General features: G+C 39.9%; 2 protein-coding genes and 2 long non-coding RNA genes across 6 annotated transcripts; 1 reads left to right on the top strand and 3 right to left on the bottom strand.

Moving 5' to 3' along the window:
• Window positions 1-3,490: 3,490 nt before the first annotated feature.
• On the bottom strand, window positions 3,491-10,240 carry LOC119886302. Its single transcript, XR_005441466.1, has 2 exons — window positions 10,023-10,240; window positions 3,491-5,602 (listed from the first exon to the last, which is right to left on the bottom strand). It is a non-coding gene; the product is annotated as an uncharacterized LOC119886302 (long non-coding RNA).
• An 11,688-nt stretch (window positions 10,241-21,928) lies between these two features.
• si:ch211-286o17.1 (hematopoietic progenitor cell antigen CD34) lies at window positions 21,929-39,004 on the bottom strand. The gene is made up of 8 exons (XM_038696948.1): window positions 38,789-39,004; window positions 29,645-29,737; window positions 28,861-29,072; window positions 28,020-28,112; window positions 26,606-26,726; window positions 26,214-26,266; window positions 25,190-25,339; window positions 21,929-23,332 (listed from the first exon to the last, which is right to left on the bottom strand). The coding sequence occupies exons 1-8, from the start codon at window positions 38,871-38,873 to the stop codon at window positions 23,150-23,152; spliced, it is 990 nt and encodes a 329-aa protein (XP_038552876.1). The 5' UTR covers window positions 38,874-39,004; the 3' UTR covers window positions 21,929-23,149.
• Window positions 33,045-65,363, top strand: LOC119886301. Its single transcript, XR_005441465.1, has 6 exons — window positions 33,045-33,429; window positions 33,663-33,875; window positions 34,828-34,901; window positions 46,319-46,461; window positions 54,804-54,920; window positions 65,236-65,363. It is a non-coding gene; the product is annotated as an uncharacterized LOC119886301 (long non-coding RNA).
• LOC119886299 (plexin-A2-like) lies at window positions 48,593-128,435 on the bottom strand. Of its 3 annotated transcripts, XM_038696945.1 has the most exons (34): window positions 128,239-128,435; window positions 125,525-125,579; window positions 124,866-124,970; window positions 110,058-111,402; window positions 107,298-107,480; window positions 93,006-93,140; window positions 86,429-86,529; window positions 83,811-83,934; window positions 82,706-82,859; window positions 82,089-82,185; window positions 79,680-79,794; window positions 78,945-79,145; window positions 78,120-78,216; window positions 76,797-76,996; window positions 74,659-74,810; window positions 73,489-73,606; window positions 72,947-73,083; window positions 72,074-72,241; window positions 70,516-70,609; window positions 66,874-67,113; window positions 65,855-65,998; window positions 65,138-65,372; window positions 64,297-64,439; window positions 62,816-63,084; window positions 60,982-61,048; window positions 60,474-60,620; window positions 58,909-59,068; window positions 58,188-58,291; window positions 54,811-54,907; window positions 54,122-54,321; window positions 53,726-53,895; window positions 53,167-53,379; window positions 52,046-52,196; window positions 48,593-50,866 (listed from the first exon to the last, which is right to left on the bottom strand). In XM_038696945.1, the coding sequence occupies exons 4-34, from the start codon at window positions 111,279-111,281 to the stop codon at window positions 50,771-50,773; spliced, it is 5,736 nt and encodes a 1,911-aa protein (XP_038552873.1). In that variant the 5' UTR covers window positions 111,282-111,402; window positions 124,866-124,970; window positions 125,525-125,579; window positions 128,239-128,435; the 3' UTR covers window positions 48,593-50,770. The 3 variants fall into 3 exon arrangements, with proteins under 3 accessions (XP_038552873.1, XP_038552874.1, XP_038552875.1); XM_038696946.1 differs by lacking the exons at window positions 124,866-124,970; window positions 125,525-125,579; window positions 128,239-128,435 and adding exons at window positions 116,115-116,228; window positions 123,567-123,849; XM_038696947.1 differs by lacking the exons at window positions 124,866-124,970; window positions 125,525-125,579; window positions 128,239-128,435 and adding an exon at window positions 123,567-123,849.
• Window positions 128,436-130,325: the final 1,890 nt, after the last annotated feature.

The following is a 130,325-nucleotide window of genomic DNA, read 5'->3' as shown; positions in this document are numbered from 1 at the left end:
AAGTCATACACTGGGAGAACACTGACAAATTAGGTTTGCGCAACATCTTTAAAAAAATGTTGCAGAGATTTTATTTTTCCAAGCCTGCAATCTTCAAACTTTTTTTTGTAAGATTTTGAGTTTTCCAACACTTAGTTTCAACCTTTCAGAACTTTATTTTCAGTTTTGATACATGGCAGGATATTCGTTCCATAGAAATGCAGCACTCAGGTCTAACTAATCCTAAAAATGTAAGCCACAACAAAATAAAATCACGCAAACAAGTTTTAACCTTCGATTCGACAGTGAAGCATCATATTTAATGCTCGATGCTTCTTCTATTAGATATATCTATTAGATATATGACAGGGCGTTACACAATGAAGTCTGTACGCATATCACACTCCCAGTAAACTATGTCACTTAAATAGGATAAATCATCCTGCTATGTGCTTTGTATGTGTCAGAAAGCAATTCAGTAAAATTTCTAAATGTATTCATAAACAAACAGAAGACATACTTAAATGTGCATACTACATGTAAGTTTGTTTCAAAACATTTATTGACAGTATACATACATTTATAGATTCATGAAGTGTCACTTAGTTGGATAAATTTGAATCATTGCAATGTCAAAAATCAATCACTCTTGCTCAAATGAAATGCATTATAGCTGGACTTTTTGCTGATCAGTCTTCATGTTGTGTCAGGGTACAAAGAGCAGGAAATCCCCCCATCAGCCCTGCACGAGACCCTCTAGTTCATCCCATTCCACCCACGTGGTCAAGCATAGTTTAGGGGTGGTGGAGAATCACCACGGAATAAGTGATGCAATGAGGTTTAAAAAAAGTAATTGCACCACACACACACACACACACACACACACACACACTTACTAACTCATGTATCTGTGGAATTGCAGAGTAAACCTGGCAGCCAGACTGGAGCAAATACTGTGACATGTAGCTTTGTTTATGTGGCTTTACTTGCATGGTTACACATAATGTGGTAAGTCTGGTGAGTGTGTAGCAATATAATTGTATATAACATAACAATAACATAACAATAAAAAACTATAAAAAACATGTTGGTAAAAGATTCATTTTTCCCCCTCTTAAAAGTTGTTCTCTTGAGTAGGGCGGATAGAGATCTTTAAGCTTAAGACAAACAAGACATAAATGGTTCCCACTCAGGCCTCGACATTAGACCAGAAACAGATGTTAAGAGTGAATACCAAACCATCAGTTTGTGATCTCAGAGTAAATGTTTAGACCTACATGCTTTTAATAGAGCGGCTCTTACTTTAGCAGCCGATGAACACAAGCTGTAATATAACATTATGTGGGCCTTTATCTCACACAACCTATACTGACTGGCATATCGCTAACAATGACAGCATTAGCAAACTTTTAGTGTTGAACCGTGGTAGGCCTACTTTCAAGGACCAAACCGCAAGTGTCAATTTAAAGCTAGCCTATGTAACTTTGCTGAACAGTGGCCACTTAAAGCTAGAGTGCGGTACTTTTACATATAAATCTTTGGCCATTACATTCAAGCCCTTGCCAAACCAGTTCACAAAATGCTGATTAAGCCTATCACTGCCAGGTAAATCTCTCTGTATTATGCAGTGTACTGGAGTTGTGGTGTCTGTGGTGACATTCCCACGCTGGCATACCAGTAGTGATGCGTTTTACATCAACTAGCAATGATTGGTTTGCCAGAGCTGAAGGTGGTGGTAACTGTAGCGATTGTGTTGGCTGCAACAGCTAGGAGTATGGTGGAAAAACCTAAGAAGCACCTGAGAAAGGTTTCTGATGCTCCAGATTAAAAAAGGATATAGTTATTACATTTACTCTACCTAAAGTATAGATTATTGTCTTGGAGCTGAGGAAATGTCTCTGTATTTTCACATTCCTCACTCTGTCTGAAAGTGTTCATTGTTACGCCCATATCTATGATTATCTCTCATTTTTGCTTTCAAAAGTCTCATAGTATTGCTTTAAAGTAAAATACTACTTACTAAAAAATACTAAAATACCAAATAGTAAAAAATATTTTCCTATTAGTGTTTTCAACGCTTAATGTCATTTATGACCAATCTGTCATTTTAATTGCCAGCCCTTCTCCTACATCTGCTGAGGTGAAGGGAAAATTCTGGATGTAACTTTATGCAACCGAAGATATCAGTCACACTTACACATCACAGTGATGCAGACATGCAAGTCAGAGCAGGTCTGGCTGGACTGAAAATGTATGATGCTGGTGATGATGTCATCTTTAACTGAGACACTCCTTATGACTCACATTTGTTCAAAACTGAAAACATTGAATTGGTCGACAAACGGGTATGTTCTTGTTTTGCTGTGGCTATAGCAACACACTTTGCTATGAATATATCCTTACCCAATCGCTAGGATGGTTTCTTGCAGACACCAGAGATAAAAATAAGATCATACTGGGGGTGGAGCTTTCTACCCCTTTCAAGGCTAGCCATTCAGTATTTTAAGCCTATTCAATTTAGCTTTGACTTTGCCCCCCAACACTTATCATCCTGTTTCAGAAGGTCAGCAGGTAGTGGGGATTCATTAGAAAGCTGTGGTGGACGACACTGCTCGGCAGTAAACTGTTACTCTCTTGTAAGTGAAAATGTCAGTTCCTGGAAGGTTCAACAGTGTTAAAGATGCTAAAAGTGATCTGTAATTCATAGCTCAAACAGTAGAGCAGCAAACTGCTCAGAATAGCAACTGAAACTGGGCTTGGCTGGTACGGTTTACACATATGTCTATGTTTATCTTCAAATACATACTTTGTCACTCGGAGATGGTATTTCTGTTATTTAGACTACCCTAATTGATATAAATGGGTTGGACAAAAAAATGGGAACATGCAATGCAGCCTCAACAATCAGCATACAGTTGAATAAACACCTCTCTAAAACACTTTCACAAATACAGGAACATTATAGCCTTCATGAAGGTAGGATTTATTAGGCTGCATTACGTGTTAGGCTACAAACAAACTGGCAACTCAGTGTAGATTCATAATCACATTTTCTGTTAACCTTAACAGTGTGGGTTAATCATTCATGAATTTGAATTAAGAATGTCCACTCTTTTATTTAAAAAGACTGCATTGGAGGGTAACAGAGGTGACAGTTGACAATTCTCTAGTCTCCATGCAATGGAGACTAGAGAACTTCAGATGTGAATGTATTAAAAGATTTCATGCTATAATTAAATTAAACTTAAAGTGCAAAAATCATTGCCTGTGTGAGCTGGGTCAGAGAAGTTATAATTAGAAATGATTCAACACAATCTATGATAGTTGGCATCAATCTTCAGTATCTGTTCCTTAAATCCGAACAGAAGTGAGAATTAAAGAATGAAAAACATACTGAACTGTAACATTAATTATATTAACCACAAAAACTACTACAACTATTTGTTATGTTTCTACACAAATATAAAAATAACAGCATCAGGGCCAAGCCAAAAAAATGAGACTGTACAACTTTGAAGGAAAAACAGTTTTACTTTATTAATGGAAATACAGTACAGAGCTAAATGACAATTCTGCACTAGGCAGATACACAACCTCTTAACTAGGATCTCTTTCTTTATCATCTTTCCCTGGAAGAAAATCACAGGACAAAATTACTGTAGCTGGAACTTGCACACAGCACGGCTGCATGATGGAAAAATGGCTGAAGAAGAAACTGAATTCATAAAAGTTTTGTTGGTCTTGGTGGTCACCCAGTAAAACACTTACTGCTTCAATGATTCTAAAAAACTTGGTAGCCTTGGGCGGTAGCATGGATGGCAGCTCGATGCTGCCATCTTCTGGTACTTTAAGGAAATTCATCACACAACTGCTGAAGCCAAAGCTTTGTTGACAGTCTCTCCACATTGTAACCGATTTCAAATGGTGCTAGACATGATGGAAACTCTAAACACCAGAGGAAAACGGTCAGCCTTGGTGAGAGGGGGGTCAGTTTCACTGCACTTATCCAATGCCTCCTTTTCTTCTGATCACTGGAGTGTAAACTGATTTACTAAAGAGCAGATCCAGAGAACCAATGGACACATATTTGACAAGTGGATATTATGTTTTTAAATAATCCTAAACTGATCATTTAACTGAATGTATAACAAACATGGACTAGTTTGTAAAAACGTGAATGTAAAGAATACCATCAAACTGCAATCACAAACTCCCTAGCAACTTGGTGAATGAGGTTGTCACTGTTATCATTCCTGAAGTCTGTTCCCGCTCAAGAACACCGATTTCAAATGGTGCTAGACAGGATTTTATACTCTAAGACACCATCTGAAACCAGTTTCCTGGGGAGGATGCTTTGAAGAAAAAACACATTAGGAAGCCATGCCCCTTCTGCAATAAAAAAAAACAATTACTATCATCACTTTTTAACATTTTCTTTAATGATTGATTTGCATGATGTGGGTGAACCCGACATCTGACTCTCTTGCATGTATTTTACCAACTAAATTATTCTAAGGCTATCCATAAAATTGGCTCACTCTTTCAGTACATTGGATTTGTGTGAAGGAATACAATGAAATATTAGTTTTCCATTAGACAAAGTTTCTTGCCAGACAGCTTAACAGACTCATTGCTTTGCTTTTATATTATTATAGCACATATTTTAGTGGATACTGTCCTTACAGATCCATCATCTAGACAAAGCACATTTCAATGAATATAAAGAAACATGGACATGAGACAAGGTGTGGTATTAATATTACCCGGGAAGAATGGACAAAGACAGAAAACAATGCCACGCAGGCAGTTAGTTAAATACCCTATTTGCTTTTGTTTTAGCTGCGATTAAGAAGGAAAACAAATTCCTCTTTCAGTTACAGATCTGCCCTTCTCATGGCTATTTGATAGGGAGAACTACATTTCTGAGGCACACACTATAAACCTTTTCTTGCCTATGTAAACCTCTGCAGTTACAGTACTGTGTTGAAACACTACCAAGCTTAGGCGTGGTGTTCAATTTCCATAAAAGAATGTTTGATGAACATCATCTCAATTTTTGGTTATTTAATGGGAGACCGAATACCCAACTGTTTTATCACACACACTGAGAAGGGATTTATTTGCACAAACTACTACATTTTACTGACTACAAAAACTATTATGTGCTACAAACAGAGCATATTTTTAGTCTATAAATTGATACGTTTGAGATATTTCCAAAGGCCCATATTAGAGCTGATACTGTTATCCTTTAAAACAGAGAGACAGAAAACGAACCAGAAACTCGGGGAGATTCAGGAAGAGACCAATGAGAAGAACCACCGAGTCACGGTCAGCTCCCCTAAGAATGACACAGCAGGTCAATCTCTTGCATTAGAAGTGCATCAGATGACCAAGATCTCAGTGTAAGAACGGACACGTCAACAGACTGGCACTAGAAATGAACAACAACAAAAACTGTCTATGAATCATACTGGGGAAAAATAGATCTCCGGAGCTCCCTGTAGACTTCTTTGTAATGCACAATAGGATACTGTTTCCTCTCCTGGGTCTGCCTCAGGCATCCAGTCCTGCTCCTGGTCCAAGTGGGGTTTATAGTGGTGCAAGATGAAAAAGCCAGATCCTGAAAAAGGTAAGGATTCATTAGTATGAAGCCCTGTTGTCCATCCCTATGAGGCATGCAGTACAGTATAGAGAGCTCATTCGAGACGTTCTCTATTAGCATTCCTGTTTTCGTTTGAAATGATAGCAGATACCAAGACAATTAATGTGGAAAACTCACTGGATTGTATTTGTAGGTCTGGCATTAAAAGACTGGCATTATCTGCTTTGTCAGTGTCTCAGACGCTGTTGTCCTGTTGATGGGAAAAGGTGACGTAGCAACTAATCCAAAACCTTCATGTGTCTTTCGGGGACAATTTCCCTGTCTGTCACTCCTTAATCCTCTTCACTGCTAGTTTAGTGTCTTGGTTTCTAAAACAACAGCAGTTGAACAGATTGGTTATATTTCCACCACTAATAATCAAATTATGGCATATGTGATTGCCATCATTGTTTTACAGACATTTTTGACACTGAAAAAAGATTAATATATCATCAGTTTCGAAAAACACTCATAGTATTTACATGAACACCGTGTCAGCTTCGAGAATAACTCAGACTGTGAATGCTGCAACACTGCTTTCCTTCTATCCGTGTTTTTGCTATTCTGACTCCTCCCATGTAACACTGCTATTTGTGAACTCTGTATCTACCTCTCTCTTACTCACTTGTTCTTTTTACTACAAGCTCTGTTCGCTGACTATTGTGTGCACAGAGGCTGCTTTCTGCATCGAAGCATTTATTCTGCCAAGTCACCTGACCATCTACTGCCTGTTAAAGGCGCACCAGCCCATTTTAAAGTAAAAACAAAACTTAATCAAGCAACTGTTGGTTTAATTTAAAGCTACTATATCAAACTGTATGCACTGTCCATCTTTAGCAAAAAATTGCAGGAATATATAGTACAAAAAAGTTAAATAAAATTCTACAAAGTCGATAATGAATAATTCTTCAATCAGAAACAAATTGATCAAATGTATGTGATTTAGGAGAGTCATAAAATAACACATCAATCTGGTTTACAGGAATGAGATAAAAACATCCCTCTGTGCATCAGGCAGCACAGACTGTAAGAGACCAAACTGTGTCACAGGGGGAGCCACTGAGTTGGGTCATATTGAAGTAGGTGACATAAAATGCTTTTACGTGTGTGACAGTGTGTGTGCGTAACAGTGGAGGGTGGGGTTGTGTGCATGTGTGCACGTGGAAATAGGGTAGGTGGTTAATCCTCTTACAGATTAGAGGTCCTAATTTATCAGGAGTGAGAGGGGCAAACTCATTGAGGTGATGTGTTTTTAAACCTCCTCACATTGCACAATTAGGGAAAACTACCGAATGTCTTGGCTCAAAATTCTCATAATATTGTTAATATTGTTACTATATATATATATGAATAATTTGATGAGATATGTGTAAATGTGCGAGTTGTGATCATCTGGAAAACTCAAAATAACAGTTGAACTAATGTGTTTTTTAAGATGTTATTAATGTGTTATCATCAAACCAGTGGACTTATAAGGAAATCACATGATACTTTTCTGGGCCAATTAAAGCCAAAGGTGGCACAGACTTTCCTACTGATGTAGCCTGTAAGTCCATTGTGTTTACGTAGAATAATAGCTTAGATATCTCCTTCTACGTTGCATCATCTTCTCTTCAGAGCAACAAATTGTGAAATGTTTGGAGATGTGAGAGTCTTAACAGGTTCAGATGTGCCTGACACTTTGTTTGTTCTATCTGCTGCGGAAATAGAGAGGCCAGAGATGGAAGAGTTGATTTACACTTTGTCACCCTCTTCTGGCTGCCACTCTGCCTGTTGGGAAATATCAGAAGTCTTGCTGAAAACAGGAGTGGCTTTATGAGTTAAATAACCAGAGATAAAAGCTTACATAAACATTTAAAATGTGCCTGTAGGGTGTCTTTGTGAAGCAGATTAGATTTCCAAGAAGAGAGAGAAAACCTGGCTGGTGTTTCCCATTCATTAGAAGTCATTTTGGACAACTCATCTCACTATTTCGCCCTTCAGTGCACTGTATATCATAAAGAAATACGTTAATCCGTACCTGTCCACGAAAATCAAGGCCAGTGATGACGTCAGAAAGGAGAGGTACCTTCTGGTCTTTTTTTTGCCCCTTTTGCAACATGTTAGGTGTGTAGCTGCTAATGATACCTGCGAATGAATGCTGCCTCACACTTAAATCTATAAATACATCATCATCTAGCGAGGCCAGCAGTGCTCCGAGTTTAATTTTAGCACCGTCATCTCTTGGCTGTTTGCCACCTCATATTCTATAATCTGTGTGTAGGAGGGATCTGTTTTAAAAGGCAGTGGGTCGCTCACCATTTTCCCTGAAATGATCTGTGGGCTACAGGTGATGCTGGACCCCTGCTGTAAACACATCCATCACACTGCCTCTGCTCAGGAGTCTTTAAATGTTTGTTTGCTGCATCTAGTTTTGGCCCAACAGCATCTGCTGAATTGCATTTGCTCCATCTGAAAAAGCAGGGACTTTTTTTTTGGTACCATTATTGTGAGATTGCTAGTATTCTAGGTTGAACGCATCGCACTGCGCCCACTTGTACTGGGCTCTTCTGTTTATTTGACTTTAGAGGCAGTGCCCCTCCCTGTGAGGATAGCAAAATAACTATTGAGGTCACGTTTCCTTGTCTGTGAAAGTGGGTCACTTGTTCTACTGGTCAGCCTCAGAAGACATGGTAAACATTACAACTGCAGAGGATGATACCCACAGTTAGTAAAAAAGTTCTGATTAGTAGATTTGAGGTTTTCATATTTTCAGAATAATGCAAATAAGTACAAAGGATGTTGTGCTGTGAGGCAACCCCTGACACAGTAATCAGCTTGTACTTCCTCCCATGACCTTCACCTGTTTGTTTCAAAACTACTGTAGTGACATTCCCTCGGGAGTCAAGTTTCTATTCAGTACACATAATTAAAGTTCTAAAGCTCCCCTTCCCTCCCCTCGCCTTCTTTCTCTGTCTCTCTGTCTCTTTCTCTTTCCATTTTCTTGCCAGTGGTTTAGCAACTCATGAGGTCTACAGCTGATTCACCCACTGACCGAACAAATCCGCTTGACAGGAAGCCGTTTGCTCCCCCTGTGTGTCTCATTTCACTTCAGAAGCTCTGAGAGATGAGGAAGCGCTTTATCTCCCGTTCCTCTGGCAGGTAAGCAGCAGTACGCAACACACCCTTCTTCACTAGCGTAATTAGGAAGGTATGAGAGGCCAGCAACAGTGATGTCAACAGCAACAGTGTCATCACATCAGGCATTTCAGCGTCCTATTGTGCTCTGGCAGGTGTACATTACAAGTTCTAATAAAGGGAGACAAATCTTAAATGGCTCTCTCACAGCAATAACAGTTATAGGAAGCTCAAGGAATTCAAAATATTTGTCTATGTCATCTTTAAAAAATGGGGTAAAATAGACCTTAAAGTAAAAAAATAAAAGCAGTGAGTGTTTAGGGGTAAATGAGGAATACCTGTATGTCAACATCCCTTTACAGCAGATGATTCAGACCAAGAATTATGTTACTCAATAGCACCCCCTATGTTTGGAAAAAAAGAGCTTGTTTTCATCATATCAAGTGCGCACTAAAAAGCCAGATTACTATTAAGGACCTCCTAGGATGTATGTGACGCAGCAAATGTTGTTTGACACTTGAAAGACAAAACAAGCTGCGTCACGACTGTGTTGCTGACTTGAATCTAAAGTTTTTATTTGCTCTGAAATTACACAAACAATAGAACAACCCTCCATGCGTCATTTTATGACCATGTTTGGGAAGTATCTGAATCCTGCTTTACATAAAAAGTGTCGGTTATTTCTAATAACACTATGACAAAAGGCCATGAGGTGTTAAATGATCGTGCCAATATGAACTGCGTAATAACGTCCTCTCCAACAACAGGATTACGCACTATCCATCTCTTGCGCAGCATCCTATTCCGAGCTCTTCCCTCACACGCCATCTCCGCCGATTCCACGCTGTGTTTACATCTTCATTTAACATTAAATTCAGGCTCAACTTAAGTTTCAGACCGAGCACAACTACGCTGTCATGCCGTCGCTGCGTGTTCCACCATAGCTGCGGATATTTCGAATGGATTTCGTGTGGTTTCTCGGTCCTTCTCGCTGACGCAGTTTAATTTACCTGTTGTCATGCCGATGATGAAACACTCAGGATTATAAAAAGTGTTTAGAACCTCTTTCAGTAAGAAGCCCCCGCGCCCATTTTGCCTGCAAATACAGAACTTTTGTTTTCTTTCTTTAATTATTCTTTACACTTTTACAACAGTGCCTCTGGGCTTTCATTCTTACCTTTTCACCCAGCACTCGAGTGGTTATGAATTACATAGTGGTATTCACTACGCAACATACGCAGCATTATGTCGCTCTCGCCCTATAATAATATAAACAACTTACGTGTTTATCCCAAGCCTGTTTCTCTCCCGTGCCGAAGGAGCCTCATCCATTTCCCGGCCGGCGCCACTCACACCGGGTCCTCGGTTAATGGTCACTCCACCATGTTCCTGTTTCAGCCTTATTGTTGGTGTTATCAATCTGGGAGCGCACGTTTATCACAGTGTATCTCCCTAACGATTTTCCATAGCGCAACACGGGAACCCCGCCCCTGACACTCCCCCAGCTGCTGGTTGGTCGAGCGGCTGGAGAGTCTTTCCTCATCGCCAGAATCACATGTGGCTGACGCATGTTTACAAACATCGGTGAAATCACATGGTAATGAGCGCCGTTTTACCGTAAACTACCTCATTTTGACGCAGCTACCAGATGTCGTGCCAAGAGATTATTATTCTTTATTTTTAATGACAGTATGAAAAAATGAAATAAACATTTCTATTTACAAGCACACAGGCAGTGCATAAGCATATTGATAGCCATAACAGGTTGCAAACGTGTTATTAAATGGCACAGGGACATAGAATCAGAATCAGAATCAACTTTATTGTTAGGTATGTGAACACACAGGAGGAATTTACTCAGGGTTGTACATTACTCATGATGTGCTTAGTTATACAATAATATAATCAGACACAGGCTACAGTATACAGAACACACATATATGTAGGCTACACACTATAATCAAAAACAATATAGACAGATTGAGACAGTAATGGAGAGAATGAACTGCATGCTCACTTGTTCCTATAGGCCAGTGGGTCCCAACCTGGGGGATCAATAAGGATAATAAGTGGGACAAAATCTGATACAGAAAATGTAGGTAATTCATTTTGTTTACTTGTCTATAATGTTTTTTTTTTCTTGTGAAATAAGCCTGCTGGATACTTTCATCTACTGTCATTAATAAAGGTTTTTACTACATAGAAGTCTTCTTTAATCTCCTGCTATAGCCTGGTGTCATAATATCTACATCACATCCTAGGACAGGAACCATATGGCCCTGTGTATCTTCATTAAGTCTAAATCATTATTTTACTTTACACAAATGTGTTGTAATCCATAGATTCAACAGCAGCTGGGGAGGTGACAAGACAAAAAAATATCGCCTAAATTGCAATGCCGTTTATGTGCAAAAGATGGCAGTGTAACACTCAAAAATGGCAAGGCAGAGTAGCGTAGTAGCTTCATGTTTTGGCATCACATATGCCTTACTGAGTATAACGTGTCTGAATTGCAGACTGGAACAAAAGCCTATAGATTTTGTGTGGGCTATAACTTATAGACTAGTCTACTCAATGTTGAATGTACAGTGACTTGTATTTTTTCGTATGGCCTAGACCAAAACCAGCTGCTTTGAGGGGCACAGGAGGAGTAGAGTATAGACAAGCCATTCTGTTAACTAATTTTCTGACTCAAGAAACTACTCAAATATGCAATTTCTGAAAAGATATTTAGGCTACATCAAACAGAAGCAACACGGGAGGTATTGGGGCCAGCAGGTTACACTGTGCTATTTTTGTTTTCCTATTTCCTTTTGACTTCATATTCAATATGGCATCGGCAAGAAAAGCCATAGATTAAACTGAATAGCCCTATCTATACCAAAGTGCCTCACTGCTTTATTGTACGGTAACTGACGTGACTCACTACTCTAGTCTGCTGTCACTTACGGTAATTGGCACGTCACGTCACCTCATTCGCGAATTGGCGGGATATCACCTGGCCAGGCCCCGGAGTAATAGGTCTTCTAGGTCTTCTCACGAAACATAAACTCTGACAGTCTTTCAAGTAAGTCTTACACATATGTTTACATGGTCTGCCTCCTGATGTGTGGGCCTGATAAGCTTTAGGCTATAGCCTAACACAGCCCTGAAAGTAGCCTAGTTTTGTTTTGGTTGATAGAACCTGGTAAACTGGGACTTCTTTGTCGAAAACAACATCACATGAGTTCAATTTTAAGGTATTCACAATAGCCTCTCTGGGACCAGTGTTGGGCAGTAGTGTAAGGGATTATTTCCAAAACAGTAGCTAAGGTTACAGTTCAGGGTTTCTGCAGGGCCTTAAAAAGTCTTAAATTTCAAAATCAAAATTTAAGCCCTTAAAAAGTCTTAAATTCGCTGAAGGTTGTGTTCTAGGTCTGTGTTAATCAGGTCTCAATTTCCCAACATGCTACCTCTAATGCTCATTGAAATGATCCCACAGGCTTTAAAATGTTTTTTGGTGTTGTAGTTCTTTCTTTGTCTAGTCAAGTCTACAGAGACCAACATGCAGCTGTACTGTTATTCCAGTTGTGTCTCTTTCGGGTTGTACACAGTTATCAAACTAGTCGATAGCAATGTGTTTGAAGGCTTCTGTCGCTGCTTAATGAATACGTCGCTTATAAAATTTCACACGATAATTAATGATTTTCAGCACGGTAACACTGAAGGCCTCTCCTCATTCTTCAGAGGATGAGCGAATGTGTGTGTGAGAGAGAGAGCGGCAGAAAATGAAGGTGAAAGTTAGCGGAGGATAAGATTAGCATTAAATTGTCAGGTTACAGCTCTGTCCTGTTGGCCTGCTGTACATCTTCATAATTAAATTGCAATAAAAAGAAAGGACGGTGTTGACCAAGGAGGAGCTGAGGTTAATGTTAAAGGAAATTAGGGATGCAGACTAGTCCTTTATATCGCCTCATTATCTTAAATTTAAGCTAATGAGGAGATTATTCTTTTGGATTGTGTACAAATGAAAGGCTTGTAATTATACAGAAGGGAGGTGGTGATGTTGCCTTTTTTATGTTAATTTCTACAAATGTATAATGAAGTAAATTAAGACACAAAAGGCAAACATGAACAGTCCTATCTGTAATAATTCTGAGATCATATTAAGTGTTTTCCTGCCATTAGAAGGTGGTGGTAGGATGACCCCCTAACCCCCAACACAAAAATACCATCTTAATTATTTACATTATACCGCCCTGTGAAATAATAGTTTTTATCTCCATGGGCATTATTTTTATGAATTGTAAATGTACCTGCTTTGCACCTGCCTCAACTTCTCCCTGCACTCACTCACACACACACCTGTGTGAGAGTGGCGTTAAGCAAAATTTTGCATTTTGTAAAGGCACTGAATAGGGTTCTACCCTTATAAATGCATATGAAGAAAAACAGTAGTTCAAAAGTTGGGATTGGAGCAAGTTTGTCCGTTATTTTTTTATTTCAGGGTGGCGTCAAGAAACATTATGTGTTAGTTAAACATAGTTCTTGCTGCTGTTATGAATATGATATTAGTTAGAGACTGCTTTGTTTGGGGAATGGGGAGTGGCAGTGAAAGTAGTCTAATAAAGTAATGTAACAAGTAACAAAATACAAAAAACTAAATAGCTTACACTAGATACTTTTATCACCCAGTTATAAGTAATGTAATATTATTACTTTTTTAAGGAGTAATAACAGAGACGTTTTATAGAGACTTTGGTAATAAGTAACTAGTAACGTATTATCTGTCTGGGACTAATCAGGAAATGTTAGTTCATACAGCAACCTAATATCTGACATGACACAGGACACCCAGTAGATGGAGCTACTGTCTAACTATTACTTCAGAATCAGAATCAGCTTTATTGCCAGGTATGTGTATACATACGAGGAATTTGACTCTGGATAGTACAATGCTCACGATGTGCATACTTACATACAATAATATGATTACACAATAATACAGTAATAAAATCAAACACAGGCTACAGTATAGAGAACACATATACACACTAGAAACAAAACAAAATAGATTGAGACAAGTGCAATAGTGCAGAGTGCAAAGGATGCAGGAATAAATTATTATTACCATTATTATTATGTACATGTCAGAGGTGGATGTGATATACAGGTGCACATACACATACAAGCAAATATGTACACATGTACACAGTGTGATGGAGCACAGTGCAAAGGATGCTGGAATACATAAGTATTATGTGCAGGTGTTATGTACTTGAGGTAGGTGGATTTGGTATACAGTATATACAATTTACAATATGAACAGTTTGAGCAGTATGAAAAGCTCTGAAATAGAGAATGATGATAAGTGGTAGCCATTAAACAGGTGGCTGATTAGAGACAGAGTTACTGGGTTATTGCACAGGAATTGTTCCTGACACGGTGAGTCAGCTGTTCATGTGATGGCTTGTGGGAAGAAACTGTTCTTGAGTCTGTTGGTTTTGGCGTACAGTGCTCTGTAGTGCCCACCAGAGGGGAGAGGCTGGAACAGGTTGTGTCCGGGGTGAGATGGATCTGCAGTGATGTTTCCTGCCTGTTTCCTGACTCTGGAAATGTATAATACCTGAATGGAGGGAAGGTTGGCACCGATTTTTTTTTTTTTCTGCAGTCCTGACTGTCCGTTGTAGTCTGTCCTTTTTGCTGGCAGAACCAAACCAGACAGTGATGGAGGTGCAGAGAACAGACTGGATGATAGCTGTGTAAAAGTCGATCAGCAGGTCCTGAGGCAGGTTGAGCTTCCTGAGCTGGCACTGGAAGAACATCCTCTGCTGGGCCTTTTTGATGATGGTATCCCAGTTGGGCTCCCACTTTTGGTCCTGGGATTTAGTGGATCCTAGAAACCTGAAGGATTCCACAGCAGACACACAGCTGTTGAGTATGGTGATCGGGGGCAGAGTGGGGGGGGCTGCTCCTGAAGTCCACGATCAGCTCCACAGTTTTGAGCGTCTTAAACTCTAAGTTGTTCTGGCCGCAACAGAGAGCCAGCTGATCGACCTCCCATCTGTAGGCTGACTCGTCACCGTCCCAGATTAGGCCGATGACTGTTGTGTCGTCAGTGAACTTCAGGAGTTTGACAATGGGTCTCCTGAGGTGCAGTCATTGGTGTAGTTGTTCTGTAGCCCTTTGCTCTCCCCAAACCAGATTGTCAAACTGTTAGCGACTATTAATTTTCTCTCATCAGTGCACACGTGTGCAGTGGTGGGAAATAACATAAATCATTAAATGGAGACTAGAGATTCTTGTACTATTTGTGAATATATTTTTATACTACTTTAACATTTTGTACTCAGGAAATATTGAACAGCTATAGTTTACTGGTTTGCAGATTAAGGTTTTACATACAAAATATATGATCAGCTTAAATGCATGGGTTAATATAGATGAAACTATCCACTAGAATATAATGTGGTTAACTCCAGTCGGTGCTAAGGTGGTAATTGCCGCTTTTACTTACGTAAAAGATTCCACCAAGTAAGTTAATGCAAACTATGGATGAAACGATTACCGGTTTAACATAAACCATGGTAAAATTCCCGACGGTTATTATCCGTACACATTTTAATTACCATAATAACAGGGTACAGTTAACCGCGCTGTTATAATCTATAATCTATAATCTAGCCTCTCCCAGAAGCAGGCGCAGAATGCAACGTCAGTTTGTTTGGGTCAATGGCAACACGGCAGAAGACAACGCTGCAGAGATTTTTCAGTCACTCTGAAGTCCGGTCGTATTTTCGTTTTTATGAGAGTGCTGAGGGAAACTTGATTGAAGAAAATAACCTTATAGTGAACGCAGAGTGAGTTAACTTTTAGCTTTGGTTTGTCTCTCTGACTTGCTAACAGCGTGTAAACTGAAGCTCTCAGTGTTGCTGCTCTTGTAAAAATGCTACACGTTGTTCTGTTGCTGTGTGTGTCGTGTGTCGGCAGAGTCTATTCGTCCACTGCACATGATAACACGTTACGCTGTTTAGTCAACCAACCAGCATATCTAGAAACGCTACAGACTCCTCTATATTTATGTCAGTTTTTGGGCTCATTACAGTTACTATCACTGTCTTCTAAAGACTTATTTGTTTTCATGTAATTGTCCACGGGATCATTGTATTACCTATATAATATTAAATAATAAAGCATACTTAGCTGAATAGTCATGTTCTCTTTAAAATACAAAATGTTTTATTATTAATGCGCCTTTCAACATACGCAATTACATTGATTATATTGATTGATGCCTTTATAATGTTTGATGCTTATTTATGACTGCCTGATTGCTCCACTGTTTTATTGTTGCTTTTGTTATTATTATTATTATTATTATTATTGTTGTTGTTGTTTTGTTTTTGTTTTTTGTAAAGCACTTTGTGACTTGCTCTGTGAAAGGTGCTATATTAAATAAATTTTACTTACTTACTTACTTAGATGATTTTCATTTGTTTACAAAAGGTATTTGCTGTTATTTTATTTTTATGCAAACAAAATGGCAGTTGTATTTGTAGTTGTCAATATAAAACTTGTTGAAATGGTTTCAGTTGTGTATCAGTACATTTTAATGTTTTTTGGCACATTTTTACAATACTGTGATAATACTGATAACCGTGATCATTTTGGTCACTATAATTGTGTCATCCCTAGTCTTCCACCAGTGCTTATAGATTAGGCTGTTTGTCATATTTTTGAAATCTTGGGATTGTGTGAAAGATGCATATGATCGTTTCAATGTCTCGACAAGTTTGGGGTGGCAGCTCTGGTGGTAGTGTGGGTCATTAATTATAGGGTTGGTGGTATGATAATTTCCTCCTCGTGTCCACATGTTGAAGTTTCCTTAAACAAGCCACTAAACCCTAAATTGCTCCAAAAAGGTGTGTATGTGTGGGAAAATATGTAGGTTGAATGAATAGGGGGGAAAAAACACTGTGTAATCAGTAAAGTAAAATATGGAGCCCTGATTGTGTAGATTTGGTGTAAATTTGATATTGGTGTAAACACACATTGGGATATTTGTTGTTGTAAGCATAATCTTCAGCGATGGAGTGATACTGCCTTGTTCAGAGTGATTGCAGAGCTGCTATCAGCAAACACCACCTGACCTTTGCAACCACTCAACTTTACAGCAGCTGTACAAAGAGTGGTAGCCTCTACCCCACTGGGCTTAGTAAGTGAACTGTTACAGCAGGAATGTATAGGCTGTCAGAGTGGAACAACAAGGGCTGAAAAAGGTCACATCAGCTGCGGTTAATTTGCTCTGGCTACATCACCTGCACACACACAGAGGCAGGCTTTTCGCACACACATACTCCGTCTCCAGAGTACCCACACCCAAAATGACAGGTGACCATGTGACCATGTGTTGTTGACCAAATCTTTTTGACCATCAGGAGCCCATAGGTCATTGCCTTTTTGTCTCAAAACACTCGCTGGAATTAGCACTGGACCATCACTGACAATAGCAGCAGCAACAACTGTTGTTGGTGATGTCAACAATTTTATTTTAAGAGGATTTTAGAAGAAGATCCAAGTATTTTGTGAAAATGCTGGAAAAGATTGGAGGAAGTTTGTTCGTTTGGAATAGTATACCAGACCAAATAATTAGGTGTCATATCAGTCAATCAGTGAACCAGTCAGCAGATGTTTTGTATTTATAATCTTGCTTTTACTTACTTACATCCAATAAAACACAAGATGGCATTCATGAATATTTAACATTTATTTGGGTCAATAAACTGATGCATTTGAATATGTATTTGGAAAGATATGTACATAATAATAGTGATAAGCAGATAAGGACTCAGAATAAAGCTATTTAATTATTTTATTAAATAATTCCCTGTAAAATGCATAACAGGGTTACAGATTAATCAGAATCATATAACAATTTCAGCTCTTAATGTGTTTGTAAAGATGTGTGTGTGTGTGTGTGTGTGTATGTATGTATGTATGTATGTATGTATGTATGTATGTATATGTATATATATATACATACATACATATATCCATAACAAAATTATTAGTATTGTATCTTTTCCTCACATTGAACGTCTTAATTAAGCCCATCAAATCTGCGTTTCAGATGTTTTTTAAAGAGGTGGTATTATGCTCATTTTCAGGTTCAAAATCTTAATTAGAGGTTGTACCACCAGGTTTACATGGTTTAATTTTCAAAAAACACCATAATTTTCTCATACTGCACATTGCTGCAGCTCCTCTTTTCACCCTGTGTGTTGTACGCTCCGCTCTTGAGCTACAGAGTGATGCAACTTACTTGTACAAAATCTTTGTTGGGAGTTGCACATGCGCAGTTCCCAGGTAAGGACTACTAGCCAATCAGAAGCAGAGAAGGGCGGGTCGTAAGAAACAATGTAGTGTGATCCAAATCAAAGCCGCTTCAGACTGCGACCTTAACCTAGCAGATAGTATAAGTTACTCAAGTCCACTGTTGAACTGTTCTGACGATCTATGCTGCCATAGCGCAAATCGATAGCTGCTCCGTTTTCCATTGCAGGTAGTACCCAGAGATAGTACGTAGCTTGTCGTCATAGCGACGTCACACACAACTGTCGCGACGTAATGTTCAGCCACTTGCGGAGCTCCTCAACTCCGAAAATATTCAAGCACATTTTTGTTCCGCCATGACTTCTCGTAAAACTGTCAATATTCGAAATCTCACCTCAAAACTTCTCAGAAGTGGATTTAGAGATGAAATTACATACAAAAACTGTAAAATATACAACTTTCTGTTGCTGGCTAGCATAATTCCACCTCTTTAAGTATTTAAGTGAGATCATTTTTGTTCAAATTATAAAAAAATTATAAAAAGTAGGCAATTTCAGGATTTATAATTAAACAATAACTTTAATTGATTGACACATATTAATTTTAAACATTTAGGCCAGTAGTTTAGAAATGCTGTAAAAACACATTTTAAAAACATACAGTTCATTGTGAGGATACATTAGTCATGAAATGTTATGAAACACACTAGACATTGTACTGATGCAGCGTGTGGCACAAAAAAAAGCAGACTCATTTAACTCAACATCAACAAATCTGATTGGCTTATATTTAAAATGTCATGTATGTAAAAAGCAGCTTCACTGGAAGAAACATCACACAGCAAAAATTATGATAGTTTTATTCTTTACTTAGAAGTTGCAAGTGGGATGATATGGCACATGATAGGGGCATTTACCCTTCTACCTTCATTACTTTTCTAATCAAGTAACAAATTCTAGGATACCCTCACAGCACAAGTGCATTCTCTATTATGTTGGAAAAAAACATAAAGACTGTTTGATATATGCTACGTCATACACACAGACACGTAGCACGCCAGCCAAGACATACTCGAGTGTTTTAATAACAAACAAAGTTGAGTTTGTCTGCACAGTCCCAGCTGTCCCAGTGCTTTCCCTCCAATGAAAGGGCACCACAGTGGTGCCTCCAGGTGGGGCACTGTGGCGTCTCCCCTTTCCTCCAGGCCTGGTACTCCATGTTGTCCCCGTTCACCCACAGCCAGCTGTCAGCCATGTAGCGCAAGCCGAGCCACATGTGGTCTGTCTGGGCCTCCCTGCTAGTCTGCAGGGTTTGAACCATAGCAGATTCAGAGTGCAGGCTGACCAGGTCGGTGTGGTGGTAGCGACACAGCTCCATCGCCTCCTCCCAAGTCTTGTTTTCCTTCACCAAAACCAGATTGTTAAAACAGTAGAAGTGGAATTTCTGATCACAGTTCATTTTGTGCCATCCGTTTATATCTTGTGCCACACAGCTGTTTTCTTCACTTGTGTTATTCTGTTCTGCCCAATTGAAGTACGATGCATTTACCTCTCCTGACCACTTCCACATATTATTGTCTTCTTTGTAGAGGCCGATCCAGACACTGCTATCCTTCGGCTGTCTCCCAGTTAAGAGTTCGTCATCTTCCTCTTTGCTGTGATTGAAGAGAGATCAGTGTAATGTTTTATGCAGTAGTTTCTGGCCTCTGACCAATTCTTTTTTTCCTGAACATACACATTCGTCCCAAAGAGGGCACAGACCTCGAAGAGAACTGTGAGAAGGAGAAACCTGTGAACGTGTTTCTTCATATTGAGCTGATGTTTCCGTTCTGTGAATTATCTCATCCTGTCAAGGGTCTTAACTACACATGAAGGAGCAACAAGCAGCCAATCACAGTGCATTCTAGGCTGTTATGAAAATACACTGGAAGGCATACAGGTGTACTTACACAAATTGAGGGCATTCAAATGTTTACAAATAAGACTTAATGGGAAGTATCGACTGAACATTGTCTTGAGTTTGTTGGCAAATATTCATGCCATTTTTATTTGAATATACTCTAAATACTGTACATTAGGGCTGCAACAATTTTTGTAGTCGACTAATCTGTTAATTTTTTATTAGATTAGTCGACTAGTCATGATTATATTTGTCACCCCCTAACCCTAGCCATTTAACTAATTAAATATCTTTCAAGTGAATTACTGTTCTCCAACACACAGCCTAACTAGCTAACGTTAGCATTAAGTGAACGAGGTTTACTATTCAGAATGAACACCACTATCAACGCCAGGGGGAAACCAGGGAAGAAGACAAGACAGCGTAGGCTACTCCTATAATTCACTGATTTGTACAAACTTTTAACTGTTTAACAAAGATTTTTGCTTTGGAACTATATAAAATAAAAGCAAATTAAAAGCAAGTACTATAATCACAACTGTACACTAACAATGTAATGTCTATTTCGAACAATAAAGCAACAGTCCCCTTTCATACTACTTCTGTAATTTATTTTTCAAAAGTGCTGATAGGTTTTAGGCTATAACTCAGTGGAGAATGTTCTGTAGGCTACTCACGAACTGGATGTTAAACTAAATAAAGGCATAGGAAACACTGCCTTGCCTCTGCCGCTGCTGCTCTATTGTTGCTGCTGCAGTGGTCTGAGTAACTGGGACCAGGCTCTGTGGGTGTGACTGTCTGGCCGGCTGGCACCGCTTACCTCGCGGGCACTTGTGGAGCTTCTCAACCTAGAAAACGTTTTCGATTCACCATCAACTTTGTAAAACTGCCGATATTCAAATTCTACACAGTTGATTTCTCGCCTCAAAACCTCCAAAAAGTATATTTAGTAATTAAATAGCATGCAAAACTTGTAAAAATGAAAGCCGTTTTTATGGATATCTATGAGTCTACAGTCAAGCAGTCATGGCAGACAGTGGAAGCGATACTGCCCCCAGCACTTCCTGTAGTGCATTGCCGTTAGAAATAAACAACCAGAAATGTTCCTAATATGAAGATTGCTATCTCTCCCTTAAACGGCATCTATGTAACGATATGTTGACAATGAAATTTCACGTCGACTAATCGTTGAAGCCCTACTGTACACAATGCACAGATCCAATTTGCTGGATTGATATTGGTGTTGATACTGGCCCTATTAAATGTATGTGCTATCAATCAGACATGACCAATCAGTATTAAATACTTTACTTGAAAAGAATATTGTTTGAACATTGAGCTCTTTAGATTGAAAAATATTTCAAATTGTGTGTTTGTTATTTTTGTTGGGAGTGTCTCCTCCGTCTACTGTACATAGAACTCAGGAACAACCATTACTCCTCTGAGTTCACTGAAGCACATCGCTAATGGCGTGTTTTGTATACCAGATTTGCTTTACCATGAACATTCAAATTATTCAAACTGCAGGCTATGTTCTTGCGCTGCCTTAGTAAAAATATTGATTTGCATTTCAATAGACCATGACTGTGCATTATGAATGATGAGTTCAAGTGTCTATTTTAAAAGAAGCTCATTTTATTTGTCATTGCCTCTAGTGGTGATCCATAGATCTTGGATATGTAGTACGACCACACTTCACTGTACCATCCAGAGTTGAATCCTCATGTCCAGCTTGTTTATGTAGTTGCATTTACATGCAAGTACTTAAGCTGTTTGTCATTTCATCCTTTCCTTCGGAGAAAAATTGTTTGTGAACATTCCTGTTTGTACTACTGATTGCTTTCCTGAGTACAGCTGTGCATTTTATAAAGTGAAAAGGGTATTTTACTGGACGAGTGTGTAGGGGATTTTAATGTATGCGTCTGTTCATAAATCAAGTAAACACGACACAAGTAAGCTGAAGACAACCCACAAAGATATTGGCAACAATCACAGTTTATGAGTCAGGCACAGGTACTACTAACAGAGAAAGCAGGTTTATTTACACATGCAGCACATTATGAAAGCAGCCAGTTGTTTAAAAGAGAAACTAGAAAATGTGTACCCCTGATGTAAAAAATGTTTTATATCAACAAGGAGGAAAAGGCAGACTTGGGAATGCTGAGCACAAATGCTGAATGGATAGGAATTTCATGGCAGGCATTTTGTTTAACACCCCCACTCACTATTCCCAAAGACAGTAGGGAGAGTATTGACATTTGTTTAAAAAAACAACCTATCCCATTTAAACTTTGACCAAAGGTCAGTAGTTATAAAGCATTATTTATTCATTATGCTTATCAGTCTAAATCATTGATGCAAATACTAATAGTCGTCAGCAGACAGTTCCGTGTTATGAATAGCCTGGTATAATTATTTAATACCTCAGTAGAACCAAAGAACATGCCTGTTGCTTGATATCTTACCTGTTGCTAATTCTATTCAACTGCTCTTTGGTTTCTGTGAAGAACGTTAACAACATGGTAAGTTTTTTGTAACAAATCTGTGAGAAAATTAAAGTAAACTCAAACTTGATGAGTCTCTTTCGTTCACTTTTTTTTGCCTGTTTCACACTTTAACAAGTTTAAGGCAAATAGATAGGCTACAAAAACAAACATTTCCTGAATCACATTGGAAAAAATAAACAAGCAGTGAGTGTCAGTCCTTTTTACAGTACAAAAATTTCCTTTCAACTGCCTGACTTCATTGGTTTCATTGCACCACATGTGGATGTGGATTCAAATAACAGAGCATTATCCGCTTCGTTGGGGATTGACAGCACATATATAGCATTATTTGGTAATTCTACAATGAGTGTTACAACTAGACTAAAGTCAGGGCAGGTCAGTACCCTGCTGAACAGTCCAAATCCCAAACAGAGCCTATGCAGGCTCCTCCTGACACAAGCAAAGGCCAGTGATTCTAAACTTTTCACATTACAGGCATTGTCATTATCGTCATCATAGTCATGAGCTGGATCATTGTCATCATTTTCTCGAGAGATGCAGGTTGAGCAGAGGGAAAAGGGAGGTGAATGTATTTTGTGTTTCATGTTGAATTTGTCTCAGTGTGTGGACAGTCTCTGAGGCAGCAGTGGGGCTTGTGGGTAGTGTGTCCCAGTGGGTGATGGGTAGAACAGGAGGTCTGGGGTGTCGTGATTCACATCTCTGTGTCACCCACTTGATTCTGGGTGGCAGAGTGTCCATTAGTGGTGGGGGCTGGATTGGTCCCATTTTCTGGTGGAGACTCGCCAGTCTGCTTGTCAAGGGGCTCCTGGGGCAGGGGAGCCACAGACACCAGGGTATTGGCCTGGTTCTCCTCATCCACCTGGAAAGATTCAGCCTATGAAAAGCACACAGACAACACTGGTGTCAGAGCTCATGCAGGTTTAAGATACACATTTAACACCAACAAGTTTGCTTTTACTGTTCAAATATGACACGCAAACGAGCAAGAAAGTGTGTGATTGAAAATGGATTTGTTTTTGTGGCCGTGAGGTTTATGGGTTTCAGCTGTGTGTGCACTCCGAAGGGTTTTGGTAATTGCTTTACTGTTGGGAGGTTAACAGTATGCATGTGTGCTTGTTGTTTTACTTTGCTTCTGTCAGAAACAGAAGTTTGTAAGTGACTTTGTTGCTTGGTGAGGTGTTTTGTCTGTTGGCAAGAACTTTGAGGATAATATTTGATGCCTGTAACACAAACATATTCAGTGAATGAGACACCAAATAAAGGCTGTTAGGCAATCTGCTCCTTCCAGTCCATCACATCGGTGTGTCCCCATATGTAAAAGCTTTTTAAATAATGATGTCATGGGCTTGAGAGGTCAAAACCAAACCTAAAACCATCTGTAGCCCCCTTGCAAAGGGATGAAGAAGAAAGAAGCAGAAATTACTCAGTGCTACTTTGAGTTAATGGACATATGAGTCAGTCATGTCCTCCATTGAGTGAGGAATTAACTGGAGGATAACCATACTTTTGACCTCAAATCGATGTATTTAGGACATTTTAGGTCATTAAAGGTGGTTGTGTTATTGGCAGCCCACGATGCCTTTCTGTACTTGCACTTAAAGCACTAAAGGGGGCAGTAACAAGGTTACTAAATGTTGGTTTAACATAGTCTGTGTCAGTACACTATGGGCCTGATTTACTAAAGGTTTGCGTGAGTAAAAACGTGTGCAAACTTGATATCACTAGCAAATTAGTAAGCTGATCTACTAACGGGGTGCACGCAGAGTGATGTCTTTCAAATGTGCAAGATAGCACCTGTTGTTCATTTAGTGCTTTTGCCTTTGCCTATTCTATATCCAATATATAGAAATACAATTATTTTATTTATTCGATGAACTATATGAATAGATATTTTTTGTATTTTCCTTTAGCTTTGGCAATACTGTTGTATTAACATTCATGCCAATAAAGCAAATTTTGTTTCGACCTGATTTTTTTTCTCCTGTGAGATGGAAGAGTTTAGAAAGTTGCGTGGCACTGCAGAGAGCCCCCAGCTGCAGAAGTGCACGAATCATGTGTAAAATTCATCCAGCCAGAAGGAACGATCACCAACTGTTGGTCGTAATATAACGACACAACCCATTGTAGGTATCGGAGAGGGTGTGTACAGGGCCAGGGACAGGAGATCGCTGAGCGACCGGTGCGGACGGTCAGTGATTGTTCCCACTGGCTGGATGATGCACAATCTGCTAGCATTTCCTCGCGTCTGGATCATTCCAGCATACTGTAGCTGTTTCTGCTGGGGTTTCCCAAAGCAGTTTTTCCAGGTGTGCTGTCCAAAGTACATACTCGGGGCGCACTAAATGAAACAAACCAAGGTTTTCACGCTGTGGCTGCTTTCCCTCCCGACTCTCCATGGCGGAAACCATTAAAACATGCAAACCCTCATTTAAATACTCCCTCCTCCATTGTGTTTGTTCCCGTTGTCCATCTACGCAATAATTCTTAGCAAATCACCCATAACAGGTACTAAAATAGCACATGCAATATTTTAGAATGCACACGCAATTTAGTACTCTCTTTATTTGGAAGTTAGTAAATCGGGCCCTATGTGTAATAGTATGTGTCTTTACAAGAAGATGTCAATGCTATCTGTAGAAAATTGACTTAAAAGTTTCCTGAAGTATAAACAAGTACAGTTTTTGGCTCATTAAGCAGTAACATTGTGAGACACCACCTCTAATCTACTCACCAGTCTGACTCCTTTGGAGTTCTTGCGGTGGGTCTTCAGGTAATAACCTGCCACCAGCAGTGCAGCCAGTAACAGGCCAGTCAGCAGCAAGGAAACTAGTACCAACTTAGAGTTCTTCCCCCAACGAGGAATGGCCTCCTTCACATTAGTCTGATTACAAAAATGAGAACAAAACAACATGAGTCCAAAATAACATGAGTCAAGTGTTCATCAGTTGTTATACTGGCAGGAGATTGTCACTATCTGGTTGCTGTTGTCTGTTGTGACTGAAAGTTATAAAAAAAAACAACCCCACCCAAAGCATTTGTTTATGGAGAAACATCTACCAAATCCGCAGCATTTCCTCTAACTTCAAGGCAGTGTCAGAACAAAAAGATACCACTGAGCAGAATGTATAATAAAGAACTTTGGCTGGCTGGTAAATTGCTAATAGGTCATTCAGTATATGGTGTATGTTCATTGCAAAGAGGCAGAGAGCGGTGTGACAGGCACACCCACAGCCCAAGATTGTTCCCTGGGTACTAGAAAAAATGTTCTGCAGCTGACAAGTGGATTGTTTGTCGGCTTTTTGTTTGTCACACAAACTGTCATCCTGGCAGCTTGAAGCCATTGGAAAAGTCTACGAACTCAGGCAGTGTTTTTCTTCTCCCTTGTGTATTTTCCTATCTGGTTTGATTATAAATCAACCACCAAATTTATGGTGGCTGATTTTAGTGGATGTACTGTTTTAATATTGGATGTGTGTTTTCCAAGCCCTTCATGGTGCATAGGATGATATTGGCTGGACATGATATTGAGTATGAGCTTGGTCCATGCCTTGGTCATGCCCATAGATAAGGTATAAACAGTAATGCATTTAGAGGAGAATCACAGTCATACACCTAATCATGACTCTACTCTGTGTGTGTGTGTGTGTGTTTGTGAGTGAGTATGTATGTTTACTATTCTACTACTTTAATACCAATATATACTGTATATAATACTGTGTGTAGAGTATTTCTACAATATAATAGTGATACCATACCTTATCTTTGATGTTGTCGTTGTTGAACTTGTTAGCCATGCCCACAACATCACCTGCAAATGAAAAAAAAAAGGATTTGTGTTTCCCGGTACAGTACATTCTTATTCACAGAGAAGTAGAATTAGAGATGCTAATTAACTAAAAGGTACCCTATAGTGATGAAAAATATAATCAATCTTAAATGCCAGAACAGTCCATTGGGGTTTTGGAGAAATGGAGCCAATATTAATGAATGTTTACAGGAAATATTCCTCCTTACAAAACTTACAAAGCGGCCTCATAATTCTTGCTCATCTCAGGATATACTGAATATCATCTGGAGACTTATGAGGTGTAACAATGTGCTTTGTCCTTCTTTTTATCGCATCAATTACCACTAGAGCTATACTAACCTTCAACATACTTTCCAGAGACAAGGATTTCATCTGAGTTGTCCTCCTGGAAGATTTCTAGCTTACAGTCCTCACCACACAGCTCCTGCAGAACACTTTCAATCTTCATCTTGGTGTCTTTCTGCAAGGAAAACAACATGAAAGATGATTAGTAGTGAAATGTCTTTCATACCAACATGTGAAGGGATTAAATTAAAAATTAATTTAATTAAATTCTGGATTTTAAATTTCACAATGTGACATTCATCACAAATACCAAATGATCGCTCCCTACAAAATCACAACACCTACCTTCAGTTCCACCTCTAATCCCTTGATCCTCAGTTCCTTTATCTTTCTTTGTCTTTAATCCAATAAGGGCTATCACAATCCTGTGCACAACCTCTCTTCTGTGATGTAATCAGATCCAAAGATCAGAATCTGCCACACTGCAAATGCCCTTGATCACAGTTCAGGAGTGGACAGATGGCTTTCTTATAAGGCCGTGCAGCTATGGGCAGGACACAGTGACATCTATCTTAACATCTTTGTCTTAAGAAGCCCTTTGTGTGTTCTTTGTGTTTTTAATACATGAAGACATTTGGTCTTAACATTTTCTAGTAACTAGTATTGCACCAACACTGCATTCGCTGAGACACTAGATAAGCCCCTGCATTCCTCTGCTGGATGTGAGCTTTCAACAAGACCTGCTTTATTTACAACTTAATCATCCTTTCATACAGTATCTCAAATCAGGAATACCAAATGCCATAACTGAACAAATCCTTAAACAACACAGGCGTCAAAGCCTTGAGATCCTCCTCAGGGCTTTATTACTCCTCCCTGAGCAATACTATATTACATAATAATGTAGTAGTTTACAAGCATATAGGGTTGCAGGTTGCACCAACTGAGATTAAACCATTATTTATTTGGAAATTACATAACAGAGTTCATTTTAGATATGTTTAGTCCTCCTAAACCTATATTAACATTAGTTTAATTAAGACAAAACTTTTAAAACACGTCAAACTTCCAGTAATGGCTAAACATTAGGTTGGGTAGAGCCAAAATAATCAAGTTCTTCAGAATAAATAAGGGGGAAACAATCCAGCCAAATTATATAGTAGGTCTGGGTTTATTGAATGTAGATGATAATTCTGCTGAGTTTCATGTTTAGCAAGCTGTAACTTGAGATGGCATCAAAACCAAGCTACAGACTATTTTCCTTTCTGGTGCTATAGGTTAATAGTTTGTGTGGAAATGTGTATGTATGTGGATATACTGCACTCCTGCCAGCTGATATGGCCCTGTAAGATTAAGCATATTTTTTCTGTTCTGCCACACAAACATAATATAATATAATTCAATACCACATGTAATTACATATAAAAGACATTAATAGGCAGAACAAGATGTTTTTTTCTGAACTTACACAGTTGGAGGAGGCCTTGAGTTTTAGACTGACAGCGTTTCTGTCCTTGACCGCCTCTTTGCTGACACAGTTGACATCATCCCGTGGCACCGGCTGCAGAGAGAAACCAAAACTCCTTAATTATCCCATGACTTTCCCTTCTTACTCATTGAAGCTCATTGAAATTGTACAGAATTATTAGGTTTGAGGCCAGCGCTTTTAACATGTAACAGCACACAGTATGGTGGATAATTACAACCGACTGCCTCTGATTTGCTCTGTCTATTATAAGCATAATCTATTGTTTTATGTTTTTATTCTAGTTTAAACAATCTTAGAGGAAATCCAAATGCATACCAACAGCACAGCATGTAGGTTAATATCAAACTTGTTTGACCATCTCAGAAAATCAAAGAGGTTATGGGATTGAGGTCAATACTTCACTCCAAATTCGTATCCAGTTTTCCAACATTTATACACAAGACTAAACAAGTGCCACTTAACATTATTTTCCTATGCAAATAATACTAAAGGCAAATAGTGGTGTAATTTCACATTTGATGGGGGGGGGGGGAGCGGTGTAATGTAAGACTACTAAAAAATAATATTGATTAAATATAAATGCTATGAGTTTACTAGTATTTGATTGTTATTCTTAGCTCTGTATTTAAAATAAACTTTAAAGAGGATGATATCTTTTTTTATTTGTAAAATTGTTCTGGTACTTTCAGATAATATATTTTTCTCAGTGTAACCCTACACATACAGACAGACTGCTTATCCAAACCAGTAACCTCATATATGTGTATTAATTGTATATTTATGACCGACTGAATGATCTGAAGGGATTTCTTTTTCTTACCTGTGGTATGTTTTTGGGGCCGTCACCTCTGGCAGGTATAGGTGCTGGGGTCACTTGTTCCAGAGTAACTGTGGAGTCGGTTCCACCTTGATCTGGCTTCTCTGGAGCTGCAGGGCTGCTTTCCTCATTGTTTCCTGCCTCTTCTGCAGGTTTAGACGTTGTCGTCTGCATGGTAGGAAAAACCAAGGCTTGGCCTTGTTCATCCTTTGACACTGAAAAAGCAATTAATTGTGAATTTGTTACATAATTAAAACAGTTTTTAGCAACAGAAGCAGTTCATATACTTTACAGTTTATGTACTTTGAGGTTTGGTGTCAAAGTTGATATGTACATATGAGAGGTCTGAGGTTATTATACAGTTGATTCTGAAAAGTGAAGTTGAAGGTAATATTCTGGACCACATGGAATCAAATCTGTTACTATATCTATGCAGAAATGTAAGTGGAAGTAAAACTTTCTTCCTCATGTTCCTCTATTTAATGAAGGTACTGTTGCTCTGGTCTGGTTTTGTGGTTTTTTTTGTCTACACTCTTTCAAATGTTTGATTCATTGAATTATATGGTGTCATTAAAACAAAATTGTAGTGGTGGTAAGCAGATGTCTATTAGTAGCGACATGTGGTTGGGCTTGGCTGTGTTGACAGAGGGAGGGTTTTATACATTCATTTTGTTAGTAAAGTTAATTCAGTCACCACACATACATAGGTTGGGCTGATGAATCAATTTATAATAGACGTACAAAATGTTTTAATACATGTATGGCAGGGCTAGTCAGTGTTTCTTACCAGGATCTCCAAGTGGAATCATGTCTCCTCGTGTGTCTGAGTGTGATGTCAAACGTGTCGCAGTTGCGTTCTCTCCCTGTGCCGTGACTCCTGCTGTAAAATCAGAATATGGTGTTATGTAAATGTTTTGAAATTTTGAAACATCAGCTTTAACACTCAATCTGTGGATGTGCTGTGCACATAAATGTTTCAACAACTCTCATGGTGTGGCCTTAAATTAATGAGTCTCAGCACAGAGGAATGTCAGTAATTAATAACCCACTGGTAGACTAATTCCTCTGCACAGCCTGAGCAAATAAACCATTCCTAAGTGCAAGACCTGGACTGGTCCTGCCAGGAAAAATCTCTGACCTCCTGCTCACTCCCACAAATGGGACAAATGCTGTGAGCTTCTCAGGGACATTTGTCAGCTCATAGCAAATATGCTGTTAGCTATATAATGGACTTGTGCCAAATGTTTAACATTTTAAATATTATAAAGATATTATGTGATGTGTGTACCAGAATGGTGTAGTTCACAAGACAAAGATTGATATGAACTGTCAGTCACAGCAAAGAGCAAAGAGTTCTGTTTGCTTTTAAATGCCTCTTTGTGATTGTCTGTTGGCATCTGGAATACTTTTTATGCCAAACTCCACTTAAGATACTGGCTTAAAAAAAAAAAAACGTTAACAATTAACATTCAATCGTGACATTAATTGCAAACACTCTTTGTTACAGGTCAGCAGCAAAAGCAGCCGGGCTTCTGCTGTGTATGGCCTTAACTGAAAAATTGTCCATGCTTTTAAAGCTGCACAAGGCAACTCTCTTTTTCAAATTCAGTACCCAGTGTATTGCAATGTGTTAAATTGCACACTGCAAGGTCACATTTACCAAAGTGATCAATCATCACATTAATTATCAAAACAAATTCAACAATGGGGTGTCTGGCATCTTCCTGTGTGTGGCAACCCATTTTGTGATTCAGACTGATTTTTTTTATAAAAGCATCTTGCGTTGTTTTAAGTGCAGCTGCATAGAGGAATCTTATCTTATATTATCTCACACCAACTCATTATTGTTCATGATTTAATAAAGTTGTAATGTGAGGTAGTGGACCATAGCTGGGAGTTTTCACCAGTGTGCTATCTTAACATCAGTTATCATCCTCATGCATGAACTCATTCAGTGTGTTAAAGCTATTTGTTGTGCTTACAGTAAGATTTATTTGCGTCCCAAGAGGCCTCCGCAGTGATGGAAGATTAGATATATTGCAGAAGAGAACTGATGCTCTGAGAACCACAGATCACGTCATGAAGTCAATTACTTTGAAATGCAATCTTTCAAAAGAGCCTGTGGTAACAATGACTCACTTTAGCTTAGGCATAAATGGTATAATCAAAATAAGTTTCTGAAATATTAATGTGAGTGAAATGATTTTCCATCAACTCTGTTAAACAGTTAAATGCCCTGATTAAATGTGCTGCTGAAAGGTGGCAGGTAATGATGCCACTGAAAACATCACTTTTTCCAAATTTTTGAATAATGTAAAAGGCCATTTTACCATTTTCAGGGAGTCATATGACTTTGGGGGAAGAGTCCTTGATATATTGCAACACTAAATTAAGTCTCGATAGGATATTTCTAGTCAGGTTCTTTCATCTGTAAATTAGTTCACCTTCGAAGATATAATAACCTGGTTAACTTCCAAGCTACATTTTATCCTCTAAATGAGCCAGAGGCCTTTAATGATATGACTTGCTCAGGTCAAATTGCAAAGGTAGGATTCAGAAGTCAATCCAGAAAACTCAGCTTGACAACGTGTCAATTAAATGATAATAATGTCTTACTTATTTATCTTATGCTTAGTAATCTGAGTAGCAAAGTAATTTTTTGTCATATTTTTATAGTTTAATAGTGATGTTATATACTACTTCGGTGAAATGCAAAAAACTGAAAGGTAAAGGTACATTTCAACTTTGATTTTTGTAAACCATTTTAATACTGCCTACTCCATGCTGCATATCACTTGCAATAACAAACGATCATGAGATTACCCATCCCACTTGAAACAGACTGGGCCAATATTATTAAAATGTTTTTTTGTTGGAACATATTTGGAATGTTTTAATCCCAGTTCATTTGAATTTTTGTCGCTTTTGCCCTCCTTGAGTTGATTTTCACCCCCATTTAACTCTTGTCTCTTCATGGTGACTGTCTCTAGTCACCACTTCACACATGAGATAGATACATTCACACAGTGGTTGCACTGTGACACATGTCCACTAGCTTCCTTTGATAAATCAATGTGACAGACAGGTGCCACAAGTACAGAGTAAACACTGTGTGCCATGGTGACAGGTGGGGCAATAATCTCTGAGGAGGTCTTCTGCCACGCTCAGTGTTAGCAACTGTCCATTACAGCTGTCTGTCATGCAGTATCTATACTAAACCCACACTTTTTAACTATTCAAATAAATGAGAAAATACATCAGAGACACTGACCTCTAGGCAGTTTTGCACCATCTTACCAGTGTCAAACCTACAATAAAGAGCGAGAAAGCTCTCTTGTAGGCTAAGTTTTCAATTAAAAGGCCAGAATGTTGTTGAATTTAGTGTCTCGTCTCCCTATCCTTGGTGTCTCTGGTTCACTATAAGGAGCATTAGGGTGGGTGTGGACCAGTGACAGGTCAACGACTCCCTAACCTAAAATCTGTCTATTATACCCCTGGTCTGTGGCCTGTAGCCTACAGCTGCCATTCCTCACCTGTGCCTGGGTGGTCCGTCTGTTTATTTTACCAGAAAGGATGAGGTGCAAAATGGGTGAGATGTCTGGGCATAAATTAGGTTTTCTCATACAAAAGTGTAACACATAAGTCCGAGAGTGCAAAGGCTGAAATGTGTTTGTAGTGGACTGGAGGGTAAAACTCTGTCAATAATGTAAAATAATAAAGTCTGTGGCTGATGGGTATGTTAAGTTTTCAGTTACAGTTTGGGTTTTGGGGCAGTCTCAGGTGGGATATTGGGGAGTTATTGTGGAGTGAGTGGAAATTCTCATTTCCTTCTAAAATGGAGAGGAATTGACTTGATTTTAACACCGTTTCCCATGTATACAATCCATACTCTAAAAAGCAACCTCATTTTACTAGTCTTGTGCTAATGATGTCATGGCACCTCAAGCACACTTGTAAATGCGGCTGCTACATTTTCATAAAGCAAAACATGCTTGTTGAGCTTCAGACACAATAACACACAGCCTGTTTTTGTAACACAGCCAACACAGCCAGTAAACCTTGTCCAGCTCTCTGACCAGCCATCACTCATTACACACAAACAAACTGTCCTGACAGACCAGCGCCCAGATGGAATGAAACCTCTGCATATAATTGCCTATTATGACCAACACTGACAGAAACGGCAGGATCTGAGTCACTAGCTTTTATTGTTTTGTTTTGATTGTAGACCTAAAAGCCTCAAGCCTGGCTATTATTAATTTACTTTCAGGCAAACACACTGATTTTTTTTCAAGGCTTGTTAGACAACAACCATGAATTCTTGTGTGCTTTGGTAATATGTATTTACTGTGTATGAAGACAAGAGAAAGTGCAAGTAGTTTTCTTTTTCCTTTTGAAATAAGATTGTTGCCTTGACCTGTGCCTTTTGTACTGTAATTGATACAGTGGTGTCCCCGGTGTTTCTCCTGCTCCCTGCGTGAGGTCAGCACACTTCCTGCCAATGTGAACTCTGAACCCATCACCACCTCTCTGCCCTCTACCCTCCAATCAATCACTCAGCAGGAGCCACAGGTAAAGCATATTCACTGATGTTCACTGAACTATTCCACACTGTGCATCAGACACGTTCACAGCCTCTGAGCCTCGCATCAAAACCTTATACCAGACTTGTCTTTCATTTCCTTCTTTTTGTGTAATTTATTTATTTTATTTTATTTAAAAGCAGCCAAGATATCAGTCATCAGTCGTGCGTCTTGCTATCATTGCACAAACACTGATCAGCACTGACTCCATATGTTATGCAGCTTGGGCCCTGATTTTCCCACCATATTGAGTGACGGCTGTGGTCTGGAATTGCTCTACCCCACACCCCTCATCTCTTGGGGCTCTGGATGGAGGAATGTGGCAGGCTTTGGAAGAAGACAAGCCTGCAGCTCAACGCCCTTCTCCCTCCCAACTTTCCCTGTCTGCTCGCCCTTATCCCAGTCACGCACAGCTAATCCCAGGCATCTATTGAGGTGAGATGTAGGCTTCAGCCCTCACACCTCCCACACCATATATTGTAATGTATAGCAACATGCCAAGAGCCATATAGTAACAGCTACTTTCCCTCCTTTGGCCCTATTAAGCTTGGTAAGGATGATGTATGTAATGGCTAAACATGCGCAAGTTCCACATGAAGGCACATCTTTTTTGCATTTATGTGCCTCTTATAATGACTTCAAGTGTGAAGACTCTACCAGTAGAGTTCTTCACTGGCCAGATTTGTTTTATGTCCTCTAATGGATAGACAGATTTTCATGAAAAGTTTCTTTGTTTCAAATTTAAGAAGTTGTGCAGCCATTGCCCCCATTTTTCTGCAACTACTGTACATCTTTCAGTGTGCAAACTTACATGAAACATGAACTATCTGTTGGATGTTTGAAACTGGTATACCATCCTATGGCTTTGGCCTTCAGTCACAGCCTGGCTTCCAGAGCTGTCCTAAGCTACATGTCCAGGAAGGACAATCCCCCAACATATGGCTTTATAACTGTGGGCCACCAGCCTCCCCTGCTTCTGTTGGGGGAAACCATTTGCTGTGTAATGGGGCATGGTGAGGTGTTAATGGTCCGCGCACATTAGAGGACCACCGTGTCGAATTCCCAATGACTGAGGTTCTACTAGCAAGCAAGGTGCCACAAGCATTAGTTAGCAAATTAGTCTTTTCATTGAAAACTGTTAAGCTATATAATGTATCTCAAATCTTTTTATCCACAAATTACGTTTGCAGCTTTGATAAGCACTAAACCCTATTTTTTACTGGTGTTATAGCTGAATGTACTGTAGATGTCCTAACTGTTTTGATTGAGAGTGTGAGGGCCTATCCACCCAAGACAGCTTCTATAAACACTGTCAAGACATAATACCTCATCTTTTCTATCAGTGTTACATGTCCTGGAAATATATTCCTCTTGTATCTGTCTGCAGTATATGTATGGATGCCGTGCACAGTGTTGATTGATTGGGATCTGTGATAAGGAGCAGCATGGACAGCCCAGCATGTGAGTCCCTCAAAGCCCCTGCTCTGTGATTGTATGTCATGTATAATGTACCACAATATATACAATTATTTCATAATTTCCTCAACTATGTAATACTAAACAAAAATGGCAAAAATGCCTAATTACACTGCTATGAAGTGGAATCTTCCTTCTTCTGCTGCCCCTGGCCCAGCCTCCAATTTTTAATGTATCTCTTTAGAGGCTCTCTGACATCACTCTGACATCAATTGGATAGAAATTTGATTCAAGAGCACACCTCTTCCACCCTACCCTCCCGCACTCATGCCAACATGGATTTTCAAAATTGAATAGAAGGTGGAGACAAAACAATGTGCAATATCTCTATAATACCTGTAATTTAAAGTTTCTGAATCTGGCCTCCCATAATTATGTACTTTCTTCAAAATCCTTTCAAAATGCACTATGAGAAAGTGCAGATCATTAATCACATGTTTGTATTGTGAAATTATATCAATGTATTGCAAAAGATAACATGCTATCTTATTTTTTTTTAAATAATCTAACATTTTTAAACATTTTTCTTGTTCAGCCCATTAGTGGTTACCTCTTTTGGCTTTTCTTGATGGTAGTCTGCATTAATGAAAGCATCATTCATTCGGGGTGTTTTCTTAATACAGAGTGTTTTCATGTTTTAACATCCTGCTTCTCTTAAAGAATCTGAATTTGAGAGCGTGCTGAAGAATGTGACATTGGAGCTTAGTCCCTTAGGGTTAAACATGCTCTGCAACTCTACCCTCTTTGAAACAACAGACTGCAGACCCCACTATCTTGACCCTCCCCCCCTGCTCCCCCTCCCATGTCGTTCCTGTCACAGCGATTAATGGCAGAACCCGGCCCATTCTTCTCTCTTGGCAGAAAAGCAACTGGATCTCATGGTTTCAATCAGGCCTGTGTAAGCAGCACTTATTTCACCCAATGCTGCACAGCTGCAGCATTCACCCAACCCAACCCTGAGGTCACTGTAGCTCCTTATCGAAAGCATGATGCCTGTTTCTGGGGACCACAGCCAGGAAACATGAAATCTGCTTTCAATTTTAACTTATATCACCACACCCCCTAAACACACACACGCTCACAATTTCCCACTACAGTTTAACTGTCTTGCGCATTACCTTGAATGAGCCTGTCTGGTTTGAGTGTATGCAGGTAGACTTTTAGGGGATACTGTTTCAGAGTGAGGCAGATTTGGGCGTCAATTGCTCAGAGGCTCAACATTGGGAATTTGAGACATGCTCTATCTTTCAAAAATCTACCAGAGTAATTGTTTGCACATCTAGGGAGGGTATTGAAAAACAACCCATAATAGCCCATTAAGACACTGAACTAGAGTGCACTTTGACACGCAAAGATTTGTTTTCTGCTTTTGAAACATCAGTTGCTTCCATTTCGAGGTTTTACAGTACGTGCTGTCATCTGATATACCGGTACTCTGGCTTTTACTTTTCTTCCCCTTCCATGTATGTAATTTATAGATCAGGTCACACTGGCCCCTTCTGGTTGTTTGATAAAGGAGCTTGTTTGGCTATACCATGTCAACGCTTATGTGAATACACATAGAGTAAATAGAGTCGTAAGATTAGAAAAGCTGGAAAAGCTGAGTGGAAAAGCCTACCTCCTATTCGGAGAGGAAGAAAAACAATATCACAATGAGGATCTTATGTGTGTATGCGGTCCAACTGTCCACTTGCTACCACTGGGGGACTTAACTCTGGGATTTGACTTGGCTCACTTTGTGCTACTTTCTTCATGAAAGGGAATGAATGCTCCGTGGTTGACGGTGTATCTGTGATTCTGTGATCTGCTACTTCAATGGGTACTACCCAAACAATGATTTACATAATTATATACTCTGGGGTTGGCAGCAGGGTTGGCAGGGTTTGTCGCTTAACTACAGAGCCTCCTAAAACCACTTCACAGAGCTTAAACTGTATTACGGAAATTATTTAGATGTAGAGTTTCCAGTTATTTAAACTACAACCTTCCAATAGTGAGACATTCCAGTCATGCCACTGACAACAAAATAAATCTAAGCATCTTTCAGTCCCTGTGCATTGCTTCATCCCACCCCCTCACTGCTTTTCTAAAAGCAGTCTGCTAAGCATTCTCAACAGGGTTTTCCCCCAATGTTTCTGATCATCTCCTGTTCAGCCTCTGCTCCCGCAACCCCCCTCCAGGTTGTCTGGGTAACCGTTACGCTCCCCAACATCTGTGAATACACTCTGACCTCATCACAGTAAAGTTGTACAGTTAGCCCATCTTTCCTCTACTTACATAACTCTGCCATGCTCCCCACTTGAGAGTTGACAAGACAATTCAGCATGAGTGATTTTTGTCTGACTTGGAGGACAGCTGCTTTATCGAATAGTTCAAATATAGTTTAAGTGATCTTCTTTTTCTTTGCTCTGTTTCCTATCTCTATAATATCTGATATCTGTGGAATTTTTTATTTCATCAGACAAGATAACAATTGCAGTGCACATCCCAAAAGCAGGTTTTGCTGCCTTTAATTCAGAATCTACAGTATAGGTTGAAATGATATCAAGGTAGTTTTATTTTACAAAGCATGTGCAGATGCTGATGATCTCATTCCCAAAAACCATAGCCCATGAGCAAGACAGAAGGTTTAAATTAAGCAGCCCAGTGTGTGATTCATTTCCAGCCACAACAGAGAGTAATAGCTGTAGTACATTCTCAGCTACATTTTTTGAAATCTTGGTCTTGCTTTGTGTTTATTTTGATTTGAGCTTGAGCTTCATGAATGAAAGGGCTCACCTATCTAAAAGGTTTCACAGATGTGTTTTTTCTCCACGTAATTCCCTTAATTAATTCTCAATAGTGAAAGGCATAAAATGTAAATTCATAAGTTCATAATTAAGATCTCCACTTAAGATAATTATTTAACACTTCCCTCTGCCTCAACATAATTACACAACCGTTCTCAAAATTTGATTATGCAATCAGAAACAAACAACCTGAACTTGAATATGCCGTACCCTATTGATTGGTTCAGAATGATAAGATAATGTGAAGATGTGGTAGAGTTGCATCGGTTTAATATAGACAATAGATGAGGTTGTTCCATTCCAGATGAACAATTCTTTAATTGGTTCTTACTGTACAAAGAGCACAGTCTTTACACATAATTTAACATCTTCAGTCCTACCTAATGCCTCACTAAAGCCCCTACTATTTTAGCAGAACCACGTTTCAGATACATATTAACAACCAAACTCTACACCCTCCTCTCACGCATGCTTCAACTGGCCTTACATTACAAGGCTGAATATAAATACACACATTTCTCAAAGTCCTCGAAGATCATGGGAATCAGGTCAGTGAAATAGCAAAAATAGCTCCAGAGGTAGCTTCACAAATGGTTTAATTCTCAATAGTGAAAGGCAAAAAGGAAGGAAAGGGAGTTTATGAGAAAATGCAGAAAGCTCTATTTTGGCAGAAAACTGGAAATTCATAAGTTCGACACTAAGATCTTCACTTCAAATGCTCATTTAAGAATTCCTTACGCCTCCACATAATTACACAACCGTTCTCTTTGTTTGCAGTGGTATACTCCAAAGTAATGTTTTTCTGGCAGCACATGAGGAAAAAGCATAATCAAACCCTTTTTCAAAACATAACAAGTCCCACATGTTATAGATTTGTTTTTAGTATGGAAACAGTGTGTTATCATTCCAGAGAGTAAAAGGGTTGTAGGGTTAAAACCTGGATTCAACTGAAAGACCATTCAAACAAACACTCCTCCGCCCCAACCCCATCCCTCCTGGCCCTCCCTCTCTCCCTGTAGATGGTCATACGATCGCTGAGAAGTTGACCCTCTTTGCATTAAGCTTTTTTTTTTCCCGACTTACCATTTATAAGTGAGATGATGAGAAGAAAGGCAAAAGCCAACATTTTGCAGGGCCCGTTTGTTCTCTGTGCAAATGAAGCTGCCATCCTCGTCTTGAACGTACGCACGTCCGATTGGTGTGAGTGAAAAGACAGAAAAAGAAAATGTAAAGCTGGTTATGCTGGGGCACTTTAGGGTTTCCTCTTACCCAGGGCGGGACAGGGTGGATAAAGCAGCACTTGTGTTCTGTCAGTTTTTATATAGCCCCCCCCTTTCTGGGGTGTAGGGCTGGGCCTCCCTTACTGTGGCCAAGCCCTACACCCCGTCTTCCAGTGGTTACTTTAACCCTTCCTCTGTGCCCCCAACGCACTAGACGAAGCAAGTAAGATGGAGGGAAGGAGAAGAATGGGGTCTTTTTTGGATGTTATTTAAGAAAAACAAACTGATGTGCAGCATTCTTCATATACCTATCAATGTTTATACTTACATATACATTAAATACGCAATGTGTGATGTGTGTTGTAGAACAATATGTTTTGGTGTCTGCTTGAGCTGCGAACTCCTGTCTGGACGAGAGCAGTAATCCACTACACAATGAAAGGTGATAGCTGACAATAGGCAGTGACACTCTGGCCCTTAATAGGCTTATTGAGGTAGACCGTGGAGCAGAATAGCATGCTCGAAACAAAAGTGTGATCCAGTGTATGCTAATGGTATTAATCCATTTCAGTGGCCTGAAGCCCCCACCACTCAGCAAGGCCATCAATCAACAACAGCCATCCCAGTTGTGAAGACACCACAGGATCCGCTTAAACCTTTCACAGAGTCCTGAAAGCACCCAGCCCCCTGTAACTTTAGGATCTTTGCTTTACATTTGTTTGCTCTTTTGCTAGCAGTTCTCATGCTCTCTGTAAATCACACATCTGGAACCACTGGTGAAGGTATGCTAAATGACTTGTTAAAAAAAGCTACACCCTCCTAGGCAACAAAAAGTAGTGACAACAGCAAGCCCAAAAAAGTAACCTGGACACAGCTACATCTTACATGCTTGAAAAACGGTCTTGTAATTTGATACCAGTCCCAGTGGCCACAGTTCCCCTGTCCCTGTTTCGGCCCCATCCTTCCCCCCCAACACCAAATTTCCTCCCTGTTACCACCCCTCCTCCTTACCAGACCCCTATCAAACATTCAGCTCAAACAGCGGGGCATTAAGGTGGGCAATTGGCCCCTCGCTGTGACTTAAGAGGAGCTTTGCTGAAAACCCCAAGAGAAAAATCAGTGGTGTGCCCATTACAGCAGCCACAGCTGGATAGCAGCAGTCATGTCACCGTAGTAAAACATTCATTAGACTGTTGGCTAGTTAAGTATTTCTGCTACTTTGTGATTCACAGCTTCTTGTCAGATGGCTAAGGCACACAAACCTTTTACCCTCAATAAAGGGCAGCCTCTTTTTTTTCTCCTTTGCATATTTCTCCTTGTACCTTTCTTTCTTTCACTCTTACAAGGGGCTTAGTACCTTCATTTTTTAACCTATTTTAGAGTCTTAAGTATAGGGAAAGTGTTTTTTTAATTCTACATTTATTCTCGCCTCAATGTAACTCAAAGGTAATAATACATCTTTGTGTACAAGATAGTCAGAACTCCTTTTCTCTCCTCTATTGGGCACGTAACTTCCTTATCTCTCCCTTCTTTTGTGACAGTGTTTGGTCTGTGGCACACATTAGCTTGTCATGATCACAGAGCAGGAAACCAACACAGACAGCAAGTGCATTCCTTCTTACAGAAAGCCGATCTGGAAAACATTCTACCACTGACATCCTGTGATTTAAAGCCTATAGGTCTGGCTTCTTCTGGCTTCATTTGTTTATATTATATTGACTGTTCTGCACATCTGTTGCAGCTTATGGAGTTATACAGCCTCCCTTTACCTTTTTGCTGCTGCACTGTTTCTTCAGTACATTACATTTATCATAAATTTGCTGCTGTTGTAGATTATTTCTGAAAGCAGTGTGTGTTTTGGTGTAGCTTACCTGATTTGAGGGTTGCTCTGCTAGTTCCTTGCATATGTGTTAAATGCCTTCTGAAATATACGATGGGGTATCTCAGGAGAATGGAGGCAACTGGGTTTAATATCAAGAGAGAAGCACTGTGCTTGTACTTTCACGAGGTGTCCCCTTTAGATTTACCCTATACTTTAAAGACCACAAAAATCCTGAGCTCTTGTCAAACATTTTGTCAACATACAATTTTTCTTCCTTGCATGCTCTTTTTTTCTTTTCTTTTCTTTTCTTTTCTTATCTACAGTCAAAGCATTCACACCTATTTCTGATCCCAAACAGAAAAGAAAAGAACAAAACATATTGTCTGTCATTAGTTTAAAGGACAAGCAGCTGCTGAAAAAAATACTAAGAGCATGCACCATTAAAACAGATTCATAATGGGTTTGCACTACAACCAGTTTCTCCAGGTTAGACTCTAGCCTATGTGATGGAAATGTATTTAAATTTAAACGTATCAATAATAAGCATCACTGATTACTTTCTGGGGTAAAACTAGCCAAACTGTTAAAGCTGGCTTGCATCTGACCATAATATTTTACTATTTGGATGTGTTTTAGGCAAAAGGTCACTGGTGTTTTATCTAAGAAGTCTTATTTTGTTGTAATGGAAGTTAAAGCTGCTAATAGGACCCCCTAGGATTACTGAAGCTAGGCTGATGAATCAGTAGGCTACTTCAAATGACAGATCTCCCTTACTAACTAGAGAGCAATTCTCAATTGAATGTGTCATGGATTAAATTCTCACTTTTTTGTTTCAGTCTACAGAATTTAAAGCTTTAGTTCAGTATCTTATGAAAGATACAATTTTCTTTTTTCCAAATGTTTTGCAGTACCAGCAGTGTTATTTATTCAATGAGATCAAGAGTTCACCAGCAATGGAGCCCCAGGCAAAGCTCTGAGCAGGAAGTTGTAAAACACTGACTCTCCTAATGTGACAATCTTTTGTGGGAAGAGAATTTCTTTGCCACCCGTCCATAATTAACAATATAGCTCAGAGATTCATGGCTCTGTTTTGACATAAGTCACAGTAATAGACATAAAGCAGTTGACATGCTCTGCTAAATTAACGGCGAGGAAATGTTTAAGTCCCCATTGAAAGCTTGTTCTTAATTACATTTTGGTGAATTTATTTGTACAAACACATGCAGACTCACGGAAACTTACACACGTTGTAATACACATTTCATGGAGCTTTGAAAATGGGAGCCATATATCCCACAAAGCTCACGGATTGGCTTCGTAGGAGGGAGCCTGTCTTGAAGTGATTTCATGAGTACAGGAAGCTGAGAGGGAGAGAAAGGTTGGGAGGAGGAGGAGGAGGAGGAGGAGTGGGAGGGGATTTCATTTCAAACTGCAACAAATGTTGACCGTTACCTCTCTGGGCTGAGCAGCGAGCTGTCTGCCCTCATGTGAGTGGGAAGAAGAAAAAAGAAAGTAGAAAGAAAAGAAGTGCTGTCTTGATGAAGTCACTTCTTCCTAACAGAAAGGGTGCAGGTTTCCTTCACTGTCTCTAGGTACAGTCTGGGTTCTGATGTCTGTGTCATGACCTACAGCAGATGTTCCATACCCACCAGACACACACACACCCTCAGGCGGCAGTGCCGAAACAGACACTTTTTGTCGCTGACAACCTTTGCCCCTCTTCCTGCATCACATTTTCACAGCCTCTCAAAGGATCCTTCTGTCTCACCCCAGTTTGTGCTCAAATTGATGTAACCAGTCAATGAATGAAGTATTCTCATTCGGTCTCTGTCAGCCCGTTTCCGAGTCATGCTTGTGATAATAACTCTGGCCAGAAGATGGCACCACTGTACTGGTGTGCTGTCCAGATCTGCCCCCTGGACATTAGCGTCATCAGTACATCATTAAACCCTTCATTTATTGCTTCATACAGTATATTTGTGTGGAATCGAAACTATTTCCACCTATGTTTATGTAAAGAGTCCATCTCTTAGTGTTGTGCAGTGAGTTATGAAGGCAGTCATGACCTGAGTCTGCAACTGACAATGCCATTGCGAGTGGACAAAAGAGAAATTATTACAGCAAATTGGGGAAATAAAATGCTGTCATGGATTAGCTCATCCAGTAAATCCTGAAACAAGTTGTTACTGTAGAGCTGTGGTCATTTGTAAGCTGTTGTTTTTTTCCCCCTCTACAGTCATCAGGGATTTTTTTCCTGGTTTGGACAGGTGTCTTTTGTCCTTGGCAAGAACAAACATATCAGTGTCTGTTTGATTGTGTGATAATGCAGCATGCATTTAATTAAAACAGCAGAGGGCTGATGCTTGAGGAGCTCAAATAGCCACATACCTGCATTCCAGAAGTGCTTGAATTTGATAATTGATTGTACAGCATAAAGGGAGTGCACATTATGGAACGCAAAAAACTAAGGTATGACACATTTGTATCTATAGCCACTAATAGTGCCTGCTGGTTTTTCTCCCACCGGATCCTCAACCCACAGTGAAAAGCATCTGTATACAGTATGTAAAAAGAAGATGTCTGTATTTGCTATGTGTGTACAGTTATCATGCTATCCTGCACAACCACACACTTGGCAGCCTCAAAAATAACCACTGACTTTAGGCAAGACAGTTTCAGCAAAAACAGATCATTATATATAGACTTTGTTCAGGTAGTATTTAATGTAGGCCTATTTTACTGCATTTAAAGACTGTTACTAATGATTGTTTTCATTTCATGAAAAATAACAAACAAGTGATGTCTTAAATTAATTATTTTGTCCAACAAACCATCCAAAATCTGAACATATTCAATTTAGAGAGAGGCAGTGGATGTTGTTTTCTTCAACCAGCAGTCCAAAACCCATACATATATAATAATAATAATAATCGTTATTTGTAGAGCACTTTTCAAAAACAAGTTGTGCTATAGTGCTATAACAAGTGTACAGGTGCTGGTCATATAATTAGAATATCATCAAAAAGTTGATTTATTTCAGTAATTCCATTCAAAAAGTGAAACTTGGATATTATATTCATTCATTACACACAGACTGATATATTTCAAATGTTTATTTCATTTTTTATTTCATGCTGTTGTGTATGGGACTAAAAGGTCAGAAATATAACAAGGTGAAAGGCCATGAAGAGCTTTAAAAGTGATCAATAAAATTTTAAAGTCAATTCTAAAACATACTGGGAGCCAGTGTAATGAAGCTAAAATAGGAGTAATGTGGTCATATTTCTTTGTTCTGGTTAAAAGCCTGGCAGCTGAGTTCTGGACAGTCTGGAGTCGATCAGTAGATTTTTGGGTTGAACAGGTGAAAAGGCTGTTGCAATAATCCAGGCGTGATGTGATGAAGGCGTGTAAAATGGTCTCTGTGTCCTTAAAAGTTAACATAGATCGAATTTTTGCTATATTTCTAAGTTGATAAAAACATCAACAGCTTTGTGGTGTGCTGCTCAAAATTTAAATTACTATCAAACCAAACACCAAGGTTCTTTGCAACGGGAGTTCAGCCGGAGGAAATTATTTGACATCCATTTTTTAACTTCACAAAGGCAGTTGTTAAGTGAACTCAGCATTCCAGGGTCTGTGGATCTAACAGACAAGTACATTTGTGTGTCATCAGCATAAATATGAAAAGAAATGCCATGTTTATGGATAATATGTCCAGGGGGAAGCAGATACAAAGAAAACAAAATGGGTCCTAAGACCGACCCCTGAGGCACACCATATTTAACTAGACAGAATGAAGAGACATAGTTGTTTACAGACGCGCAATTACTATTTGACAGGTAGGATGAAAACCATTATAAGGCAGTACCAGAGATCCCCACCCAGTGCCTCAGTCTGTCTATAATGATGTTGTGATCAATGGTGTCAAAAGCAACGCTAAGGTCCAGGAGTACAAGGACTGAGCACATACCTTCATCAGCAGACATTAAAAGGTCATTGGTGACTTTAAGCAGGGCAGTGTCAGTGCTGTGGTACTTCCTGAAACCAGATTGAAACTTTTCAAATAATTTGTTATTTTCCAGTAAAGTGAGCAATTGTTTGGACACAATTCTTTCTAGAATCTTTGCAATAAAAGGCAGTTTTGAAATTGGTCTAAAATTTTGTGGGAGGGAGGGATCTAAACCAGGTTTCTTTAAAAGTGGGTTCATGCAAGCTTTGTTAAAATAATCAGGACACAACCAGTAGATAGGGAGCTGTTAAAAACAGAGATCAAATGGGGCCCGACAGAATCCATTACTTTCAGTAAAAACTTTGTAGGTATTACATCAAGTGGGCTGGAGGACACTCTCATTTGTGATACTAAGTCGATGGGATAAAACTGGTTAAAACTCTCTTGTTGCTGGTGAGGGACCTCTGAGTAAGAGGCAGTGGGGGTAATAGAGGCTCTGATTGACACCACCCTATTGGTAAAATAAGATAAAAACAATTCACAGTCATCATTACTTCCAGCTGAGGCACAAGGAGAGGTTGGGTTTACCAGCTGATCCACAGTCTTAAACAGAAACCTGGGATTGTGTTTATGTGTAGTAATGAGTTCAGAAACCACTATGTATATAATACATAGTGTATTAAAAAGAAATACATCAAATCCTTACATTTGAGAGGATGAAACTAATGAATCTTTGGCATTTTTGCTTGAAAAACTAAAACAATAAATTTGATAAAATCAAAAAACATATTCAATTTGCAAAGATATAAATTGGAAAAAGGCAGTGGCATTGTTACTTTTAGTTCATTAAATTACTTTGTTTGCTTTAAAGTTTTCTATCAAAAGCTTGATCAGATGTTTCAGCACCAGTGTATTGTGGTGTGTTCCTGTTATTTTGTCCACTGAGTCTGTGTAGATACAGATGTATTATATGCATAGAAATGTTTTATATTTTTTTAATGCATGTAATGATGTCATAACTCTGATGCAACATCCCACTCTGAGCTTCAGGACTTTGAAGCAGAGCCTTGTCCATTGACTATTAACATAAGCTGCTCTGCTAGGTTGTTAAAGGTGCGTAGTGCATGTCCAAGGCCTTTTCCATTCAGCATTCATTCCACAGTTAGGACCGCCGTTTGAATTATTCTTCAAGATCTGCAGTCTGTGTGTAAGGTCCATTTTCCCTTGAATCAAATATTCTGTGCAGCAGGAGCTCAGGATCTGTTGTACCTGGCTGTGTACAAGCAGTGATTTCACAGAAATTAAGCATTGCACTGTTGTTTTACTTTGCGTCATATATAATGTAGTTGCGTCAATCATGGATCAAAACAGAATGAGATATTATGACAACTGTCAGGGATTGATAGAAGAATAATGGGTTTCTAAAGGCTGTAGAAGCTCTGTAAACCTGTCTGGTGCCATCCAACCACACAGTCTATCAAGAAGCTATCCTGCGGCTTGCTCAGCTGTCAGTAGAGGAGTCCTAATGATTCCCCTCTGCGTGTGTGTGTGTGTGTGTGTGTGCGCACGTGTCTGTCTGTCTGTCTGTCTGTCTGTGTGTGTGTGTGTGTGTGTGAGAGAAGTAAGTGAGGGGGAATAGGTGGCTGCTGAGTATAGGCACTCTGACAAGCAAAGAGAGAAGAGAGGAAAGACGAGGGGTTAGAGCCTGGCAGGTGTACAGAGGATCCTTCGATACGCTGATGACACCCCCACCTGGATCTGACAGGTATGAGTTGGTAAGCCTGGGTGTTCATACAACCCTCCTTCTCCTCCCCCTCTTCCCCACTCTGCTCTGCTTGCCCAGAGCCCCGAGGGTTAAACATGAATAATGAATTCTGGCTCCTTATGGCAAGTGCACAGGAGCCCCTATATGTTCCTCACTTGTCATACCAAATACTGTCACAATATGACGGCAAGCTGTTCTTCATTACGAGAGGCTGTTCATCAAATAGTGTTTATTTTAATATCAATTTCAAAGGGATTTTGTAAAATTTCTCCAGGATGTTGTTTTACAAGCTCAGCTCCTCTTTGATATCAAATTTGCTACTCTTGCCTGACAAGGCATGTTTTAATGGTAATATGGTTATATGCTGCATTTGTAAACATCAGATTTCCTTAGTATGATTGAAATAAACACTTGACAACATAGTTAAAATTATTGGCTGCCAAAATTAAGAACCATATTTCCTACAAACCCTGTTACATACTGACATACTGTAAACGAGATATTGAAGCCATTTCCTTGTACCTCTATTTGCACATTTATTTTTTTGAGGATGATAAAGAAGCTGGACACGTTTCTTTTTCTGACTCCAGAATTAAAAATGCTTTAGCTGCTTGTTCTGGAAATACAGCGCTCTCTTCCTGTGCAGCACTGTAAAGCAATCCAGCAGACTGACATGTAAACCCAACCTGGTAACACATGGCTAAATTTCTGCCAGATGTGAAATGTGTCTAATTATTATCCATCCCATCCATCCATCTTCATCCGCTTATCTGGGGTCGGGTTGCAGGGGTGTAATTATCAGAAATTTAAAATTTTGAAAATAAAAAATAGTGTCTGAAGTTTCTCCATTTACTATAGTAAAATAATGGTTAATAATGTACCGTAAAACTTCAATTAATACCTGAGTCCCAAATAGCCGCCAACCTCCTTTACTGGCCTGGTGTGGGTACACATTTTGACAAATAAACACCTGCCTTAATTAAACGATTGGTCTGTTTTTTATAGAAGTTCTTTGGATGTATAAAACCTCTTAAACCCTGCGGGGTCACACGCTTTAGCTGCTTCTAAGCTGCTCAGATCGTTAATACAAATATTAATGTTTAAACGTATGATCAGTATGTCAATATGGACATGCTGAACATCGTTAGATCGGTTAGATTTTCCACAATACCACCAAGTTCATTTAACGGAAACAACAAAGTCTCATTTTTCTAGATTTACCAGTGTAACCTGCATGGCTACAAGAGAGGAAAAGGGAAAAAAAGTTCTGACTCACCTTAACTTTGAAGCGCTCGTTAAGTCCGAATGTGTCCGTTCCTTGATTATTTAATATCCTGTCTGTAAGGGTCCACCCATCAAAAGAATCAAAACAGCTTTTCAGAATTAAAGGCCTGTCCAATATGGATGCCTGTCACAAATAAAGGAAGGTTCTGTTCAGTGATTTTAGCAAATAAAAGCCTGGGCTATTATTCAAAGTTTTACGGTATTTATGAAAACGGTTTATGGTACTAAAATGTTTCATGAATGATGGAGTGTCGGTTATGTTGTAAGTGTGGGGTCACTATTTTGTTAGATACAAAGCTGGAACACGACTTGTATTCCACCCCCCACCCCACCCCCCCAATATATTTTCGTTTGAAGATGTCAGTGGAGGTTGGTTGATCTCTGACATTATCGTCTTGCATTTAGAGTCCCCCCACGAAAACCAACTAAAGGTTTAATTATCAAATTAGCATGCTAGTGGTCCACTAACATAATAAGAATAGATTATCCAGTTATGTGGGGCAGAGTTCACATTGGCTTGAAAATGACCTCACCTCTAACAGCAGCAGACGTTTGGTCTGGAAAATAAGAAAACATAGAAAACCACTGGCCATGAATTATAACTCACACTATGATTCTTTCGACAATCAGCTGTGTTTCATATAATGCAGTATTATAAGTCAATGGTGAACAGTCAGAAATAATAAATTACTTTCCAGGTGAACATGAATGCGTTTTTAGGACACATTTTTTTTCATCCAGGGTTTAGAATTTAATGCTTATAAATATGGAGAAATATTGTTCAGCATGATTTTTCAAAATGTAGCATCACTATGAAAGAAACCAGGCAGAAATAATTTTCATCAGCTGCGCATTTAATGTATTACAACAGTACAAAGTGAACTTTTGCTTGCAAAATAGGAGTGTTTTTTATGTACAATATTTATACAATAATATATAGTTTAAAAAACATTACAGTTTAAACATCTGACAGTTTATTGCACAACACATTTATAAATTATCATCAAACCACACATGAAACAGATGAGGTCTGTCATATTTCAACACTTAACAGGAAATGTATTTATTATTTATCTTATTTTATCTTCTTCTTCTAGATTAGCATGAATCAAGGTCCTGTGGGGGAGTACATTAACCCCACTGATACTGAAATGGTAAAAAAAAAAAAAAAAAAGGCAGCGCTGCAGAATGATACTGATAGATAATCTTGGTGACTGTTGTAACACAGAAAGTTCATCTTTCATCATTGCAATGGGTGGAATACAAACAATCAAAACTTAAACCCTGAATGAATGCGATGCCTCAGACTGAATTTTTTATCATGATAATCATTTGAAAGTTTAGATATGGCACTCTATAAATACAGCAGCAAGGAGATAACAAACACTCAGGTACAATGTACATTTGAATGCAAAATTATAACTAGTGAATTATACGCTGAAACATGGAAACAGTCAGGATGTAAAGCCAAGATAGCGCTGTGAAACAACAAACAGATGTTTAATGAATAAACATTACAAGGATTGAAGCACATATCATTAATCATATATCCACTCTGTGTACAAAATATTAAGAACACCTTCTTTAGCCTATATCCTGCGCTACAGACTCACAGGTCAACTGTCTCAAGGGTTGGAAATCCTTCTCCTGCCTTTTTCCAAAGTTTTAATTTCCAGGTTATGTTCAAAGTAGATTTATTGGGAAAATCAATAAGGCATCAAAGCCTTCATCTAACTTAATCTGACCAGATTACTTTACAGGAGCAGCAGGTGTTCTTAATATCTCATACACTCTGTGCATTTCAAGTATCACGCTGAATGTAAACAATGACTGATGAGACAGGGAGGGTGGGGGAGACACGCTGTTGGCCAAGGTTAGGCAAATCTGATCCACGATCAGACTTACAGCATCATTAATCATGCTTTCTGCAACAGTTCAGTTTGGTCCCACTTATCTTTGAATGGTTGAATTGGTGGTCTATAGATCATCACTGTACAAAATTTCCTATCTCAAATGGGATCTTTTCCATACAATGGCATGTATTATTAATAGCTTCTACAGGAGCATTTAACATGAATGAAACATGAGACATAATATTTGGCACACAAGCCAGGGATTGGGTCTGGAAATATCTCTACATATATTTCACATTTTAAGGTAATGCCTTCTCAGTGTTGTATTATTAAAGAGCTGGACCTTCACCTTGTCAATGACACATTTTCGGTAAGCTGTTCAATCCCTAGCAGAAACACACTACAAAACTACAACTACAAAAAAAAACCATATCACAGGGAGTTTCAAGTGTGGAAATGAAAAGTAATGATGCTAGAGTCTTTAGTGTTCTCTTTTTTATGCCTTCACAAGGCAGTAGGAAAGGGCGTAACAACACGAAGTTACACATCTCTGCTCCGGATGGCTCTAAATGGCAATGTCACTCCAAGCCAATGTTGTGTAATGTGAATAAGTGTCCTTCATCTTTGACATATTAAAAGCACTTTGAATCTTGTCTCACCACATGTGCTGGCCATTAAATTGGCTCCTGTCTTTGTTGAGCTCCTCCAGTGACTTTTCAAGTTGAGTCATTCTTTATTAAGTGCTGTTCTCTTCAGAGCTCCAGCCATGCCACACACACATTTAGTATAAGCACCCACTACAAAGACAAACCATTACCCAGCGGAAAAGAATTGGCTGCAAATTCAGCAACTGGCCCAAATCCCCCCCCCCCCTCTCTCTCTCTATAGGAGCTGTTTAAAAGTTGGATGTTTGCCTGTTGGAGTTTCTTCTAAAAAAATGATGACATTGGATTCAAAAGTCATGCTTTGGGACGATCTGCTGTTTGATGTGTGCAGTGGTTTGTGTATGTACATTTGCATGTGTATGTATCTCTTTGTGTATGTATTATCAGCTTGTTAATACTGTAGGTCCATTAAATCTGGTGTGTGTGTGTGTGCGATTGCACCTAATAACGTGTGTGTTCCGATGGGTCTGTAATAGTATGTTTTGGTGCGTACTGTGTGTGTGTGTTTCAGCTCTCTGTAGACAGGGCTGAGAGGATCTGCTCCACTTTATATGCCAATTTCTGCTTCTGGGCCTGTTCATCCTGCTCCAGTGCCTCAATAATCTATAACACACACACAGAAACACACATGGGTACAATCTGTGAAACAAAGTACATGAAGGCATATCGTTGGTCAGCTATGGGAAAGATACCAATAAGCACATACACATTATGAAGCAAATAACACAACAGATCTATAACACCAACAGCGTCCACTCTGTTTTGATGATTAAATATTTTGTACATTTTACTACATCTGATTAAAGTTAAGTTTCTGAATTTTTTTTGCAAGTTAATTTGAGTTAATCACCACTGATTTGATTAATAAGAATGCAGTGTATATGTATAAACATTAACAAAAAAACTCTTATGCAGTATAAGTGCAAAGATTTACTGCTTTTCTCAGTTTTATATCTTTGTAAATAAATATCTTTGGCTTTTGGACTGTTGGCTGACATTCCCAGCCTCTGGGAAAAGGCCTTTTGTACCATTTTAATTTAAAATCAATAACATATCATTTAACAACTAAAATAACAATTAATTTCAGCCGAAACCATAAGCCTTTAAAGAGAAAGTTAACACCCCCTGAAATCCTTTTTTTTTTATGCTGACCTACAGTGGTTTAATTTCTCACCTTGCTGCAGTGTGATGTTCAGGTGTATTTCAAGACTCACTGTTGGGTTGGTTACAGGTGCATCAGAGCACACTTCTGACCACACCCAACCACACCCAGCAGTGATGCTGCAGCCTGAAAATGCCAACCAGAGGGCAGCAAAACACTGCTATTTATCCTGGTGTTACCTTTCTTTAAACCTGCAATAATTGACTGACACAGGGCAACAATGGCATTCATTAAGAATTGTGTTTGTGGCCACACAATTATTTTAAGTTGAATAGTCACTCTGCTTTCAGCTCAGCCTTCACCAACTCCTGAGGGAATTATCTGGTTCTTTAGTGGCTAAAAGCTCCACTATGTTCACCAGATAGCCGCTAACTTTGTCAGTCTTCTGTTTGGTGCTGGACAGGTAGCATACAGAGGTTTTGTCAGAGCTAAACAGAGCTATCAGCACACAGCTGTTTTCAATAAAAAGCTTTAAAAAACTACTTTTAACAGTGTCTTATAGTTCTCTTTATCCTTTGTTTATGTAAAAAGATTGAATATAGCTACTTTAATATCAATTAACAACACCAGCAAGATCTCTACAGCACATTTATATGTTACAGTGTGTTGACTGGCCTCACCTCTTGGCTGTACTTGCTGACATAAGCGTAGATCTCATGGAGGGCACTGAGCATGTTGAACTCACTGGAGTGAAGGCGGGCCTGTTCAGCCAGATAGGCATTCATATCCTGATCACTGATGGCAGGCAGGCGGTTGATGTCAGCGTAGTACCTGAGAGGAGACACACACACACACTCAGTGTCAGAGTCAAGGGCACAGTCATGCATACCAGAGCTTTTCTCCTCACTTGGATTCAGTATATCCAATGTTACAGGCATCAGTAAATCGGAGGTGTTTTGGCAGGAAAATAAGGACATTCACTCACAGGTTCAGTCATTTAGTCGTGGTGACTTCAAACCTCAACACAACATTGCTGTAAACAAACACACAGCCTCGTATAACTATACGTCAGAAAACTTTCACTTGACTACATATTAATTCTGTCACTCCCAACCGTATTAGGGCTGCATGATTAATTGCTTCACGATTTGCATTCATAACTCAAATGCAATCGTATTTATACATGAGAAATCTGCCATAATTGCAGTAGCAGGGAGATCTGTTTCACCAAACCAAGCGCTCATAATTTGTCCCCAACAAAGGACGAGACTTCACAGCAGCACATATGAGAAATGTGTGAGAGATACGGAAAAAGTAACATGGTAAAAGATAAAACTTCAGACGAACAAGACCAAAATATGTCAAAATTAAGAACCTCTCAGATGATGGTAAGTGAGAGGGAATAAATCAATCAACCACTGTTCAGGCATATTTGCAGAATTGTATAATAAAACCATGAATAGTTACTAACAAAAAATACAATGTGATGGAGCTATTAAAAGACAATTCTGAAATCATGATTCTCATTTTATCTAGAATTGTGCAGCTCAATATCCAGTAATAAGCCTCACCTTACTACTAAATCCAAACCTTAAGCCAGCACTAACAATAACCTTTAACATAACAAACCTTATCCTATGTAAACCTAACCTAAACTAAAACAAATACCAATTCAAACTTTCACCTAAAACGCAGGCCCTGATTCTTCACTGACCCCTTGAAGAAGTGATGAGTCCTCAGTTTGGGGGATTTCAATATCTTCCTTTACTTGTGAGGGGTCTACACACGCACACATACACACCTTTCTACCCAGCTTTTGTAATGCGGTATGTCCTTGGCATAGAGTAGTTTGGTGGAGGGTGAGTCTTTGCCCAGACGGTGTTCAGAAGTTGAGCAAGAGTCCATAAAGGTTTGTGCCACCACAGACAGACAGGCGTCCGTGATGCTGCTTTTGTGGATGTCAAACACAAACTGGGGATTCTTGATCACATTAACCCAGAAGCGCAGGGGCAGGCTGCAGATATCAAATGAGTAAAGAGAAAGAGAGACAGAAAGAATTTGTATTTGAAGTTGATTTACTTAATGTGTGGACAATGTTCTTTTTTGTTTGTTTTTTCTTGACCAATCCTGTACTGACTTTTCAAATTCACTTTAGTAATGAGAACAAGATGTAGATGGAGCTTAGCAAACACTTGAGTTACAGATTGTGCAAGAAAATAATAGCTAAGTTCTGTAAAGAGCAGCAACAACTGAAAGTATAAAAGAACAAACACAAAACACACAAGAGAATAAGATAAAATGAGATATGGGTACATCCTGGCACAGTCAAGGTGACAAGTCAGGCTCCCTCTCTTTCTCACCAGTTGCTCTTCCAGGTGTGGCGAACGTCCATGTCATGGATGCCATGCCTGTCAGCCTGCTCGTCCAGGAAGTCAAACATGTATTTGATTGCCAGAGGCAGGGCAGTGCCCCTACACACAGTGCTGAACAGGGTCTCAAACAGGTCATCCACAAACTTCTGCAGTGTGCCCTATAAGAAACAGTGCATAGAGTTAAGACTTGTAGTGTTTCATGACTACATGAAAGGTTGAGCTAAAGAAAACAAATGTGTCCAAAATTATTCTTAAATCTAACATCTTTAAGAACTTTGCAGCATTTATTTCAACTCAGTTGGTTGCAGATGTTACATTAAACAAATAAATGTAAGTCCAAAATATAGTTACCCTGACAATAATAATTGTAATAATATAGCATACCTTTGTTGCTAGTAGCCTCGTCAGGTAGATCTCAGAAACCATCTTGCTGCCACGCTCGCCTTCTTTCTGGTCTCCATGGTCGTGATTCTTGACTAAGTGCCAAACTTTGACCCCACTCTCCAGGTCAGCGGTCAGCATGGGCACACGGGAGTGGGGGCTGTCCGGGCTGGTGGGTGTGGAGCGGAAGGGTACGTCCACACCTAGATGGGCAAATGTCGGATATAAAGAAGATATGTATGCCAAAATGCTCTTGATGCAGTTTGTAAATAGAAAATATCTCGTCTGATGTTTGTCAGACAAGGACTTGCTCAAATGGAAGGAAAGTCACATTTGTTTCTCAGATCTGAATTTTAGACAGACAGCCCTCTTTGTAATCTGCAAGTGAGCAGGTTGGATGTGTGTGTTTAGACTGTATAATAACTTGCTGTCCTTTTTGTATTGGTTGTCATAGTGATGACACAGACGTGCACTCATTCACTAAAAGCACTTTTTCTATCTGGGCTCTGGTCCACACTTTCTGTCTCTCATTGTTTTTTGTTTTCTTTTGTTTTTTCTGTCATCCTGTTTGCTATTACATGTGTCGTGTTTTTGTAACATTCACAGATCATGGTGACAACACGAACAGATGGTCTAACACAGCTGTAAGTTCAATGAATGTTAAGTATTTGTATTTCTTAAACAGAACTGACCATATCTGCTGATACTCCGTGGGAAGCTGGCTGAGGAAGGAATGTTGAAAGAGGACATCTGTTTGGACACCAAGGCCACCACACAGCGCTCAGACACCTGGAAGACAAAGGTAAAGCTGACAGTTATTTTTATGAATTTGAAAGTAATCGTGGTTGGAATTAAAGAAATGCCAGGGATTTGCAAAATAATGATTCCGATGTTTTGAAATTCTTCCTTGGGCAGTCAAGTCACAAAACTTACTAACATATAATGGCCTTTCAGTAAAATATCCCTTAAAAATCAACAGTAGACATCTTCTATCATCATCAGCTGGATAGAAATACAGACAGCACACACTGATCACAACAGCTTCAACTACCAAATAGGACCAAATCTATCCATATTGATATCTACAGTATATCGATGGAATTCCTCAAACTTAAAGTGCAGATACACTTCACTGAACTAAACATCAAATTTAAAAGCTGAACTTTTCATCAGTGAGAAAAGGGGAAGTCCTTTGCATGGCAATATAATTCACTTGGGTGAAGGAATCAAAACTAGGTTTTACCACACTGATATGGAGCTCAAAATTAATTGCATTTATTTCTATGTATTTGGTGTATGGCAGCCCTTATTTTTCATGATTATCTGTTTCTAACAGAGACAACTTCAGTATAACTAAATGAACTGAACTCAGATTAAACCTTTTAATAATAAATAATAACGCTCAGCTTTGCCTTGCTGTGGGAAAGAAGCTGGTGAGATGTTAATCAAATGCAAAGGTTTTTGAACTGTGAGGCAGTAAGAGTGGAAGGGGGGTGAGAAGAGAGCATCGTAAGGTCAAGATACTGCATGAGAGGGACATATGTATGGTGGTGTTCTAAAAAGTTGATTTGGCCTGCTTAATTGTACTCCTCCTCCTAGTCAAAACTCAGACATGATGCACACATTTTTAGATCCAGTGTAACTAACTGCCCGAGAATAACATGTATTATCTCCAATATCCGTTGCGAATGCCATAAATCCACTTAGAAGTCATGCTGTTAAAAAAATAGATAGCACCTTCTAGCTCCAGAACCTGCCAGAGAATCATCATGTTTTTGAGTTTTCTTCAGTGTCAACTGAATCCAGTGATAGTTGTCTGTATGTTCATGGGTACATTGCAAACAGGAATTGCTCATAGCTAAAGTTGCCGCTTTACCAAAACGCCTGGTCAATTTGTGTATAGTTTGTTCTTTGATTATTTCATTTCATTTCATTTTTTCTGTTTTGAAACCAAAATTGAAAAACAGATAAAAAGAAAACAAAAAAACAAACATCTGGAAAAACAAAGCAGGTGCATTTTGTTCTATTTTTGACCGATGTTGTATCCCTACTGGTTTTCAAACTCACTGGCTGCTGTACAAATGCCCCTGTTGTTCCAACAGCTGTGATCATCCAGCCAGAGGGAATGATCACCAACCCTCCGCAGTGCACCAGGTCGCTCCCGCGCGACCTCCTCTCCCTCGCCCTGTACGGTCCAGCACCCCTTCTATGGGTTGTGTTGCCAGTGATGAAGTCCGATGCTCCTGATTTTACGCATAGCCTAATCCATATGTTACTGCAGCTGAATGCTCTCAGCAGTGTGCAACTTTCTAAATTCTCATGAAGAAAACAGTATAGAGAGGCTGAACGAAAATTACATGAACCTATAATCCGTGTATGATTCCTTAATATACAGCTCGCCGATTTAACTGATAACAGTTCATGTTTGCTGTGTACCATTGGATGTACTGACAACTATGACTGAATTAATTTGATACTGAAGAAATCTTGAAAACCGGAAGGATTCTTAGGCAACTTCTGAGGTGTTCCTGTTCCTCTCCCAGTTGCTAGTGAGTTACAAACTGAACGGTGAGCCTCCTGTTTTTCTAACTGAAAATCCACCTATGTTGATATTCAAGCTCATATTAATTACATTTTATCAGGCACTGCCCTCGCCCAAGTGTATCTACTGCAGGTTTGTCAAGTGTAACACACAAATCAAACACATTAAATATCAAAATTTTTTTGTTTTGAAATGGAAAAACCAAAAAACAACTTGTTTTTTTGTTTTTTATGATTCGGTTTTGAAATGAAATAATCAAAGAACAAACATACACGGAATCTGGTCTAGTGTATGAAGTATTTTTGCAAATTAAATGAAAAAGACCTAAAACTCACCCACAAGTAAATCAAGTTCATAGTGAAATAGGTTTTTAAATGAATAGAGTATACTGGCTGCTGAATATTTTGAAGTTAGAATGGCTACAAGCAGAGCAGTGTCAATTCTTCATTTTGTCATTTTGGCGAGGTCATCTGTAGTAGTGATGGGAATTACAGCTCTTTGAATGGAGCCTGATCTTATGGCTGTGTTCCTTTTCCGAGAGCCGGCTCTTTCAGCTCCCAGAAGGCTCTTCATTTAGTACCACTTCTTTTGATCACTGCCTAAGTTACATTCTTATTTGTTACAAGCAATAAATATCAAATCGGCTCTCAGACGGGAGCCGGCTACTGTCGTTCACTGCTAATACAAATCCAGCTTTGCAACAGAACAAACATTTCTACACCTGGCAGAGCGATTAAGAATGAAAGAGCGGAGTTGTTTATCTCCATGCCTCTATTGTCAAAACCTGATCAAAACACGCTTTTAGTGCAGAAGATTTCAGATTTCCTTTGTCTTTATTTCTCTCTTTGTTTAAACAAATGTATGAAGCACTGAAATATATGCTGTATGTGAGTGGTACAGCGATATTCAGACATTTGACCGACAAAGGAACAGGATGACTCATCCGAGTTTAGTGACCTGTGTAGTTGTATTTATGAGCTGAAAAAAAGATGTTGTAAAAGACACAGGCATGTTCGGTTGACTAAGTGTGCTTGTGACCGGGAGGTTGAAAAAAATTGGCAGGGGTGAGATGAGTGGTGTGAATATGAATGAGTAATGCTCTGTCCTTCATCAACAATTTCTGCTGTGTTGCCCTTGAGCAACTGGATAATTGCAGCTTTTAAAGAAAGTTGAAAAAGATTCAGGGTTTGCAGGAGTAAGACTGAAATAGCTTTGTAAGCTCAGTATTAATTAGAGCTGAAATGATTAGGCGATTGACAGATGATTCATTTGGAACTGTTTTGATCATTTATTAATCGTTTGTCAAACACTTGTCAAACTAACATGCCAAACATTTGCTCGTACCAATCTTCTTAAATGTGAGTAATTTCTGCTTTACTGAGTTTTATATGTTTGTAAATTGAAAATCTTTTTGCACAGGTGTTTAGACGAAACAAGCAATTTTAGTATGTCAGCTTTGGCTCTAGGATGTTTTTTTAGCCCTAGTGTTTTTACTAATTATTATTTTATTATTTATTAGTAACAGACCTGGTAGTGCATGAGTGTGTTGAGTCTCTTCCAGTCACTCTCTATCTTGGTGGTGATGTCCTCATCCTGCAGGACCACACGAGCTGTTCTGCCCTGCCGCCACTCTGAAGGCAAAAACAATCAATAGTGTCAATAGATTTTGACAATTAAAGTGATTGTGAACATAAATGACACAGAGTCGTCACAGGGATTAAAGCTGCCCAAAGCAACACGGAGAAACTGAACCTCTCCAAATCCCTAACCTGTGAAAGCCCCTTAAGGTATAAAACTACAAACCCAAAGCAATATCAGCCACTACCTACAAGGTATCTTATTTACTTCCTTTGAAGATGCGTGTCAGCTGGATTTGTGCCGAGTCATTCAGTGCTAGATGACATGTTGTGGGCGTAAGCCTAAGTGTAGGTGAGCTGTCAGTAAGGTTTAACGTCAGTGTTGGTGAGTGTTGCTCTGGTTGGAGCTGTAAACAGGTGTGGGGAGGGGTTGTCTTCCAGAATCTGATGTTGAACCTTTTGTTGATGTTATACGTCTTCAGTAAACATCTGTGATAACTCCACTGACATGCCCATTCTGAAGTGTGTTCTTCCCTCCTGTCATTATTCCAAAATATTATGTGCCTTGGCAAATTTTCAGTCTCTGTTTCATCTCAGAATAGATAAGAATTAGACAATTAGTATGAGGAAATTAGTCTTTCACAGTGTGATTGCACCCAATGCAGCCTCACCGAGATCCATGTCTGCAGCTCGTGGTCGCTGCGAGTAGGGCATGTTCTTGTACACCGCATCCAGGATCTTCTCCTTTACTTGGGAAATGGTGTCACAGTTGAGCACCTTGACAGGGATTTCTGGGCTGTTCTCATTGTCTGGGTTCACACAGCTCAGCGTCTAGGGATCCAGGATGTACAGAGAGGGAGAGGAATAGGTAGGGGGGAGCAAGAGAAACAGACGAGAGAGAGAGAGACAGAGAGAGAGAGAGACATGTGTTACTTGCTAGGAAAGTCCTTTCATTACCTACTCCTCACCAAACTGTCCTGGTGGAGAGGATCTTGGCCAGAAAAGTAATTTCACACCTCTAGGATGTGGCTGTGCAGCTCTAGCAGGGGCATTAAACAAGTAATGAGACACAGACTCTCAGACTCTCCGACATGGATATCAGAGAGGTGTCATCCTGTCGCTGCCTGGCTCTGCATTGGAGCTAAAGCCTGAGGGGGAACTTATTGTGACGGGCTCGTGGAACCCAGCCAGCTTAATTTTAAAGGTAAGGTAAAAGAAAGAGGCATGTAGTGTTATACAGGTGGCCATATCAGAAGAGTCTTTACTGATTAGCAAACACTAGTAAGCATTTTGTAGACTCTTGAATTCTTGAATTATATTTATCCGTTAAAACACATGTATCTCCATTATCTTTCATTATTTCTCCACTAATTAGGCTAGCAAGACTTGTCTTGTTGAAGTTCATCAAGTTTAGGGGACCTTAAGTACAATAGTTTGTTTGTTAGAAAAGTGCAGACAGAGCTGTTGATGAATTTAAAATCAGTACATTTACAGTATGGGTGGTCTAGGGGGAAAAAGGCCTAACTACCACACAGACCCCAGTTGACTGTAACTCAGCTGGTCTATGTGGTGAAGTGTCCTTGAGCAAGACACTGAACCCCAAATTGCTATCAATGTATCTGTATGGGAGGGGGGGAAAGTCACTTTGGACAAAAGTATTTGCCAAATGAACGTAATGTATTGTAATTGGAAGCCAGTGAGGGGTTAAATCCCTATCTCTGCTCTAGAGACTGCTTTAGATTGATGGGGATATTTGTACATACAAGGGACGGGATGTCGAGGCGATGGCACGAACCCCCTTACATATATAATGACCTCCCAGTTAAGCTAAGAGCAGAAACTTAAGAGTCTACTCCCTCTGTAAAACAACAGTGGGAGTTAGCAGTGACAAGGACTACAATCAGTGGGACTTCACAATAAATGAAGGTGTGGTCCGGGGTTAAACTCACAGCTATTGGAATGGCTATGTTTCCAATCTAGAGATCTAGACAAATTTTGAAGAAACTTTGTCTAGATCTCCTTAAACTTGACGAGATGGACGTCTGGCTAGGCAAAATTACTTGTCCACTACCGTCATGTTTTAGAAACTATCCAAATATTCAAAGCATTCATAAAATTACAACACAGCAGAGGCGCATTCCAAATTTCTGTGGATCTGTCAAGGCTCTTTGCCAAGAGATGTACAAAAATGAATACAACATTTTGGACTTTCTTTATTAATGTCTTTATGACTCACCAGCGTCTTGTACTCAATCTGCTGTCGAATGAGTTTGTCCTCACTGAGGGAATAGCGTGCTTCTCCGGTGATGGAGTCTATGGGTCCCTTCTCCATTTGCTGTTTGATGGCACAGAACAGCATGAAGAGCGGCTCGCCAGCACACTCCTTTGTTTTGGAAGGGAACCCAGGGATTAGAGTGAAAGGTGGGAGAAGGGAAAATGAGACATAGGAAGAGAGTGAGGGGAAGTAAAGAGATCTGCATTCATCAGCATGGACGATGAGACTCAGTAACTAGAGCATGACACATCAAACATAATATTGCACAGCTGCAGATATGTTTGACTCCACAGGTAACCATTATCCCTCTACAATGACCATAGAACTCATCAATATCAGACAGTTAAAATGACAGCTACTATGAAAATATACACAGCAGTCTATTTCAAAATCAATGCTAATAATTTTAAGAAGCATTGTCATGGTATATCACATTGACACCTGTAGGGTGAGAGAGGTTTCATTTTACCTTGAGAAATTTGTGAAGCAAGAAAGCAAACCAATTTGTCAGCATCTTCTCCGCCACAGACTCTGTTCTGCAAGACAAGAAGAAAGCACACTCATTTGTTAGCAAGAGGCGTCCCACCGAGAGCCAGAGTGCTGTGATTATTCTTTTATAATTTAAGACTTAGAAAAAACATGACATGGAGAGTTTACAGAGAAATAACATCCTTACTCAGCCGCTTGGCCTCAAAGGACACATACTCCAATATACTCTAAGTTAAGTGCTGGCGGTGCAGAACATATTTGGGTCGTGACATAATTGTGCAGACACAACTTTGATGTCCACTTCAAGTCTTTTCACTCATTTTCTTCCTCGCTATGTCTGCACCTAGTTACTTTGCATGAGTACAGATGGGAAATATTTTATGATTTACTTGTAGTAAATCTTGTAAATCGTGTAACAGCGCCCTTAAAATGGCATACAAGCCCTTTCTACTCTGAACCTGATCCAAAGCCTGCAGCTTTATAGCCACCAGTCACTTTCCCTCGTAAACCTGCTGTCTCTAAGTCACTCCTCTTCGACCCTTACCTGCATTTCAACCCTAACCTGTATTGACTCTGACTTCTGTTGACGGCATCCTAGTGTTTTCGCAAGAGCAGCGTGTTTTGGCTAAAAAGTTCTTGTTGTACTGGCTCCCATGTGAACTCGTCCTTATATTTAATGAGTGTGCTTCAAATTGAAAGAGCCCTCTTTTTAAAAAAAAAAAAATACTCATGAAACATTCAGGAGGCTAGTCTCAGCACTGGGAAAACAATCAGCAGATAACCAGAGGTGAGAGATAGAGGGAGAGAGGCAAGAGAAGGGAGGAGAAGAGAGGTGATGGGGGAAGAAACGTGAGCTACAGCTGAATGTTTCATGAGTGGCACCAAGAAGATAAGTCAGACTGACAACAACTCTGCACTCTACACGCTGCACTCACTCTTCCCTATTAGTTTCTCTTCCTCTGCCAGTCCCTCCCACTCTCTATCACTTTTACCGCTCTTGTCTTTCACCTGTGTGCTCAGGCACCCTCAGACTCATACCGGCTGTTTCACGCCACTGCGCAAAACAAAGCTGAACAGAGGTGGGCTTTCCTTCACTGGCCTAGTTATTCATCCATCAGAAGTGCGGTAACTGGGCTGGAAAGAACAATGCACAAAGGAATTATCTATGCCAAAAGATAAGCAGCGCTGATCAGAACTGTTCGGGTTTGTGACAGAAAAGACCTCTAGTTTAAATCCTCTGAGTACGGTGGAAAATATGGGCAGAGAAAGTGAGGTTGGAATTGTGGGGTTTTATTCCAAGTCCAATTTTGACTCCTGAAATTCACAAGGAACGTTTGTACGATTTGTCAAACTTCTTACAATAATGTGTTAAATGTAACCTTCATGAGAGTTTCATTTAAAAAACAGTGATATCTACACTTCAAGGTAAATTGATTTGATTTTCTATTGCAACCGAGGTGCGGCTATCGCCGAACTGCCGAGCTTCTACAGTAAAGCAAAAAAAAGACAAGAAGGCCAACTCTGCAGTGAATGTGTACAAATAATATAAATCATTCTCCATATAGCCTTCTTTTTTGATGATGCTTTAACTCATACTTAGACTGTTCTCTTTTATAATTTCCAAAGAGACGTTCAGCTAAACAAAATGACTCGCAATATTCCAAAATGACTGATGGCACAAAATGAAAAACATTTAACATAACATTTCGGACATAACCGAAACCCTTTGTTGATGAACATAACACAAAGGCATTTTCCAAAATGTATTGTAAAAAGAGCTTTTTGTAATGCCACTTTTAATGCTACTGGCTTACCTGCGGAGCAGTAGTTTGGGGTGGTTCTTGCTCTCCAGGTTGCGTTCTATTAGATCTGAGAGCAGGTGTTTGAGGATGTCTGTGGCGTACTCCAGCCGGCCCTGCAGAGCAGTCATGATGAGCGAGGCAACATAACCGCGGTCACGCATGGAGAAGGAGCGCTGCAGCTCCAGTGTACGGATGAATGTCAGCAGGAAAACCTTGTTATTCACCAGCTGAGCAAACTGCTTCAAGGCTTTCTCCACATTCGCCTGTCCGCTCCCCGGCACCTACACGCATCACGCATTTTTGCACACACAAAAAGACACACTTGCTCATTAGATGATGCTCACTCAAGGATGAGAAAAGTCATAACATAGATGGAGGAACATGACGACAGAATGAAATATATACAAAAATTCTAAGAGACCATCAAAGCATAAGTGCACCACAGATCCACTGGTGTGGTTACAGACTCATCCCAGTAGCAGTGACGTAACCCTCATGTGCAGGCCCTGACACGTCCATCCCCACTATGAAAACTTTGATTAGTTTCTAAATTTATGAAGAAGTTTACCAAGAAAATACTTAAACTAAGCTTCATTTTGCAATAAATAATTACTTCAATGAAAAAGTCTGGATGTTTAAGCTATAATCAGAGAGGCTCTTTAGAACAGAGATCTTTGTGACCATAATAATGGCTTGATTAAAATAACTATAATTGGCGGCAGCAGTCCAATTTTAACCTTGAGTACCTGACAAGTTGTTCTACAAATAATAGAAAGGCAAATGGTCCGTCATCAGAGTTTCTTTAAAATTAGGTAGAGAGTGCTTCAGAATTAAACCCTTGAGATCAGGACAACAATAAAAACAATCTTGGCCGTGTCGAAGAAAAATTTAAAAACAGGCTTCTTGAGTTATGATGAGACCAAAATCAGAACAAAACAAATCCTACCCGTGTAAAAATAATGCTTAGGGTATTTGTTGATAAACTGAAATGTAGATCTATTTGTAGAACCTCTGTACTGCATCCTTCAACATCCAACTTATTGATTCACAGGACTTTGAGGAAGAAATATATAAACCTTTGACAACCACATTTTACTATTGTGATGTAAAGTTTATGATGAAAAAAATAGTATTAACTGTTTGGGATCAGGTGTAGAAAAATAATTTGTTAGTTAAAGTTAAGAGTCAGAGACCAAAAAAGTTTGACTCAAAATAGCTGCATGACTGAGACTAAAGGAGAGTGCAAAGTCAAAATAAAATCTTCTCACAAGCTCTTCCAGCTGGAATGGACACCATAAAACAAACAGACCTCAGACCACAGTGAATAGACTGACATTTGCTCACACCGCTCTGTTCGACGGTAGTTTGACAGCACTTGCCAACAAGCCAAAATCAATTTGGTTTGGAGTACACTGGAGCCTTAAGGTCAAGATATCAGAAAAATGGTTGAAACAGGATTCAAGCACTGCAGCCTTTCTTCAGAGGTTACTTACCTCCAGCTCTCTGAGCACAGGGTGATCATCGATGCCGGGGAAGAGAACCCTCATAGCGTAAGTGCGGTAGTCCAAGTAGGGGATGCCTGCTCTGTCCAGATCACTCGTTAACTCATTGATGTCTGTCTGCAGCTCTGCAAAAGCTGCGTATGACAGAGGTGTGCGTTAAATACTTCACCAAACATTTTGTAACATCTATCTTTTAAGCTATTCATCACAGTAGACCTAAGAAAGTATTTTCCTTTCTCAACTGTTTCTGATAAACACTTATATATATATGCTCTAAGAACTGTGAAACAGTAACACTATGACAAAGAGCGATGAGTTTGGGAAGCATAACTTCATATAAAGTTTGACAAAATTTTTATATTTTGAAGAGAGTTTCCTGACATTTTTGGACTCACTTGTCTGTAAAAGGTATACAGGCTATACTGTACCTTACGCTTTATATTCAATTTTGGGTTTGTTAATTATGGGTTTTACTATATAAAGATAGAAAAAGAACTGAGTTTTGACAAAGTTTGGTTGTTACTTTACTACAACTCAAAATACGGGTATCTTACCCCCAAATCTTCAGAGCTTTAAAGTGACCCATAGCTAGCTCTCATTAATGACCATTCAGCTGGTCTTTCAATCATTTCCCAGCCAACATACAGTATATAAGTAAATTAATCTTCATTCAAAGAAATCATTTTGTAACAAAGCCACCACAAACATCAGACAAAACATCAAAAGATGCTCAAAAGCTATAATTTAACTACAAATTAGAGTTCTTTTGGGAGTGTGAGTTTAATGAAAAAGACTTTACTATAGTTTAATCTCTCAGATCAGTCTCACTCACCCTCCTTGCACTCCAGAGCCACTCGGGATTCCAGATTGTCCATCTGCATCTGCAGGCGCTTCAGAGTGAGGTCGTTCTCATGTGACTTCTGTCTGTAGGCCAGTAGGACTATAATGACGATGATGAGGAGCAGCCCTCCTCCAGCTGTGATGCTGAAGATGGCAGGAAGGGTGAGCAAGCTGTCAGAGCGGATGTGAACCTCTCCTGGAGAGATGTGGAGTCCTCCTACTTGGACCTGGATAATAATAATAATAATAATAATAATAATAATAATACAGGCATAAACAGTATTTAAAAACAGTGTTGAAAATGCTCAAATAAAATAATTACTAATAAAAAAGGCTGGATGTTACTGAAGAATTCATTTGGTATATACAATGGAGATATGGACAATTTTCGCCTTTGAAGAAAACAATTTCTAAAAGTTCCAGGCACACAGCTTAATTTTCTTTTGACAGCTCTTTTCTCATTATTTGCAAGAGTGCCTGTCAATAATTCTGGAGGGCAATGTGCTGTAATTGGGAACCTACCAGACCATGAGTGACAGACAATAACAAAAGCCAGCAACTAACTGAAAGCCTGCCGGTGACCCACAAGCACAGCGATGTGCAGACAATCACTGACCCACAGACAGTGACCCACATCCATGCAGACAGGCAATCAGATGCACAGACGGACAGAAAACTGCCGGATAGACAGAAACACTTTTAGACTGACCAGGACTTTGTGCTGCCCGGTGAGGTTTGGTGGCTCACAGAGTAACTGAGTGTCAGACACAGTGAGAGAACAGGGCGTTTCTCCAATCAGTACTGTGTAATTCAGCCTGGCTCCACCAGATGCAGATGGCACCAGGTTACGTCCCTGCAACACAGTTAGAGAAGCAATTTACAAAACTACAGAAAATAACAATATATCGCATAGAACAAATTACACACCAAAAGTAAACAGTTATTGATTGGGATCTTAACAAACAAAGGTCTGGTCTAAGGCATCAGGTGAAAATGTTTTTCTAATTATATCCACTGTGCGGTAAATACGCAGTACACTTCTCTGTAATATCAGTGTAATGTTTTTACGCCATTTGAATTTTCTCTGTTGTTTTTAAGTTTTCTGTTGTGTTTATTTCATATGTGTATTTTAAACCCAATAAATTATTTCCATGCAATTTTGGACCATTAGTATAATTACTGTAATCAACAATCTTAGTGAATTCATCAGTGCATTCTACACTAAAAGCCACTGAGTCATGGTTTGCAGGAAGTCTGCTAAATTATTTTACCTAACAAAGGCAGATTGCTTCAAGATGCAAACCAATCTGCCATGCTGTTCCTCTGTGACAAACGGAGCAAAAGATGTGCAAGTGCACATGGTGAAAAAGTGAAAGGCAGATGGAAAAATATATTCCACAAACTACACCAAGTGGCTGTCCTCTTTGTGACAGGAAAGACAGGAGTTCAGAGAGAAATGTAGTTTTTTATAAAAACTCTGCTAGTTAAAGAAGCATGAGATAAAGCAGACTCTGCCACTTGTGTCCGCTATTGTGTTGTTTGTTTAAAACATGTGCAGTAAAGCATTCAAATTAATTTCATCATAAAACATTTTTAGAAATATTGTGTGCACAACATTATGTGATCAGAATTTCTGTCAATGCCAGATAGAGTCTATAACTATCTATTATAAGAAAATCAATAAAGAAACCAGAATAGCAGGAGCAGGTCAGATCTCCTTTGACGTACTTTGAGTATGATTGGAGCACCAGGTTTCTGCTCGAGAACACCTGATAGACTGAGGGGTTCCAGGTAGGGGTTGGGGTAGTAGACAAAGCTTGTGTTGTTGTAAGTCAGAAGAGCTTGGACATTGTTGAAGACAAAGCCAAACTCGTCCACGTGTTTGATCGTCTCCTGGTCTGCTGTGTACTCCGCTTTCAGAGAGGGTGCAAAGCAGCTGATGGTGGTTGTGTTCAGCACTTTGCACACCTGGAGAGGAATCAAATCAGGTGTCCTAGTTACACATGTCAGAGTATATACAGTACCCATAGCTAGACATTGTGTGTGAAATATTACAGAAACCAGACTACATATAATTATACACATATTTCATGGTTTAATGGCATACAGTGTTTGCTGCATGACTAGTAATTGCATAAATTATTGAAAGACATGTCGAAACCCCAACCAGAAATTCATGAGTCACTCATGAATTCATGACATTTTATCCTCATACATGTATTTGGTAAGTAATGGTCCAAAGTTTAAAAACATTTAAAACTTCAAACAATAGTTAATTTCACCACATGTGAATACATTAAGGCAATAAATTAAGGGCCCCTAGATAGAAATAGAATAATCTTTTCAGTCATATTTGAACATTGAGATGTGTATTTTGTGGAGCTTTTTTATCCTATTCAATTTGTGTATTAACATGAATATACTTATGCTCTCTGTGGTATTAACCTACATAACCTTAGATTAAGGATATCTATATTTCTGTCTGTTATTTATTAGCTGTTACGGTATTTACCTCCTCCCATCCATATGTTCAACAGTCTGCTCTTCTTCCTTCTGCCTGTAAATGTATGCCAGCTGGTTTGCCACTACAATTGCTACAGTACTAAATTAAAGGCAGAGATCTGGGTCATATGTTAAAGCAACATTATGTAGTATTTTTATCTTAAAATAACAGCTTCAAATTAATTTTGATGGTACGCTGACTTGTAATAGGGTGAATAAGGTCACTATCATTGTCTCTCTTGGCCATGGGAGCTTTCTATGGCACGATGTAACATTGAAATCCCCTGTGTTTTACTTATTTGCGTGAGCGAAGAGAGAGCTAAAAGGATGCAAAAATGACAGATGCTGAGCCAAGTTAAGTTGCTTAGTCGCCCGCCTCCAGCTCAGCACCTGCGCTGCTCTCCACCACCTGTTATTTTATGGTAGCAAAGCTATGTAATGTTGCTCAGTCACTCGCTGCTAGCTATAAATCTTGAGTTGATTTTGGCAAACTTAGTTGATAACACACTTGGACATTGGTAATGTTAAAACATTACCAACAATTATCCTGCTAGTGGAGAGCCGCACCACTGTCATGCCGGAACCAGGCGAGCGGGCAACATAACTGGGCTCAGCAGCCTATACAGACATATTAGCTAATAGCAGAGGCAAATGGACCAAAGAGTATGTTGACTGAGGAAGCTAAGAAGAGAAGGAGGGGCCAAGCAAGAGGCTTTGTGGAATAAGAGACAAGCGTGCAAGATGGATGCTGACATTCTTTCTGTTGGACTAGTAAGTAATATTGCTATGTCTTGTGTTGTCGCACTTGCTTGATGTTTGGCTGTGTAAGCAAAGTTGGTGACTTGCTAGTTTTAATGTAATCATAACAAATGCATGTGTACAGTTGTTCTAATTTATGACAGTAGTGAATTACACTCTAAAAAGGTAGGGGTGCCAAATTGCACAAACACATCATCCATAATGTTGCTTTAATAGGAAACGTTTTAATCTGTTTTGAAGCCATGGTTCCTGCATATCAACCAGTACATGCGTCTCATATGAAGCCAATCATTTGCTCTTTTGAAGGGGTTAATTTAAAATTTTTAAAAAAGCCACAGGTCTTTGTCACTACTGTTATTACATATTGGTACTTTATCAATAACCAGGAGCTCTCTGAAATTGGCATGTGCCTTGTTTTCTTCTGCAGCTCTTGAAAATCCTTTTAAATTTCAAGCAGATCCCATAAATTCCCCTAGCTTCAGGACAATTTTTAAGCTTCAGTTTTTATCTAAGTTTTCACAGTAAGTTGTTTCAAGTCAATTAACAGCTTTTGTGATTCAAAACATTTGAAAGCAATTCCAGTTATGTTTTTGATAGAGTATGTGCGATAAAGAGACTGCCCTCATTAAATTTACCAATGACCCTCTTTTAGCAACTGATTCAGGTTAAAGTTCAGCTTTAATCCCTTTAGATCTCAGTGCTGCCAATGACATTGTAAACCATGCAGTTTTAATTGACTGGCTCAAAGTCCGGGCTGGCATCATTAACACACAATTTAATTGGCTCAGGGCATACCGCTCACACAACATTGTCTACAGAAATAAAAAACTCCTGTCCTTCATACACATTTCATTTGAAGATCCCGAATTCCTCATCTTGGTTCTCTTTCACATGCTTCTACTTTAGCAATATTATCTTTAGATATGGTGTTTCTTTTCATTGTTGTGCCAACAGATGTACCCTCTGAAACCCAGATACACATTCCTCTTTAAAGGAATTCCTCTATGATATACAGTATATATTTTGTGCTGTTAAATGAAAAGTTTGAAATTGTTGCCGCAGTAATTTTTGAGACTGACCTCAACTTTCTTCTACTCAGCTGAGAGCTATTTTTTCCCAAACAATTTCCCATATATTATTATTTATTGGTCTAGAAAAAGCCATTTCATGTTGCCTTCATATTATATTTACCTTGTAAACCTTGTATAGCTTGTCTTCTGTCTTTATTTTGGCATCGATAAAAAATGTCTTTAAAATCTTTACCTTACATCGTACAAGAAAAAGTCTTATCATTCGATTTCTGGAATTTCTTCACTAGTTGCGTGTTTAGAATGATATGATAGATTGATATTTTAGTTCATATTGATCTGTTACAAAGTTGAGTCAAAAGTTCCCTCCAGAAGCTTCGACCCTCTTTCAGCACAACTCGCAGCCTCAGATCCTCAGGCAATTCCCTTACTGGTCCAAAGTGGAAAACATGAGGCTAAAGGTGACTGGACTTTTGCCATCGGGGCGCCAACACTTTGGAACAATCAATCACTTTGAAGCAACCTGCCTAAGGAGTTCAGACAAGCAGAATCAGCACCATAAATCACCTCCCAAAACTGAGTTGTACTTTCAAGTTTTTTAAATCTCATTTTAGAATGAACCTCTATATGCAAGCTCTTTCTTACCTCTTTATTTATATATGGCTTCATTTTTACGTCCACAGCAATATTGACATTTTAAAAACTACAGCTTATTAGATTGTGCCATAGTATTTCAGTCTCTTGTTGGTTAATTTGCTCTCCTCTGCAGGCTGTTTAGTACCGAGACTGATTGTTTCTATGACTTTTTTCACACTTTAGTAGTTCTGTAGGCGTACAGTATTTTATACTTACACCTTAACCAGCTTTAAACCAACCTGTCAGCCTATCATGAGTAAAAATGTCAGTACAGATCAGCATATAAAAAACAAAAAGTAGTAAATTGACCACAACACTAGATCTACCTTGTTACAATTGTAGTAAACTATCAATAAAGAACAACTTTACTGTGACTTTTTCTATCAGTTTGAGTAACCAACATAGATGAAGATGAGTGCAGTATATCAGCAGATGTCACACTCACATTGACAGATTCATGGCCGGCATATTTGACTCTGACCCGTGGCTCCTGAACTACATCCAGGTTGGTTCCAGTCACTGTCAGGGTAGTGTGTCCACTGTTTGGAAGGAAGGAACAAGTTTATTCATAAGCAACAAGAATTATTAGTCAAACACACTTGTACGTACCCAAGCACACCACATCAGCTCCAAGTAGCGTATATATGAATGCAAACTACCTTTTAATTAGATTTAATTAGAGTGATGCATGCAGAGGGATCAGTCTTTTTAACATACGAATCCAACATTTTCCAGAGAAACTGCATTAATGCAGGTTTGACGAAGTATAGCTGGCATGGTAGCTTGTTCTTTGTTATTGGGCAGAAGAGCCAGATCAAACGGCGAACCAGCTGGCTGCTATTTTATATTCATCCATGACTGTGAGGCTGGCATAGCATGAATACAGGTGCAGCTTGTTTACATATCTGCACTTGATATGATTAAAATAAACAACACTCCCTAAGCTTTGCGTAACCTGTGCTGCAGTGTGATCTTAGAAAACTGAAGTATGGAAAATAGAGAAGGAGAGACAAAGACAGAAAGAATACAACAAAGAATGAGGAAAATGGCTTTAATAAACTGGCCAGTCTAGTTAGCCTGACACAGTGCCAATCCTTCTCTTCTCACACTTCAAAGGGTACCTAAGCTTGTAGGGCCACATAGTGGGACTGCACATTCATGATGAGGGCTCTTGATTGCAGCTCCACAAAGCTCCTCCTGTCACTAGGCTGAGGGCCAGGGTGTCTTTCTGAAGTCTAATCTGCAGGGACGTAGTGCTGGGTAATCCTACCCGAAACCAAATTAAGTGCCATCTTTTATTTAGTTGAATACAGGTAACGCACCTTTCAGCTGTGATAGATGCTCATTCTTGTAGAATCCGTGAAGAGTGTTTGCAAATTTGGTCACCTCGTTGTGATCCCTGATTAGATATCGTTTAACCTTGTTATAACTGACTACCACAACACGTTAGTTCTTTGCATCACTCTCTCTGCAACCCTGACTGTCTCACAGTCTCACAGATTGCCTGATTATTGTGCTGCCAGAAAGGTAAACTAAAAGTATCTATGTCTATGTTTGGCTCAGCATTCACTGCTACTGAGTACAGACTGTATGTGTAAAATAGAGCATATGTGCTGCAGTGCTGAAATTTGCAAAATTGCATTAATTATTACACGTTTTTCTAATCAAAACTAACACCATACTTGCGACCCATAAGCATCTGAGAGCCCTGTAGGAATGCCAAATTTGTCAGCAGTTTGCTGGTGACAATCATTTGTTAATTGTAGCGCTGTTCCTATTTGTCTTTTACCACCATAACCAGTACTCACTTTGCTTTTGTGAGATAGGCCCTAAAATTTGCATGCCCGTGGACTGTGTGAGGTAACAAAATCACAACAAAACCCCCTTGATCAAGCAAACTCCACGCAGAGAGGGCCAGGGAATTAACCTCCATCCTCGTGAGGTATCAGTGCATACGTGTGGCTGGTATCTGTGTATATGTAGTACTGTTTGCTTATTGTTACCTGGTAATACTCCACAAGGGCTCAATGCGCTGGACTGTTGGGTCTTCTATGTACTCAAAGGCCAGACTCCCAGGAACTTTGGCCCGGTCGACACTCAGACTGACCTGCACTGGTCCGGCTCTCGTCACAGATGGCGCAGAGAAGCAAACAATCTCCGCCATGGTCCTCCTGGTGGGAGTACCAAAGAGTGATTTATTCAAGCCTTTGATTGCAACTCTGCCCACTTGCCGTTCGCAGTGGCAAATCCCTGACTTCATGCACTTATGAGCCATGCCCAGTACTATAAGGGGAGAGGATTCATTATAGACTGTCCCATCTCTTCCTCGTTACAGACACATTAGGGATGGAACACTGTAATTAGAGGGTGCTCTAGCTAATGGCTTCCTCGCCTCACCCTCCTGACTCCTACCATGTGAGGCATTTTGAACTTTAAATAGATATCTATAAATACACAGAGAACAATACCTACCGCTGTGGCTTTTATCACCTCCTCACAAATCATTATTAAGACTTTTCATTTAACACAAGGACACTTAATTGTATCTAAAGTGTGGTTCTTTAAATAGAGTGATCTCTTACTGTGTTTCATAGATGTTAGAAAAATCTTTCATATTGTGTTGAAGCAGTGTCACTTTAGTCTCTGTGAATCTGGAGTCTTTAGGAATATAAGGTTAAAGAGGACCTATTATACTGCATTCCCAGCCCTATATTGTAGTTCTGTGACTCAGCATCTGTCTGAAACAAGCTGTAGATGCTTCTGTTTAATATGAACATATGACATTGTAACATTATAGAAATGCTAGAAAATATTAAAAATGCATAATAGGTCTCCTTTAAGATAACAACAAGGGGTTATGTTATCACCAGACTCACCTGTACAGCTCACAGGTCTGATTACCAAAGTACACGTTAACAGTGCTTCCAGCACCCAGATTCTCCCCAACAATGGTGACCTTCGTGCCCCCGGATTCAGGTCCTCTGCCTGGGGTCAACGCCAGCATCGAAGGGGTCTGTGGAGAACCAAAATGCATTAATAATTGTCTGATTCTGAAAAGTCCTGTTCTGCTGGCCTTGGCTGAATAAACCACTGTGGAACTAAAAAATTAACAAACCTAATGGGTACACTAAAGAGATTCTTTTCAAAAAGAAAAAGTTAATAAAACATATTATTAAATCGAAATTCTTTCTGACTTGAGTGCAGTAAAGCACATGTTTATTTTTATTTGCCACACACAGTGAACAAACCATCAGAAACACCTTCGGAATGCACAATCTATGTTGTCTTTTTCTGGCTTCCTCTCCAGTTCATTATTGCAGTGGCTTGAGTAGATCAAATCGCTTGTTGGCTTTCACCTGTAATCACATGTTCAGCCTAATTCACTGCAAACACAAACAGATGTATTTCAGAGAATTACCACAAAGGAGTAAAGCTGGGAGGACTGTGCCCGTAGTTCTGGTCTGCATTCCCCAACACACAGCTTCACTGGACCTGGTGAACTGCCTTTAGGAGCCTCAGCCATCTCACACACAATCCTGTCAAGATATAAAAACATGTGGGTGCACTACAACACAGACATGCAACAGATCATAACACAAGTAATAACAGAGGTCAGGCACTCACACACACAGAATCACTGCACTGTATCAAATTTGTTATGAATTGCACTGGCTGAAGATGGTCTCTGCTGGCCAGCGGGATTGAAGCAGACTTTCATAGAAGTTGTGGGTCAGTACAGAGGGCCATCTTTCTTCCTAATGGGAAACCTATAACAGCAATATAACTCAAATGATAAACTACACCTCTCCCCATCTCCAGCACGATTGCCACCCACCATTACCTCTGGTTGCCATAACAACATAGGGGTTTCTTTAATAAATCAGCATTTCCTGTCAGGTCAATAAGATAAAGTGTGCCATGAATAAGTCATTATAGCAACTGACCCCATGCTGAAATTAATGGTTGTAACAGCTGTAATGTCATGTTTTAAAGCACTGTGTGTGCCAAATGAATGGCCCTGCTGAATGCACTGCTCTGCGCAAGAAACTCTGTTCCCCAATACAATAAGAGCACCCAATGAATCGTCCCTGCCCAACCCTTCTATTCATACATCACGAGAGTTTTCCAATTTTCTGCTGGCATGTTCTTTTCTTTTTCTTTTTTTTTATTTCTTACAAGGATATAAATAAAGTCCCTGCAGCCTGAGCTCAATCGCATTACATGGCTGTGAGAGAAACACATGGCTAACAGATTGTCCCTCCAGTCAGCGACATGCAGCGCATTTCAATTACAGCTGTGCCGACAGTCTCATAACGACAACGACACAAAGACTGTCTCTTCCTTTGGCTCTGACTGCACCAGAGCAATGCAAAGCCCCCCACACAATCCTACAACCTGATGAGGCATCACTGGGCTCCGGCTTATTCACAGACTGTGCTAGTGTCAGTGAGAAAAATAGTGTGTGAGAGAAAAAGAGATTGCATGTGTTTATTTTCGCGGGTGTGTTTGCATCTGTACAGTATGTCTATGTACAACACAGTATGAATCCATGTGTGTCCAGGCACAGGAGGGGAGGAGGCTCTCTTACTGTTCAGCAGTGATGTATCCCTCCTCCTGTGGGGTACATTGCACACCTGCCACCTCCACATTGCCCTCCAGCTCAGAGAATGACAGACCCAGGTTCAGGCCCTGGATGGTGACCTGTGTGCCCCCTTCCAGAGGTCCTGCAACTGGGCTCACCTACATAGGAATGAAAAGAAAGTGAGATGAAGAAAGGATTTGATGTACAGTGGAAGGTTCTCTGCCAGTTTTGTCCACATAGAATAAAAACTGTAAAACCAGCAATAAAAGGACATTTTCTGTACTATATTGTTTTTGTAAATAGATTTTTCATTTGAAGGAAATAGTATACATATCCCAGAGTTTCCCATGTTGGAGAATAATGTGCCATAGAGAGAATTAAATGTAATTAGCTACATTTTTAGTTGCGAGTCATGTGCTAATATGAACAAAATAATTGCAGTGCTTTTACAAAATATCCAGAGTTTGATGCTTTTGTATAAAAATGCAAGCCCTCAAGGTGTATATTAGTTAAAAAAAACCTAAAATCTTAGCACAATCTAGAAGTGTTAAGTCAAAGGCAAGTGAGCTTGCTTTAGAGTCTCAATTATTTTTCAAAAATCTAAAATAAGTCCAGTTGCCTTTGAATCAGCACTTCCACATGATCCGACTGACGGAGAGTCTTCACAGACACTTTCTGTTTAATCTCTGTGTAAACATTAAGCACTGTAAATTTACCTTAAGTCTGTGTGAATTGCATAACTCGCTTACTGATATGGATAATTCAAAAAACCTTTATATCTGCTGTAATTCAAAACAAACTTTGATGAATAATGCAGTGTTTAACAAAGCCTATTCACAGTCCTTTCCAGTGTAAAGTTAACCATCCCAGCAGGAAACCTTTGGACGTGCAGAGCAGAAGGAGTCCAACACTCCTTCAACGCCCGAGCAGCACTCGGTAGTTGATTCATTCTGCTGCAGCTCCTTCAGAAACACCAATAATGTGACAGGGACATCAAAGGCTTGCGGCTCTTTGAAGTGGAAGAGTCTTGCATCTCTGTGCCTGACCCATTGTGCCTCATTCAAGAGAATGAACAGGAGTTTGTGACATAAAAGATCCATCACCACTCTCTAAACAAACTGAATTCGTTTAACTGTCAAGCACTTAAGTTATTCAGTGGAATAAAATCTGAGATCGTCTCAGGTAAACAGACACTTCGATGGGAAACTGGAAGGTTGCTACAGATTGCTACAAAAATTGGTTTATACAAGCTACCAGAAATATCCAACAAGATGTGTGGGCATACTGTTGTCTGCTACTAAGAGGTACAGATACGTAGATGGATGGTTGAAGAGATAGATTTGTGATTGGACATTTATGGGCAGTGGGCTTTTGTTAAAAGCCTTTAGCCCCTAAGCTCTTCCAGAACTCAAATGGCAGTTTCTGGAAGTAAAAATAATGAATACTCTCCACAGGAAATTTGTTTTTTTTGCTTACACTATAAATGCATAAGAATAAATCTATGGTCTATTATCCTGTAGAGGCCATAAGTCAATATCATGTCAACTTGAAATAGTGTTTATATCAGATGTCACTGTTCCACGGTGATGGTACCATGGTGGCGCTCATTTTCTCAGTTGGCAGCCAGAACGGAGTGAAATAAAGTAATATCAGCTACTGTAACAATCTGCTTCACTTTGGTTTCTCTGTCAGACAAACACAGCACTTGAAACAAGATTCTTTCCATCTTCATCTTAAAAGTTTCTGAACAGATTACTACAATGTCATGATTGGTTTGAACTGGCTTGCTTAGTTCAAGACTTATATTTTTTATTTGTCCAATTTTCTGAAATTTTATAAATTTTAATAATACAAATGGAACAATTAGTTTAAGAAATCCATTAATCCATCTATCGTTAACCGCTTATCCCGGTACAGGGTCGCGGGGAGTTTAAGAAATCCAAGCTTCTGAAAAAAAATACTATCAGAAACTACTTATTCTAAATGAGACTGCTTTCTTATAGCAAAAGATCACATCTTGTGTTTGTATAATTTAGAAATACTATATGTTTAAGTTCGGTGGCTTGGCTGGCTGACTGACTGACTGACTGACTGAGTCACTGACTGACTGACTGAGTTACTGACTGACTGACTGATTGACTGACCTCAGTAATGCGTGGGTTGGTACACTTGACATTCCTGGCAGAAAGGTTCAGCCAGCGGCTAGCGTAGGGGGAGATGGGTGGACAGTGCTGCTTCATGGTGCATCGGCCCTCGCCGCTACACCAGCCACACTGGAACTTCCTCTCTGCCCGCAGACACATGCCACAGCTGTCGCGCTGGGCGCTGCACTTGTAGAGGTGCACTGTGGAATAACACAAAGGATATCTGGTCACTTAAAATCAAGTAATTGTCAATATTGATGTGGGTTTTTTTACTGCTATTAATAGGTTATAAAAGCAAATGTCAACAATAAAATTCTGTAAAAATACAACTAAATTTAGACCAGCAGGGAGTGCTGTTACAATTTGATCAACTGTTCAAATGAAATCAAACTGACAACTGATCGGAACACATTCTTAAATATTTGGTATTTACAGTCAACTTCAAAAACATCTGGCTATAACACAGGACAGTCAACTTGTGAATTCAATAAAATTCTTAAAAAGCTAATTAAATTAAATTCCTTCTTCTAAGAAAAAAAGATGCCAAAGTAATCCAATAAACCTTTCTTTGAAGTCTGTTTGGTAACACTTTCTATGAAGGTCATCGCTATAATGACTTATGCATATATTTATAACACGATATAATTTGTCTATAAGACATAACACTTAAGTCATTAAAAAAATAAATTCTAATTTATTAATAATTCATATTGATATAAACTGGTATTAGTATTAGTTATAAAACATTAAATCAAAAGTTCATAATACATTATGAACTTTGCTAAAGCGCCTAATGCATGTTTGTAAGTGATTATAACAACTGTTATAATGTCTTATGGACGCATTATATCGTGTTATAAATATATGCATAAGTCATTATAGCGCTGACCTTCATAGAAAGTGTTACCGTCTGTTTCTTACATCCTCTCCCCTGTAAGTAGCCTGTATTTATGCCCATATAAAGTAACTTACTTGAGTAATGACAAGGTCTGTTAAAATCCATGGCCATCACTATGTATACCCTTGGTTACGGGGATGTATTTATTGTACAACCCACAATGACGACTGACAAACACCTTTTCTTGCATGATGATGGAGAGGAAACCAAGAGCAGTCGTGACAGCCAAACTGAGCAAATATGAAGATTCACCCTTCACTCGTGCGGGCACACAAGTGATTAGGTGCTTTTTGATAACACTCCCTGCTATTGTGAACTTTCTCTCAAGGCCCATTGGGAGCCTTGAAGTGATATGACCCATCTATCCCCTGTGGATTGAGTGCTTTACACTTCTCTGGCCTGGCAGTGATGGATGGCAGAGGCACCTTTAATCTTCTCGGGATTGTCGATGATGAAATTGCCGTTCCATACGATGGAGAGGTCTACTGCCAGGTCACTGATCTTCACACCCTCATACATGTACTGAAAAGCAGAAACACCGAGTGAGGGAGCTTGCGGTAAGTGGATCAAGAGAGAGAGAAAGTCAAAAGAGAGATAGAGTTAAAAAAAAAAGAACATACAGAGAAAGACAGAGAGGGGTAAAATAAGAGAATGAAAGGGCAGCAGAGAGACAAGGCTTTTAACCATCTGTCATTTTTGCAATGGTTGTCTGCTCCTCTCCTCTTTGACATGTAGGGACGCAAACCCTGGCTGGGGTGGCTGATCATCCACATCTGAAGAAAATGGCCTTTTCATTCATTGTCACGGAGTAGCAAGGTATGCTTTGCATCAAAATTTTGCCTCTAATTTGCATTGTGCAACAAAATTCACAAAGATCTCCTGTATTAATCCCGAACCTGTCTGGAACGTCACATTTATGCTTTGTTAACACCTAGGATGTTAGTCTGACAATATACAGCTTACAAGACAAGGTCATATTGAAGTCTTGGTTTCCATCTTTTTCACTTTAGCCATACAACAATTTTCCTTTCCTTTTCTTTCATCCTTCCTTCCCTGTCAATCTCCTTCTTTCTCTCACATGCTTTTCCTCATTTCTTTCACTTTCCCTTGCCTCTGCTTTCTCGTCAGTATGCTCAACACCTCGGGCGGTATTCACTGATGTACCCTATGTACCTTGCCTACACAGCATCCAAGCTATCTGCCTCATTTGACAGCTGTGAGACTCCCACTGGGAGTGTTCGAGGTCATACCGAGCTGTTCTGGCACTGCACGCTGGTGCTATTGAAGCGCAGTGCCGTGACACGGTGGCTGACACCCTGCACGTGCACCACGCACTCGTAGCCCCGTTGGCCTGACTGCGGCTGGGGCAGGTTTCGGGCCCTGAGGGTGATGGGTCGGACCTCGCCGGCCGGAATGAGAATTTCTCCAGAGTGAAGGAGCTGAGGGCAGTCCTGTGAAAACAACAGACAAAAGCAAAGATTTGTACCATTCACAGTAAGATGCGGATATGCATGGTGTAAATCCCACCCAGTATGGCACATGCCACACCATTGAAAAGGACCATTGAGGAAGAGGAGGGAACTGATGACAAGAGTCCAAATAAGTAGAAGAAAGAGGATAAATCCTAATGACTTTGATGATTCTGACTTTTCATGAAGTGCCATTAGCAGGTGAAAGTTTCAGTAAAATATCGAAAAATCTACTGGCACACACATTTGTACAGATATTCACAGCTCCTAGATGAATTCTAATGAATTTGGTGGTGATATCCTGACATTTCATAGCATGCAGACGTTAGCATTTCGCTCAAAAAGCCTCATAGAGTTGCCTCATAGATTTGCTAGCATGGCTGTAGGCTATATTTTTAAATCATGGATTGTGCTTTTAAGGAACAGATAGATGGTGCGCCACTGTAAAAGCTACACTTTAATCAGCTAATGAAACTAACACTGCAGTATATTTATGTTAATGTGAATGTACAGCACCTCTGAGGCGTTTACTCTTCCCTCCTGGAATGAACAGCTGCTGGGGTCGTGGGTGCACAGATTGCGGTATTTACACCAGTGGCAACGAAAAGTGCTGTTTACACAGGACAGACACCTGCAGGAAGAAATAAACAAATAACTACATACAATACTGAAAAATATGTTATAATACCTCCTGTATATTCAGTTACTCTGCATATACACGGAATGTAAAATAAAGATGAATCCCTTTTTCATTAGAGAATTAAAAGGGGAGACTCATAAAGGATTATAGCTTTCTTCTGAATTTATCTTATTAGTGTGTTTCATGGAAAGATCAGATGTCCAAAATTTATATGCATGAATGGTAGTCTTTTTGTTGTAGATGACAATAAATGTCCTTAAGCATGAAGTTTTGGCAGGAGAGTAACTATTCAAGTGTCCCTGACACTTAAAGCACTCTTAAGCAGTTGTAACAAATAAAAAGATGTAGTATATGTAACACGTTTCTTACAGACCCCTTGCTTTACATTTCTGAAATTTGACTGTAATAAAAACACCTACAAACCCATTCAAAATCTGGAATTGAAACACAATCATTAGAGAAGAATTGCATCTTTGGCTCTGATTCAGTCAACTGCAGTGAAGTGAGAGGTGAAGAGATGGGTGATGCACAGCTGTTGATATACTGAACAGAGCTATTAGAGAGCTTTAAATTGAACTTGGCCTATTTCCCTCAAAGTTGGTTCTCCTGAATTTGGTCATGAAATAAGATGAAACCATGAGGAATCTATAAAACCGCTAGCTGCAATCAAATACAGCGGCTACATATGCCAATAAATGTAGTGCAGCACCATTAAATTTAGATATTAATTAGCTGCCCAGGGCCAGTATGGACATAAAAACATGTGCGTGCATGTGTGCGTGTGTGAAAGAGAAAGAAATTTGGGGGGTTGGGTATTAATAGAGGTGGACTGGCAGGGAGCTGCAAACACTGGATAATTAATTATCAAGGGTGACGTTATGCGGAGGTTATGGTGGTAGTGGGGGGAGGAAGAGGTGCTGGATTAGGAGTGTGTCTGGTCTGAATTATTAATCACAGGAGTTCACAGGGTCACTCCACAGCTAATGGAGGCCGTATTGGTGTGGGGCGGATGTGATGAGCTTCCTACTGTTTCTCTCTAATGGTTTAATGTGGTTATATTGGGGCATTCATGTCGCGGTCAAAGAGAATTTTGAATAGGTGGCATGTGTATCCACTGTGGACTAATTTACTGGGTTTGGCTATGAATACAATCCTATCAATCAGATGTTCCCTCCTAGAGTGAACTTATTGTATATGCCCAAATCCAGCCTTTGTGTTCTCACGGTTCATTGCAGAGTATGTCAGTTCAAATCTCAGTAACACTTCAAAAAAGAAAGGACATGCTTATCATCTCTTAACTATTATTGTACCACTCACAGAAAGTGGACAATAAATGTCTTTTAAATAACTAATTCAGTATTATGTGATTTGGCCTTTCTGGAGCTTTGTGAAGTGTCTTGTTATGTTGCTGTGAAAACATATAACGTTGCTGATTTGCAGACTTGTAGGCTAATTGGCATTCATCCTAATAAGATCCACCTTTGTAGCAGTGTTTGTAATTGTTATTCAGATCGAAACATTCTTGTCATAGTTTACTGTTACGGTAGATACAGTTTACATTAGCATAATGGCTCAAAGTCAAAGCAGCCTCCTGCAGTCTGGAAGCTTCAATATAAGCTTAGGGGTAAAACAGATAAGCATTTAAATAAAGTCCTCTTTAATTTACATTATTTTATCTACCCTCAAGGCACCAGGGCAAGGCTAAAATCTAAAATGTCTTATGTCTCATACCTCACAACAAACTCTGGCAGGCCCCTTTGGACAAAGTCAAGACAAAAAGGGGTGTGTGAGGCTAATGCTTATCTATTTACGGGTCCTTGGGGACTGCTGGCCTACAGCATCGCACACTCAGTTGCACCAGCAACGCTGCTCAGTTACGAACACTGTGGGACGACTATGCAGTTTCTTGGTGTGAAGATGTATAAGTTATTGCATAAAAAGAGCATATATACTTTGGAAAATGTTTGTGTCTAAAAAGAAAAGAAAATTGAGTTTTAAGAATAATTGACAAAACATATGTAGTTGTTTGTATTTAAAGCTGTGAGCAATAAGCCCATAAACTGCCAGCTTAAGCAAAGTGGAAACAAACAGGCCACGGCAAATGCATCTTGTTGATTCTAATGAAACCTGACAGATTGAACTCAGAGGTTATCTAACAGCCTGATCTTAAGTGGAGTTGCAAACATCAGTACATCATTGCCCTAAATTAGGTTGTACTCTTCCAACTATTGAACAAATCAAAGGTTGAGGGGAGAAGAGTGAGGGGCGGTGGCAGCTGGACTCACGTTTTATGTGTGCTGCAGTTGTAGAACTTCACCTCTGTGCTGGCAACTGTTTGACCCGTCTCCTTTGAGTTCAGACGAAGCTCTACGCCAGCCCAGTCTGAGAGCAAGAGAGGGGGTTAGGGAGAAAGGAGAGGGATTGAAAAATATGTGAGAGTCGATGAGAGAGAGAGAACAGTGTGAAGAGAGGTGAGAGAGAGAGACAAAAAGGATGGGTGAAAGAACGAAAGCAATGAGCGAAAAGAAGAGGTCAAAATGAGAAAAAAAAATGTTAATACTTTTATCACACTTCTGTAAAGAGCCACCTGGTGTCTGCTTCTCTGCAAGGGCATATTGCTGTTGTCATGAGAAAACCTTCAGTCAGAAACTTCAATTAAGGGATTACTGTATATGCTCAGAGAAAATTCTACTGCTCCTTCGTACTTATCAAACTCGTTGGATAAACAAAAAATGCAAGGTGGTCAATCTGAAAAGAAGGCATTTTTTTGTGTCTGGAATATGGATATTTTAAGTTTTTCAACTCACATTGGCAACCCCCCTAAATCTGTATTTTCAGGCTGTGTTCTTTTACCATTAGTGCATAATTTCTTTGTTTTTACACATGATATCTGAGCTCATACCTTGTCCTTCTGGTATCTGAGGGACCTCCTTCCCAGCTGGGGACAGACACATGAAGCTGTTCCCATTGACACGACCCTCAACTTGGGCCTGCTGCCCAAATGAACAGGTGATTCCAGCAGAAAGGTCTGGAACGTTATTCACCTCCAGCAGCAGCTAAAAACACAGGAGAGAGAGAAGATTTGATGTATTGAATTTGAAACTGGCATGGTGCATTGGTAAATGTATTTCTTTAAAAACAGAGTTAAAGGTTCTACATAATTCAAAATTTTGGGAAACCTGTCCAAAGGGAAAAAAATCAGTTCCTCTTAAGCTAAAAGCCGTACAAAATCCGTACTGTATATATTTCAAAATTGACTCCAGGAAGTTACTGCTCCCATCCAGGTACATTACCCCCTGTAAAACTGTAACTTGTTGTTTTTACAGTTCTGTTTTTGTATGGATTAAACAAACTGGATATATCTTTATCTATAATTTGTCAGTTGCTGGTAGGCAGAGTTTGCTGGTAGGCAGAGTTTGTTACGTTTGGACATAGCCAGGCTACTTGCAAACTAATCGGCTACTGGCTCCAGCTAGATATTTAACAGAGATGCGAGAGTGGTTTTAATTCTCTCATCTTGCAAGAAAGCAAGTGTTAGAGCCATTACAATAGAGCAAGAATTAGTGCTTTTCCCGAAATGTCTAACTATTTTCTTGAAATAATCTTTAGTTGTTACTGTTCTTCACTCCTCTGTGCTCTTAGCTTTTGTAGAAAAACTGTTGAAATAAGCTTCTAGGAAATGTAATCATCATTTGGGAGATGCATCAGAAATGCAGACAGAGGAACTCACTGCCATAAAAGCAGCTCCAACCTCAGTTTTTCACATTTGTCTCACAGTAAACCAAAATAAATAGAGTGGATAGCCTACATGGAGAATCACCCTTTTCTCTCTCTCTCTCTCTCTCTCTCTCTCTTCACGTCTCACAAAACTAATCTTCTCTACCAGACTCATACTTACTGTACTGTACATGTGGCTGTACAAGGTTACTTTCAGTGATTGCTCATAAACATCGGCATTGTGAGTGGAGTGGCAGAGCAGTGATAGGCAGAATGATAAGCAGACTCACAGGAACACTATGTGCTGATACAGCAATGCTGTCCGGGTGAGCGATAACCTTCACACAGCGGTCAATGTCAGTGGCAAAACGGAAGGTCTCCTCCGCCCTCTGACACCGATCCCTCCTCGAGCACCTGTGGAGCAAGTAAAAGTGATCAATAGCGATGAATTATAGGCAGCAAACCCTCTGATTTTTAGCCATGCTAGCAGTTCTGTATAGCAATGTTGGTCTGTCCATCCACTACTTTGGTCCAGACTGAAATATCTCAATAACGTGTGGATATACATTTGGTACAGTCTCAGGTTTTATTTTAATCATTTGTGATCACCAAAGTTTAGTGCTAATTTGCAAGTGTTAGCTAAAGAAAGATGGTAAACGCAGCAAACATTAGAACTGTTTATCAGTTGAGCTTGTTTGCATTACCACTGTGGGTTAGCTTGCTGGCATTGGCATTTAGCAAAAATCACCACCGTGCCTGAGTGCAGCCTCACTGAGATGCTGGCATGGCTGTAGACAGGCATTTGTACATAAACAGCATATAGATAAAGCTAATGTCAAAACCAAAGTTGAGGTGATATCAGTCGTCTATATCGGACGGAATATGGACATAATATCTGATATTCATTTAAAACTGTTTCTAAAGCTGTTTAACACATTTTTAACTTAACCTCAGTATAGGATTGTGCATGTTTAGATTTAGTTTTTTAACATGGTCATCTCATGTCAGAGATTCCCAGTCAGATCTTTCCCTTTGCATTTATGCATTTCTGTAGAGCAAATTACACCAAGTGCAAAAGTAGAATGTAGTTTCAACTCCTAGATCCCAACAGGCAATTAAAAGTAAGAAGTGAAAGGGTCTGCACCATAGTGTGACCTTAGAATAATCTTGTAAGAGAGAAATGCAAAGTAAAAGTACATTTAAATTTATGACAAGGAGTAGAAAGGATTTATAAAACGTTTAGCAATGTGTCCAGTTTTAGAAATGGGGATTTGGTGTTGAGATAGTTTTAATGTGGTTTTATTGATACTGATATCTTTGAAAGAGGCATTATAGGAGTTAGGTCTGCAGGCTTCGTTAGTAACAGACAGGTTGTACTTAAGCATAAACACTGATTTGAAAAGAACAAGAGTTTCTCAGCTGTACAGTTAAAATTGTAATGGCAAACTAAGAGAGTATTTTGGCTGTACGCCTTTCTTTTAAATGTGTAATGCGCACAGCGAGGGGAGATTGTACTTAATACACTCTCAGATGCTGCTGAGGGGGTGGCACCTCCTGAGAGAGCTCAAAGAGCACCGAGGCCTCTGCTGTAATTACAACACAATATAAAGGCGGAATGAAAACGCAGTGACAGCTGTTGGTGGCTCGGCTCCTTGAGGCAGACCAGAGCCACAGGAGTATAGACAGTCACCTTCTGACCGCTCATCAGCTGAAGTGCCTTTGAAAGAAAACCCCCGGATGCCTTTCATCTCTCATCCCTTTTATTCACTGTGTTTTGTCTGATGGTGCCATTTGTTCCCTTTTCCTCCAGGCTTTGTACGTGTTCAGCTACGCCCCCCACACACTCTGTCAGTTAGGTGCTTTGGTGCACTGTGCCAGGGGTGGGAAAGTGAGATACTGAAAGAGGTCTACATGACACTCTTGGAGACTGATTCAGAGGCTTGGAAAAGACCCCAATCTGGGTTTAATAGACAGAAAAATAAAGTAGCCTAATTCTGCAATGTGAGGGATCATGATTCGCTTTGGGTTACTTGAGGGGAAAGCAGTCTATCTATTCACTGATAAGTGTAAGGCATTAATTTAAATAAACAGCGTAATGGGACTTGCACACAAAGTCAGCATTCAGGAAAAGCGGAAAAACAACTTTTGAGGTAATTTAGATTTAGAACAAAAAATGTTTTCTTCTCTCTTCATGGGTGATTTGATAACACAGAGAGCTGCAATTTAAATAATGCTGCTCATCATCAAGATATTGCTAGCTGAAATACAGACGTCATATGATGAGGCAGGGGTAAATCCCTGGCTGAGGTCAGCTTCAAACACAGCAGCTGGTTTGGAAACACAGGGTTTTAATCTCTTGAATCCCCTTTGCTCCATATCGAGGTATTATGCAAGCTAACCTGGGGGTCAGATAATTAAGATGGAAGAGATAAGCTTGCTCTGTTAGGTCCAAAATGTTCCCCGGGTATGTAGAGGTGTAGTTTGTACATCATTCCCTCCTCCATTAACACCAGTCGCCCTCCCGCCTAACAGACAATAAAATCTGGTAGCCATGCAGTTTCTGCCGTCCTAAATATAGCGCTATTTAAGAGGGATCACACTGTCCAACAACCACTTCCAGGTTTTCTGTTTGTCCAGCCAGCTGTTGATAATGGTGATCTCCAGGGAGCAAAATAAGTCTGTTATATTAAACTGCACATATCATATGACCATGTGCTTAACCTTAGTTATAGCTTCATATAAACTACGAGCTGTTTAGTGAACAATTTTAAGTATTTCAATTAAATTTTATAGCGCCAAATTAGACGTTATCTTAGGGCACTACTAGTATTGTTTTAATCCCTCAGCTGTGATGTGTGTGTGTGTGTGTGTGTGGGAGAATGGGAGAAGATAAAGGAAACAGACTCACATGTTATACAGGACACACCAGCCACAATGGGGGTCACCAGAGCTTAGACACTCAGCACATGAACCATACTGCTCACAGGCCTCCACAGGGACCTGAGCCACCTAAACCAGAGAAATGACAGGCAGTGTGAAAATGTGGAGTAGAACACATTAATGACAACGTAAATTATTAAAAACAGACATACAACAAAAAGTTAAAAGGTTTTCAAAAAGAGAATAAAAACTGCACTGCTCTCTCTTAGCATATCATTTAAACAGCATGTTTTGGCTATTTGGCATCCGTACACTTATGGACATGGTTCCAGTTGCACCCATTGTGAGTTTGCATCACACTCAGGGTGGGAAACTGTATGAGAAAATTAAGCCTGATTTTGGTCCTTTTGTAGTGTACACATGTCACGCAATCTATAAAATTAAGATTAGATTTTTGGGGCATATTTGCCTTAAGTGTTCAGACTACAGTGGAGATGTAGACAGGAAACACAGGAAGAGAGGGTGTACAACTTGCACCAAAGGATAGCAAAGGATACCAAAAGAATTGAGCCAGGAAAAATGCAACTATATGGTAAGGGTCCCAAACCACCAGGCCAAACAATACAGTCTTAAAGGAATATGCAAACATATGGTATTTCAGATAATAAATAAATAAGGGTTAATAAATAAGATGAGACTGAAGTCCTCTCTTTGTTTCTAATGTAACACTAGTTTAATCTATAAAGAAGAAGCTTTCTTGCACACAAGAAAAGTCAGCATAGGACCAGCTGAAAACTTCTTAATTGGCAATTATGTTGATGTTTTGATTAATAATTTCAGTAGTTTTTCAGGCAAAACAGTCAAATATTTTCTGATTCCAGGTACTCAAATGTGTTTTGCTGCACTTATCTATTTTATATCAGACTAACCTGAATATCTTCCTTTCAGTTTGGGACTTTTATTCAGAAGTAATTTGAAGACGCTACCTAGGGCTCTACAAACACTTAAATAGTGTTAGTATAATAAATTATACGTGCAAAGTATTAAAGTTTCTTGCTCTTAGTGTGACAAAAGTTTAAAATGGCTGCCATGGAGTGGAAATAAGGTCACTGAAGATGTGCAACCAAAACATTCTGATGAAATAATAAGTAGTTTTGATGAGGCGAGACCAAAGCCCGTTTCATCATGTTGTCTATTTTGCAATATATGGAAGCCTCATCACAGCTCAGACTGTAGAAAATCCCAGAGGAAAACAACCCCGTTTTATTCCTATATCTTGCTGCTGACACAAATTTGCGACATGCAGTATTGTGGTTCGTCCCACATGAGGAATTTTCTGAATTTTTTTTTATTTTCTTTTTTTACTCAGATGTCAGAAAGCACATGAAATGACACCACAACTATTTGAGAAGTATTTTTGCAACAATATTCTTATATAACTTTTCTTATATTCGATAAAGAGTGTTCATCCACTAAAGCATGACGATTTGTGGACTCCTATAATAGTAATTAAACTGTGAGCACACAGTATAGGTTTATGCTGCTTTTTTCACACACAGCAGCACAAATAGACAGAAAACCACACACTCTACTACTCATGCCACTTCCGTGCATGAATGTCTGGCAAAGCGTAAGCTCTCCATTAACTGCTGTGAGAGTTGCTGCTGTCGCACGGCCAGCACCGCCTCTGCATACAAAACCAGGTTGAAGCTGCTGCCTGAGCCCAGTTACTTTACACTTTATTCGAGGTCTGGACGTATGATGCAAGCAATTTCCTGATGTAAGCAATCACAAATGAAGAGTGGATTATGGATTAGAGTGTCTCCGGTGCTCTTGATAGCATAAGTGGGTGCTCTCTCAGGTCTGTGTTGGCAAAATGGATTATCTGCTGCTCCCTATGAAATAACTTTCTCTCTTTTTTCCAGCAGTTCAGAACCCATTCGGTGCATTCCATTAGCAAAATGATTTTGTAGCACGGGAGGGGCTGAGGGGTCTAAGTCCATATCTGACGCAGTAGGAATAATCCATGAATTGTTGTGGGCTGGAGCTCATCAAAACTAACTAACAAAGTTGGTCTGTGAATGTTAGGCATCCTGACCTTTACAAGGGGAGAGCTATGGATGTTCTGCTTTCTGCTGCGCTGCTAAGAATCAAATGTGAAGTCCTCGCTGCACATCCGAGTTGATTTGTTTTGCGAAATTGAGCGGAGCAGGGATGTGTTGAATCCAAATAAGATCAAAAGTCATGTCCTTAGGTTTTATGTTCACAAGAGCATAGCAGCTCAGCATCATTCTATCACTTCCATTTTATAGTAATCACATTTTCTTAAGACTGTTAGCCATTTTGACTTTGTTGTATAGTGACAGTTTAAGTAGGAAAGATGGAGTAAGGAGAGGGGTAAAACATGTGAAGGTCCCAAACAGAAAATCAGGGACGTTGAGGTTACATGTTATATACGTCTTAACCACTAGGTCCTTTGTAGATATACCTTAAAAACACTTAACTATGGCAAACTATGGCCTCAAAAATTTGGGTTTTAATAAAATCCCCTCGGAGGAGAGAGAGTAGCTTTCAAAATAAAAGTGAAATAAAGTGAAATAAGTATAATAGACATATGTCTATGTAAGGATTAAAAATAAAATTAAACGGCTGTCGCTTGTCCAGTCTTAGTTGTAACAGTAGGTGGACGTGGCTGAATGGTGTAGACATTTTTAGACAGTTACAGCTAAGTAGTTGAAGAAATTACATTGGAACAGAGTGTTGGTTACAATAGTTAAGAATTATTAATTGTTTAACTTTGTATAGATCACTAAGGTTTGAACTTCAAATATCAAGTGTAGTAGAGGATGATTTTTTATCTTATGAAATAAGAAATTTTTTCAGTAACACAGATGAAAGAAATGCTAAAAGAGAGACTGCCCTGAGCCACAGAAAGTACTGTAGTGGACGTCAAGACTCTGGCTCGATAGTGAATTTTAATATAATGCAGGTGTGTGTGTGTGTGTGTTTGTGTGTGTGTTGTTGAAAGTTCATATTATGGAGATGGGTTTCACTTCACAATACGGGGTGTATGGTTTATATTGTGTTCCAATCGTGCATCACTAAATTAAGCCATCGTCCTCAGTTTATGTTCAATGTACTGCAGATGCCTCATAAATCATTCATGACCAGACCAAGTATGTAGTAATTGTCATCAAGCCTTTGTTTGTCTTGTCTTCTCTGAAATAATTTCTTCAGGAGAAACTTAAAACAAACTCTGAGACCAATGAAATTCTCTACTCCTGGAGAGGCGAAATCTCGGTCTGGCTGCTTTTGAATGTTTTTGAGTTGTATCATGGCAGGGCCGGATGATCACGTCCACTTTTCTAGCTTTGGGAATAACAAAATCTTTATCTTTTCACAGCATCTGGTATGCCCTTACACTAATGCTTGAACTTATCATCACACCTGTTCGCTATCACTTTAACACTTTCATCCGGATTTACAGGAACTTTACGAAAGCTGCCAGATGAGCATAGAGGCTTTTAGAGCTCTGCATTACTGTCATCCGATAGTCTCAGTCTGGCTCTGGAAAATCCACAGCAATCACGTGACCACTAGAATCACGTAGAATCATGTACTTTAGGACATTATTTCTGTTTTTAAGACCAGATTTTGTTGTATAGCATTAGAAAAACTAATGCATAGTGTCCAAGAATTGAAAAATAAAATAAAATACCAATAATAACAAATGTCTTGCTTGACGAAACATTAACATTTTCACAGACTAGATCACATATAATGCAGTTTGCTGTTTCATTTAAATTCCTCATCATTTTTTTAGCCTTGCCTTACTGCAGATCTCAAGCCATAAAACCACAGATATGGGCCATTTTAGAAATAAATTCTTCAATTTAACTATTGCAAGCATTACTGACTGTATTATAGTGCAGTTACCTAAAGTGTTTATAGACAGTAGCTTCAGTCTGAAGCTAATATATCCACACATTTGTCATGTTACACTTCCTGGTGTGAGGCTGATCTTTAGCATATTTATTGTCACAATAAATAGAAATACTTATCTACAACAGGCCAACTGTACAGGACACACCTCTACCTGACCCACGTCAAATGACACTTGAACACCATCTGCTGGGATTGAGAGTTTATCAAAACTAGTTGGCAGGCATGCAGAGAAGTTGAAATCGATAGTTAATAGTGTTGATAATCGGTTGTAATGCCCATTGTCTGCCACTCCAAGTGGTAGTAGTACAAGGTAAACTTAAAGTAACAAAAAACAAGTCTAAACATGGACAATTCCAGGATCAGGATCAATATGTATGAAAAAATGTTGTAAAAATATCTACTTTTATATAATTATAGTGTTGAATAACATCCAGTTTAAAATCTGTTCAAATGAGCACATCTGCAACATGCCGGATGGTAAAAGGGGTACTTGAGCTCATCTGACGATGCTAGGAAATTAAAAAAAACAAACACTGCTGTACAGTATACTCACCATACAGGTGAGAGAGGGAATATCAACAGACAGACACAGGTAGAGAGAAACAAGAGGATGGGTGCAATTTCAAGCAGTGATTTTACATTTTACAGAGTGGCACTTTGAGAGATTGCCCTGGAAAAACCCTGCAGCAGTTTCCCCCCTACTCTGAGGTTTAAAGCTCTAGCCATCATTTCGCAAACAGACGAGTGACATTCACCGAGGTTATTGTGTGTTTGGATACTGAGCATTTCTATTCTTAGAAATGATCAAACTAAGGCACACAGTGAGAAAAAAAGATTAGCTGCTGTGAAGTTTTTTTTTTCATATCAGTAATGGTTCCCAAAAGATGTTTTGGTGCGGACACAGATACACACACACACACACACACACACACACACACACACACACACACACACACTTATTCCTTCTTTTCTCTCTTCACTCTTCATCATCATGCCAACCCTGCGTGTTTCACTCGGCGGGAGACAGAGAGGCTCATTGTTATTCCACAAGGGTCGGCTGATCTCAGCCAAATCTTTCTGTGCCTCGCTCCTCATTCCACATCATTCCTGTATTGTTTGGCTCCCAGGAATCAGAAAATCTCTCATCTCTGGGATCTACTGGAAATGTGGGAAATCTGTGCGTGAAGCTCTCTCCCGGGGGGGTTCCCTACCCGTGCTGCGGGAAAGTCTGAAGGGAAAGCTGAGCAAAGATGGAGAGGGAGACAGAAAGAGGAAGGCTTTACTCTGCTCCGAGTTCCTGGAGGCTACAAAGCCAAAGCTGTTCTAATATTGAGAGATAATGCCTGGCCAAGCTGGGTTTGGTTTTTGGTTGGTTATTATGTGTCACTCTAGGCGGACTGAAAAGAGTAGCTGGCTATCTCCTTGAAGGAAGCATGTGTCTATCCTTGAACAACCAGAGCTCATCAATAAGTGATGTCCTGTCTCTTCCAGTCTATCACACAGAAGGAAGAGCTTCTTTGATTTGTTTTAGAAAACAGTGAACAACACAATACCGTCTGTATTCTCCCTCGCTTTTCAGATGACATCACTTGTTTTCTTAAACTTGACGCTTTTATAGGTTTTTCGAGTTCTCAGAAAAGAGTTTTGGAGTTACACTGAAATCACAGACACCACTGTTATTGTCCCAGTGCCCTTTGCCTCTCTGTCCTGTGACTCTGGCTCAGTACATTCCAGTAGTCAGAGCACAACTAAAAGCAGTGATTGGGCTTCTGCTTTTTTTTGTTTTTGGCCACACTGACACAATTTCACAGTGCCATGCAGCCTTGCCAGAATAATCACTTGATGGGAGTTGAAAGTGATTACCACTGTTCACTCTTATCTCCAATGAGTGCAGAGAATATCGTCCAACAACAACAACAACTGCTCGCCTCTGTGATGCCGGGCCAAGTGAGGAGCAGACGAGGGGGGATACATCCACACAGAAAATAGCAGCTAATGGTTTTCTATGAGAGTGTGTCGCGTACAAAAGATGCATGCACTGTAAGTCGATTCGCATGGATAAGTAATTAGAACAGTGGTCCATCCCCTTACACACAGCCTGCATATTTAACAATCCCTACTGTAGCTGTAGACATACAGCTTGTGAATGTTTGGGTATTGCCACATTCAATTTGGGGGATAAGTCATAATCATCTGGTAGGAATAGCATTAATTTATCATTTAACTTAAATTAATGTTTTTCATTTGAAACCGTTTAACTGCTAATTCCTGAACTTTACAGAATAATAAGGCTAACTCTTTTTTGCAATATCTGGATAAACTGGATCTAATTAAATCCTTAAAAATAAGAAATGAATAATGGGTTTGTAGCTAAATACACATGTAAATAGCATATTTTATGTTTGTGCAATTTTCATTGGCCCAGTAGCAAAGATATTCCCATACTGTAGCTATTCATGTCAAGTAAAAGTTTTGACTCCAGATTTCATGCTACACATACAGTATCTCGCTCAAGGACATGTCAGCATGGCAAACACTCGCTGACACAGGACCTTGAACCCGCGGGCTTCCAGCTGAAGGATGCTCTCATTACTCGCTACATCACTCTGCCACTTGGTGTTTCTCCTGACAGCAGCAGCAAAATGAGGGCGTTTCCTCACCTGATTGTCAGACATGACATAGAGAGAGTTCCGGTCCAGGGAGAAGGCCATGTCCCGGAGGATGGGGCTGCTATCCTTCATCACAGTCACTGTCTCATACAGCACTCCTCCCTCCAGAGGACCGTCCAGTCTGATCTACAAGAGACAGAGACAAATACAGAGACGAAGAGGCAGTGAGTATAGTACACAGTGACTAAATGGTTACTATATATTTGTAGAGTGACATCTGTTGTTTACTGTATATCAATTTGCCAGCTTTGTACGCTTCCTTTTACAGCTGTAGCAGCTTCCAATGTCCCTTCAAAACACTGGTGTTACAAGAAAATATTCTTTAAATGTCAGCTTTATAAGAAATGAGAAAAACAGCCTGTTTTTAGTTTGATGACCACCCAAATAAATTATTTATCTTACAGAGTTTGTTACGTTTTCTTGCTTCAAATGGTTATAAAACCACAAGTTCAACATTTCTGGTCAGTGCAGTACACTGTGAAGCAAAAATCATGAAAAGTACATTCACATTAGTCAAACAATTTCTCCAGAGTAACCAACTGTACAAAATGTCCTCTTGTACAAGCCATGTACATATTGTTCTATGTTGACAAATAGACTTATGTGATCCTGACTAAATAGCTGTGAAGAAATTTTCCTCCACAATAGCAATCAATTAAAACTTTAGCTCATTAACAGAGAAGCTGCGTATGTGAAATGACACACAAAATAGCCTGTTCATTTGTTTAACTCCTGGTAAGACAAAGCAAATGAGAACATTTCCCAAAATGTTGAAATGTTTTAATATAATGGATGAGGATACTTTTCTTTTCCTGAGATGCTATCTGCTAATATCAACAGTAAGTCAGTGAAGTTTTGCATCCAGTAATAATCTATTTCTATATTTTCAGTGATATACTTCCGTATACTTCTTAAAGGTCTAGTATGTAATATTTCTGAGGATTTATTGAGAGAAATGCAATATAAGAATGAGCCATTTATATCTACATAACCGTGGGTCCCCCTTCTATGGATGTCGCCACGTTGTGTCGTCATGTTTCTACAGTAGCTGAAAACGGACAAATAGCGCTACAGAGCGCATTTTGTCACTACATTCTTCAACTAATAGATGACTGTTTCTCGCATTACGGTATGTGCTACAGTGTTTGTGTTTCAGTGTTTGATCTGCATCCATCAACCTACTGACACTTTTTTATTTCCGCAGTATCTCCATGTAGAGGACATTTAGGGGAATCACGTTTTTTGACGACTCTTTCAGAAGTGTGTCAAGCAGGCTACAGACCCTTTTAATGTTGTTCAGAATTTTTCAAATTAAAAGCTCAGTTCAACTCCAAATACTGCATTACAGTTAACAAGCTTCTCGCGCTTTTATTTTGTAAGCAAAACCACTAAAGAGGACATTTTTATGTGAGTAACTGTTGCTGCCATGACTGAGATCTATTTCAGCACCGCTATTAAAGTATATATTTATTTGTATTTTTTGCCGCTATCAAAGCACCATAATCTGACCGTGGGCCAGACATTATTGCTGGCGGGCAGTTTTGGCAAGGGTCCATTATCACAGAGAGAATTAATGTGTTTCCCTTGTCAATGTTTGTATAAACCTTATCTATTATGTGATTTATAATGGACTGTGGTGCAGAAACAGTGACAATGTTAAACACTCTTGGCTTACATTTTCCATCTTATCTGTCAGTGACCAAGTGGCAATAACATGGTTGTACTGAATAATTAAGTAAATATAATTAATTAACGTATATATATACCTAAAGAAACCTCATTTCTTGCTACTCTCTGCTGTCTCAGAAGAGACACCTGAGTGCTGTGTCAGCCACTGTAGCTGTTCTATGCTCTTTGAAAGGGTAGGGAGCAGTGGTAGACTGGAAATTTGATGGCAATTCACAACCCTCACCACAAGATGCCACTAAATCTTACACACTGTACCTTTAACTAGATGAAAAGATTGATGGCAATTAAATGTATGTTCATTCTGTAGAGAGGTCCAGGAAATGTTTAGTCTAGCTTAGCTCACAGTCACCATGAACAGCTGTTGTTTATCTGTAGGCTACAGTAGCTCAAATGAAAAGGCTAACTGTCATAAGCCGCAGTGTCTCATGTTTTATTTCTACATGTTAAATATACACATACAATGTGTAAATACAGAGATTTGGAGTTGTTGGAAACATCTTCGATAAAGGCTACGCTATAGGCTAAAGTAAACTGTTTGTTCCTGCCTCTATCCTTTGTGCTAAGCTAACATTTGGCTAAATACATAACAGGGTTGGCTTGCAAAGAGATGAAAGTGATGTTGATCTTCTTGTCTGACTTCTGGGAAGACAGCAAATAGATCCCCAAATGTTGGAGGATTCCTTAAAAAACAAAAAACAAATGAGTTACAATTTGGTTTTCCGTTGGCAATTGCATGGGTTTCCTGTTATGTGTTAGCCTTTATTACTCTGCGTGTCTGTATTAGTATTAGCACCAATGTGTGACCGTAAGCCTACAGTATACAGGGAGTTTGCAATGGAGATAGTACAGCAAGTATTATTTACTCATTTTTTGCATCAACACCCTCTTGCCTTTTGGTAGTGAGCAGTAGCTCTGGAAATATCTTCATTATTCGTTCAAGAAAGATGTATATGCTACTACTCATTCAGCAGTCCAACTGGCCGGTGCAACTCTGACGGAAATCCAACCCTGAGGTTATAGCCACGATGCAGTTGAGTTCTGAAATGTGTTCAGTGAGCTTGGTCTTAATTTGACTTTGGACTGACTTTCAGGCAGGAATCTTTTGGGGCTCATTAAATGCAAGCATGGAGAACAGATGCCCACTGGTGAAGGGTTTTCACTTCTTCTCTCCCACCTCTGCCTACAAACAAGACAAGATGTGCTGTTGCAGTGAAGCAAACAAATAAGCAGGTCTGTCTTTGTAATAAGTGGTTTACTGATGTTGGAGCTGTCAAAAGGCAGCCTTGTGAGGACGTGAATCTGATTGTAAAGATGTAAAGTGATTAGTAAGCAGAAAAACACTTTATTATTGCTGATATAAACTACCCGTTAGGAGAACTGTGTTTTAACTTCATCTACTTACCACAAAGACAAACCTCCTTGTGTGTGTCCTCTGGTGTGTATTGCATAACCATTGCCAAATGTGTTTTGCACTACAGTGCCCGTTCAATTTTTTATTTCACAACAATGACATTATAAAATCCATCTTTTGTTGGTGGAGGAATGATGTGAATTGCATCATGCAGTAATAAAAACTTGACACTTGAAATCTAAGTCAGAAATGTGAAATGAGAGAGAAAAGTCTGAATAAAGCATTGTAGCTAGACAAATAAATGAGCATTAGCTATGCAAACCCAGGTTGAAGACCTATTTAAATTCCAGGAAGATCGGATCAATAACCATGTGATGCAATTACTGTACAACTGAATTAATTTCTCAATCATAATAATTCAAATAAATTCAAGATAAATAGGAATTGGAGCAGAGAATCATGGAAGTGCTGCAAAACATCTGCAGTACAATTATGCCAGGCTTCCCTGCATGCATCCTGACGCGTGGACTTAGGCAACCTCACCACCCAAATCACATTTGACTGCAGAAGATTTTGAGTGTGTGCCAAGTCTAGCTCGCACACATGGTGGCAGAGCCTCAGCAGTCTCTCAATGGGGACAGTCGATCAATACAAACTGATTACATGATTGGATCCCCTGGGCACCAAACTTCATCAATCAATCACGCCTCTACCTTCCAGGCAGCTGTGACTCTCCAACCATCAGCTCTGACAGCCAAGAATGAAGAAGGGAGGGAGAAAATATGTGCAAATGTGTGTTAGTTTATATGGGTGGGAGGATGCGTACTTCTAGGAGTGTGGAGTGTCATCTTCCACATACAAAAACACAAAAGTAACAAGTGCAGTAGGGACATGGGATTGTCTGTTGTTTCCAGATCTGACTCTCACCGGTCAGACTGTTATTACCTCAACAACTGGCACAAACCTATCTTTTAAATAGTTATTACATAGACAGATTTATCTCAGAGCTAAGCTTCTTTCTCACTCATTGTCTGTTTTTTTTCTTGCCCTGTTTTTGCCTCCTCCTCTTCCTCCTCTTCCTCCTCCTCTCCTGTACCACAATCCCACGCCGTAATGGAGCCAGTTTACATTATGTTTTCCCACACTCCTTATTTCATAAATAGCACAAATAGAAACCAGAGCATGTAAGCATTTCTGTGGTGAAATGATGTTTAAAACCCCCCACAACAATCATCTAGAGAGCCATGTGAGTTTTTAGTTGGGTATGGTTAGGTTGAGGGCCAGAGGAACAGGAATGAGCTCAGACAAATACTGACCCATCATGACCGATCCCTGGTGTTTGATTTCAGAGGATTTAAAAGTGTTTTTATCATTTAAAACAGGGCTGACCAGGCAGAAGCCCTCTGGGAGTACAACAGGTCCTCAATCTCTCTTTAAGCCCCACAGCTCCATAATGAGAGTAAGGCGGGTTTAATTGGTTTTATAATGAGCCTGCTTGTAGGAAATTACACACAAAGTTGCACACACACATGCACATACTCACCTACGCACACAGGCATGCAAACAAAGACACATATACACTTTCTTACAAGCACACTTAGACACTGCACGCTCACTCTTTTGTTGGTTGCTGTCTTTAAATTTGTAGTTGTAAATTGTGTGCATGATCACTTGCTTAATCAGTACACTACCATGGATACTGACATATCAGGAACACACAACCAATATGCAACAATACACATATTATATTGGATCATTTTCACTCGTCATTTCAAGTAACTTGATAAAATCCAGATGATAATTAAGATACTTTCATTATAACTTAGTAACTTTTAAAACCATATTATTAGTATTAGTAGTAGTGGTAATAGTAGCAGTAGTAGTAATATTGTTCTCTACAGTCTGTTTTTGTTGTTTTGAGTGTATTAAGTTTTCTGTATCTTCCTCGTCCGTTGTCTGTCTTTATATTCTATTACTGTCAATTTTTAGCATATCTCTGAAATCTTTATCTATTTGTATTGCACCAGTCAAAATAAATAAATAAAATGTTGCAACATATATTTCAGTTACCCAGATCATGTATTATGACTCCATCTGGGTTTTCTGGTGCTACATGCAAACCAGGAGGTGAGGCATTTCAAGTCTCCTATTTGACATTTCCTTGATTCTCACTTAAACCAGAAGTTGTTCTGGTCCGCCATCTTGCTCTTGCTTTGACATCCCTGACCCAATCTCTGAGGAGCCATGAGTGAGTGAGGATACACGTGAGCAGCCTTCACGTGAGTCTTTTACTGACCAACACGCCCCCTATTGGATATCAGTTATTAATTTGATGTGAGTCCAAAAGAGTGATGAAACTAAGTGGATTACTCCCAAGTTTTATATTTGATATGTTTTCTGATTCGCCATCTAGTTAAAAAGCTGTATTCATTGTAGGTCTGAACATAAAAGGGACACAAACAATATTCTTCATTTATTTCCCCAATTAACTTTTATTATGGATACAATTAAAGGCAGAGAGAGAAGGAGAGTCTGTCAGCAAGAAACACTTTTTACATCATATATCATCATTTCCATTAAGTCATATGTGAGGCTGATAATTCCTGAGCGTCGGCTTTGATATGACTTACATCATTTCAATTTCCCGTGAAACATTTAGCCTGATAAATCATTTACAATGTTCAAAAGAAAGCATAGTCATATTCTAGGTCATGAATTCACAATCTGAATATCAAAAGGAACTTGGGATGCACCCAGTGTCTCGGGTGGTCCGGTCCAGCGGGTGGCAGTAACACACCTGAAGCTGTGTGGCAGCTACCAAAAACACCAGAAGAACAACAACTTTACTGCAGTTTACTGCACTGTAGCAGTTTCGTTGCAACATTGACAGTTTAGCTAGCTGTGTAACAACTATCCATAGATAAAAACACATGGACGAATCTTACAGACTTTCTGAACCACAGCGAGATAAAAATGACCGTTCTAATTTCCGTTTCACCTTAGTTGCACTGGACCCTGTGAAGAGGTATTTCAACAGAGCATTTACATAGTTGTACTTTAACATCTAGCTAGAATGCTGAAATAAGATTTCAGTACACCTCAAATGCTTCTTGGCAGCTATCTATCAGTATATATAGCTGTCCGATCTGCCTGATATGCATTAAGTTACTCAGTGTAAATGTTGTCTTATTTAAGTTGTTAGGATATTGCTTTAAGGTCAATATCAAGGACAACATTTTTTTACCTCAGTAAACCTTTTAAAAGTCAAGCAGATTCCCCTTGTGTCGCCCATATCATGTAACAGGAGAACTGAACTGATTTGCCATTAATACCGCATGTTCATAAGACCATATGATTCTCTCTTCCCAGCTTGTCACAGCTGACAAAGATATATATTTAACCCATGAATAATATTTAAGCCAATAACAGCCTCCTGCTGCTGAAATTCCCTTGCAGAACCTATAATGGATATAAACAACCCAGCTTAGTATGACTTCCACAAACAGATATGCAACCTGAGCCCATGTGCTCTTAACAAAAACAGCCTCCCTTTCTCGTGGCTGGGTTTGCATCTTAAATGCTCGGCTGCACTCTCATCCTGTGAGAACCAAAGAAAACAAAAAAAACAGACTTCTAAGATGTCACTTGGCTTGAATCGGGTTAGTTCTATTGTAAAGCTGCCAGACCTTGCACGAGCAATACACTCACCCAAATGTCTCTCCCGTGAGTATTTACATATGGGGTTCAGTTTGGGATTCATTTCAGGCATTGATTTTATTCATGTTGAGAGAAAGTATACATGGAAATGTCCCTGGACCCCTGCTTTTCCGCTGCATATTGGGAAACCTTGTAAAGGAGTTGATTACTATGTTTATGTGGTAATGACCATCCAGTCTTAAAAATGTGTGTCCATATGCGATCAGCCAGCTAACCTAAACATATGGATGATGACCCAGGAGGCATGGAGCACTCTGTTCAACCAATCATTCCCAATCTGCCACTCTGACAAGGTTTCATCTGTCCCTGAAGACCGCTCTTTTCGACTTGAACCACACATACAACAGCAAACAGTCTTTACATGACATTTTGCTGGAAATCAATGAGTCCTCTTGCATGCAAACATCAGATTTACAGTATTGTTTTTCATATAAAACCACCTAAATTAAATAAGCTACAATTTGGCAGGAAACCACACATAAATCTTCCATTACACTGGAAAAGGGGAACAGAATGAAAACACATGCAAGACTAGATCTAAAGTAGATGTACACAGACTGTAAGCAAGACAGATTTTGGCACAGGCTGACTCAATATTGTGACACAGGGCATGTAGTGACATAAGGGCCAGACAACTGGCCACCTTTAAGGTTGAGTGACTGTGCATATGGTCCGATCGAGGACGACAGCTGAGGAGAGCGGGCATTGATTAGCCCATATATCCATCACGGCTCTGTGAATGCTAATGAGACGAAGCTCAGGATAGAGCTGAGCTGCAGGAGCTAATGAAACAGCAGAGCGTTCAGGGGAGGAGGGGTCACTGAGGTGGAGATGTGTATTACAGGACAGGACTAATCATTCAGCCATCACATTAACTACAGTCACAAAGAGATGTGTATTGATCACAGCCACTAGATACACTATATGTTAGCGAATGCCCACACCCAAACGTGATTACCAACTGGGTCGAAAGAGAGGCGTGTGCGTGTGAGTGAATGTATGTTTTTGAGGGTTATTGTTAAAAGCCCTACATTTGCAGCAGCCACTTTTTCAGTTCGTCCTAACCTTCAGCTGCATGGCGAGCTTCCAAGTCTTCATACCACAATTTCTACAACTTAACCACAGTCTCCTCTCAGTCTTTGCATGTTCACTTCTTTTCTCTCTCCTTGAGGACATGGTTTCCTGTTCTCTGTTTCCTGTCCTCCCCCGTATGGCTCCCATCCCTCCAATCATTCCCATTGTTTCTCAGGTTCCCATGGCCCACCAACAAAAGCAGTGGGAGGGGGACAGTGGAACAATTCATGGCACCCGTATGGTCTTCATTTTCCTGACCGCAATGCAGTCACAGTGCTCTTGTGTGTTTCCATTTGTGTGGCCAAGCAGGAGAAAGACAAAAAAGAGAGGGAAGAAAGGACAAAGATGGCTGAAGAGAGGGATGGAGCTGCTAAATAAAACTGCAGTCAGGAAAAGCAGACAGATACCTTTCTGTTTTATCACAAAGTCGCCTCTCTTTATACCACTTACTTTTTCAGCATCTAATGGTGATCTCAAGTCAAGCTCCTTTCTTGCAGTTATAAAAAAAAATTCTTTCACTTCAGCCTCAAACACACCTATAGCTTGTGCCCCTTCCCTACTCTGAAACTCTATTCTAATGATTTCAATCAAGTCCAAGTTATTTAGCCATGCAGTGGTCAACTATCAGTAAGCTATAATGAATCTGCTATTTGCACATGAGAGTATTTGACTAAGGATTTATTTGCTGCGAGCTTAACATTTTCAACCATTTCTAGGGAAATACTGCTGCTGAGTAGCTGCAGCTACTGGGGTAATGTGCTGGTCCATTTTTATTTTGTTCAACAGCTGCACCCCTAAATTTACCAGCACTGAGCAAATTCTCTTACAAAGATTAAACTTTAAAGGGATCAGTGATTTGCTCAAGAGCTTGTTGAGGCAGCAGCAGGGATCAAATTTGTGATGCTTCAGTTAAAGGACAGTTTCTCCACTAGACCTCCTTTCCCAGCATGTCCAGAGTATTGTCTACCTGAGGGGAAATCCTCTGGCACACATTAAAGAGTTTAATCATATATTAAAATATGACTGCAGTTTCTCTGTGGCAGGTATGACATGAGTGATTTCCCCTCTGAAATAGGATACACACTGAACAGACTAAATATTATTAGGAACATGTTAATATTGAGTTGCACAATCCGGATCTGCTCTGTATGCCATTATAGTCCTTCTGAGCATCACTATGCTCTGAAGAAACATTTCCTCAGAAAATCAATTCCACTCAACACCTGTTATGTGTCTGATGCTGCCACAGGATAGGCATAGCTATAATGTCATTCAACATTGTTTGCTGCTTACCGGTACTTACTTGTTAGGATACAGTAGGATAGAGACAAAAATCTGCTGTCCTTCCGACAAAAAGTAGAACGGAATATTAAACAAGGGGAAATGCGTGTTGTCATATACAGGTCATTTTGGGAGTCGAATATTACTAATCATAAACCATATATAAAACAAAGACTTTTGTCTGGGACTACATTAATAGAGCCTAGAGTTAATTTATAGATGTCAGGGCTACAAGGCCATTGAAATACCATGTGGAGACTCAAAGAACTGGTATTGGTCAGCTTGGGCTGCGGGTGTTTTCTCCTACAAATATCTAAAGCTGGTGGAGATTGTTGAGAGTGAACACAACATGTAAAAGTTGAAGAAAAGACTAATCTGCTGCTTTTCAGTCAACCACATCTACCAAAACCATTTCCACTGTGAACCTTCAGCTTACTGTGATCATCTCTCTATATCACAGCGGATGAAAGACTTAAAACACAGGGATTGCGTGGCAGGAGTCTCTATCAGTAATTAGAGAAGGCAAACTTCCCCATGGTTGCTCTAATGCACTGAGTGGATGAAAGATAATTAATGCATGATACAGCTTGATCATGTACATCTGTCTTGCTGTGCTGCTATCAACAGGTGAAATCTACTGCTTAACTAAAAATCTAAACCAACACCGTAGGGATCTCATAAATAATGTTGTATGTGGTTCTATTATCGCGTAACATGAAGACTTCATAGCCTCTGTTCAGGTTGGACTCTCATACTGCAACACTTGTCTTTGTAAAGAGAGAAAATGACAGGATAAATTTGCTAACCTGTCTTTCAGCTTGCAGTGGTCAGTTTCTGTGGATGAAACGTTACCATAAAGGCTTGAATACGTGTGCACTCCAAATTTAGGTGCAGCTAGCTTAATCGCCTTCTCACAAATGAGTGACAGAAACACAGCAGGTCAGACCATTTGTTGCCTTTTCTAAGAAGTCAGCCACAGATGGTGTGGATGTTCTAGGAGACAGCAGAACAGTGTCTGCAAACGGCAATTTTTCTCTTTCTTTATCTTTCTCTGACACTTTAAAATGCTTCCACAATGCCAACATGTCAATGTTAATTGTTCTGTATTGCTGTAAAAGTGCTGTTTTTGCTATTTTCTGCCGATTAATTTCGGTGGCCGAACATTTGGTGCGTCCCTCTGCTGGCTGGTTTGTGAGGTCAGGCTTGCTCATATTTGTTCCAGATCATCATATGAGCAGGCGCCACACCGCTCAAACTCAAATACGCATTTGTGTGGCAATAAATGGTTAAAACCTTGATGTGAAATGCTAATCCTGCACTCCCTGGGTCCCACTAGCATTTTGCTAACAACTGGAAACTGTATTATCGGTGTCACCGAAAGTTGCATCTATCCATGCCTGCCTTCAGACTGGAATAGATTAAACAAGGATTAGTAAGAGATAATGGCTTTTACCTAGATTCACCTCATTAGCATACGTCACACGAGTGTAAAAGCCCCTTTTGTATTCAGCACAGAGTTACCCACAGGGTCATATTACTCAGCTAAAATCAACCCCCTATGGCAACAAAACTGCGGCAGATGATGAGAGAAATGTCCTGTTATATCTGGAATAGGAGTGGCCTAATCGAGAGACTTTGACAGACACATCCATATGCTGCATGGTGAGACTGTTGGTTAACCCTGTGACCTTTCACCCAGCTTACACCCTTTCTGTGGCAGGCTTGACCTTTGCAATGGCCCTACTGCTGGAGTGATCCGCTGATGACATTTATTGTCATGCCCCATTTCTACTCAGCCTGTCCATTTAGGGGTGATGGAATAGGATTCGAGGGGTGACCCGTGCTCCTCGGAGGCTCCTGGGAGTCTGAATCATGGCTGCACACTCGGTCAGTGTAATGGCAAACTCTGGCCTTTGGACGCTGTGCACTTAAAGCAGTAATAATGGATTTCTCACTCTCTTCACCTAAACCTACTGCTCACTCCCTGATCACAGGCAAATCATACTTTTGCTCTGTTTTTGGTCTATCTTTTCTTTCTTCCTAAATCTGTTCCTCCTTCTTTGTATGGCTTAATATCCTGTCTTTTTACTTTTGTCTCTGTTTTTTCATTGCCATTATTCCGTCTTTGTTTCACAGTCTGTCACCAGTTCTCTTTTTTCTCTCTCTCCATTTCTGTCAGGCTATCTTGTCTTTTCCCCCAATGCCTTATCCAATGAAAGAGCTGCAGTGATGCTATCTGTGCTCCCAATCTGGACACGTGCATGTGTGTGTGTGTGTGTTTGCGTGTGTGTCAGACAGATTGCTCCTCATAAGACTGAGGCCCCGAGGCTAATGTCACAACAGTCCTCTCACACATTTCCTCAGTTGCATGCTGTATGTGCAGTAAGCAGAGCCCGCAGTGCTACCAAGTCAATCCAGTTAGATCAAAGAATGAGCCTTATAAGAACTTGACTTATAATATGTCATTACAGCATGCATTTCAATTAAACATGATGGACAACGAGCTAAATCAACTTCATGAACCTCTCAGAAAGAGGTCATCTTATGTCTATGGTGTAAGGGATCCTCATTCCTGTTTTTCTGTACATCAATTTGGTAACTCATCTATAACGTATTTTATTTTGCTTACTTTGCTTAACTAGCATATCATGTTAAAGTTGTTGTTCAGTGAGTGTCAAACATCCTAAATATATCACAGTTAAGCATGCCATAGACCATTAAGATGTCAGTATGCTTTAAACAAAGTCTGAAATCCCCTTCCCTGCACCTTTCTGAATTGGTGGGCTATGTCCGACAATCTGACCAGCAACTACACTCAGCGATTGGCCAGGTGTGCATAGTTGAGAAAAAAGTCTAGATCTGAAACCATTAGTCAATTAATTGATTAGTCACTTGACATAAAATACTTTTTTTTTGATTTATTGTTTCAGTACTTTTTTCAAGCAAAAATAATAAGCTGACCATATCTTCTCAGATGTGAGGATTTGAGGATTTTCCTTGTCATATATGACAGTAAACTAAATATATTTGGGTTTTGGACCGTTATCAGCGTGCTGCTATCAACAGGTGAAATCTACTGCTTAACTAAAAATCTAAACCAACACCGTAGGCATCTCATAAATAATGTTGTATGTGGTTCTATTATCGCGTAACATGAAGACTTCATAGCCTCTCTTCAGGTGGGACTCTCATACTGCAACACTTGTCTTTGTAAAGAGAGAAAATGACAGGATGAAGTCAGTTATCAATTGTGTAACATTTTACAGCCAAAACAATTAATCAATTTACGGAGAAACTAATTGAGAAACTGATCAGCATATGAGTCAGGATTGAAAGTAATTGTTACAGTAATTGCTACTTCATCAGTTTTTGAATCGACACTATGAATGCCTTTCAGGTGAGTCTGTCCGAAAGTGTGCACCATTATCCCTTTCTCTCCTCTCTCTATGACAGCAGGCATTTCACTTCGCCCTCAAGCGGGCCACTTTTGTCTTCAGACATGGTCAAATGACACAATGTTTGAACAATACCCTTTCAATCATAGTCTGACCTTTACACTTGTCTGTACTCTGTATCATCTTCAATGCTCCAATGTAAGCGCTGCAGAGTAGCAGCTACGAATACTTTTCGTTACTTTTTTCGTTACATTGAATACATGTGCTTTTTAAATTTTAAATTTTTAATAAATTTGCAAAGATTTCAAACAAATTTCTTTCACGTTGTCATTGCGGTGTATTGTTTGTAGAATTTTGAGGAAAATAATGAATTTCATCCATTTTGGAATAAGGCTGTATGTAACATAACAAAATGTGGAAAAAGTGAAGCATTTTGAATACTTTCCAGATGCGATAAGACACTTCAAAAGAATACATCTAACAGAAGGCTGGCTTTGAAACAAGGAAAACACAAATTAGACTTGTCAGACAGTCAAAATATTCTTGGAAATCATTGTATTTTAACCAGTGAAGGATTTAGGGAAGTGATTTGAACCTGCCTAAAGAGACAAGATCATTTTGTTTATAAATATGTAAAAATTCATGTCATGTACACAAAGATAATTTTCAAAATCAGTGAAGTTGTCCTGTAAGTACTCTGTAATACTAAAAGCTATTCAAACCAAAAATCCACCAGGACGGTGTTAAACAAGAGGCACTAGAGCTGCATAATGTCCTGTTAGTAATGCAGCTAATACAAAGGAAGTAAAGGAACAGGCATGTGCTTTAATTTTGGCTCAAGTAGTCATCAGTGGAAATTTACACAGATTTGTCCTTGTCTAAGAGCACCCGTCCAAAGGCTGAAGCACAACATGTAGTGCTGCATGATTACTGCACCTTTGTTCAGCTGCAAATGTCCCACCATAATCACCATGATGTATCGAACATAACCAGTTATGCTAATTAGGGCATTCATTGAGCAGATTATTGCATTAATTAGTGTTAATGGATTAAAGATCATTATTACATAAATGTGCCATAGAACTGAGTACTTGCATTTTAGCAATTGTTACTAATTTCTATTAATTTAGCTATGTAGAGAGCTAGCTTTGTCGTAAAATAACTTTCAGAATCATATTCAGAAGGAATTTGACTCGACTTGACTCAATGTACTTAGATAAAATAGACAGCTCAGAACAATTAAGAACAACACAGCTGGACAGAAGTAAAGGATATATAGAACTATTTTGTGCACAGGTATCTGGCAATATATATATAAATTGATATATACCTGAACATATGTATACAAAGCACCAAAACCATTGATCTTTTCCAATTCTTAATCCCACTTACTAAACTCTGATTGGTTGATTGTTCTGCCAGTCAGCAGAAATAGCCTTCAGACCTATTTGAATCGCTGTAGAAACCTGAGATGTAGGCAGCGATTCTGAGGTCTGGGACCATGCAGGGTACATTTTGCATTTCTATTCAAAAACTGAAACAGGAAGATAACTTTCAAAAGAGACAGAGATACCATTGGGTCACAAATAGCAGCCTCAAGAAATCACTTAAGATAAATGACGTAATTTGTCATGAAGAGGATCTGGCTGCATCTATTAAGAATAAGCAATTCACTGTAAACAGCCAGACTGAGTCTCTGAGTTCAGTGTAGAGAAAGAAAAGGCAGGTTAAACCTGTCTTGCTCGACAGTGTCTGTTACTGTATTACTGCTCTCACCTTCTTCAGCTGCCCACTCTTGGTCCCCAGGAAGACCACACTGTGTCCATTGTAGATGTAGGAGGTGACAGAGGTCAGCCTGTCCCTGCTCTCAGTGTACACCGTCTGACCCGACACCAGTTGGGAACCACCCAGGGGCTGGTTTATGTCCAGGCCGCAGAAGTGATCATCAATGGGAACAGGCTGCATGGATATAAGGAAGGATGGAGATGTTGGTGTGTGTGTGTGTGGGGGGGGGGGGGTGGATGAAAAATGCATTGAGAGTATGAAGGCAGAGAGGTGTTTTTGAGAAGATGTGGGGAAGAAAACATGAGTAGAGGTGAAAGGGAGGGAGGGATAGAAAAGGGGAGAGAGTGAAAGGAAGGAGGAATGAGTATGACAGATATAAGGAGGGAAGGTAGGTAACGAGAGAGAGGGCAGCGTGAGTATGAGCCAGAAAAATGACAGAGATCACTCTAGACATATGCGACTGTAAGAGGAGAACTCAAACTGACTTCTGGTAAGTGTAGCATGCAATAAGTGCACAGTTTCCAGGGTTAAAAATGGTTACTTCAAAAGGGTTTGGGCTGCTGCGTTTATCAACAAGCCTTGGAGCAGGCAAATTTGCGGAGTAGACTAATTGCTGATGGCAAACACGAGAAACACTGTATTTTGCGCCCGTTTCTGTGATTTTTTTAGATCGCTTGATCTGACATCACACAAACACACAGCACAAGAGATGTCAGATTTTGATTAAGCATCAAAGAAAGCAGCATGCTAAGCAGTCCTGTTAGATCTACTAACATGCACCTTACACCTTTGCTAATTACACGTCACTCTGTGTATAAATCTACCTTTTTAGGGCAGCTAATTTCTTATTTCACATCCCCTACTTCTATTGCACATATTAGTCCTAGTCTGTGCTTTTTCTTTCATCAAGTGATGTGCCTGAGCTTCACTGAACGTTGAGGTGAACTTCATATATCAGTTCTCATTTTCTTTCTGGCAAGTATGTGAGCATTCAGCTCTTCTCTTTTGAACCCGCCATAAATGCCATACGCTTACATCATGTTAATATTTGTTCTAACAGTTGCTTTCTGTGGATTGCTTGCAAATTGCCAGTCTGAAATATTGTTGCTGAATTTTTAATGTCATATCTATTATTGGAAAGGAGCATCAGAAAATATACAGGATTCATCTGTTGGACAGACATTCAAGGTCCCCAGAAGATAAATCCTACTTTAGTGATGCCCTGATTTTGCTTTTTAGTGAAATGTCTCGACAACTATTAGATGGATTGCCATCAGATGTCTGGGCGGCTGTGGCTCAGGAGGTAGAGCCTGTTAATCGGAAGCTCGGCGGTTCAATCCCCGGCTCCTCCAGGCTGCAAGTGTCCTTGATACTGAACCCCGAATTGTATAACTGTGTTTTAAAGTTAGTTTCTGTTTGAGCACTTGGGCTCAGTGTGTGAATGGTGAATGCGAGGTAGTGTAAAAGCGCTTTGAGTGGTCAAAAAAGACTAGAAAGGCGTTTTACAAATATGGAGCAGCTCCAGCATTTACATTTACATGTCATATCGTCTCAGGTTGAATTGTAATTACTACCAACTACCTGCAGAACATTACATTACATCTGCCTCAGCTGTGCTTTATGTTTATTGCAAATTGTCAGATGTCAGAACACTCTAAAATGCGATGGTGAACATAGTAAACATTATACCTGTTATATAAATGCATGTTAGAATTTACATAGTAAGCATATTAACATGATGAAATTAGCATTCAGCCTAAAGCACCACTGTGACCTCAGAAGCCTCACAGAGTGGCTAGCATGGCTGTAGACTATTTTGTCTAATATAATTGACAGTTTGTAAAATTGGCATTTTTTAACATGCCTTTGTAACTATTTACAGTAACAAGTAACATGTGTCAGTATAGCAACATAACAAAACCACATTGTCATGTTTAAGTATTTGTTATTATTACTATTAATTATTTTAAGAAAGGCACATTAAAATCTTGACACTTGACAATCTTGACAAAGAAAATCGTTGCATCTGTAGACACAATTGGCTGTTGATCTTCCACTGAGTAATTAGTCATGTAACCAAAGAACAACTTTATCTATGACATCTTATCATAATTGAACCCCTGCAGTCCATTTTAGACATAAAGACCTTTGGTTAACTGCTCTATGAGAGTTAATTATTGCATTATTATGTGTCTATGTCAGTTCGTTTTCCGAATAACATTACATCTTATTTATTTGATGGCATGGTGGAATCAAAGTACATGTTTGGAACCGCTAGAGCTATTGATGTGATGAATATCATTGTTTTCATGGTTTGCTTTCAGCTTGTTCCCATGAAAGACACTCATTATGTAGAATTATAGCTTTTACAAAGGCACAGACTTGGACATTTACAAGAAAGCCCTTTTCTCAAGATCAAGAACAGGTCTCGGAGGGTTCAAATACTGCTGACAGCGACAAGAGTAGAGGGAGTGAGATGGTGGGGAGGGGGGCAAACTCCTCTGATTAGCATTGTGGAATTAATCTCCTCCAGCTCTTCTGCTTTCATGGGATCTGGAAAACCTGAATGCCGTCTTCAGTACAGTTTTGGCCACCTGCCTATCAGCTATTTAGGCTGCAATCATGGTTGTGGATCATCAAAAAGCCAACTTTCAGTAAATCTATATCAATGCTGCTCACTACCATGTGGGCTTCACGGTTGGTCTAAACATGTTTGTGTTATACTGTTGAAAGCAAAATCAATCCACCTACCGCTTTGGTGCACTGCACATCCTTTCCCAGCAGCCAGTGCAGCTCCAGGTTTCCCTCTCCCTGATAGCAGGTCTGCAGCCGCTCCTTAATGCGCGTGTTAATGTCTTGGATGGTGAAAACGCAGAGAGCGGAGTGATCTGGAGGGTCGTGGCACTGCTTCTGTCCCTTGGAGAACACGGCAAAGAGCACGTCGTCCTGGGCACTGATGTTGAGCGACTTTGCCAGAACCCTTCCAGCCTTGGACAGGTAAGCTGCCTGCAGCAGACGGTACTCCTCACCTCTGTGTATGCACCCCACAGGAAGTGACACATATGAGTGGAACTTCTTGTCACCTTTGCAGAGGCGGATAATGCGAGAGGTGTAAAACAGGTCGCCTGGGGAGCCGCCAGCGGGCATCCCATTCTCAGGCGTCTCTGGCTGGACGGTCATGAAGTAGACGAAGCTGCCACTGGCAAAGCCATAGATGTAGTAGATGTCAAAGTGTGGGACAAGAGCCAACGTATCTGAAGGGATTTTAATGAGAGAGGAAACAAAGTCAGTGTGAAGCTCATAGTCCAGCATGGCAGAGGATTCTGGGTCACGAGGCAGCTTGCGGCTGGAGATGGTTGGGAAGTAGTCCTGTTTGCCTCCAACTGCCGTGCCTATGTACAGAGTCGCATCCTGACCCTGCGAGGGCACAACAACCCCATACATCGTCCCTGTCTGGTTGTCACTGGACAGGTAGTGTTCTTTCTTGTGCGTAGGCTCCACAAGGATGAACAAATCATCCAGCCTCATCAGCTTGCAGACGCCCTGGTAGAGACTGCCGCAGGCCAGCAGCCGGTTGTGAGAGTAGTCGATAAGTAACAGTTTGTTAACGTTGTCAGTAGAGGCAAGAGGCTCAGAACAGGGCTGGACAATCAGTGGAGGATAACATGCTTTGTTGTCATACTCTGGCCCTGTATCATGGGACACCAGGAGGGTGAGATTAGCTGACAACTTGTAGATTCGGTTGACAGCTCCAACGTAGAGAGCCCCCGTAGACTGATGCACAGTCAGGTGGTTCAGCGACCAATCCTTCCTCTCTGACTGGAAGGTGTTCAGAGTCTGTCCAACAGTTGTCTTTTGATTCACAGAGATTAGAGTCAATAGCCACAGTGCCAGGGGCCATGTCATGACCTTAAGAGGATTGTGACCTTTAGTGAGGCCACAGTAAGTCCATCCTTCATCTAAGCACGTTCCCATCCCCACAGGGCTCCGAAAAATACCGAGCTCAGATAAAACACCTGGGATCTTGTGTCAGCAAGGAGCAGGATTGTGCTGAAAAAGATGAACTGAGGTGCTGTCTTGTGATCTTCACATATTTCTGAAAGAGAAAAGAGAGATATTTGTTTGAAACTCAAAAGATCCTTGATTCTTTGAGAGTGAAAAACTGCTTTCAGTATCATTAGACACTTAGAAACCTAGAAATGTATGTGCTTGTTTTCCCCTCAATCTCTGCTTAGTCAGACACATGAGACATCAAAGAAACAAGTAATCATTTGTTCAAACTGTCTCCTCATATTTACTAGCCCGAGAGATGGTCCAATATTCCCCCTATCAACAGGGGGGCTCATTATATTCGTCTCTCTGTAAGAGAGAACAAACTGTGGTCTATTACTTGAACAAATTCTGCCACACTGTAGCTGTGCCTTCCCCCTGTTTGGGTGGCTAATTAAATGATCCAAATGTATTAATTATGTGTCCATATTTTGGGCTCCTTGTTTTCCTTTCTCCCCTCTGCCTTGTTCGTCTAAATGGTTGAATCCAGGAGGAATTAATCACTCTCCACTGCGGCCGACATTCCTAAATTAATCAGGTTTTTTCCAGGGATGGCAGGGAGTCATTAGAGATTCAGAGCCAGGCAGCATCAACCCTCACACTTCCCTGTTTAATTTCATTAGCATATTTTATGTTGATATTTCACATTAAACAATGTCCCTCAAACACATGATGGAGGATGGATGAGTTAGACAAAGGATGTTTGATGTGTTGACTGTTTTTTTTCTCCTTGTGATAACTATTATGTTTTGGTTTGATGCAAGGTGTTTCTCATACAGCTGAGAGAAAATAAGCTAATTTGGAACAAAAAACATGTTTTTATCTCAAAATAAAGACAGATGTTTAGTGAAGGCAAAACAAGCATCATAGATAAAGTGGTTTTCACATATGGCGTTACTTCATCCAAGTCCATTAATGGACTAATAAAACTGCCTGCATAGGAGGACGGGACATAAATTAAGACACCTACATCACCCTAAATCCTGTCTGTGGGCCACCAGAGGCTTCTCCAATCTCCCCGTTTGTCCTCTACATTACCAAATCAACAGCCCCTTCACACTCTTCTTATAATACTTTTTTATCATTCAAAACTCTTCAGTGAAATGGCACTAATTTTTCCTCTAAAGATATCTTGGGCTTTAGATCAAAGGCAACTGTCTTTTTGGCTGGAGCTAACGTAAACAGGGTGTTTTCTCAGTGAGACTTCCTGGTATAAGTAAAGGTTAAATGGAGACAGCCATGTCAGATCCTAATGTGGGGGTCATGATATGGTGGGTGCTCTCCATTGGCTGACTAACAGGATGTCCGGCTGAGTTGAGCGGTAGCCAGGGATAGAGCGGATGGACTGACACTGAGCTGGCTGGGCCGACTCCAGCTCCACTGCAGCATCTCCTGTCCATCTGTCCTCGCCACGCTCACACCAGGGGAGAAGTCACTCAAGTGTCTCGACCTACTCTGCTCAATTTGGCAGGCTCCGTGTGAGCAACTCTGCCAGTAATTGGCCACCAAAAAGCAACATCTGTCACACGTTGTATAGCTGATTTTCAAGATGAAGTTCTATGTTTGCTTTTCTTTATTTGTCAGTCCTATGCGAATCAACCTTAGTCACATTCTGCTTAGCTCTATCTTTATCTCTCTCTGCTTAAAATGTTAGATCACAGAAGCTTCTTCATTTCTCTTTTTTTCATTTCTTTTCTGACTGGACACAAAAACTGTGTTTGCTTTTATTAGTTCTCAGAAAGCTTAGATTTGGCAGGACATGTTGGCTCTAATATTTACAGCTTCTTTATTTTGGGCAAAATGTGTGTGTGTCCAGCAAATTCCTTCTGAAAATCCCTCAAATCATCTGCTTTGCAAGCTGATGAGTCCCTGAACCCGTTTCTGTGTTGATGTAACCACGATTTCATTTTTCCTTTTCATGTGAAAACCCGATGAAAAGACTATTCAGGCATTTTGAAATGTTTCAGAGGAAGGAGTGACAGTCCCTTATTTTGGCAGCCTCTGTGTACACTAAAATATAAACTCTTTGCAGCATTCACATGTTTGTTTTCAGTAAATCAAATTGTCCAGTGGTCAGCGGAAACCTTTACCTTTGCAAACTTTTCTTCTAAATCTTTCTCCTGCTCTGCCTTTGATGTAGGCTTTTTAGTGTGAAAGGGGATGGTGGAATGGGATGTAATGCATTAAAGAGCTATTTGTAAGTGGGCGGGTTAGATCACAAAAATCTGACTCAATCCTTTGTGCATGTTCTTGAGCTGCCACAAAAAGGAGCAGAAAAGTGATTTTGTGTTTACCAGTTCAACTAAGGCTGTCTCTACTTTGTGACATTCAACAGAATCCCATTACTTCAGATTTCGCTTGTTCAAATCACACTGCAAACCTCCAGGTGAAGACATGCAATGTAATTCACACTGTAATCAGAACCTCAAACGCTGTCCTTTTCTCAACTAGAAATAACTAATAAGACAACGCTCTTGAGGTCCGGCAGCAAATAGCAGACCAAATGATATTTGCGAAGCCAGGTTTGAGTCTGGCATGACCTTAAACAACAGACACCAGCAGTGCCACCCAGAGGTTAATCAGTGTTGAGAGTGTCCAGTCAAACCCTCAGAGGAATTACTGAACAGGGAGGAAAAACAAGAAGAGAAAAGAGGAAGTGCTGGTGGCAAAGGGAGCCAGGCAGGCATGCAGGCAAGCAGCTTCCTCATCGTTTCATCCATTTCTGTTCTTCGGCTTTGGTCACGTCTAAGGCGTGCAGTCATGCTGCTCAGTGTTTACCCTGGATTATAGAGACAACTCTTTGCCCTGCGCAGTCCTCCCTGCTGAATTCCCCGCCTCACCACTCAGACACGCTCCAGCCCAGACGTGACTCATTCACACTCACACACAGGAACATAGTTTGCTGAGGCCTCTGGGGACGCAAGCTCTCAGCGGGCACCAATCACAGCGCAGAGGAGGGAGAAGGCAGCCGCTTGTGCTCCACAAACACGACCCTTTGACCTGGATTGAGATCTGTGGAACCAAATTCATCCTTTGGGTTCAGCTTTTATTGGGGTGAAAGCTGTCATAGCTTCTGTAGCGCCCTGTTAGGCATGATTCATGGGACAGAAGGGATGGTTAGCTTTTTTCTATCTCGTTTGTTTGACCCATCTGCCATCAGGGATGAACTAAAATGTTCACAGGGCATATTTCTTTGTTAGGCTGCTCATGTGCATCATTTTCACTGCTCTCTCAAGTTTCATACCATGAAGATGTGTTTCGTCAGTGATTAACAAACAGGTCAGCAAACATTTTTCTTGGTGGTAAAAATCATAAATTGTAGTAAGTTTACTGAAATTCAAATTAGCTGTCGTGAATAATTCAGTATTCTTGAAGCATTCACATTTGAAGGATATTACATTGTCAAACACCAGCAATAAGATGACTCAACAGGGTCTTGTCACTTAAAAGACATAGACACAGATTTAGCATGAAAAGCATAGTGTTCAAGTTTAACTTGTTTACTTTTTGGATTATATATTTGTGTGAGATTGGGAACACTGTCAACAGACTGTGACATGATCTTTCTAAAGGTCAGAAGAAACATCTCTGTTCTCACACTTAGTCAACAATGGGAGTCATTGTCACTGGCATCTGTTGTTTTTTGTGGCCTAGATTTATAAGGCGGCCCAAAAGCAATAAGAGTATAAGACCACGGGGGCGGCAAAGCATCTGAACTACGATAATCATAACAGCTTCTGTCCTTTTGATTACAAGTCAGCTTGCCCGAAACACCCATTGTTTTTTTGTGTTTGAAAGTTGAAGACAGGGCTGCTAATGGAAGTTGAAAGTAGAGTATAAAAAGTTTTCACTGCAGCGCAGGCTGGTAATGTACTGTACAATGTTTGCACTTAGAGTATATACAGTAAAGTCACATGGCCTGATGGGGTACTTTTATCTGGGGTTTTCAGCAAATACGCATGGACGACTCATTGGGGGTAGGGCCAGCATTGTACACATTACACATGAATGAGCTGGGAGGGCGCCAGCCGCAACATAACTTGACTTGGAAATGAATAAATGAAGGCAATTAGTAGATCTGTTTACAATGTTGTGGAGACAGAAGTAGGTCAAACGTGGCAGAGACAGTAGGGAGGAGGGAGACAGCAAGCCAGAGCCAGAGGCTGTCGCTGGTACCTACAGAGATGAGTCGAGGAATTAGGACATGAAAATGCCGTCTTTATTAAAGATGACTTATAAATGAATGTCATATTGAATCACAAGGGACCGGTGGGGTTTAATAGGAAAAGAAATGTTTTGTGATCAGTCCACCGTGTTTTATCTGTAGCAGCGTTGTGGAGGGGCAGCCCAGGGCAATTGGCTCCGCCGCGTAAGGCCCTTTCACAGAAACACAGACTCGAGCCTCAGAGGGGATGATGTGTAGCGTGAATGCTCACACTGCAGATACCCACAGGATATCTCCACTTTGATGCCACGCAGTGAAATTTCGTGGCAGTTGGCCTGTGGTTAATTTTCATCATGTTCTACAATGTAAATTCAAAGAGCAGTGTTTCCCCCCGACATTTCTCTCAGTCAGGGGGAAACCATCTTACAACCAATATAGTAGAGCATACTATTTAGATTAATGATTCTAACACTTTGTGATGCTGGTATTCTCTGGAAACAAGTGTAAATTGCTGTAAATTCATTTAGTTTTGTTGGCAGCTCTTCCAGCATGTCTGTGGGACCCAACATAATTTTATATTAACAAAAACAAACCATAATTGCCTTCTTTCCATTCTTGTTGTGTAGTTTATTGGTCAGCGCTGATATTGGACGCTTTAGGACTCTCCAGCCAGCCACTAATCTTGATGGTAGAGCAGCGGAAGATGTCTGCAGGGAACAGTAAAACAGCACTATGTCATCACAACGTGCTCTGCTCTTAATAACTACAGGATGCTGCGAGGGACCTGGGCAGAGGCAAATGTGACATGGGGGACCAATTCCAACACATCACGACAACACAGTCAGCAGCCTCCTCTGCAATGCATGCCATTATCTTGCTGTATGCATTATACATGCAGATACAGTACTATATCTGAAATTGCTGTTAAGAGCAGGGACCAGATGAAGGGCACTGCCGCCACAGTCAGATTTAGCCATGCATGCCTTTCTCCTCCCTTCCTTCTTCTCAGCTCTGTCTCCTCTTCCATAAATCTCATTGTCGGTCTTCCCTGGTTAATGGTGACCCCAAGCAGGCTCCTCTCGACTGCCAAAGCCCTCGTGTTGCATATATGATGAGCGTAGAGGGGAAAGTCAAAGTGACCTCCAGCACTGTGATGAAAACCCATGCAGCTCGAGTGCAATAGAGGGTCTTCTATAATTCAGCGACTGCAGAAGAAGACAGAGCAAGCTGCGTTTTCTTTGGAACCACACAGCATGTGTGTGTGAGCTGTGCTGCAGCAACTGCCCAGCACCCCTCATCCTCAACGTCGCTTAAGTGCAAGAAGAAGAACAAGGGGTAAACAGAGCAGTCCGACCGGGCCTCAGAGTGATCTGTGGACAGGGCAGCTGAGGGGAATAGGAAATGAGGGTGGCGAAGCTGTGTGAGCTCTACTCTAGCCCAGTACAGAACACCTCGCCAGTTGTGTTTTTGTACCGTAAGAGCACTTTTTACTCTCATTTTTTATATGGCTTAATAACTACCAGCCTGATATTCAGCCCCTAGCATGGCTGTAACTGTATTGTCTGTTCCCATCTTCTGATTTTCAGTCTTTTTTTGTTTGAGTTGACATTGGTCTTTCTGTAGAACAAAGCTATATTTCTGCTTAGACTGATGCAGTTACAGATGTGCTGGGCTATATTGCTATTGCATGCATAAATCATGGAGACCTGACAGGGAAAATACATTACATTTGGCAGACACCGGACCCCAGCGAGCGTATGAATGAGAACACTAATCAAACACAGTGATCCATGTGCATCCATGTGAAGCTGTGAAGCACATATGTCCGTAATTCCCACACCACTGCACATAGAAATCAAAGAACTTATTCCAAAGAAGCCTGTATGTTTCCTCGGCTTTCTCCCTCTTTGCCCATATGGCTGCATGGGGTGGAAGATGCCAAGGTTGGAGGTAGCTGGCATGAATAATTACGATCAAAGAAATTACAATGCAAAAGGAACAGCTGCTACCTCTACTGCTGACAAATCACTGTGAGCATAAGGAGGCAGCAATAGACTGCGAGTGAGGAAGAGAGAAACAGGAAAGAGGAGGAGAGATGGTGCATGTTCTAGTATTTGACAACTTTCCCTCTAAGTATCTGCTACTCCAAAACCCATTTAACATTTAATCCGCAGTGCAAATAAGGCCTTTGGTGGCCATTCACCCAAAAGCTGAACAAATACAAGCATCTGCCTAGATTATCTCAGTCTGTCTCCATGGTTGGCCCATCCCGGCTTGTCCCTAATTCTAACCTACTCTGAAACTCTATCCTGTCTCCTAAGTCTCTGAATGAGATTTTTTGCATAGAAATTTTCTCAAAATAGAAATAGCCTGGTTAAAAGTACAGTCCCTGAGTGGGCCAGAGGTCTACCAGGACTGCAAACACAGGTGAATTTCACTCAAATAGAAAATCACCGAAAGGCAAATGGGGGACAGACTGTTGAAATCTTTTTTTCATGAAAACTCCTTAAGGGATAGCACACACTGGGGAAAATAGTAAGGAATTTACAGCGAATACAATAATCCTCAAATTAATATTGCATTCTCCAAGTCTATTAAGTTAGTTCTATCCCACCTAGTTTGTGGCTGCCAAGGGCTAAACACTACTGTAGCAATCTCCGATGTTGTCCAGGTGTCCTGGGCTTCAGGGACGTTATAGATAACTGATGACTTACTTTCTTTCTAAGACCAGCCCAAGCAACTCATTCAGCAGGTGTTCGCTTGCCAAATGGTGGCATTAAGATTTAACATTCAGTTCAGTGGTGTGCTCCTTCTGTAATTCAGTTCATTTGGTTTAAAACAGGTGCTTTTGGTTTGAAACAAGTTTTTTCTTTATCGATAACCTGAAACTTTCATAAATTCTACAGCTAATTTAATCATGACATAAGGAATCTCTGTCTGTCTGTCTGTCTCTTTCTTCTTGACTGTATGTCTACCCTTAGAATTTCTTGACTTCACACTTGGCGGGTGTCGAATTTGGCCAAATGGTGGCGCTAAAACTATGAATGTTTGTTTTTGGCCTTACTTTTAAAACTAAAATCTCAAAAACAAAATTGAATCCAGACAAATATATCCATAAAAGCCACGCCCTTTTGTGTCTAGATTGATTTTGCTACTTCTCATACAAATTTTGATCTATCGTCACTAAATTTGGTAGAGAACATGGAGCCAAGCTGAACAAAAAGTCAGTTTTTCAGATTTATTTATATTCCATACAGTCTTGCTATAGCTGGCCCTCAAAGTTTGCTCGAATACTGTGGGGCAGGGCTTATATTACAAAAATGTAATCTTTTCTGTGCTATTACAACCACATTTAGTGAATACATATAAATATGTCTGAATGACTATGACAGATTTGATGCCATTTGACCAATAGGTGGTGCTGTAGCAGCAACATTTACATTTACATGTAGGGCATTTAGCTTTTGTCCAAAGCGACTTACAGTAAGTACATTTGTCAGAAGAAAGTGAAAAGCAATAGATTGTTGTCGGTAGAGTAAGAATGTCAATAGAACAAGTTGCAAATACTCATAATTGCTAGGTTAGCCATTGCTGGTAGACAGCAAAGATAGTTAGGCTAAGATGCTACACAGTCCTACTATTTTTAAGAGCCCAGATGTGCAAACATACAACATGTAACTATAAAGGAAGGAATCTCTCTGTCTGTATGTATGTGTGTATGACTGTCCTTTGCATATCACGAGAAACATTCATCTGATCGACTTCGCACTTAGGCAGGCGTATTGCTGAGGACCCAAGGGAGTGCAGTGTCAAGTGTCAAGTCGATCGGCTGGACTGTTCTCTAGAATGCTGCAAGCAGCACTTCCTGGGGCCAAGCAATCCAGCCAGTTCCAAACAGACACGTGCTCCGAGCAGGCACTGCACTAGTTCTTCAAAATGGTTAAATTTCAGCAATATGCAGATCCACTGTTCTAGGAAAAGTAAACAGTTTTTATGGGCGAATACCCAAAACTGCGCTTCATGTTCTTTTCTCAGGTTTTATGTGAAAGGGCCAGTGAATGTGGAGGTTATTCAAAAAGACACTGATGTTATTATTTAATGGGAATTTCTCCTACTTCTAATGACATGCCATAAAGAAAGTAATTTCATTTTCTAGAAATGGAAAACTATTTGAGTTGGAGGCATTTGTTGAAATGGAGGGAAATAGAAGGTTTTAAGTGATAGATTTGCCATGGTTCAACTACATTAACTACCAATTTCCATACATTTTCCATGTCATATAACACATTTTCCATGGCCAGTATTTGCATTAATATTTCTATATTAAATTGTCACATTTTAATTGATAGCTAATTTCAATGTTTCAGACTTCTATTTCTTAGTTCCTTCAGCATGTAATGTATGAAATAAAAAATTAAGCTTTTAAAGGCTGGCACTATGCAAACCTGACATGAACCACTGGTAGTTTAGCATTTATCATTGTGCTTCACTAAAGTTGGGGGACTTGCAAGAGACATATTTTTAAAGAGGCAAAGATATCATGACTTTCTGTCCCTAACTCGTCAACACTAGATCCTACATTTCACACAATGCAACTTGATAATATCTTTTGTTAGACCTTCCCTCCTTTATGTTAAAATCTGTAATCTCCAAGTCCAACCTGAGATAACCTTGATCACTGGGGCTATTTTCTCAGACTTTCAATGATGTTTCAAAAACATTATTAAACTGTTTTCATGAGCTGACTGGTACTTCTCATGATGAGTAAACTAAACCTTGTGTAAAATCACTAGAGTGCCCCTTTAAGAAAAAAGAGAGATTACAAACTCTTCAAATTTGAAAAAGTCATGTGTCAATATTTTCCAAGAAAAAAACAAAAAACACTTGACTTCCTTCAACTTTACCGGGGGAGGGTTTATGACCATATGCTGTCTGCTTACACCAGTGCCAGAGAAAATCATGCAAAACACACACATCAGCAAAGTTATTGCACTGTTTGTATCAACAACGGTGTGACAATCTGGAGGCAATGCGCCATATTGCAAGACTGCCATCACTGCACGCTGAGCGCTGCCAAAGCTGCCATCTGGCAGGTGAGTTGCACGCTTTCCACTTGTACCTCTCCTCCCTTTCATTTCTCTCCTTCACTGTTTGTCAGCATCTCTCTTTCTCTCTCTTTCTCTCTTTAGTCCTGTCTTAAGTCTTTCTTTCTCCCGCTACCTATGTCTTTCCAACTCATAATATTCTTTCAACCCCTCTATCATCCCTATTCTCCACCTTTATCTACCTGTACATCCACCTCCCTCCAGGCCTGGATCACACAGTGAAACAAGAGGAAGCGTGAAGTTTGAAAGGGGGGTTGAAGGAGAGAAAAGACTGAGGACAACAGCACATCCATCGTCCCTCTCCGTTTCTTATTTTCTCCCTTCACTGTCGGTTTCATATCACTCTGCTCCTTTTATCATTTCCTCTCCTTCTGTCTAATGTATATATGACACACTAAATGTAAATGCAAACGTGTACATACGCGCACACACACACACATAGTACATGCACGCACGCAAACACTAACACAGGCCCAATACGCAAACACTAAGGGCTCCCATTCTTCCCCTTTCCTCGGGCTGTCGCATCTGAACAGTCGTGTTTAATCAGTGTCTCTGTGGGCAACGGGGGTAGCAGTGGGGGGGGTTGGAGGTGGGGGGTCTCCAGCTATGGGTTGTAGCAGTGAGCTGCTGTGCACTCACACACTGTGTAATTGTGTTACGTACACTAATTCAGCTTATGTACTATTGCAGCGACTGTGCCTTGCCTTTGCCCCTGACCCACATCGCGCACCCTGATAAATTACTCCAAAATCAATGTCATGGATTGAACTGGTGGTCATTTAAATCAAAAGCTGTTTTTAGCAGCTGTTTTATAGTTGTGTTGCTGATTTCTTCTTCTACAGTATAGCGCATTAATCTCTGTAGAAGTCTGAGATAACACTTAACTCATGGTTTGTGGGTAAATGTGACAGAGACAGATGTTCTAAATTACTTCTCCCACACTGATCTGGCGTGGCCTCCAGGGTCAAAGGACTCCAAATGATGCAGTTTCACCTGCAGTCCCTCTACACTGACAAATACCATTACAAAAACTGGTAAAAATGCAACAGTCAGCTAATTGAAATCAATAAACAATTCAATGGAAACCCATTTTTTGTGCTTCATTTTGTTGGACTTGTCCTGTTTTTATTAGATCTACTGTGGATCAGTCTGACTATATGATCTTAAAGGGCGAGAAAATTAGAAAAAAAATTTGTCTCTTAACCCAAGTAGTGTCTAACCATTAAATTATATATATTATAATATCTTGCTCTGTAACTTCAGTCGCTGCCTAAAAACAACAGGTGAAAATTTGTTTGTGGCCCTCAAAGCACTGAAAAATGACATTTGAAAACCTCAACAGAAACTCATCGTTCTAGAAACCAGGTTACACTGATCCACAGACCTCAGATTTCATCAAAATTATTTCTTTAAAAGTAGTTCCAGCCAAACTGATAACAGTAAGGTCTGTGGAAATCTCCACAGTTGTTTTTCAAATGTCATACAAACGAAAATTGTCATTCAAACATGCCACTTCGTTGTGTTGGTGTGGAAGCAGAAATCCATCCATCCATCCATCCATCGTCAACTGCTTATCCTGCGTAAAGGGTCACGGGGGGGCTCGAGTCAATCCCAAGCTTACATCGGGCGAAAGGCAGGGTACACCCTGGACAGGTCGCCAGTCCATCGCAGGGCCACATGTAGACAAACAACCACTCACACTCACATTCACACCTAAGGACAATTTTTAGAGACTGGAAGCAGAAATATCAGAGGCAAATATCTTGAAGCCATAGCATTTAAAACCAAAAGTATCTTCATGGCTAGAAACCACAAGGAGTAAGGGGGGAAATATGTCTTTTTGTATTAGGTTAAACTGACCCTTTAAAAACAGGTTTACTTAGGAGTTTAGTTTGATAAACCCTCAACTATATTGCTAACATTCCTTAGATGAACAGCAATAATTACAACCCAAACCTCAGCTTCATTTATTGCTGTCAAACACAGCAAGAGAGAGAGAGAGAGAACTAATATGAAGATTCATTTAAATTCTAAAATTAGCAGGCAACTGATAAAGTACCAGCGCATGACTGGCATGAACATGGCAAAAGAGAAGCCAATCTTTCTCTCTCTCTCACGCTCTCTCTCTCCATGAGAGGCTTTACCCACTCTGGGGGGGCCAGGAGAATAAAAGCTAGTCCAACTGGCCGGTCAGATAAGCCGTACCAGAAAGAGCATAGACAGAGAAGAGGGGTTCATCTGGTTTGCATGAGGGGTGCCCTCCACCGCCGTCCTCACCCCCTCTACTACTAAACACACACACAGACGGGGGGCTCGCACAAAGATTCACTTGGTCAACAGCATTGTTGAGGTTGGCACTGCTACAGCTGTGTGTGCGCTTTAGTTCTTTCAGGCTCAGGCTCCATCTCAGCGCCTGCCCAGACTTATCAGCGTCCCAGTGGCTTCTGCTCTGCCCAGGCTGCCAAGGCTGCACGAGCTCCGGCTGCAGAAGGCAGGGCAGCAGTGGAGGACTGACTATCTCTAGGCTAATCCAGAATTATCCACTGAAGAGTTCCGGAAAAAATCAGCACAAGCAGGCTGCTATAGAAGGCTTTGTCTAAAGTAGAGTGAAATCTTCTGATAATGCAATCATTTGCACCAAACCTACACAGTGCTCTGCCTCCTGTCTGCCTCTGGGGTACTATGGCCGAGGCATTTACAGTTGCTCTGTCTTCAGAGCATCAGTCCACATTTGTTAGTTGTTACAGGTGGCCAGCAAAGAAATTATTTCATAATTTGTTCATGCAACATTTTATATTATTCCTCCATTCAGAGTGCACAATGTCACTGGAGGTGTTTCTCTGCCTCCCAGGCACATAAAGTCTATCCAACTTTACCCTTCTGCACACTGTTGGGCTGCACTACAGGCTGCTGTTCAGTAAAGGATGGACTACTCACCTTGAAATAAGAAGAGACTCATTCATGAATAGAGCAGATCCAGTTATTTAGCTGGGATTTTGGTGGGAGCGTCCTGCCTCTCAGTCAGTCGGTGAATGTGTTTGGACGCAAAATGCAGCGAGATAAACTGGTAATTTATTCTACGCGCTAACCCTAACCCTAACGCACAGCCGGCAAAGTCATCTGTACAGCAGCGAGCATCTCTCCGTCAGCCGCTGAGAGGGAGCCGGTATCAAGTCACCCTCCCGCCTCTTTCAGGGATTGATCATGTTCTGTAACAGGCTGGCGCACAACCTCTCTCTCTCTCTCTCTCTCTCTCTCTCTCTCGGTGTGGATGCCGGTGATACATGAAGTCACCCATCAGTTCACTTGCATCTCACGTACAGTGTGCGCTTTTAGACCCAACCTCCGTCGCGTCATCCTTTGGCACAACTTGCAATACATTTTATGTCTTTTAGGTCTTTTTATGTAATTTAATACATGTAGCTAATATAGGTTCAACAGAAATATGTGTATCATTCAAATATAGCTGTATATATATAAAAAGCTGCCTATGTTATCACCAGCGCACAGGATGAAGATAATGGCAGTGTCTAAAATTGGTCTATTTGTCAAATGATTGCTATCTTGTATCCACACATCCTCTGAAGTAAATGTAAAATGTGCTTTGGAAGAATGTTGAAGGACATTATGTTACAGCTGCTAACTTGCTAGTCAGGCCCATTCACCCAGACTGACTTTAAGTAAGGGAAGTAAGTAATGTAACCATTAACACATTTTATGGTGAATTCATGTGGGTTTAATTTCCATTCAGAAGTCCAGATAAATGCACAACAGCTTGCAACCTATGTGTCCTTTGAAATACTGCCATCTGTAGGCTGAATGATGTAACCACACATCTTCCTTACACAAAGCTGTGATACAGGGCCTTTGTTTTACTGGGGAAGTCTCATTATTAGGTTGTGTTTTCTTTTTGCTTCAGGTAAACGTTCACAACACGTGTGGCTACGACTACTGAGTAAGAGGATGTATTGTATGACGCTTGGATACCCCTGCCTTTGAAGGAAATTTACTGCACACACATAGCCAGCCAACAATGTGTCCACATGAAACTCACTACTCACTACTACCGCAGAACTGCTTACATTGCTGAAAAGCTCAGCAGGCACTTCTGACAGTTTTCCTGGTGCTGATGGGGGGGTGGAGGGGGTCCACACATGGTCCTTCGGCCAGCTGTCTGCCCCTCATTATCTGTCGTTTGGTGGATTGGAGATGAGTTAGAGATGTCAGACAGCCTACCTGTTAGGGTCTAGCAGCTCTGGGTGGCCGACGCACTCCCTCAGGGCTGACCAGATGGCTGCTACTCCTCACTGGCCCCACGTCAGGTGTTGGGGCTCATGAGTCCTTGTCACACACACACAAACACATACTGTAAAGCAAAAATACACAAGTCTGCAGACATGCAAACACATATGCAAACATACACTCGAGGCAGGCACATTCACTGTGCTGGAAATAGGTATGCAGATGCACACAGGGCTGCAGGGAAACTGCAGTTTCAGTTGAGGGAAAATAAAAAATAGAAATATTCACAACAGCTTTCCCAGGACGTGTATTGAATAGGCTTTGTAAGATGTGTGATGATTTTGCTTTTTAAATTCATTTGCAGTATAATTGTTGGAATACAATATATATATATATATATATATATATATCAATGATGCACAGCTTGCTGTTTTATCATTTTGATCATTTTGGTCAAGGCAGTGATGTAGACTGTTAGTGGAGCTGGGTTGCAGAAGATTGTTATGTTCACTCCACAGGTTTGAATTTCTCACCTGTCTAACTCATGGGCAACTGCAGTTGTGAATTAGTTTTTTGAGCTGCAGTGCAAACTCGTGTTATTATTCCTTCAAGAGCTGCACTTGTATGTTCAAGACTCAGGAAAAAAAACTCACCAAGACGAAAAGCCACAGGTTAGCTGCTCAAATGGAGAACATCTCAATGACACTCCTGCAGATGCAGAAAACAGAACTGATTTCGTACTATAAATACCTCATTATATCATTGTAATTGAAATGTGTCTTTGAATTTGAATTTCCCATCAAACCTGTTACTTGTAGCAAAGACGATGTTGCTACTTGTATGTGTGGATTCTGCAACTATACAGGTAAAACTAACTGTTTTATTAGGGTATTTATATTCATGTTTAAGGCATAACTACTGACTTCAGCAGTTGTAGAGAGAAATTCACGCCTTTTACAACATCTACAAATGGCAACTCTAATATGATTAAGGTTTGAGAAATATCGGGATTATGGCAAATAAATTATTGTTAAACTATTGTTAGGGTTAGGTTCATTTTAGGCAAAGATTGTGGGTACAGTAAATAAAATGGCAAACATTAATTGCAGGTCTGTGATAAAACAAACTCCAGTCTCATTCGACCGGTCTCATACACCCCTGACATTCTTACTTTCTGCCTCACTACACAAAGAACGCACTAATTCCTGTTTTGCCTCTGAACGTTGGCATTGGATCAGGAGGTGGAGAATTGTAAAATAAGAACATAACTCCTAGGACACTGGGCTGTGGTTTATAGCTGTTTAATTTTCAAACCTTTATTTTGCCAGGGTGTTTTCCCCTAATGGGACACTTCCATGCTTTGTTTCAAGTTAAGTCAATTTTTATTACATTGCCAAATTTAATAACAATTTGCCTTAAAGGTCTTTACAATCCCATTCAACCTCTGTCCTTGGTAAGAACCAGAAACCATGCCAGAAACCTTAGTGTAGTCATGGACTCAGACCTTTTAGCAACCACGTTAAGACAATTACAAAGTCAGCCCACTATTACCTGAGGAATGTATCAAAGATTAAAGGACTTATGTCTCAGTAGGACAGCTGACAGCTGCAGCTGTTGCAGAACTCTGCTGCCAGAGTACTCACTAAGACCAAAAAAGTGGATCACATCAGTCCAGTTCTGAGGTCTTTACACTGGTTTCCTGTCTGTCAAATAATTGATTTCAATATACTACTGTTGGTTTATAAAGTACTGAATGGTTTAGGCCATTAAACATTGCTGATCTTCTGTTACATAATGAACCATCCAGACCTGTCACATCATCTGGGACAGGTCTGCTTTCTGTCCACAGATTCAGGTCTGCTGAAACTCTCAGTTCTTATAAATCAAGACTGAAGTCTTTTCTTTTTACCACTTCCTTTAATTAAATCAAATTTAAGGCTGTAGATTAATAATTTACGTTGCACTGTAACTTTTACTGTCCTGTTTTATCCTGTTTTTATTTCAATGTCTTTTTTATATTTTCCTAAGTTGGTTTTATGATTTATGTAAGTACTTTTAATTTCCCTCGTGACCCTGCACGCAGGATAAGCAGTTGACGATGTATGGATGGATGGATGGACTTTTAATTGCCTTGTTGTTGAAATGTGCTATACAAATACCTACCTTGCCTTGCCTTAGACCAACTTAGATATCTCAAGAAAACACAAGAGAAGAGGGATTCCTTTTCCAGGACAGACAGACATGCAATGTGTGTAGAATAGACAGAAGTAACATTCGTGAACACTGTACTCTAAAACTACACACTTCATTTTTGCCTTAATGTCACACCAGGGAGGCACTTCAGCTTGCCAGAGAGGCACCTAAATTGTTGAAATGCCTCGATTGATAGCTGGAGTGCTGCTATGAAATGAACTCTAACCCTAAATGAAATCCTAACTGTAATCTCGCACACAGTAGATATGTGTTCATTATGATTATTATGCTGTTGCTCCGGGCTTCTCCCATAGACAGGACGCAAGTGGAGCAGCTACCTAGATGCAATCTACTTCATGAAAATTACCATAACAACACAAAGCTGTGGAAGGAGGCAAAGGGAGGTGCATGCAAATGGAACAGCAATGAAAGAAGACCGCAGGCCCAATCAAGCTGTCATAACACACAAAATAATAACAACTGAAAGCCATTAAAACCTTTCACTCCAAACCGTTACACCTCACTGTGCAAAGAATAGGATTGAAAGGCCCTCATAACCCTCATTTTGCCTAAACAGTCACATATAAACACAAGGCTTTATCTGACTCACATCCATCATCTCCAGATTATAATGAGACATTCATCAAAAGGAGTCTTGTGCTGGAAAACAATTATCTGTCCCCACATCATTTGTTCCTGTTTGGACTTTTCATGAAAATTTTTCTTCTTTGTTTTCTATAGTAACATTTTTAGACATGTTTTCCATCCAAAAGAAATGTAACAAATGAGCTTGGGGGTGAGTGCCACTGACAGGCTGGGAAAGTTAAAAAGCACTGAGAGACAGTCTTTTCATGAGATTTGCTGGCATTAATAAAGATATAGAATTTTGCCAGCCTTGTCCTTTAAGTAACACTAAAACATTACCTGGATTAGATAGATGTTTAAAATATATCTGGGGGAAAAGTGTGGTCAGTTTAAACAAGGGTTTTTGTTAACTTCCAACTCCACATGTATAATTTCCAAATATGTTATATAACAGAAAATGGTCTTAGATCCTATAAATATGAAATATGAAACACCATTAACTTCATTAAATTAATACAATTAACACTCAACTGTACTATGACTACTTCTACATTGAGAGACAGCGTACAGAAAAAAATGATGTAGTTACCTATAAGGTACCTGAACTGCAGATTTATGTGATGTAACAAGAGAAACTGTCATGATATCTGCCAGACAGACTGTGTAAACAGTCAAAATCCAATGCTCGCCAACAGCCACTCTGGTAGCTGCTACAGACCCCAAAGGTCTACCCTCAAGCTCTCACACTTCTATATAACACTTTAAACAAAACAAATCTACTGTCAGCTTCACAAAGCTGCTGTTTATTTGGTCATAGCAGGGTTGAAAAATGTTGAAAAGGTAACAAAACCTAAAGTGCAATGAATCATTTACTTAACCCCTTCCCCCGAACAACAATTCTCCAATCATAGCTTAGCAACCATAATTAGGCAGGTGTGTCGAGCTTTGGATGTCTCCACATGCTGAAGCCATGGATGTATTAAGAGAGCTGAATACAATGCTGCCAGTGGCCAGTGTTGTGTTGTTAACGGTGAACTGAACATGCAATGAACATGAACAGGAGTGTTCTCCCACACGTACTGCGCTGGACAAGTGTTCTGTGACAGATTCTGTGTCTAAACCCAAACCACAATCTGATCATGAACAAATCATTAACAAAGGTTAAGACCACAACCACAAAGGTCAAAATTACAGCATTTTGTAAAGGAAAAAACTTTACTAAAAATTTACATGTGTTTCATTTTAATCTGCCAGTGGCCTCTTGCAGTACTGCAGTGTAAAAATCTTTTTCCCTTTTCACCTGTAAAACGTTTGACAAGACAACTAGAACTTAACCAACTTCAGTTGTAATATAAATCTTTAAATCATGAAAGATTTATAGTTGTAAAACTTTCCCAGAGCCTAGAAAGGTAATTTTGTGGGCTGAGCAGGGACGTCTGAATAGAACACGTGCATTGGGCCGCACAACCAGACAGCAAACCAGCAATTGTTTAATCAAGTGCCTCATAATACACCAATCAACCATAATTATGACCATGATTATATGGTACACTATTATGACCACCTGCCTAATATTGTGTTTGTCCCCATTTTGCCGCCAAAACAGCTCTGACCCATCGGGGCATGGACTCAACTGTGTATGCCCAACAGTAACTCGTTGGCTTGAACTACACAAGCCAGCCACATGCATCAATGAGCCTTGGCCGCTCTGTTGTAGGTTCACAGCTTTTCCTTTCTTAGACCACTTTTGATAGGTACTGACCACGGCAGAGTGTTTTGGAGAAGCTCTGAGCCAGTCGTCTAGCCATCACAATTTGGCCCTTATCAAAGTTGCTCAAATTCGTCCTGCTTCTAACACGTCAACTTTGAGGACAAAATGTTCACTTGCTGCCTAATATATCCCACCCGCTGACAGGTGCCATGGTAATGAGATAATCAGTGTTATTCACTTCACCTGTCAGTGGTCATAATATTATGGCTGATCCATGGCCAAAAATAAGAGCAGTATTTGGAATTTTAAAAGTTTGAAGGGCGGGGCTTAGCTACTGAAATCCCTCAACTAGTTTTACATTCAGAGAAAGCCAAACGATCGGGACCAGGCTTCCAGAGCTGCTACACGTTTCTCTCATGATGTTCCTGTGTTCCAAGATGGTAAAGCCCCTGTTTGCATAAACCTGTAAAAGAGAGGTTAGATGAAAGCCAAAGTTAACCAGAACCTTGTAATTTTACCCACTATCTCCATATTGCCATTATTTCTAAAACTATCTTCTAATAATAATAAAATACACTAGAAAGCTGAAAAATGTGACACATGCAGAAGTAATGAAGTGATTAGTGATTACTTACCTGACAAGTAATGACTCATATAGAATCATCTGTGTTTGTATAACTATTAGTTCTGATTTTTCAAACAAAATCAGCCTAGCTCTTTTTTATTTCCCGTGGGAAATATTCTTGAGAATACAAGCACTGATGCTTCCACTTAATCTCATTATATCAATTTCCTTGTTCAGCAACACTTACTTGATACATTTAGATTAACAATAAATTATTTTATTCATAATACATCCTCTAAATTTACACTCCAGCAATATGCAAACACACAAGCATCAATTCATTTATACATACACAGAGAGAGTTTCAGGATTATTGGCTTTTTGTTTGTTATTTTGGTCA

The sequence above is a fragment of the Micropterus salmoides genome, unplaced genomic scaffold, assembly GCF_014851395.1.
Source record: "Micropterus salmoides isolate LMB-PRFRI ecotype aquatic unplaced genomic scaffold, ASM1485139v1 Ms_hic_scaffold_4, whole genome shotgun sequence".
NCBI classification, from domain to species: Eukaryota; Metazoa; Chordata; class Actinopteri; order Centrarchiformes; family Centrarchidae; genus Micropterus; species Micropterus salmoides.
The sequence above is the reverse complement of the archived record's forward strand: the minus strand, read 5'-3'. Positions and strand labels throughout refer to the sequence as shown.

Coding starts and splice junctions, on each gene's coding strand:
- si:ch211-286o17.1 (XM_038696948.1), bottom strand. CDS start 38,873: ATGGCAGCTTCATTTGCACAGAGAACAAACGGGCCCTGCAAAATGTTG. Junction 29,738..38,788: donor CATCATCTCACTTATAAATG/GTAAGTCGGGAA, acceptor CTGATTTTACAG/CAGGAGTCACGGCACAGGGA. Junction 29,073..29,644: donor GATTCCACTTGGAGATCCTG/GTAAGAAACACT, acceptor TTGCTTTTTCAG/TGTCAAAGGATGAACAAGGC.
- LOC119886299 (XM_038696945.1), bottom strand. CDS start 111,281: ATGGGAACGTGCTTAGATGAAGGATGGACTTACTGTGGCCTCACTAAA. Junction 79,795..82,088: donor AACTGCAGCACACATAAAAC/GTGAGTCCAGCT, acceptor TTCTTCCTGCAG/GTGTCTGTCCTGTGTAAACA. Junction 53,380..53,725: donor CACACCTGGAAGAGCAACTG/GTGAGAAAGAGA, acceptor TGATATCTGCAG/CCTGCCCCTGCGCTTCTGGG.